The 144,179-nt window shown below is 43.5% G+C and overlaps 3 protein-coding genes across 6 annotated transcripts; 1 reads left to right on the top strand and 2 right to left on the bottom strand.

Moving 5' to 3' along the window:
• Nucleotides 1-23,423: 23,423 nt before the first annotated feature.
• On the bottom strand, nt 23,424-31,191 carry MRPL46 (mitochondrial ribosomal protein L46). The gene is made up of 4 exons (XM_058156247.1): nt 30,970-31,191; nt 29,057-29,237; nt 26,643-26,816; nt 23,424-23,827 (listed from the first exon to the last, which is right to left on the bottom strand). The coding sequence occupies exons 1-4, from the start codon at nt 31,162-31,164 to the stop codon at nt 23,577-23,579; spliced, it is 801 nt and encodes a 266-aa protein (XP_058012230.1). The 5' UTR covers nt 31,165-31,191; the 3' UTR covers nt 23,424-23,576.
• Nucleotides 31,192-31,714: 523 nt separating this feature from the next.
• On the top strand, nt 31,715-46,281 carry MRPS11 (mitochondrial ribosomal protein S11). Its single transcript, XM_058156024.1, has 6 exons — nt 31,715-31,853; nt 33,247-33,360; nt 35,713-35,811; nt 38,534-38,663; nt 42,165-42,230; nt 44,978-46,281. The coding sequence occupies exons 1-6, from the start codon at nt 31,801-31,803 to the stop codon at nt 45,083-45,085; spliced, it is 570 nt and encodes a 189-aa protein (XP_058012007.1). The 5' UTR covers nt 31,715-31,800; the 3' UTR covers nt 45,086-46,281.
• On the bottom strand, nt 42,232-89,688 carry DET1 (DET1 partner of COP1 E3 ubiquitin ligase). Of its 4 annotated transcripts, XM_058156012.1 has the most exons (6): nt 89,229-89,643; nt 88,124-88,168; nt 85,741-86,934; nt 81,709-81,899; nt 75,690-75,881; nt 69,488-70,526 (listed from the first exon to the last, which is right to left on the bottom strand). In XM_058156012.1, exons 3-6 carry the CDS (start codon nt 86,821-86,823, stop codon nt 70,337-70,339), a joined length of 1,656 nt encoding a protein of 551 aa, XP_058011995.1. In that variant the 5' UTR covers nt 86,824-86,934; nt 88,124-88,168; nt 89,229-89,643; the 3' UTR covers nt 69,488-70,336. The 4 variants fall into 4 exon arrangements, with proteins under 4 accessions (XP_058011996.1, XP_058011995.1, XP_058011994.1 ...); XM_058156013.1 differs by lacking the exons at nt 69,488-70,526; nt 88,124-88,168 and adding an exon at nt 42,232-42,367; XM_058156011.1 differs by lacking the exon at nt 88,124-88,168 and having other exon boundaries at nt 89,550-89,688.
• Nucleotides 89,689-144,179: the final 54,491 nt, after the last annotated feature.

Here is a 144,179-nt window from a genome sequence, read left to right on the forward strand (position 1 = left end):
CATTCCCTCCCCATTCCAGGGGAAGGATGCTGCAAAATCCCCATTCCCTCCCCACTCCAGGGGAAGGATACGGAAAAATCCCCATTCCCTCCCCACTCCAGGGGAAGGATATGGAAAAATCTCCGTTCCCTCCCCACTCCAGGGGAAGGATGCTGCAAAATCCCTATTCCCTCCCCACTCCAGGGGAAGGATGCTGCAAAATCTCCATTCCCTCCCCACTCCAGGGGAAGGATACGGAAAAATCCCCATTCCCTCCCCACTCCAGGGGAAGGATACGGAAAAATCTCCGTTCCCTCCCCACTTCAGGGGAAGGATATTGCAAAATCTCCATTCCCACCTCGCTCCAGGGGAAGGATATTGCAAAATCCCCATTCCCTCCACACTCCAGGGGAAGGATGCTGCAAAATCCCCATTCCCTCCCCACTCCAGGGGAAGGATACAGAAAAATCCCCATTCCCTCCCCACTCCATGGGAAGGATACAGAAAAATCCCCATTCTTTCACACATTGAACTAGAGACTTGATTGCACTTGTCTCTTATGAATGAATTGCCAATGCACATACACTTCATATAAACAAGTATAATGAAATATGGGATTCCTTTCTACAGAGTATTGGGGGTTAAAAAGATAGCTGTAGAAATGTCTCAGAAATATATTCATCTTGACTAATATTTGCATTAAACATAAAATTGCAGCTGTTTGTTATTGTAAGGAGTCACCATATGTTTCTCTTTTTGTTATTTTTTTCCACTTTTTTTTGTAATTGAACTTTGTATTTTTGCTGTTTGACGTCTATGAGGATTCTCGGTCATCCAGGTCCTGGTTGTCCCAAAGGTGCTTTTTTCAAGAGGCAACTGGACTTTCTGGTTTTTCTTTGAAGCTCTGACTGATTTCAGCTCAGAGCTGAAGAGGTTTCTTGCATGAGACGTGAAACTACTGGTGAAATCTAATTTTTTTTTATTACCGATTCTGTGGGCGTGGCTTGGTGGGCATGGTGTGGCTTGGTGGCCGTGGCAGGAAAATCTCTATTCCCACCCCACTCCAGGGGAAGGATACTGCAAAATCTCCATTCCCACCACCCTGCAGGGGAAGGATACTGCAAAATCTCCATTCCTACCCCACTCCAAGGGAAGGATACTGCAAAATCCCCATTCCCATCCCACTCTGGGGCCAGCCAGAGGGGGTATTTGCCGGTTCTCCAAACTGCTCAAAATTTCCACTACCGGTTCTCCGGAACCTGTCAGAACCTGCTGGATTTCACCCCTGCCCGAAACTTCTTCAAAGAAAAACAAGAAAGTCCAGTTGTTTCTGTTTGACAATGTACAGATCGCTATTATTTTTATATTTTGCTCTTTGTTTCCTTCTTCTTTTTTTGTTCATTAAAAAACAATTAACATAATAAAATAAAATAAAATCGTCTAAAAATACAACTCGCGACCTGACAGATAGGTAGAGAAATTCTGTTTTTAGTTCTCTTCTGTTCAGTCAATAAGCAAGTGATTTAATAAGATGTATAGTAGTGGCCAAAATTGTGAAAACCTTTTGGGGAAAGTGTATTTTTGAGATTTGATGGCTAATAACACCACTTTTGGGAGGGGAAGTTTCAAGATAATCATATTCCACTGCTGGAATGGCCTGGGAATAGCCCAGACTTTAACCCAATTGAAAATCTATGGAGCCGACTAAAGAAACTGGTTAGTCAGAAGCGACCCAGCAATAAAACCCAGTTAATAGAAGCAACCCTTCAATCTTGGTTTCACATGATAACAGCTGCAGAACTCAAAGACTTGGTTCACTCCATTGGAAGACGTTGTAAGGCCGCAATTCATGCTAAAGGATACCCAACTAAGTATTAACTGACATGGTGATAATTTTTGTAGATCTCGTTTTTTCTATGGTGATCATTTTTGTATATCTTGTTTTTTCTACGTGTTTCACTTTTCTTCTTTATACTGTAACTGCTCTTCTAATAGCAAATCCTTCCTAAAAGTTATTGCATTACATTCTTGATTAAATTATCTTTCCATTGATATATAATTTTATGCTACTATTCCAAAAAAAAAAGTGGTGTTATTAGCTGGTTTGAGAAAATACACTTTTCCCAAAAGGTTTCCACAATTTTGGCCACTATTGTATGTAAAGGAATTCTTTTTTTTTTTAGTTCTCTTCTGTTCAGCCAATAAGCAAGTGATTTAATATGATGTATAAAGCTGTTAGGATTATCTAGAGCAGAAAGGAAGCATCCCTCTCTTTGCATAACTGACACCAGGTAATAGATTTGCTGTTCGACAGAAGTCCTGTGCTGTTCACCCTAATCTGTCTTCTACCTGCATATATTTGTAAAAAAGCACGTTTCCAAATAGCTCATTGGGCCTCACTCTTCCAAAGGGGATGAATATTCATATTAGAAGACTGGCAACACCTGGAACCATGTGTGGCAGCCCCTGAGATATTGGAAGACTGCTATCATGTCTCCCCTAGTCCTTCTTTAAGCCTGGCAGACTTCAACTCCCAGGATTCCACAGCCAGCAAAGCTGGCTGGGGAATTCTGGGAGTTGAAGTCCGCCAGGCTTAAAGATGCCAAGGTTGGAGACCTCTGCCTTAAAGCACCTTCTAATGTGTTATTCCTATTCCCATTCCTCTTCAAAAGCCATTCAGGTTGGGCAGGTTCAAAACCCTAAATAAAGAGACAATTTCCATATGCACCAGCAGCTGGCCAAAAGAAGGGTGACACAGAAGCAAGTCAGAGCAATTAAAACAATGGGTTTAGAAGTCGCGCCACTTCTGTGCTCACATACCACGGTGGGCCTGGGGATAAGTATGCCATCTGTTTTAAAAGGCAAAGGAAATTCAGAAAGGAGGCCCAGCTTTGACCCCTAACTTATTCTCACATTCTCCTTTTCATAAAATAAGTTGGAGTGGTTTGATTTGGCCAAAAAGCCTCGCGCTGGCAAATTGCTTGCCACTTCACTCTTGAAAAAAAGGTTAGCTGGCAGCAATCTGGTTAGAGATACCAGATAGCGGAGATTACAGGAAATTTCATTTTGGAATAATAATCATGCATAAACCTAGAATAGAATAGAATAGAATAGAATAGAATAGAATAGAATAGAATAGAATAGAATAGAATAGAATAGAATAGAATAGAATAGAATAGAATAGAATAGAATAGAATAGACAGAGTTGTAAGGGACCTTGGAGGTCTTCTAGTCCAAACCCCTGCTTAGGCAGGAAACCTTATATCATTTCAGACAAATGGTTATCCAACCTCTTCTTAAAAACTTCCAGTGTTGGAGCATTCACAAATTCTGGAGGCAAGTTGTTCCACTGATTAATTGTTCTAATGGTCAGGAAATTCCTCCTTAGTTCTAAGTTGCTTCTCTCCTTGATTGGCTTCCACCCATTGCTTCTTGTCCTGCCTTCAGTTTCTTTGGAGAATAGCTTGACTCCCTCTTCTTTGTGGCAACCCCTGAGATATTGGAAGACTGCTATCATGTCTCCTTCTTTTCATCAGACTAGACATACCCAGTTCCTGCAAATGTTCTTCATATGTTTTAGCCTCCAGTCCCCTAATCATCTTTGTTGCTCTTTTCTGCACTCTTTCTACAGTCTCCGCATCGTCGTGACCAAAACTGAATGCAGTATTCCAAGTGTGACCATAAACCTGGCTGGGGGGCAACCTTGTTCCATATGCATTATTGTGTAATCCCACCGAAGAGAACATTTCTGACCCATGAAACCCCTTCCCCGAAGGACCTCTGACAAGTTCCTGATAATCCCCTTTTTCTGCTGAAAAGTACTTACAAGAAGTTGGCAAAGGCAAAAGCGGGTCTTCTGCCAATTCCACAGTCATGGGGCTGTTTTGTGAGTTGGAGGCTCAGTGGATCCTCAAGTGAAGAGGAGATGGGAGTTGTAGAAAAGACCACTTAGATTCACCTGATTGTGAGTGGGGCTCAATTCCTGGTTATATTGCGTTTTAAGAAGGGTAATTAAATAAGCCGCAATTGGTTGGATTCATATAGCACTCCAAGCCTTGCACCAAGGTTAATCGCTGAATAAACCCACAAAGTCTGTGTTTGGGCATCACATTTAGCCATAGCTTTTGAACTGCAGTTTAAGAAAAGCCACAATTTGCATAGTGTGCAAAACCACTGTTGGACCTTTCTCTTCTAGTTCATAAATCCAATGATTCTTAGCGTCAGGTCACATTAACAAAAGGCCTGGGAAGTTAGTAGTTTAAAATCTCAAGTCTAAGTCCTAGTGGCTAGATCCCATTAGATACCCTTCTTCTCATAAGGAACCTCTTTCATTGTCTCTTCTTCAAGAGAAAAGTTGCATTTCCATAACGTGTGGAATCTAGTCACCAGAATTGTGCAATTATTGAACTCTCAATTAAACAAGGCAAAGATAAAGGTTCCCTTCGCACATATGTGCTAGTTGTTTCTGACTCTAGGGGGAGGTGCTCATCTCCGTTTCAAAGTCAAAGAGCCAGCACTGTCTGAAGACGTCTCCGTGGTCATGTGGCCAGCATGACTAAATGCCAGAGGCTCACGGAACGCTATTACCTTCCCACCAAAGGTGTTCCCTATTTTTCTACTTGCATTTCTTACGTGCTTTCGAACTGCTAGGTTGGCAGAAGCTGAGACAAGGAACGGGAGCTCACCCCATTATGCGGCCCTAGGGATTCGAACTGTGGAACTGCCGACCTTTCGATCAACAAGCTCAGCGTCTTAGCCACTGAGCTGCGGCGTCCCTCGATTAAACAAACAAGCTGAATTCACACAATACACTAAGGCAGGGGTGTCAAAATGGATTTCTTCGAGGGCCAGATCAGCATTGTAGTTGTTAGATACTGGCTATGGAGAAATTGGAGGGAAAAAGAAGCAGGAAAAATACTCGAACCTGATTGGTCAGAATGCCTGACAGCTCTCTATATAAGGAGAGCTGTCAGACAGCCTACTGCTGGATTCCGTACATAGTTATAATAAAGAACTGTTGCATTACCTTGGCTCCCATCTCTTCAATCACCCAACAGTAGTTCTCCTCCACGGGCCAGAGGGTGGGGAGGTGGCAGGACAGCCGCCTCCTGCAGCACCCTGCCAGCCAAAATGGAGTGAGGAGGATCTGCGTGCAGCCTCCCATGCTCTGATTTTGGCTCATTTTCAGCCAGCAGAGTGATGCAGGAAGCCATGAAGGGTGAAAACGCGGCACAGGGGGCCCGCCCATGGCCCGTTTTAGCTGCCAGAGGCACCATGGACCAGTCCTTCGATATCTGCAGGGCGGATTTAAGCACCCATGCACTAAGGAAACTAACGTGGGCCAATATTTAACAAGTCGTACAAATGAAATTGTTAGCATTTTGACTTCAGTAGATTAAATACGATATATGAACGTTGCTTTGTAGTGATGGTGTTTGAGCTTCCAATGATGCTATGAGCTATACCAGGGGTCTGCAAACTTGGCTCTTTTAAGACTTGTGGACTTCAACTCCCAGAGTTCCTCAGCCAGCTTTGCTATTGAAGTCCACAAGTCTTAAAAGAGCCAAGTTTGCAGACCCCTGAGCTATTCGATTGGAAGTGTACATTTGCAGAAGGTGCATATTTGATGAGTAGGTCAGTAGATGAGGAATAAGATTAAATACAGCTCACTGAAGAAAGAAATGGGAACTCACTCAGGGATTTTGGCCAAAGAACTCCAAATAGATATTCACACTTGAGAATGTCAAAATGTAACTGTGAGCAAACCCTTCCCTCAGTCATAAGGTATCTAACAAGCAGAGAGCAAGCATGAATAACAGGAATGTTTTATGATGGGGCTAGACTTAAGCTGAAAAGATGTCGAGCTGCTGTTGTCCCCACTGGCAAAATGAAAATTTGATGCAGCAAAGAAATATATACCACTGGAATGTCATGACCATGAACCAAGAAAAACCTGAGGTTGTCTAAGCACTAATCTCAAGATTGAACACAAACTTTTTGGGATCCAGCAAATTAAAAAGGACAAGAATGAATCACTTCGTTCAGATGAGCATCAAATATTTTACTATGGAACAGAAAAACAAAAGAAATGAATTAGCCATCATATGAAAGAGTATCAAAGTCAATGCTCAGACTTAACCTCCTCCAAAATTGAACCGATCTTAGTTCAAATCCAAGATAAACCCATGTTATGATATTATGATGACCTAAAATATGGTTCAGTCCAGGGGTGAAATTCAGCAAGTTCTGACAGGTTCTGAAGAACTGGTAGTGGAAATTCTGAGTAGTTCAGAGAACCAGCAAATACAACCTCTGGCTGGCCCCAGAATGGGGTGGGAATGGAGATTTTGCAATATCCTTCCCCCAGGAGTGGGGAGAGAATGGGGATTTTGCTGCATCCTTCCTCTGGGGTGGGGTGGGAATGGAGATTTTGCAGTATTCTTCCCCTGCCATACCCACCAAGCCACAACCACAGAACCAGTAGTAAAAAAATAGAGCTCCACCACTGGTTCACTTCCAGTACAGCAGTTCCACAGTTACTTGTAGTGCCTTATTGATACAATTAAAAAAAAAGATGCCATATTAATTATAGGAAACTGGAACGCTAAAGTTGGAACATCTGGAATAATGGGAAAATTTGCTTACGGCGCACAAAATGAAAAAAAAAGACAAAAAGAGCTCAGCCAAGAACATTCCATGTTTATAGCAAATGTTGTCTTCCAATAGCCTAGGAGATGGATACACATGGACACCATTGGAGGAATACAGGGGTGAAATTGAGTATAGCAAGTATAGTATAGCAAGCAAAATTGGAGAATTTCTGTTCAGTCATCAGAAGCAAAACCTGATGTTGACTATGGCTCATATCACGTACTTGCACAATTGCAATTTAAATTAAAAAAGAGCGGGGGAAATGAAATCATCAGGCCAACCAGATTGGGCCTTGGGGATACTTCCATGATTAGGCAGGAAAGGTAAAAAATAGATATAACAGATTCCATCTCAAAACTTGTGACGTTCTTTAAAAAGCAAAAAGAAAGTATCGTGGCTGTCTGCTGACATATTGAAAATAGCTAGAGAAAGCAAAAGGCAATTTGCCAATGCAAACAATGTTCAAGAGAGAAGAAGGAAGACAAAGATGGACCTAATAAAAAAATAAAGAAGGTAAAGATCTATCAGAACAAGAACGAAGGTAGGTAGGTAGGAACAGTACAAAAAATCCCCAAAGAAATAACACACATAAAAATTTGATCAGTGAATTAAACCTGGGCATCCTGGAAAGCGAAGGGAAGGGGCTCTAGAAAATATTGCTATAACAAAGTTGTAGGAATTGAAGGATAGAATAGAATAGAATAGAATAGAATAGAATAGAATAGAATAGAATAGAATAGAACACAACACAACACAACACAACACAATACAATACAATCAAGCAAAACTATCCGTAATCTTACAGAATGATGCAGATGAAGCATTTCTTTAAGGTTTTTTTTTTTAAAAAATTACAATTGCAAAGAGTAAAAACTAAAGCAAAGAAATAAAAGGGACGGAAGGAAGGAAGGAAGGAAGGAAGGAGGGAGGGAAGGAAGGAAGGAAGACTACGCAAATATAAACAATTTTAATAACACCAACTTCTTTTAAAATACAACAAATGATCTCTTCTTCCCATATTCCATTACTATTTGTAGTTTAAGAGCAGGTATGAAAAGCCCAGAAATGAGCAGAGCAATGGCCTAGAGATGTAGACAGTTACCTCCCATTTGGAAGGTTGAGAGTTCAATCCTAGGCAGCGACATATGTTTCTCTATCGGGGTGCAAAGAGAAAATATCTGCTGTGCACTTCGCATAGGTGTCAGGAAAGGCATCCAGATAGTCATCACTCAGCTCTATTCATTCACCCACTTTGAATAAAGGGATTACAGGGTCAAAGAAAGACAGAAAGAAAGAAAGAAAAAGAGGCAGGAAGGAAGGCCCAGAAATGACTAAGGGGTAAGAAGAGAGAGGAGCAAGGACACCCAGTAAACGTTGCAAAGACAAGTTCTAAAAGAGTTTGTGGTGCTGGAGAAAATTATTGAGAGAATGATGGACTGCAAAAAGAACTAATCATTCAAAAGATGTAAAACCAGTCAGCGCATGATAAACAATAATAATGAAGTTAAAACTTAGCTATTTTAGACACATCATGCGAAAGCAAAAGTAATTGGGGAAGATCCTGATGCTGGGGAAAAAATCGAAGGCAATCAAAAAAAGAGACCAATGGAAGATAAAGCAGCTAGATACTGTCACAAACTTGATCTTAAAAGAACTCAAAGAAGCTACCCCTGATAACAATAGACCAAAAGACAATCCTGACAAAATGACATTCATTGGGTCACAAAGTGTTGGAAATGGCTAAGCAACGATGAACACAGATAACTCCAGGCAAAAAACTTTACTTCCCACCTTACGTCTACAATACAGAGTTGGTGAGATAAACACAACAGTCTTTTCAGTTCTGGAATCAGGTCTTTTTAATTCCATTTGTTCAAGTTGTCCTTTTTAAAGGAATCTTGCCAGATGATATTTTATTATTGTTTTGTTTATCTCAATGACTCTAGCAGGGATGAAATCCAGCAGGTTCTGGAGAACCGGTAGTGGAAATTTTGAGCAGTTCAGAGAACCGGCAAATACCACCTCTGGCTGGCCCCAGAGTGGGGTGGGAATGGAGATTTTGCAATATCCTTCCCCCAGGAGTGGGGAGGGAATGGAGATTTTGCAGTATCCTTCCCCTGCCACGCCCACCAAGCCACAACCACAGAACCGGTAGTAAAAAAGATTTGAAACCCACCACTGTGCCAAACAACTAACTCAATCCCATTTGTTCTAAATGGTACAAAGAAACGAAGCAGAAGAGAGGGAGAATGTGCATGAGGTGGGCTCCAACCTATTCTTATGTCTGTCACATTGAGATGCTCAACCTTAATTATTCCTCTGCCAGTTGGACTACCTAAATGTAAAACCAATTCCCTCAAGTGGAAGTGGATAACAACATAGGGCCTCTGGTGGCTCAGGCTGGTAAGACAGTCTGCTATTAACACAGCTACTTGCAATTACTGCAGGTTCAAGTCCCATCAGGCCCAAGGTTGACTCAGCCTTCCATCCTTTATAAGGTAGGTAAAATGAGGACCCAGATTGTTGGGGGCAATAAGTTGACTTTGTATATAATATACAAATGGATGAAGACTATTGCTTAACATAGTATAAGCCGCCCTGAGTCTTCGAAGAAGGGCGGGATATAAATGCAAATAAATTTTTTAAAAACAAAAACAAAAAAAAACATGCTGTGTGAATACGGAGAGACAGACACAGAGGCCGGTCCATTTGCTGGTTTGTCAGCTACTACCAGAAACATGTTGTCAACTCTGAAGGGAACCTGGCTGAAGCCATTCTGTGCGGCCTCCTAGTTGCCACGAAGCCTGAGAGCGTGAAGGGAGGGGGGAAAGTAGATAGCCTGGCTAACAGTCAAAACAAAAAGCTTTCCCTGTGGGAACCAAGGTCATTGTAACAGGTGGCTGCTGAAGAAGGAAAGGACCCTGCCATCCATCCTCATTGGACACCTGGAAGGGGAGATTTTACTCTTTTAATTAGGTGAAAACCGCAGGAACTGTTAAGAGTTGGTTTTCACCAGCTGTGCCGATATGATGTATCCAATAAACATGTTCTTTGAGGAATCTACCGACTTCGGAGTTCTGCTTTCAATGGGCGCGTTACTCAAAATGCTGACACGTGTATTAATAATGACTTATTTTTGGTCAATGACAAAGCCAAGAAGATAACTTCATTCTGGCAGTTTAAAGTTTGAGAGGAGGAGAACAAAGTTGAGGAGGAGGAGGAGAACTGTGATCACAGATATTTCTGGCTTTGATAATGTACAAAATCCATGTCATTGTTGCTTCTCCAATAGACTGATCTATTGATATGTAAACCATCTTGGATTCCATAGATGAATTCATAGCATGTCATGTCACCCTAGGAATTGCTTGTTTGGAGTTTCCTTAGTCCCGTGATGGTGAACCAATGGCACGCGTGCCAGAGGTGGCACGCAGAGCCCTCTCTGTGGGCACGTGCACCATTGCCAGCTGCTCTTCGGGTTTCCAGCAAGCGCATGCGTGCCAGCCAGCTGGTCTTCCCATGCACCAGAAACCCGAAGACCATTTACAGATCCCTCACATCCTGGACATAAACTGTTTCAACTCCTACCCTCAAAACAACGCTACAGAGCATTGCACACCAGAACAACTAGATACAAGAACCATTTTTTCCCGAAGGCCATCACTCTGCTAAACAAATAATTCCCTCAACACTGTCAAACTATTCACTAAGTCTGCACTACTATTAATCTTCTCATCGTTCCCATCACCAATCTCTTTCCACTTATGACTGTATGACTGTAACTTTATTGCTGGCAATCCTTATGATTTATATTGATATATTGACCATCATTTGTGTTGTAAGTGTTGTACCTTGATGAAGGTATCTTTTCTTTTATGTACACTGAGAGCATACGCACCAAGACAAATTCCTTGTATGTCCAATCACACTTGGCCTATAAAAATTCTGTTCTATTATATTCTATTCTACCAGTTGGCCGGTGCATACATGCCTGTTTTTTGGCCATTTTCCGGCTGTTTTTTGGCTGTTTTGGGCATGAAAACAGCCCAGAAAATGGCCAAAAAATAGGCATTGGTGCGCTGGCCAGATGGTCTTTGGGTTTCCGGCACCCCAGCATGCACATGTGCACGCACATGCAACCGTGTTCCAGTTTGGGTGCTCAGTGCCAAAAAGTTTTGCCATCACTCCCTTAGTCTGTTGCATGAACCCAAAACACACCGCTGTGTATAATATATATAATAGATTATATATATATCTATATTCTGTATATCTATATAATATATAATCTGTACATCATGTATAATCTATCACTGCAGTGTATAATGTGCAATCTATAAACCCATAATGGTTATGAATTAGTCGATACGAACCAGGCAAATTATGGCATAGTGAACAAGTCAGGCTTTTCTTCAAACAAACAAACAAACAAAAAAGATAATTTAGTGTGTCTCATATATGAAAGCAGCCAATATTTGTATGCTAAAAAAAATTTTCCTTTCTGAATTTTTTCCCTGGTGTAGAATTACCAGAGTTTGATCTTTTTTTAAAAAAAAAAAAAAAAAACAGAGCACGCACAATATCACAGTTTTCTGTTCTGTTCATGTCTTGTTTTCCTTCCTCGCAAGTCACCGATGCCCAGGAGCTCAGACAAAAGAGCAATTATCCAGAGATGGCTCCACAGCCTCTAGATTCCTCTTGGGTACAATGTGCTCGTACTTGAACAAAAGTAACTTGTCAGGGAAAAGTTGCTTAGTAAGCACTGTGGGAAACTATCCATGTGTCAGTGCTGAAATTAATTTTGGAAAGCATCCATATTTCGCCGGAAAAGCGAGAGGAGTAGAATGAGAAATAGAAAAGAGATGAAATGTAGGGTAGTGGCTTAGGCCAGGGTAAACACGCTGGCTGGTTTACACTCCATTATCTAACTGACAGCCAATTGCTATCTGGCTCATGTCAACTGCTCTACTTGCTAGCTTTGCTATGTATGGGGTTTTCTAAGCTGGGAAATTTGAGAATGGCACACTAGTTCGAATAGAAATACCTTATGCCACCAGGCTTGAATTTATGGGCTTAGACAACTTATAACTACGCCGCCTAAGGTCTGACCTAAGTGTAGTACACAAAATTATCTGCTACAACGTCCTACCTATCAATGACTACTTCAGCTTCAACTGCACTAATACACGAATAATGCACACAATAGATACACGCTCAAGATAAACCGCTCCAAACTCGATTGCAGAAAATACGACTTCAGCAACAGAGTGGTCAATGCCTGGAATGCACTACCTGACTCTAGTTTCTTCCCCAAACCCCCAAAACTTTAACCTTAGACTGTCTACTGTTGACCTCACCCCATTCCTAAGTGGTCTGTAAGAGACGTGCATAAGAGCACCAGCGTGCCTACTATCCCTGTCCTACTGTCCCCATTTATTCGTATCCATTTCCTGTATTCATAATCATGTTTATACTTCTGTCTGTAATCTTATACTCGTTTGACAAATAATTAAATAAATAAAAATATCTGCAAGCTCTCGCTGCCTCCATCAAAATAAAGAAAACAAGGGTTGTTGCACTGCATTACAAGTTCTTCTCCTTTGAGGCATGGGTTCAATCTTGCAATCCATCTAGGAAAGGTGAGGGACTTGCATCATACTGCTGCTTGTGCCATTCAGACTCCTTCCCTTCCCCCCCCCATAAATGCTGCTGATCTTCAGGTGGGCTTCTGGAGATAAATGAAGATCATGTTACCACCACATTGAATTGAAGGACATAACTTTTTAGAACTGTTTTGCTTATTTTCCTTCTCTCTACAATATACATTAGAGCAGCGGTTCTCAACCTGTGGGTCGGGACCCCGTTGGTGGTCGAATGATGATTTTCCAGGGGTCGCCTTAGACCATCGGAAATATGGGAAGTATACTTGCAAGTCGAAGAATCACGCTCCAATGGTTGACTCCACAAGCCAGCTGCAGGCTCTTCAAATCGCTAGCCGAATTCGGCTTCAGGCGCGATGAATTAAAAAAGAGAGAAATCTTTGCTCTGATGTCTCCCTCTCAAGCCAGCTGCAATCACTCCCCATCGCTAGCCTAATCTGACTTCAGGCACGATAAACTTAATAGGGGAGGAGTCTCCACTTTAATGCCTCCGTCCTCAAGGCAATCGCAAGCAGTTCAGATCGCTAGCCAATATAGCTTCAGGCGCGATAAATTCAAAACGAAAATAATTTTATGGTTGGGGTCGCCACATCGTGCGGAATTGTATTAAAAGGGTCGCCACATCGTGGGGAACTGTAGTAAAGGGGTCGCAGCACTATAAAGGTTGAGAACCACTGCATTAGAGAGAGAGAGAGCTGTTACGATTGGTGTTGTTGCATACAAAGACTTTGCCATTTCACCAGATGGACAAAATCAATCCAGGGTAATCAATCTTGAAAACCACAGGTGGCACGCATAGCCATATCAGTGGGCACGTGAGCTCAGCTTCGACACGCATGCGCACTCCAGCCCGCTGATTTTCAGGCCTTCTGGGCCCACCAGAAGTAGGGAAACAGGTTGTTTCGTGCCTCCGGAGGGCCTCGGGAAGTGGTAGGGAAGGCCATTTTTCTCTCACACCTGGCTCCAGAGCCTCTCTAGGAGTTGGGGAAGGCAAAATGGCTCCTCCGCCCGAAGGTTCTCCAGAGGCAGGAAACAGCCTGTTTCTCTACTTCCGGTGGGACCGGAAGGCCCATTTTTTGCTGTCCCCAGCCTCCAGAGCCTCTCTAGGAGTCTGAGGAGGGTGAAAATGGCCTTCCCCACCCCCACCCCCGGAGGTCCCCTGGAGGCCAAAAATGGCTTGTTTGCCAACTTCTGGCCCCACTGGAAGTTGACAAACAGGCCGTTTCTGTTTTCACCCTCCTCAGACTCCTAGAGAGGCCCTGGAACCAGGTGAGCGAGAAAAACAGGGTTACCAGGCAATCACATGCCAGGAGAGGTGGGAGTGGGGAGGATCGCGCATGCATCTGCAGGGGGGGGCGCAAGAATTATGGGTGTGGGTACGTGTGCGCGTGACCCCACCCCCCCGCCTGTTAGCCATCACTGCACTAAGCCATACGTAAGTTTAATGATGACAACCCATACCTTGAATTGTAATTGAAAACTAACAAGCAAAGCCAGTAAGCCCGATTCACTTAACAACCATGTTCACTAACAAGAACTGCAGCGATTCACTGAACGATTGTGGCAAGAAAAGTCACAAAACGGGGCAAAACGCACTTAACAAACGTCTCATTCAGCAACAGAAATGTTGGGTTCAGCTGCGGTCGTAAGTTGAGCACTTCCTGTACTTGCCATCTTTCTAGCCCCTGTTTTATACCCTCAGCAGGAACCCCAATGGTTGTATCCGACGCGTGTACTTGATTCGACGGGCAGGTACAATTCTGCTTATTTTTTCCTATGGTGATTGATCATTTTATACACCGGCAGCCTTAATATACTTTGTCGATCTGCCCTTCTTTGAACGGCACATTTTTCCGCCTCCCCGCAGCAACATATTTGGGCTTTGCTTTGTGTTTAGTTTGTGTAACCTGTAGGCTGAGTTGCAAAAAAAAAACATTCTTGTTGGCATTCTCCTCTCCTTGTTGGCTTCCAAAAAGCACGCCAAGGGGATGCTAAAATTTGGAGCTCGCTGAGCTTAACAAGATCAAGTGCTCCTTTCCTTATTCAGAGTTTTCAATTCGAGAGGCCCAGGCAATGAAACCACAACTTGCAAAAGAATAGCTCTTGCGACAGATGTACAATTAAAAGGCATCCCCAAGGCAAAAAATGGGAATAAATGAAGAAGAACGGCGTTGTTGTTTTTTTTCATGGAAAAGGTACCTGGAACGTGGAACTCTCCTTGACAATTGGAACATATGGCCTAGTCTGAATATTTGTTTAAACTATTTTTACATTGCAGTTCGCGGGGGGAAAAAATGTTCCCAGGGTGACATATAAAGATCAATAACAAACCTGTCCTTGCTCTCTGGTGTAGAATCCAAAAAAATGTGATCTAAAGAAAAAGAGGAGGAAGAAAAAGTAAACTCAGCCGGAACAAAAGGTCTCAGAAGACGGCCATCCGGAGTAGCTTATTTGAGACTGGCAGTCTTATAAATGGAATAACCAAACAAACAAATAAACAAACTCGTCTGAGTGGAAATCAACCAAAGCAAACCTTGCTGTTTTCAAAGTAGAACAGAGGAGCTCTTGCTTCCTTCTCTCCAATAGATCCCCTTAATCAATTTTTTTTCGGTAAGTAAGCTGCCTCTTTCTGCCTAATGACTGAGCTGGCTCTGAAGCATAAGACAGAGAGCCAGTTTGGTCTAGTGGTAAAGGTGCTGGCCTAGAGACCAGGAGACGGTGAGTTCTAGTCCCACCTTAGGCACAAAAGTCACCTGGTTGACTTTGGGCCAATCACCAGGAGATGGTGAGTTTTAGTCCTGCCTTAGGCACCAAAGCTGTCCTGGAGACTTTGAGCTGATCCAGTGGTGAAATCCTGCCAGTTCTGTCCGGCTTGCGTGAACCAGTAGTGGTGGTGGCACGTGGTTCGGGGGCGTGGCCAGCCAGCGATTGCTACCGGTTCAGCAAACCAGACCCAATCTCCTCTACCTACTCGCCCGATCCGGTCCGATCCAGTAGCATTTCACCCCTGTGTTACACCCACCTTCCATCAGCTAGGAACCGAGGGGTGAAATCCAGCAAGTTCTGACAGATTCTGGAGAACTGGCAGCGGACATTTTGAATAGTTTGGAGAACCGGCAAATACCACCTCTGGCTGGGCCCAGAGTGGGGTGGGAATGGGGATTTTGTAGTATCTTTCTCCTAGGAGTGGGGAGCGAATGGAGATTTTGCAATAGCCTTCCCCTTGAGTGGGGTGGAAAGGGAGATTTTGCAGTATCCTTCCCCTGCCACGCCCAGCAAGCCATACCCACAGAACCGGTAGTAAAAAAAATTGGATTTCACCACTGTAGGAAGCCCATATCGTGTGCACTAGGCACTGGATAAATACACCAGAAGAAGTCTTGTTTTATTGAAAAGCAGAGGACAGTGAATACCCAACCTGCCCTATTAAATGAGAATTATACTTAGTTACTTTTCCGGAGATTTTGCTCCTGGCTTGATAAATATGATGTGTCATTACTTTGATAGATGAAAGTAAGGAAGCACACCCAGCAACAAGAAGATAAATGAAAGGGAGAAAGCAGGCAGCAAATCGGAAGCGTATCTGATGCTGGAAAACCCATAAGCACTTGTCTTCGGAAAGCTAGGATGTCAGCTGGACTCCCACAATTTAATGAAAGGGGGAGAACTCGGTGAATCTCCAAGGTGGAACAGAAGAAGGAAAACAAGCATGTTAAGGACCGGTGTACCACCTCTCTAAACAGCCTGGGAGCAGGACAGTTGAGGAACAACATTCTTCTTTCTCCGTTTGACGAAACCAGATGCGAAAGTTAGGTCTCGCTTTCCCAATATCCCCTGCAAAAAAAAAAAGAGAGAGAAGAGAGATATACGACTCTTGCAGACGATCTCTCAGCATTTCTCCAACCGAGTGTCAAAATCTGTCACTCTCAAATAAACAGACGAAGCTCCATGGGTAAATTTTTACCAGTCAGAATTGGCAGACAAGCTGTTGACTGTCCCGTTGGCATGCATAGCAAAAGAAACTCCTGGGACGTTTTTATGACCAAGGGTAAAACTTTACTGACAAATCCATACAGGCACAGAAGAAGCGAAGCCAGTTCTGAGGTTTTGGCACAAAGCGCAGCAGGATGAAAGCCCTTTTTCCTTCCTCAGGTTGCCCAGTGTCCACTGTCCACCAATCCAGGTTCAGCATTTTTTGGGGGGGAGGGATAGTGTGCACCTTTAGAAAGTTTTCAGCTTTTGACTTTGGGATTGCGAGATTTTCTCCGACTGCCAACAGCTCACATCCATTCCTTTTCTCCCACCCAGCTTCCCACACATTCCAATTATGCCCATTTCCCCTCCCCTTAGCTTCTTTGTCAAGCTGCGGGCAGAAAGGGGCTTAGAAATTCAACCTTGACACAAGCATTATAAGAAGCTCAGCTACCTCCAGGGTTTCTGGATCCTATGCCCATCTGGATAAGGTCTGGAGAAACAGTTGCTACCACAACCCCGTTACGGAGAGCTTTTTTTGGGTGGGGAGGGGTGCTAGCTAGGTATTCTAGCAACTGCAGTCCCAATGTAACTGAAGGACATCAGATTGAGGATTCAGGTCCTGAGGAGGAAAAAACAATAGGCTGTTCAGAATGCATACCAAAGAATCCAAAGATTTCTCAGAAGTTCTGCAGATGATCACAACGAAAAGAGTTGAGTCAGATAACATCTATTCCACATAATCACATCTGCTAAAAATCTAGTGGGTACATTTTGCACAGTGTGTTCATTTTGGTTAATTTTAGCTCATTGTACAAATCCAGTCATTTGATTAGTTCATGATTTAGCATCTCTTACACATCCTGGGCTGTATAAACAGAGTCATAGAATCAAGATCGCGTGAAGTATTATACCACTTTATAAAACCCTAGTAAGACCACACCTGGAATACTGCAACCAATTTGGGTCACCAGACTACAAAAAAGATGTCAAGACTTTGAAAAAAGTTCAGAAAAGTGCAACTAAGATGATCTAAGGCCTGGAGACTAAATCATATGGAGAAGGGCTGCAGGATTTGGGTTTGGCTAGTCTAAAGAAAGTTCATCAGTTCAGCGGTTTGAATCCCTGGTGCTGCAGCCTCTGAATGAGATAGATAGATGATGGATCGATAGACCAATTGACAGATAATATAGAGGAGAGGGTGGGCAGGCAGGTGGACAGACAGACAGACAGACAGACAGACTGACTGGCTGGCTGGCTGACTGACTGACTGACAACCAGACAGCCAAACGGCAGACGATATCCAGGATGGGGAAATTCTAGGAGTTACTGTGTCTGGAGGGCATCAGATTTGGGAAATGCTAATGTTCCCATGGAAGATAGATAGATAGATAGATAGATAGATAGATAGATAGATAGATAGATAGATAGATAGATAGATGGATAGATGGACAGATGGACAGACAGACAGACAGACAGACAGACAGAAAGGATAGATAGATAGGCAGCCACCCAGCCAAATGGACAGACAGACAGACATTAATCCTGGAAGGGGAATTTTAGGAGTTATTGTGTCTGGAGGGCATTTAACTTGGGAAAGGCTAATTTTCCCACGGATAATTGAAGGTCAACCCACCTGGACCACGCTTTCCACAAACGGAATGGAATGTGACACACTTCTCACAATCCTTTTTCACTACGCAAGAGCTCCTTGGCAGCCAACCCCGGTATTCCTCATTAGGCCTATTTAATCTGGGAAAGAGATGTTTGAAAGCTTTGAACGTTCCTGCCTTGAACGGCTGCGCCATCTGGCCCCCGTGAATGGAATTCCTTTTTCCTTTGTTGGTCCCTTTCTGATCACAGATGCCAACTTGTAGAAAGGAAAGGAAACAAGCCTCGATTCTCAGAAATGGCCAGCAAAAAAAAAAAAAAAAAATCCCATCCAAAAGCCTGCAGGCTTCCGATAGGGAAGAATTTACAACATAAACTTTTTTTTTTTTAAAGAGCCTCAGTGTATTTTAAATGTGGCGAAGGCTGCCAAGAAAACTAGAAGCTCTGTCCCCCACTTCCCTCAATCCTGCAGGAGTGCAGTAAAGCAAACATAACAGATGGGGCTTGATTTGAGCAAGCCTTGCTTTTTATAAGTAGAAGATAAGGCAAGGGAAGGGGAGGGAATGCAAGAGAGCCAGCTGAAATGTGTCTTGGAAAGCCAGAGGAAAGGACGACAACATCCTTTCAAACAGAAGATAAAGCTTTGCAGGGAGCTGAATATCAAAAACCTGGGTATTAGACATACATAATCCTGAACGCAGACAGGTAAAAGTCTCTCTCCCTCCCTCTCTCATACAGCTATATATCTATCTTTATCTATATCTATCTGTCTCTCTGTCTATTTATCATCTATCTAATCTATCTCTACCTACCTACCTATATCTATCTATATCTATCTATCTACCTCTATCTCACCTCATATCTCTTATCTATCTCTCATCTATCCATGTATCTAATCTATCTCTACCTATCTACCTACCTATATCTATCTATATATCCACCTCTATCTCATCTCATCTCTCTCTTATCTATCCATCCATCATTTATCATTATCTATCTATCTATATCTATCTATTTATCTATCATCTATCTTTCATTGATCAATCGATCTAATCTATCTCGCCTACCTACCTACCTACCTGTATCTATCTATATATCCAGCTTTATCTCATCTCATTCCATCCATCCATCCATCATCTATCTAATCTATCTCTACATATCTACCTACCTACTATATCTATCTGTATATCCACCTCTATCTCATCTCATCTCTCTCTCTCATCGATCGATTGATCGATCCACCCATCCATCATCTATCATTATCTATCTATCTATCTATATCTATCAATCAATCATCTTTCATCGATCGATCGATCTAATCTATCTCTACCTACCTACCTACCTACCTGTATCTATCTATATATCCAGCTCTATCTCATCTCATCTCATCTCATCTCAATCCATCCATCTATGCAGTCACCCAGCATGCTTTCATGCCTACGGTGAGACTACAACTCACCATCTAGAGATAGAGATATAGAGTTAGCAATGTAGAGAGAGATAGATACAGATAGACACAGAGGAACAGACAGACACACTGAGTTCTAGTCTCACTGTAGACCTGAAAGCTGGCTGGATGTCTTTGGACCGGTAGAAAAGAGGCACACATTACTCAACAATCATTTTTATTTTACCTCTCTCCAGATCCAGTAAACCAATTTTGTAGGCATCACACTCTGCATCAAGACTCAACCCAAGCCAGTGGGGGATGCTGCACACAAATAAACTGTGCCCCATCCTGCCTTTAGCAATAGTCTGCTGCTTTTAACCTCCTTCTCCTCACCCACCCATCATGAGAGACTTTAGTTATACCAGGCCTTGGGAAACTAATTTATAGTTCTTTGGCTCAAATCCATCCTTACCTCTTTTATTTTTTTTCCCCCTCCACAGTCTGCAATTGCTCTCTGCCTGTCCAATTCTCAGCAGCTGAGCTGAGTCCCTAAGGAGTCTCCCAGGGTGTTTTCAGAACACAGGAAGGTTGGAAGGAACTGCATACTGTAGAAGTCCATTTTATTTATTGCATCCCTACAGCTTGGCAACAGCAGCCTGGTTTTTAGAAAATAAAAAGCTGACATGCTGCACTTTAGATAGCTTGCAGCATGGGAGGAGGGGGATGGGTTAAAGTCCCCCCACCTTTTCTTCTTTTAAAATTTGGGAGCACTAGCAAGAGAAACTCCCAAGTGGGTGATCTAATGTCTCTGCCAATTACTCCATTATTTTTTGAGTCCCTGCGATGGTACTTAAGTAATTGAAATGTGGATCTTTTTTATTTGTCTGTGTGTGTGATGTGTGTCCAAGCTTGTGTGTTGATGACCCAAAAAAGGGGGGGGGAAGGTTTCTGCCGATTACAAATGTCCTATTTTAAGAGCTGGAAGTTCATTTCACATTACTTGAAAATTTTGAGATAAAGCCGATGCTAAAAGATAGTTTCTTTTATTTATAGGGGGCCACAGACTACCGAGAGTAGACAAGATATTGTTTCCTGATTAAAGCAGATCCCAAACTATCCTATTAATTACACGTTGTATAAACACCTTCTGCTTTGAATTCAGTTTAGAAGATTCATGTTTTGTTCTGCACTGCTGTCCAGAGGAAGCAATATGTCTGGAGCAATAAGATCCACGGTGGCGCAGTGGTGAGAGTGCAGTACTGCAGGCTACTTCTGCTGATCACCGGCTGCCAGCAGTTTGGCAGTTCGAATCTCACCAGGCTCAAGGTTGACTCAGCCTTCCATCCTTCCCAGGTGGGTCAAATAAGGACCCAGATTGTTGGGGGCAAGAGGCTGATTCTGGAAACCGCTTAGAGAGGGCTGTATAAAGCACTATGAAATTGTATATAAGTCTTAAGTGCTAGTGCTATGGCAAGTTTCAGTATTATTGCAACGGGACTGTAGACCACCTTGGCTGCACAAATAAACTTGGTCATGTCTCCCTCTGGGCAATTCCAAATGATATCTTCTCTCTCAAGACCAGATCTTCTAACTACAGATTATTTTTTTTTAAAGTAGCAAAAGCAACAGCGCTTAAGACTTATATACCGATTCATAGGGCTTTCCAGCCCTCTCCAAGCGGTTTTAGAGTCAGCATGTTGCCTCCAATGATCTGGGTCCTCAATTTACCAACCTCGGAAGGATGGAAGGCTGAGTCAACCTTGAGCCGGTCAGGGTTGAGGGAATCGAACTCCTGGCAATGTGAACAGAATTAGCCTGCAATATTGCATTCTAACCACTGCACCACCATGGCTCTTAGTGGGAACAAAACAGACTATCCTTTCAGGTTACAAGGATGCGATTGAAGTGATTTCTTTGCAAGCCTACAATATTTTTTTTCAATTTGCATTTATATCCCGCCCTTCTCCGAAGACTCAGGGCGGCTTACGCTATGTTAGCAATAGTCTTCATTCTATTTGTATATTTATATACAAAGTCAACTTATTGCCCCCAACAATCTGGGTCTTCATTTTACCTACCTTATAAAGGATGGAAGGCTGAGTCAACCTTGGGCCTGGTGGGACTAGAACCTGCAGTAATTGCAGGCAGCTGCTGTTAATAACAGACTGCATTAGCAGTCTGAGCCACAGAGGCCCGGTTGGAAACAGTTGGACAAATCTCAGAGATTTGCTCCTTCCTAACCAATAAGTTAGTCGGCAACAACTAGCACGTATATGCGAGTGCAGAATCCGCGTGCGCCAGCAAACTGCATGGTGGATGGCTGGGTGTGTACGTGGACGGGACGCGTGTGTAGCGTGCGCGTGCGCTCAGATTTGCAAGTCGTTAGGGAAAGTAAGTGAATACCGCCCGTGCCCCACTCCCTTGTAAAGAACAAAACTCAACCTCAAATTTGCCTTTTGCTCAACCAAGCGGATGCCTTGTATCTGGAGCTTTTCCCTCCATCTGGAATTTGACAGGGGAGAAGGTAACAGACATGCACATTCTTCTCTTGGCATGGTGGCATGTTAGGAAAAGGGCCAAAGATTTCTTCGCATTCTTGAACCCCATGTAGCCACAGGTTAGTAGGGCCAGAGGGACTTTCTCAGCTGTGAAAACCTGGATGTGAGTGCTACAGGTGCCGTGGGATGATAGGAGCAACATTTTGCTAGAAATCCATACGCTGTGCTATTTTGGGAGTCCCTGTAAATCTGTCTGAAAAAAAAAAAACAACTCCTAGTAGTTTAACTCAGCTCTTGCGTTCTCATTCTCCCATGGGGAGACAGCAAGTGGGTGAACTAGGATGCAAAAAACAAATAGAATCACTGCCAGTTTGAGACACATTGCTTGTCCCAAAATGGACTAAAAAATAGGATAATTTTTCCCAACTGGCTGCCCTCCAGATGAGCTCAGACTGCAATTTTTAGCAGCTCCAGTCAGTATGTTTGCTGAGCTCTAGTCCAATGTCTTTGGTAGGTACTACGTTGGAAATGTTTTAGACATTTAACCATTTAAAGGCAAAGGTTCCCCTCGAACATATGTGCTAGTTGTTCCCGACTCTAGGGGGCGGTGCTCATCTTCGTTTCAAAGCCAAAGAGCCAGCGCTGTCCGAAGATGTCTCTGTGGTCATGTGGCCGGCATGACTAAACGCCAAAGGCGCATGGAACACTGTCACCTTCCCACCAAAGCTGGTCCCTCTTTTTCTACTTGCATTTTTTATGTGTTTTCGAACTGCTAGGTTGGCAGAAGCTGCAACAAGTAACAGGAGCTCACCCCATTACGTAGCACTAGGGATTCGAACCACTGAACTGCCGACCTTTCGATCGACAAGCTCAGCATCTTAGCCACTGTGTATAAAACCTGGTTAAAAACACGAATTTCCCCTTGGCAGAACCTGACAAGCACAGGAAGAAGATGCCTGCATCCGAAATAATGGAAACACTCCTGAATGGGCATCATTTGATCAAGTACTATAGTTTACGATTCAGACTGACTTGCCAAACCCAAAGAATTGAGAGTCTGGTTCAAGCTAACAAGGGTGTATGAATGCAGCAATGGTTTCTTTCGCTACGCATTTTATGGAGGGAATGGCTTCAAAGACCACGATGGGCTCCAGAATGGTGCATAAATCAAAAAATACAGCTCTCGATTGAAAACAGGTGGCCTACTATTAAATCCAGCGAATTATGGAGGAAGAGGGCACGCTGCCCATTTCATCTCTCCATCTGCTTTGATTATTCCAATCCACCTGCCTCGTGGCATTGCATATCCTCTTTGACTCACGGCAGCATGTTTTGCGGGCCCTCTTACTTGGGTTTCTTTTTTCCCTTACAGCCCCCTAGGAAAAGCTGATGTCACAGTAACAATGAAGCTGCTTCACTCAAGTCGTACATAGGAGCAGACATCAGACAGGTAGCCTAGCCCAGAGGATGGATTTTCGTTAGCCCAGCCTTAGTCTGCAGTGTTACCCACTACGCTCCTTGGGCAGTTTACACCAGGAGTCTCAAATCTTGGCAACTTCAAGCCTGGAGGGCTTAAAGTTGCCAAGGTTGGGGACCCCTGGTTTACACAAGTGAGGAAATGAAAACACCAGGCAGCTTAAACATAGATATCACCGTTTCTTGGCGTGCTTATTTAGAATTTTTTTTATTATCCTTATCCTGGACCCAAGAAAGCTTCTACGCCAAGGACACATGGTGCCATCTCCACCATCCAAGTGAAGTCCCTCCTCTTACTTTCCACACCGATGGTGACAGAATAGAGAAACATAGTTCTGGGATTCAGACATCCACTAAGAACTGAGAAACCTGAGAATGATAGGCAGGTTTCAAGTAGTCCCCCAACTCCCCTTTGCTGACCCATAAGTAGTCCGCTTTCTCCTTGGATGAAAGCTGGGGGCTGCCTTCCAAGAAGGCTTTGAAGAAGAACACTTTTCCTCCGGTGTTGGCCTCGGTGCGGATGGCCTTGGGGAACTTGAACTTGTAAAAGCCACAGGGCGCATTTCCTAGGAACTTGGCCTGCGTCCGGATTCCTTGGGAGGTTCAGAGGATGGAAAGAAAAAGAAAAAGGCAGCAAAATGATAACAGCAAACAATAATTTCATCTCTGTCCCCAGCCCAAACGTCCCCCACTTTTTTCTTTTTATAAAAAAGTTTATTTTTTCTTATAGACATATTGTAAATGTACATTATCTTGTCCATAAATAATCATACAGATTTTTTTCTAAAGAAAGCACAAAGATAAAACATTTTAATTACATTCGAGGTTGCTCTTCTACCCTTTCTTTTCCTTCATTTCACAACAAACCTTATTTTTCCCCTCCCTCCCTCCTCTTCTCTTCTATTTTCTTCCTACTCCTCTCCTTCCTCCTTCCCCTTCCTCTCCCCCACTCCTCCCCTCTTTTCCTCCTTTCTTACCTTCTCTCCTGCTCTTGTCCCCTATCTTATCTTCCTCTCCTTCCCCTTTCTTCCATTTCTCTCTCTCCCTCTCCTCCTCTATCTTAGCCTCTATTCCTCTCTTCTTTCTGTCTTCTTTGTTGTATAATATTTCCCTTATTTGGTATCCGAGCATCTCCGATTCTGTAATAATATATACTTTCTTTTCAATTTCTTTTCCATTTTACCCAATCTATCATTTCATAATTGTACATTTATATTTATAATCTTCTTTCTTCCCCCCCCCCATCCCCCTTTTCCATTTACTCTGGCCTTATCTGGGTTTCTATTTCTTTTTTGCCATTTTACTCATTTAGCTTTCTATAATTTAAATTATTTATTTAATTTTTAAAATTAAAGGGCTTTCCTGCAATTCCAACATGCGTTTTAATATTGACCATGGAGATTCTCAATCATGCCGACTCGGTAAACCACTTAGAGCAGTGATGGCCTTCTTTTTCTGGACTGAGTGCCCAAAGCTCACACCCGTGCCTGCAAATGCACGTACGTACACCCGAACTCCCAAAATGCAAAGCGCTCGCGCCCCCCACGCATGCGCATATGGCTCCCTACAGGTGCTCTGCCCCCCCACATATGCGCGGCAGAGACCCGAAGGCCAACTGGCTGACGGGAGGTGCGTGCATATGCACAGCGAAGCTAAACTGGGGCGACGGCTCGCATGTCCAGAGAGAGGGCTCTGCATGCCACCTCTGGCACACGTGCCATAGGTTCGCCATCACAGACTTAGAGGGTGCTGTAAAGCACTAGGGAGCGGTTTATAAATCTAGGAGCTACTGCTATTTAACTATGCTTACACTGCAATTGAAGTGCAGTTGCAATTGTTAATTGCTCGCACTCGTGAGAAATTTTTCTTTACTGTGCAAGGTGTTTCCCTGCAAAGACTGGCCGGGAGATGCGACGGAGCTGCCAGTAAGATGCGTGTCTTGTGGTGGGGCACAATTTGGGAGTGGCAGAATGGGTGGGGGATGGGGCAGGGTGGGCTGCGAGACGCGCGTCTTTTTTTTTTTTTAAATTTATATCCCGCCCTTCTCCGAAGACTCAGGGCGGCTTACATTGTGTTAAGCAATAGTCTTCATCCATTTGTATAATTATATACAAAGTCAACTTATTGCCCCCAACAAACTGGGTCCTCATTTTACCTACCTTATAAAGGATGGAAGGCTGAGTCAACCTTGGGCCTGGTGGGACTTGAACTTGCAGTAATTGCAGACAGCTGTGTTAATAACAGACAGACTTAGTCTGCTGAGCCACCAGAGGCCCTTAGGCCCAGAGGTCTTACTGGAGACTGTCAGCTCCGTTGCGTCTCTCGGCCGGTCTGTGCAGGGAAACACCTTGCATAGTAAAGTAAACGTTTCACAAGTGCGAGAAATTAACAACTTCTTGAACTCGCGAAAAGTTTTTCTTTCCCGTGCAAGGTGTTTCCCTGCACAGACCGGCCGAGAGACGTGCCAGAGCTGCTGGTCTCCGGTAAGATGCGTGTCTCGTGGTGGGGCACAATTTGGGAGTGGCAGGTGAGGCGGGGGATGGGGCGGGGTGGGGAGGGGCGGGCCACAAGACATAAACCCTGGCTGGAAGCTGCTGGAAGCGGAGAAGAAGCCGGTCGGGCCAGCCACCTGCTGCCGTGTCTTCTAGCAGCCTGGGCAGAGAGGCAGCAAAGGGCAAAGGGAGCCACAGCCCCTCATGGAGCTGGAACCACAGAGTGGAAAGTGCATTCCCAGAGTGGCCGCTGCCAGAAGACTCTCTGTCCCGGCTCCTGGAAGACTCGGCAGCAGGCAGCTGGACCAACCGGCCTCTTACCGCTCAGTCAGTGAGTAGCGCTCTGCCCAGTCAGCTGGGAGGTTGTTCGCTGGGTGGGCGCTACATGACTTGCGAATGGGGCGGGAGTTTGCAGGCAAGGGGGATGGATGGATGGGAGGTGGGCGAGCACCAAGAACACTGGGGAGAGATAGAACAGAGAGGCAGCTCCCGATCAGCTCAGCTAATCCGTGGGTCATGATTAAGGGGCTTAGCATCCATTAGCTGACCGGGGATGGGGAGGGCTGCCTCCTGTGCTGCCCACACCCACCCCTTCACTAGGGCTTATTTTCAGGGGAGGGCGTATATTTATGTCCACCCCAAAAATCAAGCATGGCCTTATTTTCAGGACACGTCGTATTTTCGGGGAAACACAGTCACAAACTGCAAGAATGAAATTTATTGCCTCGAAAGCAGCAAGCCACAAACACAAATGTATTATTGTTCAGCACTATACACAAGATACTTTAAAAAGGACAGCTCTCTGTCCCCAAAAAGATTACAACTGAAAAATACACACAACAAAGGAAACTGAAAGTACATAAAGAAAGAGAAGGGAAAGTGGAGAAATTTTAAGGAATATAAATATGTCACCGACCTGGAAGGGTAACCAAGACCCGTTCTACTGTGTTTCGCAATGTCTCTCCTTGTTGCCATTCTGTCTGTGGCAACAGCCATATATCTTCATCTCCCAATTTCTCCTTAACCAAAAGCAGCAAATTCTGGTCCAACTTCCTGTTCAAAGAGGTCCGATCATTCTTTTGGTCAGCTTCTGCTCAGAAAGAAATTTAGCATTAGAAGTATTCAGCTACTCAACAACCCAAAGAGGCTACGCTAAGAACAAATGACCAAGAGAACCTGCCACCAAGAAGACGAGATGTAATTTGCAAACTGAACTGACTGCCCAATTCTTCCCTATTTCTGGTGATAGCAAACAGCATCTATACTCTATTATTCTTTAGAAAACAGTAATGCAGATAAATGCAATACACAATTTCCATCCAGTGACTTGGCTTAAAATCGGTTTTGATTTTGCAAAGCTCTTGACAAAAGCCACCTCTAAGGCACAGCAGCATCGTAAAATCAGCCATCTTTTAAGCAGCACAAAATTACAGGTAGTCTCTCCTTCAGTTCAATTTGGCCATTACCTAGATTCAGCCAGGTTTAATCATACCTATTCCTGACAGCTGAAACAGTAAAAGCAGTTTGGCTTTAGCTGGCCTGGAGAATCAACCAGACATATGCTTTACAGGAGCTGGAGACAACCACTTAGCGGGTTGCCTATGTTAAGTGGGAAATGCCTCTAGGGGAAAAAGCAGAAAAATTATACACAAGTTCATTCTTTCAAATCAGAAAGGACAGCCAGTACCTGATTGTGCTTACTGGAGGTAAGGGAAAGAGATTCTTCTGAAGATATTTAATATTTAAACATGTGAACTTCTAAAACCACACACTGCAGTTAATTGCCATGCATATTTTTTTCATCCTATTAATATTAAGCATCCTTAAAGTTGGTAGCTTGTGACTAACTGATCTAGTGTAACAAAGTTCATTTGAAACTGATCGACTTTGGATGGAATTAATCACGTGATCTTCCACAGGAGTCCCAATGCGGATTTTACTCCGCTAGTCGTTGCTGACTATAGGGGGCAGTGCTCATCTCAATTTCAAGACCATTGAGCCAGCATTGTCCAAAGACCTTTCCACAGTCATGTGACCAGCATGACCTCACAGAGTGGAGTTACCTTCCCACCGAAGTGGTATCTATTTATCTACTCGCATTTGCATGCTTTTGAACTGCTAGGTGGACAGGAGCTGGAGCGAGGATGGGAGCTCAACCCATCATGTGGCGCTCAGGTCCCAAACCCAGGCTGCTGACTTTAGAACCAACGAGCTCAGAATTTTAATCAGTGAGCCACCGCACTGCCAATCTTCCACATAAGTGAAAAATGAAATGACTTCTTCCCATGTGAAACCTGAAGCAAGAATGTATGCATCCTGACCAGATTTTGGTATTTAGGTTTTGCAGAATGAATCATAAATCGTTTTTTCTGATGATATATGTACATGTATATGTACAATGTCGGCTGGCGACCCCCAGGGGGACAGCTTTCTCTGTGGGGGCTCCTACCCTCTGGAATGAGCTTCCTCCGGGGTTACGATCACTCCCTAACCTCCGGACCTTCCGACGCGAGCTCAAGACTCTCTTGTTTCATCGCGCAGGGCTAGCCTAATGTGTTGTGTTTTAACTGGGGTTTTATTATTTGATTTTAATAACTTAATTTTAATTGTTAGCCAAAATTTAATCAGATTTTTACAGTGTTTTTAATTTATCTATGTATATTGTATGAATTCTGTTTTACGTTGGCTGTGAACCGCCCTGAGTCCTTCGGGAGAAGGGCGGTATAGAAATTTAATAAATGAAATGAAATGAAATGTGTATATTTTTCCAATATTCTTTGAAAATCATGAGGTCTTTCCTTTTCCTGTATATACTCAGTTCTGCTTTGGACTAGATACCGTTTCTCTTCTCTCACCCCCACCTGCCTCCCAATTAAGGGTTTACTGAAAGTCACTCTCTTTTCCGCACACTGCCTGTGTCCTGCTTTCCCAAGCATTGTAAAAGCAAAGAAATATTATGGGATGAGGCCTCTGTGTTCAATCAAGGAACTGAGAGTAAAGCATTACTGACACGTTCACATAAAAAGAAAGAAACCGCCACCTTTCTTTGTAACTAGTTTGCTTTCAGACCACCCAAGAAGCTTCTTACACAATTCTTAAACCAGAATTTGCCTTTCTGTAATTTAAGTTCATGTGAAATGCTGCACTCTGAAATGATAAAAAATAATAATAATAGTTTGTAGTCTTCTCCACCTGACTTGAAAAATGCTGATTTCTCTCTCAATGGTCTTCTCAAGCATGTAGTTCTCCCAATTCAATAGAATTCAGCTGAATTCAGCTATAACCAAACATATTCAACAAAGTTAGTGGGGGAAAAACGTGGATTTGAACCTGTTATCCGTGGGGCAGGCTTGAACTTCTGAAATTTCTGTTCCCAGGCATCTTCAATATCTTGGACCAGGACAATCTTCTCAGGAATATCGTATTTTTCTTTACTCCTTTGACGCAGAAACTCATCCTCTGCAAAACATCTGAGTTCATGGTCTGAATACAAGCTTTTCTCTACCTCTATCTGAAAAGAAAAACAAGTTGCCAAGCTGTAGAAACCAACTTGCTTGTACACACACACCTTAGAGCAGGGGTTCCAAACTTGGAACCTTTAAGACTTGTGGACTTTGCTGGCTGAGGAACTCTGGGAGTTGAAGTCCACAAGTCTTAAAGTTGTCAAGTTTGGAGATTGCCTAGAGTAATATTTACAAACCTGGGTCAATCCAAAATCAGTCATTCAGTTACAGTACAGCCTGTCATGAGATCCTAGTTCAGTAAATCCCAATTAAATAAAGTATGGCTCAGCAATAATCATAGGCCATTGGTCCATCTAGTTTGAAATTCTCCACAGCAGTAATTCTCATGCTTTCGTATTTTAAGTCCCACTGGTCACTCTATCAAAGAGTTTAGAAAGTCCTTTACAGGCATTATTGTACTTTCCAGTTATGGAAAGTTTTAGGAAAATAATGTTGACAATACTACTGTAGCTTAGATCAGTGCTTCTTAAACCTTTTGCTCTCACGGCCCCTTTCCACTTTTAAAAATTATGGAGGAATAAAAGAGTTGTAATCCTCATTTAGGCCTGGATCTAGCTGGGTGACCTTGACCTTGATTCTGTATCAGCTTTGTCCCCTGTGCCTTCCGTTTGGTAAACTCTCAAGATTCATTTTTCTCGCCATGTATATGTATAGATCTGAACTAGACTGTGTTGTTTCTCTGTGTCATATATTTGGATATATGCATAATTTTGTACTTATTTATTTTGTCATGCTTTATGTAGTGTATATTGGAGGTGGTGACCCTTTGAGTGGTGCATGCAATGAAATTGCATTTTAATATGTGCCGATTAGTGTACATTCAAGGTGACACCAGGCTCAAGGTTGACTCATCCTTCCATCCTTTTGAGGTGGGTAAAATGAGGACCCAGATTATTGGGGGCAATAGGCTGACTCTGTAAACCGCTTAGAGAGGGCTATAAAGCACTGTAAAGCGGTATATACATCTAAGTGCTATTGCTAAATGACAATAAAGTTATTTTGAATTCTAAGCCAGTCCCTTTCTCTCGGCCTTAACAAGAAGGCAATGGCAAACCCCTTCTGAAATCTCAGCAAGACGACTGCAGAGATTTCTCCCTGGTGGCCAGGCCTGCCTTGAAGACACAAAGAAATCCAAAACTGAACCCTTGCTTGAGGCTGCAAGGACCTGCCGGTGGGTCCAGATCAGAGGTAAAATCCAGCAAGTTCTGATCAATTCTGGAGAACCGGTAGAGGAAATTTTGAGTAGTCTGGAAAACCGGAAAATACCACCTCTGGCTGGCCCCAGAGTGGGATGGAAACAGATATTTTGCAATATCCTTCCCCTGGAGCGGAGTGGGAATGGAGATTTTGCAGTAACCTTCCCTGGAGTGGGGTGGGAATGGAGATTTTACAGTATCCTTCTGCCACCCCCACCAAGCCACGCCACCAAGCCACGCCCACAGAACCGGTAGTTAAAAAAACTGGATCCCACCATTGGTCCAGATAGCCAGAGGAGGACCCCAAAGCCTCATCACTGGGCTCCATCCTTCCCATCTAGGGCTGAGACACCCCCCCACCACCACAACGGCTGCTGGACGGGCAGGGACGGCCCAGTTACCCGAACAAAGCGGGTCTTCCCCCGCCCCCGCCCCCCACCAAAGGCCTCGACTCAAAGAAAGCTTCGCAGTTGCCCTCCACCCCGGGCAGCGCGCAGCTCCAGCCCCTGCGGGCCCCCCCCACCTGCTGCGTCAGCTCGGCCATTTCTTCCTCCTCCGGACTCGGGAGCTGGGCGAGGAGCGGCCTCCGCTGCAGGCAAAGCGCCCCGTAGAGTTTCCATCCCGACGCAGCGTTGGGACCGTCGGAAAGCGCCCTCCGGCCGGCGCAAAAACGGCTCCAAGTGCGGATGGAGAGCAGAGCCCGGCCGAAGGGAGCCATTTTACCACCAAAAGCCCACAATGCAACGCGGCGGCCCACCCGCTTCCGCCTGGAACGTGACTTCCGCTTCCGGTAAAACTTCGGAAGGGCGTTGCTTCGGACCAGGCTGTCGTTTCTCAACTTGGCAACTTTAAGACTTGTGGACTTCAACTCCCAGAGTTCCTCAGCCAGCTTTGCCCACAAGTCTTAAAGCTTTGCTGGCTGAGGAACTCTGGGAGTTGAAGTCCACAAGTCTTAAAGTGGCACGGTTGGAGACCCCTGACCTGGAGGACTGAGAATCTCCACAGGCGATGAATAAAGACGTTTCATGCTCGGGAACACAACTTTTTTAAAAAAAAAAAAAAGACCCAGACCATACAACGCTTCTCTGGGTCTCTAAATCTGGCTAAACTTCCCCTCCGTCCCGCTTCACTTGTCAAGAGAAGCGAAGGGGAACCAGGCCCGAAGCGCCTGCCTGTACGGACGCTTCCAAGCGAAGGGCGCGGCCATTGAAGGCTCGCCCAGTTCTGCGGCTGGGCGCCGCCATGTTTTTTTTTCTTTCACGCATCGCGAGATTTGACCGGGCGGTGGAAACTCCGCCCCTTTTCCCTTGGAATCCTCGGAGTCCCGGACAGCGGAGCGGAAGGAAAAAAAGCCATGCTCGCTGCGCTGGCGATCGCCCGGCGGGGGCTCTTGGGGGGCGGCTCGGGGTAAGGTGGGAAGAAGGTGGGGTGGTCGGGACGACTTCTAAGGCTGCAAGGGTCGGGTTACCCGCTTTTCAGCGGAGGAAGGCAGAAATCCAACAGGTCCAGCCTTCCTGCTGCATTTCTGCCTCCCCCCATACCTCCTGCTCTTTAACCTCCATGCACCGGTGATCTTAGATTGATTGAGGGTCCCGGACCACTTCAACGAGGATGATCGATCGGCACGTTGCATTGCATGCATTTTGCATTGCCTTGTCCCAAGTGTGTTGCAAAGGAGTTGGAGAACTACAGTTCCCATCATCCTGCCCCCCTCCTTCCAGGGCAAACGGTCTTATTTATTTATTTATTTATTTATTTTATTTTATTTTATTTATTTTGCCATAAAAATATATGTAGGTATCATACAAAAAGATTATATAATATATAAACACATATATGGGTAAATATAAGGAGGTATAAGCATATATGTATATAGGAGGAAGAAAAGAAAAACAATAGGACAGGAACGGTAGGCAAGTTTGTGCGCTTATGCACGCCCCTTATGGTCCTCTTAGGAAAGGGGTGAGGTCAATAGTAGACAGTTTTTGGTTGAAGATTTTAGGATCTTAAAGATTTAAAGGTTAAAGATTTTAGGATCTTCTTAATCCCACCCTTTTATGGCTGGGGCGAGGACTGCTTTGGGGGTTGGGGGGAAACTTCCAGGAAGCCTTTCACAGGCAAGGGTCTGCTACTACTCTTTGACTGCAATCTCCATGCTTCCTGGGAATCATGGGTTCTGTAATCCCAGGCCAGTTGCAAAGCCTGCAAGAGCTGGCTGGTGGGGATGGAGCTTCGGATTCCCATTTGCTGCCTCGAAAGAAGGGAAATTGAGAAATCACACCAGGCATCAGCCAGAGAAAAAAAAGACATAACAGTAACAGAGTTGGAAGGGATCTTGGAGGTCATTTAGTCCAACCCCATGCTCACGCAGGATACCTGTACAAGGTTGCCCCCACGCAAAAGCATTAGAAAAGGTATTTGACAGGATATCAATATATGTGGCCGGCTTCTTATTCCTTTTCCTGTGGTTTGTTTTATTGGACGGGTTGATAAAATGTTTAATTGGGCTTAACGAAATAGTTTTAACTTTCATGGTTTTAGTGTGGAAACCTTAATTGTGTGGACACCAAGGTTAGTTCTACCTGAAAGAGGAAATCGTGGAGGTACATCCATTGACACTGCCCAGGGAGCTTGGGTATGCAGGTGCCACATCTGGAAGGTCAAATGTTGTAAATTTATCCTCTCGGCAGTTGGAAGCCATGGGCCAGCCCTGGCAGTTCCTAGGAATTCTGCACTCGTTCCTCAATGTGCTGTTCTTAAATTCTGATCTCTTGCTTTTCCTTCTTTGAAACTGCTCCAGTGTCAACTTTTCTCGGACTATACAGACAGGCATCCAAAGATTTCAAACGGTCCTGGAAAACCCGGACCTAGCAACAGACAAAGAGCTAGATTCCACAAAGTCAAAGAACTTCAGGTGAGTTAATGCTGCACTTTCTGGGATGCAGGTAGCTGTTTATTTCTAGGAAAAATTACAGTGTGCGTAACTGCAGTGGTGATCAGGCATTTTGTGAATAAGAGTATTTCACCTACCGGTATTTTGGAGGGGGGCAAGGAAAGACACAAATTGTGACACGTAACACTTCAAAGAAAAAAACAAGGAAGTCCAGTTACCTCCTGAAAAAGCACCTTTGGGACTTCAAACCAGTACACATCTCTCAAAAGTTGCATTCTAAGGAATCCTTTAACAAGACATTAGTTTGTCTCATTGTTTTCTTGCATTTTTGCAAGATTTATTTTATTTTTACCATCAAAAATGTCCAGGGAAGAAACAAGCAGAAAAAAATTGTCATGTTTGCATCGGATTATATCAAGCATTGGAAAGTTTGTGAAGTTGGGAGTTAGGAGTGCTTTAAGGAATTTTGCCAGTGCAGAAACGGAACTCGTAATATTTGGTTTTTTCCAAGTTTTGAAAACATTTAATTTTTCAGAAATTTACTTATGATTTTTGCCATCATCAAATTATAATTTATAATTTTTGCCCCTAGCGATCACCTGTTTATTTTCAGAGCTTTTAGGCCGATCAATATACAACTCCCAACTTTTAATTGGGACTAAAACTCTACAAAGTATTTAAAAGGAACTACTAGAGCGTGTTCCAAACATCACAAATAAAAAATGTGAGCAACATCAAATGAAAAGCCCAATCACATGACCCAAGAGGCAGTCAAAACAATCCAACCCATCAGCTTAATGGAACAGCCGGGTTTTCACCGGGTTTCTAAAAGCCTTGAGGGCTTATTGATTTATATTTTTAATGGTTTGAGTTTGGACGAGAGCTGTATCAAAAGGTTGTCAGTTGAAATTCAGGAGAGGGAAGAGGTCCTCCAATTCCAACATTTCTTTTTTTAAAAATCATTCTCTTCCTCCTGAACACTTTGTGCCAGAATAAGAGACTGCTTCTAGTTGGCTTTAGATGTCATTATATAAACTGAGTATACATTGCATTGCACTATAAGGCTCTTTATTTGATGTTGGCTTACCGTATTGTGTGAAACTAACTGGCTTTGAGTTTATGAACAAGTAGCTGATAACCCGGCGTTGCCCGGGTATTTATTGATCCCAATCCTGTATTAGACAGGAAGAGCAACTTCACCCTGAGCCCTGATTTCGGTGAGAATGAAATTAGTTAAAAATGTTCTCCCTGTGTCCCAAGAAGCATCAAGTAAAATGATATCACCTTGCTGTTTTGCTAGCTGATCCATGATCATTTGTTATGCTTTTTTCTGATCTTGGTTTAGAATGGCTTCTTGTCCGCGATATATGCACTAAGCTGTTCGACATTGTAGTTCTTTTCTCGTATGTAATCTGTGTGAAGTATGTCATGTCGGTCTCGTAGTGGTGCAGGCAGGCCGAGTTGCAGTAATGTTTTATTGATCACGGCCATACGTTTGCCCTCAAGAATAATCAAAGCCTTGTTAAAAATGTCTGGACCAAACGTAATTTCTAATGTTGGATTTTCCCCCTTATCAGAGGGAGCCCCCTTGTGGAGTACTCTGAAGCCGTTATCATGGCAACTCCACTTTGCTGTACAGTAGAAGCCATTTTAAGGCAGTATAGTAGAAGCCATTTTAAAGCACATCAGGCTGTATCTTAACAGAACACACACCCTGAGGGGTGTTAGGGGTGTCTTACCCCCACAGTATTTTTTTCCAGAGTCATCTGTGTACCACGTTTGGTAGAAATTGCTTGAGGCGTTCCAGAATTATGCTGGAACACACACGCACGCACACACACGCATGCACACACACACATAGAGCTATATATCTATCTATATCTATCTATCTATCTATCTATCTATCTATCTGGATGGGTTATGGCTTAGTGTGATCCAGTGCAGGCGAAATGCAGATTCTAGAGGGGGAAATTGAATATGGGTACAATCCTATTGTGTGAGCATCTTTGAACAAATATTATCATCATCTTTTAATGACCACATAATCCCTTGTGGGGTGGAGTCTGGGAAACTGAATGGAGCTGAATGTTTACTGGCCGGATGCCCTTCCGGTCGCCAATGTGGAGTTTTGTTCAGCAGACATATTCTCATTGTGCCCAGAGAGACAAATATCTGCCTCTACCTAGGATCGAATTTGCAGCCTCCTGATTGTAAGACGAGAGCTCTACCTCTAGGCCACCGCACCACTCATCTTTGAACAAATATGCCCATTGATAATCTGATAAAATAATCCTTGCACCTCTTGAATATTGGGGATGGGGGCGGCTGCCTTGTACTGGCTGGTGTGGCTACCTTCTCTCTTCTTTTTTTCAGCTATTTTCCTCCAGTGCCGGGAGAAGAAAGCTCCTTACGGTGGGATGGAAAGAAGTTTGAAGAAATCCCAATAGTTCATATCAAAGCTACCTACAATAAGTAAGCGATTGGAGGTTCTTCATGCAGAACAGTTAGCAATAGCACTTAGAAGATTTATATAGAGCTCCACAGAGCTTTACAGTATTCTTTGGGCAGTTTACAATGTCACCTTATTGCCTCCAATAATCTGGGTCCTCATTTTACAGAGCTCAGAAGGAGGTGACTCACCTTTGAGCCGGTTAGGATCGAGCTGCTAGCAGTCGGCAGAATTAGCCTGCAATACTGCATTCTAACCACTGTGCCACCATGGCTCTTTTAATTATCTAATGCTACAGGTTTTGTGGGTGGTGATTCAGGGGCACAGGTCCTTAGTAACCTAAGTTTCTTTCAAGAGCTAAGAAATCCAGCAAACGGCTAGCTTGCATAATGCAAGCCATGTTTATAAAAGGTAAAGGTTCCCCTTGCACATACGTGCTAGTCATTCTCAACTCTAGGGGGCGGTGCTCATCTTCATTTCAAAGCCGAAGAGCCAGCGCTGTCCAAAGACGTCTCCGTGGTCATGTGGCTGGCATGACTAAACACCAGAGGCACACGGAACGCTGTTACCTTCCCACCAAAGGTGGTCCCTATTTTTCTACTTGCATTTTTTTTTTTTTACGTGCTTTCGAATTGCTAGGTTGGCCGAAGCTGGGACAAGTAATGGGAGCTCACTCCGTTACGCGGCACTAGGGATTCAAACCGCCAAACTGCCGACAAGCTCAGTGTCTCTTCCCCACTAAGCCACCGCATCTTATAGTGAAGTGCTATATATACAGTGATACTACATGATGCCACCCAAAGTTGCCTTATAGTTAGATAGGCGGCTAATAAATTTTTAACAAATATAGAGGATGGATGGATGGATGGACGGACAACATCTTGCAGGGGACACCTGCTTCTTTCCCTTCCAACAGAGCAGTCTAGTCTCCAGTTCTTTGCTTCTGTCTTTGCCTGGTCTAAACCCTCCCATAATTCACAGTGCATACAAAGTAATTGCATGTAAATGATGATGATGATAATTTATTTTCATACCAGGTTGGCTAAAGACAACCCAACTATCAAGAGGCTTATTAGAGTCGGGGAACTTTTGGTAACAAAGTTTACCATTAAATTTGCTTTGGGAGTTTGAGTAGCGCTTAAGGTTGAAGTTTAAAATGGGGCTGGATTTTTGTTTGTTTCTCGATCGGGGCTGTTTTGTAACCTAGGTTAAAGCTCTTGTAGAACTTGTACGGGATGTATGTGGGAAAGACCTTGGGGGAGAGATACTGCCTAGGCCAGTGATGGCTAAGCTTTTCAGGACAGAGGGCCCAAAGCATGCATGCGTGCGAGAGAATGCGTGCATGCGTGCTCGAACCCCCAAAATGCAATGCATGTGTGGCCCCGCGCATGCACATCCCCCCATGCATGCACGGCCCCCTGCACAACCTACACCCCTGCGCCCAGCCCTCTTCACATGCGCACGCCCTGTGTATGTGCATACGCCCCCATGCATGCACCCATAGATACCTGAAGACCAGCTAGTCAGCAGGAGGCGCGTGCATGCACAGCAGAGCTGAACTGGGGCGACGGCTCACATGCCATCAGAGAGTGAGCTGCATGCCATCACGGGCCTAGGGAACGCTCAGATATGAGACAGCATTTTCTGCAGCTGAATAGTGGACAGGGTGAGAATCTCAGAAATGACCCTCCCTACTTTCCTGGGCTGTAAAGGAGATGACAGGAGATGTGTGCTTTCAGACGTGTGAGGTATATTAATTATGATGCATTAATTATCTTTAAAGTACAACTGATCCGATTGTGTTTTCTCTCTGCTCCACCTGGTAAGCCTGACATAATGCTACAGTCTTCATGTTATTTCCTGTCTTAGAATGGCGGGCACTAATTTGAGTAATTTTCAGTAATAATTCTCAAGAAAAAGTCTGAAAGTGACTGAGAAAGAGTCTCGGTGGCCGCACATTCATCTCCCCGCACAACTTTTGAGGATTAATTGCATCCTTCCAAATGCTTAAAAAAAGGGGGGGGCACACGGTGGCTCAGACGCTAAGCTTGTTGATCAAAAGGTCGGCAGTATAGCAGTTCGAGTCCCTAGAGCCGTGTAACGGGGTGAGCTCCCACTACTTGTCCCAGCTTCTGCCAACCTAGCAGTTCGAAAGCTCTTAAAAAATGCAAGTAGAAAAATAGGGACCACCTTTGGTGGGAAGGGAACAGCGTTCCGTGCGCCTTTGGCGTTGAGTCATGCCGGCCACATGACCACAGAGACATCTTCGGACAGCGCTGGCTCTTCGGCTTTGAAACGAAGATGAGCCCCGCCCCCTAGAGTTGGGAACGACTAGCACATATGTGTGAGGGGAACCTTTACCTTTAAATGTTTAAATGTCTAAAACAACCTGTTTCCAACCTGGTACCTATCAAAGACATTGAAACTGGAGCTCAGCAAACTTACTGACTGGAGCTGCTAAAAATTGCTGTCTGAGCACATCTGGAGGGCAGCCAGTTGGGAAGAATTATCCTATTTTTAATCCCTTTTTGGGACAAGCAATGTGTCTCAAACCTGCAGTGATTCTATTTATTTTTTGCATCCTAGTTCACCCACTTGCTATCTCCCCATGGGAGAATGAGAACGCAAGAGCTGAGTTAAACTACTAGGAGTTGGGGGGTTTTTTTCAGACAGATTTGCAGAGAATCCCAAAATAGGATGGATTTCTAACAAAATGTTGTTCCTATCATCCCACGACACCTGTAGCACTCACATCCAGGTTTTCACAGCTGAGAAAGTCCCTCTGGTCCTACTAACCTGTGGCTACATGGGGTTCAAGAATGCGAAGAAATCAACGGCTCTTGCAGCACAGACAACTGGAATTGCAGCAGGAAGCGTAAGTTCTTAGAACTAACCTTTTCCCTAAGTTGAAATGGGCAAAGATTTATCAGGCTGACCGGAACTGGCTGAAATCAAAGTTCTTAAATCGGCAACTCTTATTTAACTTCCAAGGAATTCTTACTGTTATAATCCCTAATATTTCCTTGCTGTTTGAGGTACCCCTTTGAATCATTGTTTTGGGGTTCTAAAATCCGATTGCTTCTGCATAGATAAGATGGTCAGAGAATGATCACAAACGAACGATTATAAATGAACCGAGACCAAGATCAGGGACTGCTTGGTTTTATATATATAAACTCTAGAATCTGAAGGATTTGCGTAGTTTTTGGTTTTATGCAGTAAAAGGACAGAATCTTATTCATCCTATATTTATTGCATCTTTTAACCCGTACTAAGCAGTGGGCATAAAGGACGCCGGTGGCTCAGTGGCTAAGACGCTGAGCTTGTCGATTGAAAGTTCGGCAGTTCAGCGGTTCAAATCCCTAGTGCTGCGTAACGGGGTGAGCTCCCGTGACTTGTTCTGCCGACCTAGCAGTTCGAAAGCAGGTAAAAAATGCAAGTAGAAAAAGAGGGACCACTTTTGGTGGGAAGGTAACAAGTGTTCCGTGCGCCTTTGGCGTTGAGTCATGCCGGCCACATGACCACGGAGACGTCTTTGGACAGCGCTGGCTCTTCAGCTTTGAAACTGAGATGAGCACTGCCCCTTAGAGTCGGGAACGACTAGCACCTATGTGCGAGGGGAACCTTTACCTTTACCTTTAAGCAGTGGAAAATCCATTTGCAAAGAAACTTGCTCCAGATGAACCAAATTGCTCCTTCTTAAGAAGTAACTGCTACACAGTTTCTGGTCTTTCCTCAAAAAAAAGGGAGCAGATGAAGAAAGGGTTAAAACTGTACTTTGGAGAGGAAGTCAAATATTCTAGCCTGGCTGATCCACACTGCTAATCCACAATGGCTAGGTTCACATATGCCCTAAGCCAAACCACCTTCCAAAAGAATTTTCAGAGGTATGGGTAGGTTGTTTATACTAAGTTAGTCTTTGTTTAAATTGGGTCAGGGAGTTTCATTTTTAAGAACTACTTTCCTGCTCAAAATTGACAAAACTAGTCAGTTTCACATCTGCTTTTCTTAGCTTACTAATGACTCCCCTGCCCTTTGGAATGCATTGGTGCCAGCAGCCACAATGTGCCCACTATACAAACCACCCGGTGAATTCTCCATTGTGTGTATGTTTACTCTCTTGCAATCCTTTTCTCTCCCATCTCTGCAAGGAGTGGGGGGGAAAGAGAAGAAGAAGAAGAAAACAGGTCATGCCCAGGACAATGCACACTGGTTGTAATGGCAAACCATTAAGTTGTAAAGTGATTTTTTTTTTCAGCACTGTGGTTAAGTTTGAACGATCACTGAAATGAAGCATTCGTTCATTGAGGACTAGCCTATGTAGTCAGATCAATGCAAAACGGAACAGTATTTCTAAAATACAATCTTGTATTTTATAAGGTATCAGGGAAAAGAAAATAATAGCAAATCAAGGACTCCTTGGGCCCAGACGGAGGGTCTTTAAAAAACCACTAGATGGCAGTCTTAGCCCAACAGACTTACTGTAACCATTGTCAGGCTTCTCTGGAAATTCCCATTAATCATTTTGGATGTAGGAAACATTTAAAAGAGCTATGGCATAGCAGATATGGAAGGTTTCCAGCTGAGCGTTTTAATTTTCCCGTTCTAAATGTAGCAAGATTCTTGTGTACTGGCAAGCAAGCCATTTCTTCCCTGGTGAGTTGAATGTAAATGACTTTCATAAGTACTTTTAATTTGTGTGTGTTTTCTGGCCTTGGAAAATGACGGCAAATAGCAGCCTTCACCAAAGCTCTGGACATGCAGGACTTCAGCACCCAGCATTTCAGCCAAGATAATCAGCTTTGACTGGAAGTCTAGAAGTGAATAGCCAACCTATTTTGTGGGAGGTGCTGCTGGAAAAAAGTGATTTTTGCTCTGCCCCAAATCAGAAAAAGATTCCAGCCTTCCTATTTACCGTGTTTCCCCGAAAACAAGACCCTGTCTTATCATTTTTTGAATCCCGAAATAAGCGCTTGGCCTTATTTTCGGGGAGGTCTTATTATTTTGGGGTACGTGGAGCAAGACGGGGCTCTTCTTGCCATCTTTCCTGATTTCCAGCTCTGTCTCCTAACCCTAACCAGAGGAAATGGCGGTGACCAGCTGCACATGCGTTTAAATATTTTCGGGGAAACACGGTATATAGGACAGAACTCCTAAATTTCTGCAAAGCACTTTCCATCACTGTTAACTTCCCCCCCCCCGCCCCCCGCCCTGTGTTCCTGTACCACAAGTTGGTCTAGGAGAAAAAATGAGCAGTTCCATTGAAGCCAGGATTATGGTGCTGATGATGATAAACAGATCACAAAAGTATCAAGATCTGAATATCCAAATGGAAGGATTATGGAGGAAACCAGCTCTGGTGATATCGGCACATTGGGTACCATACCCAAAAAAAAAAAAGTCTTTGATGCCTATGGATGTTGTGGTCTGCCGACAGCCTGCAGAGCTGGCGGCAGAGTCAGACAGTGAAGAGGTTGGGGAGGAACATGGGCCAGTCCTGGAGTCTGGGGAAGGCTAGGACGAGGGCTCTGTGTCGGAGACAGAAATGGGGCCAGGGCCATCTGGGAGTTATGTGCGGACTCCGGAGCCTCCAGAATCTGACGTCAGCGAGGCAGAACAACGGGGAGCCTGTTCCCGATGCACATATTCACAGAGCTGCCAGAAGGCAAGAACAGTTAAGACAAAAGGGGCGACTCAGGAGTAAGGCTTGGAGATGACTGGCCCCTCCCATTAAGACATAAAGGAGCAGCAAAGGCACGCGAGTCGTTGCAGGAAGCAACTTTGTTCGTGCTGGTCGGTTTAAATTCTGAAGCTCCGTTTTGACTCTGTGCTCCGTGTGGCCTTGCAAAGCTAATTGCCAATTGGGTCTTGGCAGCGTGTCAAGGGAGATAAAGATGGGGGCTTATCAGCCTTATCCCGAAGGACTGTGGCAGACTTCTGTCAGACTCTTTACAAACAATTTGTGACTCATCATAGGCTGGGAATGAACAGAATTCACAGCCGTTGAAATAAAAACAGGGTTTTGGGAACTAATTGTGTGCTTTGTACTGTCTCAGGAAGCCTAAGTCAGAACAATGGAGGCCAATACCAGCTAAAGAACTGGCAGCTGTGATTTTACCTTGCTGGGAACAGATAGTTTATTAAACTCGGATGCCGTCTGACTCCGAGCAGCTCGCAACAAAGAAAACACCGTTAAAATCAATAATGCCTTTTGTTCAAAAGAAAATAGCGGTCTTTGTCCCACCGAGTAGAAGCTCCTGTTCAGAGGAAAGGGCAAATAGGATCTAGGTTGAACGTCGGAGTAGCGGTCATTATACTCTTTGGTTCATTGCATAACATGTTTCTTTCCCCCCCCCCTCTCTCTCTCCCTGTCCAGAAAGCAGCGAAAAAGGGCGTGCATCATGTACGAGTTGTGGTGAAAGGCCTGGGACCCGGGCGGCTGGTAAGCGCTTCCTGTTTCTTTGTAGTCATTCTTCAGGTGAGAGGGAGCCTTTATTAGCTGAACTCCTGCATTTTTCAAGGGCCACGGTGATGGAGTGATGTCACTTAAATGGGATCGGCCGTATCGTGCAAAATAAGCTGAAAAACAAAGTAAGCAGAGACATCAACCTGCCAACAAAAGTGTGTACCGTCAAGGCTATGGTTTTCCCAGTTGCAATGTATGGCTGTGAAGGTTGGACCATAAGAAAGGCTGAGCGCCAAAGAACTGAGGCCTTTGAATTCTGGTGCTGGAGAAGACTCCTGCGAGTCCCTTGGACTGCAAGGCGATCCAACCGATCAGTCCTAGAGGAGATCAACCCTGACTGCTCTTTAGAAGGCCAGATCCTGAAGAGGAAACTCAAATACTTTGGGCCACCTAATGAGACGGAAGGACTCACTGGAGAAGAGCCTCATGCTGGGAAAGATGGAGGGCAAAAGAAAAAGGGGACGAAAGAGAACGAGGTGGCTGGATGGAGTCACTGAAGCAGTAGGCATGAGTTTAAATGGACTCCAGAGGATGGTAGAGGACAGGAAGGCCTGGGAGAACGTTGTCCATGGGTCAAACGTGACTTCGCAACTAACAACAATGAAGCTGAGAAAATCAACAATTGCAAGCGCCGGAAGCTTGTTCTCGATTTCAAACGGCCTTCCACAATCTGCTGTCCTGCAGTGGTTGTTTGACCAGAAGCCCAATACTTTGTCAACAACTTGGCATTCCTCACGCTGGCAGTGGCCACTGGGAAACCAACATCCCAACTCATCCAGGGAAACTGTCCAAGTTGGAGATGGCTGCTGGAGATAATCTGGCTTGGCAACACCTTGGCTGGGATGGCGAAAAGCTCATGGGGGGGCGGGGGGGGGCTGCTCGTAGAGCGTTTGTCTGCAACTGCTTAAAGCAGCGACATCTTTTTTCCTCCCGGTTTATACAACTGCTCTCTGCAGTGGCAACGTAATCCCTGGGAGAAACTCTCGTTAATGTAAGACAAGTTTCTGGAGCTGCTGAGGGGCTTAGCAGTTCAAATGAAACACACACCAGTTGTTAAAAAGTTACGATTTTTATGTAGTGAGCTTACCGAGCACATCTTGTATGTAGTTAGCTTATTTATGATAAGATGTTTATGTAGATAGACAGACATAGACAATATTTATGTAGTTAGCTTATGATAAGATGCTGAGAGAGAGAGAGAGAGAGAGAGAAAGAAAGAAAGAAAGAAAGAAATATTTATGTAGTTAGCTTATCAAGCACATCCTGTATGTAGTTAGCTTATTTATGATGTTTATGTAGATAGACAGACAGACAGACAATATTTATGTAGTTAGCTTATGATAAGATGTCTAGAGAGAGAGAGAGAGAGAGAGAGAGAAAGAAAGGAAAGAAAAAGAAAAGAAAGAAAGCAAAAGAAAGAAAGAAAGAAAGAAAGAAAGAAAGAAAAAGAAATAAATAAATTTATGTAGTTAGCTTACTAAGCACACCAGAACAACTACCCACAAGGACAGTTTTTCCCTCATGCCATCATTCTGCTAAACAACTAATTTCCACAACCCTGTCAAACTATTTACTAAGGGTCTATTACTATTATTCTTCTCATCCTTCCTATTACCTATCTCCTCCCACTTACGACGATAACCTTGTGGCTTGTATCTTTATGATTTATATTGTTTTATTTAGCTTCCTAGTATGATTTTGATTGCTTGTTTACTATGACTATCACTAAGTGTTTTATCTTATGTTTCATGATGAATGTATTTTTTATGTACACTGAGAGCTTATGCAGCGAAGACAAATTCCTTGTCTGTCCAATCACACTTGGCCGATAAAGAATTCCATTCTATCTAAATTATATTAAAGTAACCAAAATATCTTTAAACAATCCCCAAGGCATTGAGCACAACTTTTGAGCACCCCTAATGTTCGGAAATTGAAATTGGAAAATTTTGACAACGCCCTAGCTGTAGCATGTATACCTCCAGCAGTAGCAGCTTTTTGAATCTAAAGCAGATAATGCTAAACTAGATTAACCAATTGTTTCCTAAATATAAGGTAGCCGCCTTTGATTTCTAAATTGTTCCTTGGGGTCCCTAGTGCCGCATAACGGGGTGAGCTCCCGTTACTTGTCCCAGCTTCTGCCAACTTAGCAGTTCGAAAGCATGTAAAAATGCAAGTGGAAAAATAGTGACCACTTTTGGTGGGAAGGGAACAGCATTCTGTGCGCCTTTGGCATTTAGTCATGCCGGCCACATGACCCCGGAGACGTCTTCGGACAGTGCTGGCTCTTCGGCTTTGAAACGGAGATGAGCACCGCCCCCTAGAGTCGGGAACAACTAGCACATATGTGTGAGGGGAACCTTTACCTTTTAAAAAGTAAGATGCTGGATATCTCAGGAACCCAACAGGAGATGCTGAAACTCTCTGGAACCCCTCATTCTTGGCAAAAACAGCAGCAAGTTCTAAAAAGCGCTCTCCCCCCCCCCCCCATCTCTCTCTCTCTCTCTCTGGTTTGGAAATCTTGAACTATCATCTCACAGTTCACAAAGCTATCATAGAGATGGTGAAGCTAGGCTAATATTGTATCTGAGAAAAGCAAGATTTAGGGCTTTGCAGGTTATCCAAACTCAAGTCGTTCAGGTTTATCCTAGAAATTGTGCTTCCAGCAGACCGTGACTTAGTGTTCCATGAGCACCATGTTGATCTCTTTGTTTCTCTTTCAGGCAGCCATCCAAGGCTTAACCTTAGGGGGGCTGGAGGTGATCTCCATCACAGACAACACGCCAGTACCGCACAACGGCTGCCGTCCTCGAAAAGCACGAAGGCTGTGAGAGGCGTGGAGCGGGAGAGAGAAAGAGAAGAGGGTTGTGCCTGGATCTCAAATAAGTTTATGCAGCCATCTTCAGGCAGCTGTTCCATCTTTCTGCAACTTTCAGAGCAGAGACAGGCTTGGGGTTTGCGCGCAGGAAGGCAACCCAGAGACTATGTTTATAAAGTGTGACTATTAAAGCAAAGTTGGCTCTATCTCAGAGGGGCCCTTTGAATTACCGTATTTTTCCAAGTATAAGACGCACCGGAGTATAAGACACACCTTAGTTTTTGGGGAGGAAAATAAGAAAAAAAGCTGATTGGCTGGTGAATCGGCCTTCCGGAATACCCCCAATCAGCTGTTCCCAGAGGTCAATTTTAGCAACAGGTTCCTTGGTTGTGAGCGCTGTGCATTGCTTTTCTTTTTTGCTTTTTTTTTCTGCCTCTGAAACTTTCAGAAAAAACTTTTTTCTGCCTCTGAAACAGCTTCAGAAAAAAAGCCTCTGAAGCTCTGTTTGGGGGCTTCGTTTCTGAAGCTTCGTTTCTGATGCTTTTTTCAGTCTCTGAAACCTCCATTTGAGAAGCTGGGCAGGGCTACAGAGTACAAGACGCATCCAGATTTTCACCCTCTTTTTTTGGGGTGGAAAAGGTGCATCTTATACTCCGAAAAATATGGTACATTTTTGTTTGGGGCTGCTTTCCTCTTCTAACGTTATGGATGGAATTGTTTTTTGTTTGTTTTTTTTAACCATCATTTTCAACCAAATCCAGACTGGTTGCGATGAGCATGTCTTTTTCCAGTTGCAAAAACAGGTCAACTGGAAACTCCTTTCCACCATCTACAGAACTCCCCATTGTGCTAATTGGGATCCAATTCCATGTCTCTTACGAAGATCCACTTGCCAGGGGTGGGTGAGTTGGGTATTTTATTCCTCATCAGCAAGTAAAGAGATCTCATCTCTATTAGAATTTCTCTACCAGTCAGTTAGGGAAAAGTAGGGACTCCAGGGCAGTTCAATAGGAAGTATGAAAAAGAGTTGTCAAGTCAGCCGACCTTGGTGGATATCTTGGATTCTGGACCTTATAACTCCGTGCTTCCCAAATCTCAGTAAATTATTCAAAATCGGGCAAAAGTACCTTTTTTGTTTGAGTAAAAAAAAAATTGAACCCATTACCCAATCAAAACGGGACATTGAAAGATTGTCACCTGAACTAAAAATATACTCCCAAATCTTTAAGTTGAAAATTCATGGAAAGGGCCGCGGTGTGGCTCAGGCTGTAAGAAGCCTGTTATTAAAACACAGCTGCCTGCAATTACGGCAGGTTCTAGTCCCACCAGGTCCAAGGTTGACTCAGCCTTCCATCCTTTATAAGGTAGGTAAAATGAGGACCCAGATTGTTGGGGGGGGCAATAAGTTGACTTTGTATATAAATATACAAATAGGATGAAGACTATTGCTAACATAGTGTAAGCCGCCCTGAGTCTTCGGAGAAGGGCGGGATATAAATGTAAATTAAAAAAATAATTAAAAAAAAATTACCGATGGCCCTTGGCTGTTTCAAATCAAGACCGTTCAGTGATAACGTTTTTTATAATACAGACAATTCTCCAGTTACGACCAATTTGTTCAGCGATGGTATGAAATTACGACAGCCCTGAAGGAAGGGACCTAATGACTGGTCCTTGAATTGCAAGAAGACTTTCCAATTATTGGTTTGGGTAATTCCGAAAGAAGGTTGGTAAGCATTGTCCTAGTGGCTAGCCAATTTATTCAGGCAGTTTCTTACAATCGCAAGAAAGCTGTTTTCTTTTTTCTTTTCTTTTTTAACCTTTCAATATACTTTTTTTATTTTTTAAAAAACAACAAGACATAACAAACACTAACATAAAACATATACTCCTTCTTTACATCAGCTTAGTATCGGTAATCCTCGATTATTTACATTTTCCCCTCTCGTTTTCTTTAATTATACTTATCTTTTTGTCCCATTATCCCTTATTTCTATATATATATATTCCATCATACCTGTCATTATAACAATGTATTTTCTTTCATGCACTACCTCTTTTTTGTGTGTGACCTTTCCCCCTTTTTCGTCGTTTTACCATTTCTAATTTCTATCCAGTTTTACAATTTATTCCATACTATATATAACATTCCGTATCTTCCTTTTTTTTAAAATCTCCTTTGTTAATTTATCCATCTCGGGACAGTCCAGAATTTTCCTTATCACTTCCTCCTCCGATGGTATGTTCTCGTTTTTCCGGTTCTGTGCCTAAGATATTCTTGCGGCTATTAATATGTGTAGAATTAGATACCTTATTTCTTTCCTATATTTCCTGTTGAGTATTCCCAGCAAAAAGGTCTCTGGTTTCCAGTCTACGGGTTGGTTGGTTAGTTATTTCTTCCAGGCGTTTTCTGATTCTGGCCCAATATTTTTTGCAGATGGATATGTCCACCATAAATGGTAATACAAGAAGGCCGCTTTCATGTCTCTGTGGTGTGTGTTCCAGAGACAGGGTTTGTTTGTTTTCTCCCCATTGGTGGTGAAACCACAGATGGCTGATGACTCGGAACATATCGGGGATTATTCTATGGAAGCATCTATGGGGTGACTTGAAAGAAAGCAGGATTCTTTTATTCCAGGTTCACACAACATACACCTGGGATGCTCGGTGGGGAGCTGGCAAAAGTCGGCATCATGATTGCCAAGAATTATCTCTTTGCCTGCTGCCATTATAGAAAAGTAATGATCGTTCAACTCGCACCACACAGTCGTAAACTGGCCTATGTAGAATGGAATAACAGAGCTGGAAGGGAGCTTGGAGATCATCTAGTCCAACCCCTTGCTTAGGCAGGAAACCCTACACCACTTTAGACAAGTGGTTATCCAACATCATCTTAAAAACTTCCAGTGTTGGAGCATTCACAACTTCTGGAGGCAAGTGGTTCCACTGATTAATTGTTCTAACTCAGGATAATTTCTCCTTAGTTCTAGGATGGTTCTCTCCTTGATTGATTTCCACCCATTGCTTCTTGTCCTGCCCTCAGGTGCTTTGGAGAATAGCTTGACTCCCTCTTCTTTGTGGCAGCCCCTGAGATATTGGAACACTTCTATCATGTCACCCCTTAGTCCTTCTTTTCATTATTTATTTATTTATTAAATTTTTATACCGCCCTTCTCCCGAAGGACTCAGGGCGGTTTACAGCCAAATTAAAACAACATAGAAATAGACAAAAATTAAAAGCATATTAAAAAACTAATTCTAAAATTTGGCCCAATAAAATTAAAACTAGCATAAAACTGTTATAAAAACTCCCATTAAAATTTTGTTAGGCTAGCCCCATGCGATGAAATAACAGAGTCTTGAGCTCTCGTTTAAAAGTCCGGAGGTCGGGGAGTTGACGCAGCCCCAGAGGCAGCTCATTCCAAAGGGCAGGAGCCCCCACAGAGAATGCCCTCCCCCTGTAGGCCGCCAGTCGACATTATTTGACTGACGGCACCCTGAGGAGGCCCTCCCTATGGGAGCGCACAGGCCGATGGGAGGCTGTAGGTGGCAGTAGGCGGTCCCGTAAGTAACTCGGTCCTATGCCATGGAGCGCTTTCAAGGTGATAACCAACACCTTGAATTGCACCCGGAAGACCACCGGCAGCCAGTGCAGGCTGTGCAGGAAAGGTGTTACATGGGAGCATCGTGGTGCCCCTTCTATTACCCGCGCAGCCACATTAAACTAGACATACCCAGTTCCTGCAACCGTTCTTCATATGTTTTAGCCTCCAGTCCCCTAATCATCTTGGTTGCTCTTCTCTGCCCTCTTTCTAGAGACTCCACATCTTTTTTACATCGTGGCGACCCAAACTGGATGCAGGATTCCAAGTGTGGCCTTACCACAAGGGATCTTGTCCTGTTTCCATTTAATGCAGAGAACGTGAGCCCAACCAACTGTAGCATCCAATAAGCCACCGGTTAAACAAGCCCTAGAGAAGTGAGGTGCATGAGCTGGGTTTCCCTTGAAAAAACTGATCCAAGCTAGTAACTCCGCTGCTTCAGAAAGGTGCTAAGCTTGCTGACTTTTCTCCTGCAAATCCAACAAGGAGCAGATACAGATTAACAGAGTTGGGAGGGACCTTGTAAACGGGTAAAATCTAAAAATTTTCCCTACCGGTTCTGTGGGTGTGGCTTAATTGGTGGGTGTGGCTTGGTGGTCAGGTGACTGAATGGGCATGGTCAATAATAATAAATCATAAAAATAATAAAGTATACAAAACTTGGGAGGCATCGGTCTATTTTCTTTTAAAAGGTGACTGGCCTGATTTTAAATTCTAAATTTTAATTTTAATTGAACTTTGATGGGTTTTAAATTTTGTAATTTTATGGGGCGTAATGTTATTTTAAATTTTCTGGCAAATTTGAATCAGTTTTTTAAGGGTTGTTTTAATTATGGTGTATGTTTTTGTTTGTATTTTATTTGCCTGTTCACCGCCCTGAGTCCTTCGGGAGAAGGGCGGTATACAAATTAAAACATTATTATTATTATTTATTATTAAAAATAGAGGCCCCGGTCTACCAATTGCCTTTTACTGACAGGCCCCGGTCTACCTTCTTTAAAAATACTACAGCGCTCATCAGCTGTAGTGCGGCCCTTTGAAGTGCCACGGCAGTCATTTAAGGCCGTTTGCAGCTATATCACCACCGAGCGCTTCAGGGACAGAGAAGAAGAACAGCGAGGCATGGGCACTTGGGGGGGAGCCAGGGATTTTTGCTACCGGTTCTCCGAACTACCTGCCCCCCATCGCTACCAGATCGCATGATCCGGTCCGAACCGGGAGCATTTCACCCCTGCTTATAAGTCATCTAGTCCAACCCTCCCACCCACCCCCGCCCAAGCAGACCCTACACCATTTTTGACAGATGGCAGTCTAGTCTCTTGAAGGCTTCCAGTGATGAAGCTCCCAAAACTTCCAAAGGCAACTTCTGTTTCATTGGTTGATCTTTCTGTCAGAAAATTCCTCCTTATTTCTAAGTTGAATCTCTCCTTGTTCAGTTTCCATCCATTATTCCTTGTCTGGCCTTCGGGAGCTTTGGAAAATAGCTTGACACCCCCCCCCCTCTCTGTGGCAGCCCCTCAAATATTGGAAGACTGCAATCATCGTCTCCCCCTGGTCCATCTCTTCACTAGAGTAGCCGTGCCCAGTTCCTGCAACCGTTCATCGTATCGTTGTGCCTCCAGTCCCCTCATCATCTCGGTTGCTCTTCTTGGTTGCATTGGAACATCCCCAAATTTCTAGCCGTGACCTGGGAGAGCAAGTCAAACATAAACAGCCTGGAGCTCAAGCGTTATCTCTTCCCAACCTGCCGAGGTCTACAGTGATGTCAAACTTGGCTGCTGAGAAGGTTGGCGAATTAGGCCAGCCAACGCGTACGTTGTTCCCTTTGGCCCAGCTGTCAGAACTAAAAGAGTGTGTTAACATCTGCCTCCCTACCTCCTTCCCTCCCTTTTGATCCATTATTCCCCTTTTGGGAGGGGCCGGGGAATGAGTGGGGGGGGCTCCTGGTTTCTAATGTTGTAATCAACTCTGCTCTTTAAAAGAAAAGGGCACCATAGCAACCAGACGGGCCTTTCTCTTCCTTCTTTTTTTTTTAACTCCTTCCTGGCTTCGTTATGTCATAAAGCAGGATTCATTTCCTTTCTCCAACACCCACCCCCACCAAAAAATTTTTTTTTCACCTTTTCCTTCCAATTCTTTAGAATTCGAACCGGTTTTTTTTCCCCCGCAAGGCGAGATTTGGATAAATGTTTTTCCTTGGAGCAAAAAAAACAAAACAAAAACCCCTGGCCTAGGGTGGCACGAGGGACCGTGGTCTACAAAGGCTGCTTATGAAAACCTCCGGTACAGGTGGGGGGTGGGGGTGGGGGGGAGACGGCCAGCCAGAGGCGAGAACGCACCCTTGCACGTACGCACACAATTACGGTGATTATTCCGCTAACAATTTGAAATGCACAGTGTGTGGGAAGGCTGGTTAGAGTTCCATTTACCTCTTAGAATAAGGGAAAGGGGGAATAATTTTGCAGTGGAGTTAAATGGTCGCAGGTATCATACCCTTCAGTTTTTAATTTGCGGGTTTTTTTAAAAAAAGCGTGCGAGATTAATCATCTTGATTGGATGTAAGCTTCCCCCCTCCCCTTTCCCGCTGCAAAATTTTTGCTGCATTTTGCTAAGCACTACTACCAAAAGCGATGGCGGCTTCCCACCCCCTCCTTTTTTCTTTTTTCTTTTTTTTCTTTTTTTTTTGTGGAACAACAGCCATTGGCCTGGTTGCCTAGGGTGGATAAGAATAACTTAACTGGAAGGAAACATATGGAATACTAGCTGGATACCCGCTACGAAACTATGTGATCAGGCTTGATAAATCAACATAGCTTGAAAATTAATGAGTAGTTACGATAGGTCTCCCTTCTCCCCTTCTCTCCCTCAGGCTTGCCCTACAGAAGCCTATCTTATCCCCGTCTCTCCCTTTCAGGTGGGGAGTCTAAACTCCCAGCCTGCAGGCAGGATGAGTCACCATGCTCACGCTGGCCATGCTCACACCCAAGTGGCAGTTGGAACAGAGTTCTTTTTAGGTGGGGAGGGGGAGTAAAACGTCTAACTCCTTAGCATCAGAGCATGTGAATATAATACTATATATGAAAGACTAATGATCTGATGGTCATTTCGAAAAATCCTTTCTTAGCAAGCACCTAGAAGCCAAGAGGAACATACGTGCCAAATTTCAAGTTTATAGGCTTTATGGTTCTGGAGATTCCATGATGATGCATGAGTGGTATTTCACTTTTATATATATAGATAGAAGGTAAACAATACTCTGCTTTCAAGGCTGTTGGGGTATCTCACTCATAGAATCATAGAAGGATAAGGCTGTCTAACCCCCTGTCCAAAGCAAAAAACCTTATATCACTGATAAGAGGGCTGCCCAATATTTACTTGAAAACCTCCAGCAATGGGGCACCCATAATTCCAGGAGGCAAGTTGTCCCATAGATTAACTCTTCTCATTGTTAGGAAATTGCTCCTAAGCACTCAACCTAGTAAAGCATACAACTGAAGTTTAGGAGCTGGTGCCTTATGGTAGATACATTAATTTTACCTTTGGGGTATATGTGCCAATAATGTCCATGTAGATCAGGGGTGTCAAACTCAAGGGCCAGGGACCTGATCCAGCCCGTGGGGTGCTTAGATCTGACCCATGGGGCCACCCTGGAAACAGCGAAGGACCAGCCCGCAGTGCCTCTGCCAGAAAAAACAGAGCTCGGGAGGGGCATCCACGGCCTTCCCAACTCCGTTTTCACTGGCAGAGGGTTGCAGGAGATCATTGCAGCCGAAAATTGAGTTTGGGAGCCCGTTTTTGCTGGCAGAGCACTCGGGCCGCCACAGGCGCCCCCAACATGAGTGATGTTGAGCTGGCCACACCCACCCGAACCCTAATGTGGCCCTCAATGAAATTGAGTTTTTCTATGCATTCATACTATATTTAGAATTTGGGGGGGGGGGTTGATTAAGACATTGGTGTGTGTACTTCTTTCATCCTTTAACACATCTATAGTGAGAGCTGAACAATGGATTGTTAAACAGCTAAGCATCATAGATTGGAAGAGCGTTACTGGATTAGGTCGTAAATTCCAGTAGTCTGCACCACGTTGGACAACTGGAAGCATTTTGGAAGCTCTTAAGCTTGGGCTGGAAGGTGCCGCTTTCTACAACTGCTTCTCAGCCAGTAACCTCTACACTCTGCTGCCTATCATTCGGAAGGTAGCAAATAGCTATCAATATGTAGCAGCCGTTGGGAGTTTGATCCTACATAGATCCGTCCAACGCTGATTGGGTGGTATATACATTGAAAGCAAGGTTGACTTTAGAGCAGTTGGCCATGGCTCAAACTGTAGGGTAGGTTGGTCACCTTTTGAAAGAATTGAAGGCCAATTCATGTATCATGATAGTTAAAATGTGATTTGGGGACTTAACTGGAGCCTGACATGTGAACTTCAGCCAGTCTGGTTAAGCCAAGAAACCACAAATCAGTAAGTTTTGTAAACAAAATAGGAAATATAAATAAATAAATAAAACATACCATCTCTAAGCCAACCCCTCTTAAAACTTTGAAATCTCACCTCCAGTAAGGTGAGAGCTGCTGTTAGACAGGTGTTTTCTAATCTTGGCATCTTGAAGATGTGTGGTCTTCAACTCCCAGTCAGCAATCCCCCAGTCAGCAGTGGGAACCACTGCAATAGAGTGTAGGCTATTTCCAAACTGCCCATCTACCTGGCATCTCCTGTTGCAAATCCGCCCCGTTATAAATAAAATCTACACAGCTGTAAAATCTAAGTCTAGAAAAACCTGACTTGCTACTACAAGGAGCATGACTCCCCTTACTCTTCCCCCACCATCACACTGTCACAATCTGGTTTCTGTTTTTCTGGAAATGTGTTTATTTTGCACTTGAAATCCACCTAGCCTGGAAGCAGTAGCTTTTACTTTGCCAGTTGCCCATTAGGTCATGGAAAGAGAACATCTTGACATGTTTGTTTCTTTGCTCAATCCTGCAGTTCAGCATAACCTTTAAAAGGATTTGCAAACAAACTCCATCAGTCTAAACAACACACACACACACACACACACACACACACACACTTCAAAGCAGAATAAATGCTGGACGTCTGGCTAACGAAGGACAAAGGAGAGTTCCAGCAACTTTCTTTAACGTTTGTGCAAAACAAAGGCTAATACAGACAAGCTGAATTGCCATATTTTAAGTCATAAGTGGTTGATGAGCATAGTTATGCTTGACCAAGCTATGAGAAACCAGTTAGTTTCTTCAATCAATCATGGCTGATCAAATCATGTTTAGCACAAGAGTTTTTAAAAAAAGTTGATTTGGGGTAGGAGGAAGGATCTCAGGATTTGGAAAAATAATGCAAAATATGTGGGACCAGGATTTTCGGGAAGGGTTCCACTTTGGGCTGGAAGGCAATTTTGTTGTTGTTGCTTAAACTAGCTTAGTATAGGGATGACCTCATGGAGAACCAGAAAACTTTGGTATTGATTTCCTGGAGAACCTAGTCTCGAGAAATCCATATAAACCAAAGCCTACACGTGCTAATTTTCATTAATTTCTCCCTGAAGTATTTTCAAGCCAATTCTTTCAGGCCAATAATTAATGTGCTTATTTGCAGGGTTGAGCTGCTGGGAGTTCACAGGGGTTCAGGAGAACCTCTAGCTAAGATTCTGTGCAGTTTGGAGAACTCCCAAATCCCACTCTTGGCTGGCCCTGCCCACCCCACCCCTCCCAGGAGTCCCCACGCAGCCTGTTTTGGATGCAGATAAATGCAAAGTGCATGTGGAGGCTCAGGGAGGGCGAAAAACAGGCCTACTTGAAGTTCGGAAAGGCCGGAAATAGGCCTGTTTCCAATGGTGGGATTCAAATAATTTAACAACCGGTTCTCTGCCCTAATGATTTCTTCCAACAACTAGTTCACCAAACTGCTCAGAATGTTAACATTCCCGAAGTGGTGTGAACTGGCTGAATCCCACCATTGCCTGTTTCTGGTCTCCAGAGGGCCTCCGGAGCCTAGGGAAGTTGTTTTTGCCCTCCCGGAGGCTTGAGGAAAGCCTCCGGAGCCCGGGGAGGGCAAAAACACACACACACCCATGGTGCAGGAGGCTGACTAGGTCACACCCACCATGGCCACGCCCACCCAAAAACCAGGCAGAGAACCCATTGCTAAAATTTTTGAAACCCACCCCTGCTTATTTGAATATTCTGATTTAGCTGTAATTCTTAAGGGAAAATGCCTTTTAATAGCCGATACTGAATATATGGAGAAGGAAAGGGGGTGAGGAAGGACAGCATTATTGAGAAAGTTAGTTTATTGAACATTCATTGGCAATTGCACCTGCCTTACTTCTATTTGGAAGAGGAAAACATGGCCAATGGCACATCAAAGTTCAAAGACATCATGGAAGAGGGGGAGTTACTTTTCTAACAAGAGGGAAAATTGCTAATATCGAAGCAAAAGTCAAGAATAGAAACAATTTAAGTAAAAATAGAACTTGATTTTCCTTACTTTGCTAAGTCATGCAGAAAGCCTATTCGCCTTTAGCAGCAGCTGGTTGGGTGTGTAGAGAAATTGCTTGGAAAGGGAACAATAACTTCTCCCAGTTCAACAGAATCCCATTTTTGCATGTGGGGAGGGCTGTGGCTTTGCCCTAATTCAGTTATGGCGGTAGCATGCGCACGTGTGTGTTTCGTGCTTATCTGGGCCGCAACCCGGAAGAGGAGCTGCCCAGGCTGCGTGTGCACGCCCAAAAAAACATTACACTACTAACCAGATCATATAAAACATTTGCTAGACCAATTCTTGAATACAGCTCGCCTGTCTGGAACCCATACCTCATTTTGGACATTAATACAATTGAGCGTGTCCAGAAATATTTTACAAGAAGAGTTCTCCACTCCTCTGATCATAACAAAATACCTTATGCCACCAGACTAGAAATCCTGGGTTTAGAAAATTTAGAACTTCACCGACTTCGATATGACCTGATTTTAACTCAGAATAATCTGTTACAATGTCCTTCCTGTTGAAGTCTACTTCAACTTCAATCGCAACATTACATGAGCTTACAGTATATTTAAGCTTAATGTGAACCGCTCCAATCTTGACTGCAGAAAATATGACTTCAGAAACAGAGTTGTTAATGCCTGGAATGGAATGCCTGGAATGCACTACCAGACTCCGTGGTCTCTTCCCAAAATCCCCAAAGCTTTAACCAAAAACTGTCTACTGTTGACCTCCCCCCATTCCTAAGAGGTCTGTAAGGGGCGTGCATAAGAGCACCAATGTGCCTACCATTCCTGTCCTAATGTCCCCTTTGATTGTATACAATTCATATAGTTTTTGTATACTTATGCTTATATATATGCTTATATATCATATAGTTATTTCATGCTTATGCTTACATATACTGTTATGACAAAATAAATAAATACATAAAATAAAAAATAAATAAAATGAACTTCTGGTTTCCAGTGTGCACATATGGGCTGGCCAGTTTTCTGGGTTTCTGGCGCGCATTGCACGTGCGACAATCAGCTGACGAGTGCGCATGCTCATGCAGAAAAACAGAAGACCAGCTCTTCCACTTTCCAGCACTACCACATGCACAAAGGCCAACTGATGGTCGTGCGCACATGTGCACCTGAAACCCGGAAGAGGAACAGGCAATGCCGCGCGTGCCAGGCGGTACAGCTCTGCATGCCACTTCGAGCAGTTTGTATAACTGGGAAAAGAATCCGGAAGTTTCAGTTTTGGAACACTGTCAGGGTTCCAGAAAAACCTCTTCTGCATGAAAAAAACTCAGAAGCCATTGTCTTTCAAAGTACTTTACTAGCATAAGGAAACTGGCACACGATGAGTGAAATTCCAAAAGTGAAACTTCCGGATTCTTTTCCCAGTTATATAAACCCCAAGAATCCCACCCCCCAACCCCTTTACCGGTCACATGGTCCTACGTTCTTCCACTTTATTCGAAACCTCTTCTTGTCACTCCTGCAGATGCGAACACAATCTGACCTTGACTGCTTGAAGAATGTTACCATACCCATCAAACCCCCTTCTTCCCCTCGGGGAGAAATGTGGCAGAGCTTGGAAACCTACGGCCTAGTATGGTTTCCAGGCCTGACACAGGCATGCCATATATTCGCCATCACGGCCCTAATTAGCAAGAACGGGTAGGACTTGTTCCACCCCTTCTCGCTGTGAATCTTTTTTTCTGAGCTAAATCTGTCTAGAATTCAATATTATGGATGTGGCATCAGGTTAGTGGTGGCCAGGGGTGAACTCGGTGGGCGTGGCCAACTTTTTTTTTTTTTTTACTTTTAAAAGCATTTTTTTCTACAACCTCTTCGGCCGACAAGATTGTAGAAAACATGTTTTTAAAGGGTTCTGACGATCCCAGCTGAGCTGCGCGACCATCAGAGGCTATTTTTTTTTTTTACTTTTAAAAGCAATTTTTCGGCTGAAGAAAAAATGCTTTTAAAAGTTAAAAAAAAAACCTCTGATGATCACGTGGCTCAGCTGGGCATACGGGGGGGGGAGGGGGGAAGGGGTTTTTGCTACCAGTTTTCTGAACCATCCGCCGCCATCGCTACCAGACCGGGTGATCCGGTCCGAACCGGGAGCATTTCACCCCTGATGTTGGCTCTTAGCAACCACATGAAGTTTCTCTTGCAGCCCTAGTTGATTGTTTTCTTAATCCCCTTGTAACCATTTCCCCAAAGCTGATAGAACTGTAGCTCTTAGCATCTCCGCATTCCTCAAGTAAAATTTGGTAGGGCAAAGAAACTCAAGAGTCCACCACTTGTTGGTTCTTTTCTATTCTTCTGCACTTCTTGAAAGACACCCGAGCTTTAATTGGCACTCTGGGAGCTGCCGGTGGCTTTTGCTATCGAACTGCCTAAAAGCATCCAAGAGGTCTGAATATGGTGGAAAAGTTTAGTAATGGACTGCAGCACTTCCTTAATTCTCAGAAACCTTGAAGGGCAGAACTTGAAGGCGACTTCTATTCCATGGATTGAACAATATAACCATAAATAAAGTTACAGGTACACTTCAGAGTGTGCTTTCTTCTCTGGACTACCTCACAAGGGTGACGGTAATCTATCTGGCCTATATTGGAGCTTAGCGCTTCCCCGGCTACCAAGTAAAGTCATCTTCTCCTCCATCGCAAAATTAAAACCATAAAAAGAACTTAAGTTACCTTATAAGTTCAGGAAGGAGGCCACCCACAGCCACCCATCGCCTTAATAGGGTTAAATATATCTAGTAGTTTGAAGATCTGAACAGTATTGAATTGGGCAGACAGAGAATAAACAATGGTTAAGCTCTGGTTAGCTCACCCCTTAGGTGAGATCAAAGGCTGCCTCCTTTTCCCCACTCCATCCAATTCAGATACCTCCAAAAATTCTAGAAAAGGAACCTGAAGGCAGATTATAGATTAACAGAGTTGGAAGGGATTTTATAGGTCATCTAGTCCAACCCTCCCACACCCACCCGCTCAAGCAGGAGACCCTACACCATTTCTGACAGATGGCAGTCCAGTCTCTTCTTGAAAGCTTCCAGTGATGAAGATCCCACAACTTCTGAAGGCACCTTCGGTTCCATTGGTTGATTGTTCTGTCAGAAAGTTCCTCCTCATTTCTAGGTTGAATCTCTCCTTGGTCAGTTTCCATCCATTATTCCTTGTCTGGTCTTCAGGTGCTTTGGAAAATAGCTTGACCCCCTTCCCTCCTTTCTGTGGCAGCCCCTCAAATATTGGAAGACTGCTACCATGTCTCCCGTGGTCCTTCTCTTCCCTAGACTAGCCATGCCCAGTTCCTGCAACCGTTCATCTTATGTTTTAGCCTCCAGTCCCCTAATCATCTTGGTTGCTCTCCTCTGCACTTTTTCTAGAGTCTCAACGTCTTTTTTTGTTTGTTTCCCAGTTTCTTTTTCCCACCAGCAATTGATAATCAACAGGATCGTGTCTCTGTGCCTACCCCAAGATTGAAAAGAGAGAGACAGAGAGAAAGTGAATTTGGGGCTAAGTCTTAAAGATGCACAATATGTTCTTCGTCACCAGCTTGCGAATGTAACTTCCAGATTCTGCTCATTCGGTTTAAGAGGTTGCTGACTCTTCCTTCTGGCACACTGAACAGCCGTGTCATTTCCCTGAACTAACTAGCCTCGTAGCCATATTCTCACAACGTGCGGGTCTAAAGTGGGATCGGCTAGTTTGTGACTCAGGGTGTTCTACGGATCCGAGCAATTGAATTAGCTCAGCAAACCGTAGTTACCGTGTCCTGCAAACACAATCAGTCAGGCATCGCACGAAGGATTACACATATTGCCACCTGCTAACGTTTGCTTGATCAAAATGTGGTTGGAAAACAGGAGAGTGGAAAAATACAACAAAGTTTAGCCACGGAGCCCGTTGCTGGTTACGGGCCTTGGCTTAAATCAGAAAACCTCGCAGCTTAGAGGAATCAAATCTTAACTTGCGAAGTGCGACCTGGAAAACATCAGTGGTTTTTTTTTGTTGTTCAAATGTTCAAAGGGCTTAGCTCTAAGTTCATTACAGGCCCCGTAGTGGCAGATCTCCGGATAAAGAGAAAAAAAATATATGATTCCAGTCACCATCTTTCCTGGCCAATGGTTATTTTGCCACTCTTTGTAGGACAGGAACTTCCATTCGGCTCAACTCAACTCACAGGGCTACTGATGTGGAGAAAATAGGAGGAGGAAGCAGCATTAGGCAAGCCCACTGCATTGAGTTATTCATAAAAATAACAAAAGGAGATAAAAGTCAAATAAGTAAAAACAAATGTAGGTGGCTCTCCACTTATAATCAAAATTGAGCCCAAAGTATCTGTGGCTAAGTGAGACATTGGTTAGGTAAGTTTTGCCCCATTTTTCGTCACTGCAGTTAAGTTAGTAACATGGTTATTAAGAGAATCTGTTATGACCTGCCAGCAGCCAGCAGAGCTGGCAGCAGATTCAGACAGTGAGGAGGTTGGGGAGGAATGTGGGCCAGTCCTGGAGTCTGGGGAAGGCTCTGAGTCAGAAGCAGAGGGGGGCCAAGGCCACCTGGTAGTTCTTTGCTGCTTCCGGAGTCTGACATCAGTGAGACAGAAGAATAGCGAGAGCCTGTTCCCAGAGCTGCCAGAAGCCAGGAATAATTAAGAAAACAGGGCCGACTTGGGAGTAAGGCTTGGAGATGATTGGCCCTTCCCATAAGACATAAAAGAGAAGTGAACAGGACATGAGCTTTTGCAGGAAACAATTAGTTCATCCGGTCAGTAAAAGCTCTGAAAAAGTTGTTTGACTCTGTGCCAAGTTTGGCCTTGCCCTGTGTTTGGCAATTAGTTGTCTGGCAGCATTCCAAGGGAGATAAGGTGAGTGTTTATAAACATTCCCATGAAAGACTGTTTGAGAAGCCTTTTGGATTGGGAATGACAATAATTCACAGCCGTATGAATTAAAGAGATTTGCCGGGACTAAGATTGTGCTGTATGCTTTCTAAGGAAGCCTAGGTCGGAACACTGTCTTCCCCATTGACTGTGCTTGTCAGAAGGTTGCAAAAGGGGATCACATAACCCTCGGACACTGCAACCATCGTAAATATGAGTCCATGGCCAAGCATCTACATTTTGATCATGTGACCATGGGGAGGCTGCAATGCAGGGGTGAAATGCTCCCAGTTCGGACCGGATCACACAATTCAGTAGCGATGGCGGCGGGTGGTTCGGAGAACCGGTAGCTAAAATCCTTGCCCCACCCTCCATGCCCAGCTGAGCTGCGCGATCATCAGGTTTTTTTTTTACTTTTAAAAGCATTTTTTCTTTGGCCAAAAAAAAATGCTTTTAAAAGTAAAAAAAAAAAAGCCTCTGATGATCGCGCGGCTCAGTTGGGATTGTCAGAGGCTTTTAAAAGCATTTTTTTACACCCTCTTCGGCCAAAGAGGTTGTAGAAAAAATGCTTTTAAAAGGCTCCTCTGACGATCCCAGCTGAGTTGCCTGATCGTCAGAGGCTTTTTTTTTCTTTTAAAGGCAAAAAAAAAATGCTATTAAAAGAAAAGGCTTTTTTTTTTGCCTTTAAAAGAAAAAAAAAGCCTCTGACGATCAGGCAACTCAGCTGGGATCGTCAGAGGAGCCTTTTAAAAGCATTTTTTCTACAAACTCTTCGGCCAAAGAGATTGTAGAAAAAATGCTTTTAAAAGTACAAAAAAAAAAGTTGGCCACGCCCACCCAGTCACATTACCCACCACCAAGCCACACCCACAGAATCGGTAGTAACAAATTACACATTTCACCTCTGCTGCAACGGTCATGTGAAAAGCAGGCATACACCAGCTTTTTCAGTACTGATGTAACTTTGAACGATCACTAAATGAACTGTTGTAAATTGAAGACTATCTGTTTACAGGTTCTCAAATTCCAGGCAGAATTTGGTGGGGATTAAACAGAAGCCAAAAATAAATAAATAAATAAATTAACTTGTAAGGTGAGCCTCTGAGCCAAGCTGTGTTATTCTTCACTGTTAAAACAAATGAAGCCTCTTGTCTCATCTCCCAAGATACGTATCACAAAACACACCCCTACTTTGGATAATTTGGAACAAGAACAAGAGGTAGGTGGAGACGTTGCCTGTTTCTCCCCGGAAAAGAAATAATTGTGTCCAAAGGCACAGAGAAGCCCCTTTTCTATCTTTTTTTCGATGAAGCACCTGATCTCATCAACCTCCCAAGTTGTTCTTAAGACTTTCCTCATTTAAATGTTTCCCAATTAACTTGGGATTGCGGGGAAATTTATACATTTTGCCATCTACCACATCCTTGATGAGCTTTCCTATTTATCGAGCATAATTGGGAGCAAAATCCATCTCTTAAATTTGGCAGGAGGTTGGGGCGGGGAGCTCCATTAAGTTACACCTCAGAACCAAGAAATCAATTCTTCTGGCGTTCTAATTGCTTTTGCCTGGAGATTTTGAGAGTTAATTAATTTCAGTGGTGCACGATCTGAAATCCCGAGGCTGGATATACTCGGCTCAAAATTATATATAGCTCCAGCTCTTGGAACCTCTCCAAAAGTTGTCACTAGATTGTATCTTTTTTTTAAAAAATGTGATTAAAAAAAGAGGAAAGCTACTGGATCCATGAGAAATAAACGTATTAGCTGCGTTCGGTTTAGTTTAATTTAAATTTAAAATCAACTTGCTCTGGACTCACCTAGAATTTGGAGGCGAGTCTTGCCTATCGTTCAAGAATTAAAGGTGGCCTTTAGTTTCAAAACAGTCGCACCCCTTTGGGATTAAATAAAGGAACAGTACAATTTTTGGCGTTTACTTGGAGTAGATGACCATGCTTTGTCACAATCCCGTGTCAAAACACGAAGTTTGCCTTTCAGTTAAGAGGCTTTACTGAACTGTTCAGGCATGGTATGGAAGAACTTGGGCCAGTGCTGGAGCCTGGGGGAGGCTCTGATGGATGCTCTGCATCGGACGCAGAGATAGAGCCGGGACCGTCTGACATTTCCCAGCCAACAGAGAGGCAGCTGCCTTTGGAGGCTGATATGAGTGAGGAGGAAGAACAGCTGGGGCCTGGTCCAGACGCACGTATGCGCAGAGCAGTTAGGAGAGGTGAACAACGGAGGACAAGGAGTCAACTCGGGAAGCAAGGCACATGTGGACACTGAATGGCCCCTCCCTGGCTGGGGAATAAATAGAAGGAAAGGGGAGTGGTTGTCGTAGGAGACAACCTTTGTTGTCAGAAACGTTTGTATTTCTGAAGATTTTGCTCATTGTGTTTCCTGTGCTCACGGCCTTGCAATTATCACAAGGAACTGATAAGGACTGTACTGCAGTTAACTCCTTAAAGGACTATTGCCTGGACTTCTCAGTGGGTGAATGCAATTAATTCACAAGAGGTAAATAAAGAGGGTTTTTTTGTGACAAGGCGCCTATTTCTTGCTTCTGCTAAGGCTTGGTCAGAACAGTATAAGACTAGAGAATAGTAACAATAACAGTGTTGGAAGGGACCTTGAAGGTCATCTAGTCCAACCCCCTGCTCACGCAGGAGACCTGTACTAGGGATTCGAACCGCTGAACTGCCAATGTTTCTGATCGACAAGCTCAGTGTCTTAAGCCACTGAGCCACCTAGTCAGGCAATAGCCTTGTCCAAATGAAACCTTTGCTGTGATAAGCCACTTTTCATTAATTGTAACAAATTTATTTATTTATTTATTTATTTATTTAAATGTTTATACCGCCCTTCTCCCGAAGGACTCAGGGCGGTGTACAGCCAAAGATAAAAACAGTAAATATACAAAGTTAAAATATCAATTTAAAATACCTATTCAATAGTGGCCGAATTAAAACCGTCAGATTGACCTAACCTAAAATACCCCATATAAAATTACAAAGGATTAAAAAATTAAAAATTTAAAAAATTTAAAAAATCAGTCCAGTCCCGCTTGTATAAATAAGTGAGTTTTTAATTCCCGGCGAAAGGTCCGAAGGTCAGATATTTGGCGCAAACCTGGGGGAAGGTCGTTCCAGAGAGTAGGTGCTCCAACAGAGAAGGCCCTTCCCCTGGGGGCCGCCAGCCGGCATTGCTGGGTTGTTGCAGATCATTAGACCTGTATTAGCAGTTGGATAACACGGCTATGGTTTTGAAGTGCAGAATGCACAGAACATAGCTCATGCAGTGCTGAGTTTCGCTATAGTCATGTCCACACACACCTTGCTTAACCAAATCGAGTAGAATACAGGTAGTTCTCAACTGACAACAGTTCGCTTTGAAGCTACAATGGCCCTGAACAAAGGGACTTATGACCGTTTTTCACACTTACGACCATTGCAGCATCCCTCTGGTCACGGGATTTACATTTGGATGCTTGACAACCGACTCGCATTTATGACGGCTACAGGGTCCTTGAGACACGTGATCCCCTTTTGCGACCTTCCGACAAGCAACGTCAATGAGGAAGCCAGATTCACTTAAAAACCGTGTGACTAATTTAACAACGGTGGTGATTCACCGAACAAACGTGGCCAGAAAAGTCATAAAATGTGGGGGGGAAAAACCCCACTTAACAAATTGCTCACTTAGCAACCACAACTGAGTTGGGCTCCATTGTGGCGATAGGTTGAGGGACTTCCTGTTCCTGGCTGCTGTTTCCATGCATGCTATAAACCTGGTTAGGTTTGTGGGTCTGTTTGGCGCACCTAATCTAGATGGCTAGTTCATTTTTATTTTATTTATTTGGCATGTGGCAGAGAAGATCAGGAAGTCTCCAAAGAAGTTTATACACGGTAGAAGTTCTGGCAACTGACAATCACTGGTCCTTTTCTTCTTGGTTAATTTATGGTTGAATATAATGGGCAAAGCCAAGAAATGAATTTGAGCAACCACTAAATTTGGCACTTTTGGTGAACGCTGCGATGATGTGTGCAAGAAACACACCTTTTCACAAACAAAGAAAATAGACAAGTAACCAAGGCTCTGTTGTTGTTGTTGTTGTTTTTGCTTTACAATTACCAACATGAGTCCTTCGGGAGAAGGGTGGTATACAAATTAAAATATTATTATTATTATTATTATTATTATTATTATTATTATTATTATTATTATTATTATTATTATTATTATTATTATTATTATTAACATCACCAACCCCTCACTTCTGCGGCCTGGAGGTTGGCTCTGGCAGGGCTTTCTCTTCCAGTTGCCGTGGATACCGCAATTGTCAAGAGCTCCATGCCAGCATTGGCATGAGTAAAGAAACCCCCAGTCTTCCTTCGTCTTCTCCCAGCGCACTTTCTAAAAAAGCAACCCTGGATGTTACTTTCCCAGTTGCCATCTTTTAAAGCATTCAGGGAGCACTTTAAGAGCCGCTCAATGGGGTGGCACAACTATTGTTCGGATCATAGGCCCCTGCCAGGCTCGCCCCTTCTTTAATTGAGTCTTCTGAGTCAGTCTGACGGTTTTGCGGGTGCCACGAGTCATCTTGACTCAGTCCAGGCCTTCTTCAACTTGTGCCAGCTCAAACCACTTCGGCGGTTGGTGTTTGAAACGTCAACTGGAGATTTAAATGGATGGTTACTAGTAGGGCCAGCAAGAATGTTCCTTACTACCAGCTAGTAAGAGCTGGTGCCTGACTTTTCTCCAGGGGTGAACAAAACTTCGTAGCTCTCGAGTCTTGGAAGAAGATTCTCAGTAATGACTTGAGTAGATCAGGAATTTCATTGCTGACGAGAAAAGAACCTCCGACACAATAGTTCATTACCCATAGCGGAAGGAAATCAGAGTTTATTTATATAATTACTAGCTGATAACCTGGCGTTGCCTGGGTATTTATTTATCCGAATCCTGTATTAGACAGGAAGAGCAACTTCACCCTGAGCCCTGATTTCGGCGAGAATTAGTTAACAAAGTTTTCCCTCTGCCCCCAGAAGCGTCAAGTAAAATGATACTGTGATTTGACACTATAGATATAATTCATTCCTTTTCATTTCAGTGAGCCAGGAGTTCCAGTTATGCTGGAACATACACCCACAAACCACACCAAGGGGTGTTAGGGATGTCTTACCACTACAGTATTTCTTTCCAGAGAGTAAGTCATCTGTGTATCAAGTTTGGTTGAAATTGCTCGAGGCGCTCCAGAGTTATGCTGGAACATACACACATACGCACAGTCATTTTTATATATATACAGGTGAAACTCGAAAAATTAGAATATCATGCAAAAGTTCATTTATTTCAGTAATGCAACTTAAAAGGTGAAACTTAATATACGAGATATACTCATTACATGCAAAGCAAGATAGTTCAAGCCTTGATTTGTCATAATTTTGACGATTATGGTTTACAGCTCATGAAAACCCCAAATTCACAATCTCAGAAAATTAGAATATTATGCTACTGAAGCATCCTGGTCTTCCATAACATCTCAGCAGTGCCATAGGCTGATAGCATCCATGCCACACCTCATTGAGGCAGTAAGTGATGCAAAAGGGGCCCAAATCAAGTACTGAGTACATATGCATGCTTATACTTTTCAGAGGTCCGATATCGTTCTATGTACAATCCTTGTTTTATTGATTTCATGTAATATTTTACACGATATTCTAATTTTTCGAGTTTCACCTGTAGATGTTCCAAACTAACAGACACTTGATATCTAATATCTATGACCTTTGACGGCCTTGGAAAGCAGCTGGAATATGTTTTTACTAAGGGTCCCTCTATCCTAGAAATTATAGGTTCTTCCAAACTTCCAGTTATAAAGCCTTTCATGTAAGCAGGTCCATTGTTTAATGATAGCAGACTCAAGTCACAAAATGCGCACCCGAATTCACTATTCCAGATCCTATCGGCATCAAGTTTTGAAGCTGTTTACGTTGTCTACTGCGCTTACTCCTTTGATGTAGTAAAAGTTGGCGTTCCTCTTCCCTATCGCTGCTCCTTGCAAATTCAAGATCAACCGACACAACAGCTAAGCCTCAGAATTTCATTGTCAACAAATGTGATTATGGCCAATCTTCAAGGAGGGTTTAACAGGCTTATGGATGAGAAGGCGACCTGGCTTGAAAGCCGTATCTTTAATCACAGGAAGATGGTGTGGAATTAAGAGTGGTAGAAAAGGGCTGTCCGTTTTTCTACAAAGTTGTAGGCCTTCGGCTGACAAATGTGACCAGTTCACTAGACTAGGCTAAAAGAGATTTGAGTAGCTTGTAGTTCAGCATGTTGTAGGAAGCCATTATCTTCAGTGCATGGATAACGTTACCGAGTTGGATAATGAAATGTCTGGAAGAAAACTCAGCAAGCTCAGAGCACCAAGGACCCAACAGTTCAACCCTGAGCTACAGATATTCTGCTCTAGTGGTATCAATTCATTGTGCCTACAAAATTAATGAAGCTCCACCTTAAAAAAGCAGACCTCAAGGGACACTTTCCCCTGAGCTTTTTGTGACAAATATGATGCTGGAAGGTGTGAACAAAGAGTTGGACGCTAGTTTTGATCAGGAAACCAGTATGTCGAGGGAAGATAAGCAACCCCTTCTTAACAATACCACTCTAAAATCATAACCAATTCAAGGACGTTTTAAAGAGAAATCTCCCAGAATATCTATGTTTTTAGGGGACAATAAGCACCAGTCTTATTGTATATTTATATTTATTATATAAAGGGACGAGGTGGCTCAGTGGCTAAAGACGCTGAGCTTGTCAATCGAAAAGTTGGCAGTTCAGCGGTTCGAATCCCTAGTGCCGTTTAACAGGGTGAGCTCCCGTTAATTGTCCCAGCTTCTGCCAACCTAGCAGTTCGAAAACACATAAAAAATGCAAGTAGAAAAATAGGGACCACCTTTGGTGGGAAGGGAACAGCGTTCCATGTGCCTTTGGCATTTAGTCATGCTGGCGACATGACCACGGAGACGTCTTCGGACAGTGCTGGCTCTTTGGCTTTGAAACAGAGATGAACACCGCCCCCTAGTCAGGAACGACTAGCATGTACGTGGGAGGGCAATCTTTACCTTTACCTTAAGCACCAGTCTGGAACAGTTGATTTTGTTCACCTCAGATCTTTCCAAAAGCAGTTGGTTGGATTTCTTAGAAATGCAGCATTCCACCTAACTGCTTGAATCTTTTCAGCTCTGACCAACAGTAAAAACAAAATAATAAGTAAGATGGAGTCAACCGATGAAGGTAAACACATTGAATATAAGCTATCATTTGTCTCATTAAATTTCCAATTTACATCTCACGTAAATGGTCATTATCTTTTGTAAAACTGTGACTTGGTTTCAACCACTATTCAGCAAACTATAATCTCGTCCAATCTGCAAACCCAAATGTATTTATATTGATTTCCATCTAGTGCTGCTTTTTTTTTTAACTGCTTGCCTTTTGTGTTGAATTAAATAAAGGCAATTATGTCTTATTTAACCGAACGTGATCTTCAGGAGGTAGGCCCTCACCAACCATGACTGATATTGGAAAAAAGCCAATCAAGACCAACAACTAAGTAGGCTTTAAACTGGAGACCACCAGGAAATTCCAGGGCCCTTCTCGGAACTTGAAATTGAAGGGGGAAAAATATCCTAGAAGGAAATAACAAATTACTTTTTTTGTGTTGCTAAGAAGGTATTTTTTGGAGTATAAGACGCACCTTTTTCCCCAAAAAAAGAGGGTGAAAATTTGGGTGCATTTTATACTCCAAATGTAGCCCAACCCAGGTTCTCAAATGGAGGTTTCAGAGGCTGAAAAAAGCATCAGAAAAGAAGCCCCCAAACAGAGCTTCAGAAAAAAAGCCTCCATAGAACTTCAGAAAAGAAGCCCCCAAACAGAGCTTCAGAGACTTTTTTTCTGAAGCTGTTTTCTGAAACAGAATTTTGTTTTAGAGGCAGAAAAAAAAAAGCAAGGCACAGAGCTCATAACCTGTTGCTAAAATTCACCTCTGGGAACAGCTGATTGGGGGTATTCCGGGAGGCCAATCCATCCCCAATCAGCTTTTTTCTTATTTTCCTCCCCAAAAACTAAGGTGTGTCTTATACTCTGGTGTGTCTTATACCCCCCAAAAATATGGTATTTTTGGGTGGTCCTTAGGAGTGAAGATGAAGGCAAAGTAATCTGTATCTTTACAACAATCTGTGAATAAGCTTAGCACGTAAGTTCAGGTGCATCCAATCTGACATCTGTTTTGAATTGCCTTACCAGATGACTCAACTCAAAAGGCAATATTCAAAAGTGGGAGGTTAATGTCGGTGAAGAAATGTTGGGAGTCGATCCTCTTCAGATGACCTCACGGGAACTTTCCTAGTTCTCATACGAGCCCAAAGCTATCAAAGTCCTCCTTGCACGTCTATTCAAGCTTTGCCGTTTCCTTTCAAACGCTGCAAGGGAAAGAAAGAGCCACCCAGAATGCAAACCACAGTTTCCCTTCGTGTTACTTTTAATCGTCGTTGTTACTTTTATTTCCCTGAAACTTCTGGGTCAAAGATCATTTTGAGCATAATGAAAATGTCCTCACAAGGTGTGTAATTTTTTTTTATTTTTGGACATTCTTGCCTCCTGCTGAGAATTGCCAAGAGCACCCAAATGTAAGGAAAGAGAAATGTTAGATACGTGTCTAAAAACGTCCTTCAACCTGGTTTGCAAGCTGACTGAAGGCAGGGAAGAAGGCTGTTTTCTTTCATTTCATTTATTTACTTATTTACGGATGGGCTGGTTTGATCCGATTTGATTTCTATAGCTGCCCATTTCAGCAATCGTGGGAGGTTCACCCTTTGTAACCAAGGGTCTTCAAGCAGGCTAAGGGGCCATTCTCCCACGGCCAACCCAAGTTAACCATTCCTTCAATCAAAGCCCGTGTGGATCAAATAGGCATGTAATGCAACTGCATGATATTGCAGGACGCTCAACTGGAATGATCACTTATTAGCACAACAGAACCCTATCGCTCCCTGTAGGCCATCCTGGGCCCCTGACCCCTAGGCGATGGGCACGCTAGGTTGGCAGGAGGGTTTTTTGTAGAACAGAACTTGGGGAGCATAAAACCTTTCATGGGTTATAATCTAATCCAGGGGTGTCCAAACTTGGCCCCTTGAAGAGTGGTGGACTTCAACTCCCAGAATTCCCCAGCCAGCATGAGCTATAAATATGAGCAAGTTGCTGGCTGGGGAATTCTGGGAGTTGAAGTCCACCACTCTTCAAGGGGCCAAGTTTGGACATCTCTGATCTAATCTAAAGAGAGAGATAGGGGATTAAAGGCTTGCCCTAAAGCACGAGTCTCCAACCTTGGTCCTTTTAAGACTTGTGGACTTCAACTCCCAGAGTTCCTCAGCCAGCTTTGCTGGCTGAGGGATTCTGGGAGTTGAAGTCCACAAGTCTTAAAGGGACCAAGGTTGGAGACCCCTGCCCTAAAGTGTTTATACGAAAGCATTTTATCCCATTGTCTCCCCTGCCTGTATAAAAGCAGGCATTGTATCCCTATCTCTCACTAAGGAACCAACCAAGCCAGCAATTTAGAATAACAGAATAACAGAGTTGGAAGAGACCTTGGAGGTCTTCTAGTCCAACCCCCTGCTTAGGCAGGAAACCCTTACACCAATTCAGACAAATGGTTATCCAACCTCTTCTTAAAAACTTCCAGTGTTGGAGCATTCACAACATCTGGCGGCAAGCTGTTCCATCGATTACTTGTTCTCACTGTCAAGCTTCTTGAAACACGGTAGTGATAGAAGGATTTTTATCCCTCTATTCCAAGAGAGAGAGAGAGAGGAAAATAAGAAATGGCTTGCTACAAATGGGTTTCCTGTTGCTTATTCAGCTGAAGCTCTCCCCCCACCCCGCCCGCTCATCCCTCCTACTAAATAGCAGCAGCAGTAGTAGATGTAGTAATAAGTCACGTATCAGAGCAGAGAACTTTACAAAATAATCAGTTTGGTTTGTGCTGAATGACGGAAGAATGGCTAACACCTGAGAAAAAAGAAATTGCGAGACGTCAGCACCATCAGCCCTGCGAGATTCAAACACCGCAGGATTAAAAACAGCATCGCTCCAAAGAGGCCTTAGTGTTTTGGTTTCTTTCAGCCTGACTTTGGCTTTGGAGTATCCATGGGAAAAAACACTCAAAAAAATAATATGTCTCTATTCAGTGTCTACAGCAGAGCAAAACACTACGTGCAGCTATGCCTCATGTGGAAGTTCACAACGTATTCTGCGTTAGTCCGCTGCACGGAGATAGCAAAGGGTTCAAAAGGGTGGAAGGTAAATGCCACCAGGCGCCGGACAGTATGATTGATGGGTCGACCCAGAAGTCCTGCTTGGATTTCAAACTTCAGCAGACCAGAGTCTCGGGCATAAAATCTGTGAATGGGAAAAGAAAGGGAGGGAGGGAGGGAGGGAGGCACAGAGGGAGACAGACAGACAGAGAGACAGAGGGAGGGAGGGAGAGAAAGAGGGAGGGAGGGAGACAGAGAGAGAGAGGGAGAGAGGGAGGAAGGCAGAGAGAGAGGAGACAGACAGAGAGACAGAGGGAGGGAGGGAGGCACGGAGACAGACAGACAGAGAGACAGAGGGAGGGAGGGAGAGAAAAAGAGAGGGAGGGAGACAGAGAGAGAGAGGGAGAGAGGGAGGAAGACAGAGAGAGAGGAGACAGACAGAGAGACAGAGGGAGGGAGGGAGGCACAGAGGGAGACAGACAGACAGAGAGACAGAGGGAGGGAGGGAAAGAAAGAGGGAGGGAGGGAGACAGAGAGAGGGGGAGGGAGGGAGGGAGGGAGAGAAAGAGAGAGGGAAGGAGAGAGAAAGAATGCTGGATGGCTATTCTTTGGGCACATAGAACCACATAAACATCAATTTCACATAATTCAGTAAGCAAAGAAAGACACCATGCTATTTTGACCAAAGTGAAGACAAAAAACAGGAAAGGGCACATTAGAATTCCTCTATTAAAAAGGTTTCAATAAAACCAAAGTTTGCCTTTTACCAAACAAGCCGGCAATAGGATTGATGTACATTATTATCAATTATTGCCCAGATAATGCTGCCTTTCCTATAGCAGCATTATTTCAAACTCCCTCCTCAGGTAAAAAAAAGGACCCTGAGCGACGTTGGGCTAAGGGAAAAATTAAAAAGTCAAGTGAAGCAAAGAACCTCAGTGCCAAAGAAACTGTCTAGCTCAGTCCTGCACAAATCAAGTCTGTGCCGGGAAGCTGCCAAACCTTGGATTCCGACAGCAGATATTCCACCAGAACCCTTGCAGGAGATATGGAGGTGAGAAAGACGCCGTGAGGAATTGGGTTTTTTAAAAAATACAGCTTCATAAAAGAGATGGACTGACCCTGATCTTGTGGCTGCTTCTCCCTTCTTTCTTTCTTTCTTTCTTTCTTTTTCTTTTTTTTTTTGCAGGTGAGTATTTTCAAAGCGTCCTCCTCTTGTGTCCGAACCCTTAATGTGCACATTCCACATGCAACCTCTCCTCAAAATATACACAGCCTTCCAGCTGCAATGCAGACCAGAGTGGGGAACAGGATTCTCTTGGGATAAGTAGAATACCCTCCAGGTTTCATTATGTCGCCATTCATCGCATTCTTTCTAAATAGTCATGATTGATATCCTGCTTCCTAAATGCCCCCTGGCTGGCCTGACAATTAAGAGACAAAACACACACACACACACACACACACACACACAAACTGAGGGAAAAGAGCAACCATCTGGGTACTCTGACTTTCTAAACGGCTTCCTTCTCTCCAGGAAGTGGAGCTGGTAGGTGAAGGAAGGAGGGGGCGGAAAAAAAACAGGAAGGGGAGCAAACTTCGTTCTGCGAGTTTCTGCCTTTGCCATTCTAATTCAGGGCAATTTGCCATACTCAAGAAAAGTGCCCTGTAATCTCCCAGATAGGCTCTGTCTCTCGGGGTGTTTTTTTTGTTGTTGTTTTTTCCCCCCCCCCTCCACATCTATTTTTTGAAAAGTGCTCTGCAATCAGAGACCATTTACACTGCCTTGAACGCGTCGGAGAAATTAAAATTCCGAAATGCAAGATGCGTGCCAAATAAGTACAGTAATGGAGAGCTCTCCGGGGGGCCAATTGTTACAGCAATGGAAAAGCTTACCTAGCACGCTGCTGGGCTTCTCAAACGCTCCTCCTCCAAGGCTTACGGTGACATTTTTCAGTCTGCTTAAGTCTTGGCCCTTCAACTGTCAACGGAAGGATTTCTGGCTCATCCTAATGGCCGAGGCTAGAGGACAGCTAAGAAGTCTCCTGGCTGCGGGTTAAGGTGGGTGGGGAGCGGATGGCAGATCTTCCGATCCAAGCCAGCATGAAAGGTGCTATTCTAGCAGCTTGGCGCGTGGTGGAAAAAGGGAAGGAGAACTGTTGTGACTCCAGCCCCCGAACCTGGCCCCATGCCCGAAAGTGACTTTGAGAGTGAGGGGGAAGGGCCGGTAAGGCTTACCTCGGGAGCACCGATTCCTTTGGCCCGGCTCCAGGAGCCAGAACCAGACCAGTCGGAGGACGTAATGAGGCCGTCATCCCCTGATTCCTCCCTTCCCCCGGCTACGCCTTCAGACCCAGCTGACAATAATAATAATCAAGCTTGGATCGACCCGCGCTTCAGAAGATTAGAGAGGCGGCGTCATCAAAGGGAAGGCCACCCCACAGGATATATAAGGAGCTTTGGGACTGCTCTCATTTCACGGGAAGCAAAATTAGCTGAACCATTTCAAAGAGAGCTGAAAGTCTTACCCTATGAGTAATTTGTTTGAACTTTGGCAGACAGCTGCGATTTCTCTACAAGGACTGATAAGAGCCCTGAATCCACTGGCTGAAGGCCAGCTCGTTGCTCCAAAGTGGGGAAGGAGACAGAACAAGAACTCAGAAGTAAGCCAAGCGTGGCACAAAAGCAGAGGCTCAATATTCTTGGGTGGGTGTCGGCAACCTGCGGCCCCAGAGCTGCATGCAGGCTCTTTCATCCCCCTGCTGTGGCTCACTGTCGGCTGGCTGGCCCCACCCCTTGTCCTCCTCTCCCAGTCACTCCTCGCGTAGCCTGAGAAGGTAAGGGTGAAGGCGGGGGAGGGAGACTCGCTCCGAATGAGAGGGAAGCACCCGTGTATTTGCTTCTTCTGGCGGCTCTTAATGCTGCGCGCACCTCGATTGCTTGGGGAGACGAGTGACTTGCTCTCTGCCCCAAGATGCTGGCCCGGGCTGGCTGCAACCGATGCTCCACATCGTAATGGGCTTCAGGAGGAGGAGGGGACACGTTTTACAATGTGGAGCATCGGCCGCAGCTGGCCCGGGCCCCTGAGTGACGTTGAGTTGGCTACGCCCACCAATGTTTTGTGGCTCCCAGTGTTTTCTTTTCTGAGGGAAACGGGTCCAAATAAGGGATGAAACGCTCCCGGTTCGGACCGAATTGCCCGATCCGGTAGCAATGGCAGGTGGTTCGGAGAGCCAGTAGCAAAAATCCCTCCTCCCCCCCGCCAAGCTGAGCAGTGCCATCATCAGAATTTTTTTTTAACTTTTAAAAGTTTTTTTCCTTCAGCCGAAAAAATGCTTTTAAAAGTTAAAAAAAAAAGCCTCTGATGATCATGCGGCTCAGCTGGGATCGTCAGAGCCTTTTAAAAGCATTTTTTACAACCTCTTTGGATGAAGAAGTTGTAGAAAATATGCTTTTAAAAGAAAAAAAAAGTTGGCCATGCCCACCCAGTCACATTACACCCCCCTGCCCGCACCAAGCCATGCCCACAGAACCGGTAGTATCAAATTTTACATTTTACCACTGGTCCAAATGGCTCTTTGAGCGTTTAAAGGTTTTTTTTTATTATTATTTACATTTATATCCCGCCCTTCTCCGAAGACTCAGGGCGGGTTACAGTGTGTAAGGCAATAGTCTCATTCTACTTGTATATTTACAAAGTCAACTTATTGCCCCCCCAACAATCTGGGTCCTCATTTTACCTACCTTATAAAGGATGGAAGGCTGAGTCAACCTTGGACCTGGTGGACTAGAACCTACAGTAATTGCAGGCAGCTGTGTTTTAATAACAGGCTTCTTACAGCCTGAGCCACACCGCGACTCTGTAAAGTTGCAGCCCCCTATTCTTGGGGATGGAGAGCGATGCTGGAACTCAGGCATACCAATAAGGAAAGGCCCCAAATTGCTCCTCCAAAGCAGCCTGTTAAGTTGGCTGCCACCAGGGAGATTGCTTGAAGGTGAGAACTGGAGTTTGAGCACTTTATGAAGAGCAGACAGAACTGGGAACTAGAAGATGGGGAATAAGCTTCGATCGGGTGGTAGGACAAACAACAACTGCCGCTGTTGAAAGAAGATCAGAAGTGAAGGCGATCTGCCCTCTAGATCAGAGGTCTTCCAACCCTGGCATATTTGGGGACTTCCAAGTCCCTGAATTTTTCATTGGGCCATGCTGGCTGAGGAATTCTGGGAGTTGAAGTCCACAAGTCCTAAAAAGTTGTCAAGGTGTTGTGGTCCGCCAGCAGCCTGCGGAGCTGGCAACGGAGTCGGACAGTGATGAGGCTGAGGTGGGGCCAGGGCCATCAGGGAGTGAGGTGCGGACTCCAGAGCTTCCAGAGACTGATAGTAGTGAGGCAGAGGAACAGGAGGAGCCTGTTCCTAATGCACGCATGAGAAGAGCTGCCAGAGGGCAAGAGCAGCTCAAATAAAGAGGGGGTAGGGAAAAAAAGAGCTGAATATAATCACAGTAAATTAAACATAAGAATACAGGCCGTCGACTTACAATAGTTTGTTTAGTGACCGTTCGAAGTTACAATGGCACTGGGAGAAAAAATGACCTATGACCGTTTTTCACACTTACGACCGCTGCCGCATCCCCATGGAATCACGTAAATTGCATTCGGATGCTCAATAACTGGTTCATATTTATGACGGTTGCAGGGGTGGGTCATGGAATCAATTTCCACAACCTCCTGACAAACAAAGTTGATGGGGAAGCCAGATTCACTTAACAACCGTGTTGCTGGAAGTGAACAAATGCAGTGGTTCACTTAACAAATGCGGCAAGAAAAGTTGTAAGATGAGGCAAAACTCACTTAAGAGCCGTGGTGGCGCAATGGTTTAGAGTGCAGTACTGCAGGCTGCTTCTGCTGACTGCCGGCTGCCTGCAATTTGGGCAGTTCGAATCTCACCAGGCTCAAGGTTGACTCAGCCTTCCACCCTTCCGAGGTGGGTCGAATGAGGACCCAGATTGTTGGGGGTAAAAGGCTGACTCTGTAAACCGCTTAGAGAGGGCTGGAAAGCACTGTGAAGCGGTATATCAGTGTAAGGGCTGTTACTATTAAACAAATTTCTCATTTAGCAACATACATTTTGGGCTCAATAGCCGTGGTAAGTTGAGGACTACCTGTAGCCTACGGCGGATCAAACCAAGAACCCTATTAATTGCCCAATGAATGAGAACTTATGATTACCTGTTTCCTGGCTAACTGGGTAGCAAACCACACACAATGGCTTGTTCTTTCTAATGTAATCGTGGAAATGTTGTGCATACCTGATTGGGTGGTCACCACACGTTTTGGGACGTTCCATGACCGAAACCCACTTGTCATCATAGCTGAAGAGAGACAGGTCAAGGTAAGGGCTGCCACTGTACGATTGTGCGCTGATTGGAAGTTGACCCAGGAGCCGACGCACAGCCTCCGTGTGCCCACCGTACTTGGCGTTGACAATAGTGTCCTTGAAACTGAAGCACAGACGGTGAAGGCTATAAAGCTGAAAGAAACGACATAAAAGACACTTTTCCTTCCTTCCACCCACCCACCCGGTACTGACTATATGTTACCGTTGGGGAAATCAGACAAACAAGAATCCTGAGTTCATAAAAGGACTGGAGTTTAGCTGCGGCCAATCTTTGCCATTTCTTTTGAGAAAAATACGTTGGGGAAAAAGAACTTCTGCCTAAGACCTCGAAGCTGTAGTCACTGAATAAGGTTAGAGCAGGGGTATCAAACTCGATTTCATTGAAGGTGGCATCAGGGTTTTGTTTGACCTTGGGGGAGGCGTGGCCAGGGGGCATGGCGAACTCGACGTCATTTGTGTCGGGGGCGCCTGTGATGGCCCGAGCGCTCTGCCAGTGAAAACAGGCTCCCAAGCTCCGTTTTTGGCTCTTGACGGCTTCCTGCAACCCTCTGCCAGCGAAAAGAAAGCTCAGAAGGGCTGCCCGTTCGCAAGCTCCATTTTCTCTGGCAGAGGCGCCGCAGGTCAGTCTTTTGCTGTTTTCAGGGCGGCCCCATGGGCCAGATCTAAGCACCCTGTGGGCTGGCCTGCAGGCCTTGAATTTGACACCCCTGGGTTAGAAGAAATATATGGCATCGTTCAGAGAGTCAGATTGAGACAGACAGGTTCAAATACCACGGAGCTAGGGAAATTCAAACTTGTCGATTTCGTGTGCTTGTTTTGAGATTAAAACATAAGCAACAGGAACATGTAGTTAAGCTCCTTCAGAGCAATTAAGACACAAATGAAGCAGCTATGGTGCTATGAAGACAGATAACCAGATAAATAGTTCTCAAGTAGTGAATCACCTGTACTTGAAGAGAAATTGAGCAGCATAATCATTTTTAGATTCTAAAGAATCTAACAGAGATTGTTTAGAAGCTCATTACAGGCTTCTCTGTAAGAAAATCAGTGATGACCCCCCCCAAAAAAACCCTATCTAAAAAATTACCGTATTTTTCGGAGTATAAGATGCTCTGGACTATAAGACGTACCTACCTTTTTTGGTGAGGAAAACAAGAAAAAGAAATCTGCCTCTGCCTCCCAGCAATTTTGCCTCCTTGCAGCAAATAGCAAATAGCCTGCTTTACTTTCATTTTCATTTTCAGCACAGCTTGATTAGCACAAGAAAAAAAAAATCTGCTGCCAGCAATTTACCTCCTTGCAGTGAGCAGCAGAGGCCCCAGCAGCAGAGGCCCCAGATTGTTGGGGGGGCAATAAGTTGACTTTGTAAATATACAAATAGAATGAGACTATTGCCTTACACACTGTAAGCCGCCCTGCATCTTCGGAGAAGGGCGGGATATAAATGTAAATAAAAAAACAACAACAGCTGAGAGTCAGGAAGCTGATCCAATAGACAATCAACTTGAGCTAATTAGGCTGTGCTGAAGCTGAAATGGGCTGTTTCTTCTTGTTGCTGCAAGGAGGTAAACTGCTGGGAGGCAGAGGCCAAAGAGTGGGGGCCAGTGGATGGGCGGGGCTACATTCTGTGTATTAGATACACCCAAATTTCCATCCCCTTTTAGGAGGCAAAAAGGTGCATCTTATACTCCGAAAAATACGGTACTCCCATACGGTACAACTTATTGTCCTTAACAATTTTTTGAGAACAGCTTTCATTCAAGCTGTGGAAGGACAAGGATAAAGTCAAGACGAGCAGACAGTTGGATCAAGAGAACCCTAGCAGAAAAATTAATCAGAAAGAGCTAACCAGATGATGAGCTAACCAGATGATGAGCCAATAAAATGGAAGAGGTAACCAGATGCTGAACTAAAGAAAACCAAGAGTTAAAAAAATGTAACTCGTCTGAAGTGCGAAATATCTTTTTCTTTAAGAAAACATAAATTAATAATTTAGAGACAACCAAATCACCTTGCACTATTAAAAGGTCATCATCGTTCATTCAATCTCTTGCATTAAAGCAAAATACCAGAACGACAACAGTTTTATACCATTCAACGGGAAAAATCACAGATCTCTTTAAAAGTTCATATTTGTACTTGTTAAACCTAAAACTTCTGGCCTTGCCAGGAATATTGAATCTGGACAAAAAGCCTTTAATTCAAAAGGCCACGTGCTGGTTTCCTGGAAATAAGTCCAGACGTAAACCCGTATGACTATTCTAAGAAATGGACTCTTTAAACTGCAAAATCTGACAGATATCACAATGGGGTGACAAGGATTAGCGGCGCTCGCCTTTAAATTATGTTTTCTCAAAAGAACAACATGAAAACGAAAAGGTTTTATGGCTAAAGATCTCCTGATATTAAAGGATAAAGATGGAAACCCATCCTCATTCTTGAGTGATGTAAAGCAGGGGCGTCAAACTCAATTTCATTGTGGGCCACATCAGAGTTGTGTCTGACCTCAGGGCGACAGGGTGGGCGTGGCCAGTGTGGGCGTGGCCAGCTCGATGTCACTTCTGTCAAGGGCGCCTGTGGTGGCCCAAGCACTCTGCCAGCGAAAACGGGCTCCCAAGCTCCATTTTCGGCTGCCACAGCCTCCTGCAACCCTCTGCCAGTGAAAACAGCTCGGGAGGGCACTCGTTTTCACTGGCAGAGGGTTGCAGGAGGCCGTGGCAGCCGAAAATGGAGCTTGGGAGCCCGTTTTCGCTAGAAGATGCACCACGGGCCAATCCTTCACTGTTTCCAGGGCAGCCCCAAGGGCCAGATCTAAATACCCCATGGGCCTGATCTATAGTATACAAGGTAAAGTGATTGCTTGCTTTGAAGTTAGGAAACAGGGAGAGCTCCGTGTTCTCTTTACTAAGATGAATTCCAGGAAAGATTATTCTGTTCCTTACTGTTCAGACAACCCTAATGAGCCACGGTGGCCCAGTAGTTAGAGTGCACTACTGTGGGCTACTTCAACTGACTGCCGGCTGCCTGCAATTTGGCAGTTCAAATCTCACCAGGCTCAAGGTTGACTCAACCTTCCATCCTTCCGAGGTGGGTCAAATGAGGACCCAGATTGTTGGGGGCCAATAGGCTGGCTCCGTAACCGCTTAGAGAGGGCTGTAAAAGCACTATGAAGCGGTATATAAATCTAAGTGCTATTGCTAATCCCTCAATTTCATCATCGACTATATGAGACACTCATCCTGATCTATCTTACAAGGTGAGGAACACCTGAAAAGGAGAGAGTCGGAAGCCTTCCAGGAAGTCCATTTATGTCTTGGGATTCAACTCTTCAGGCATAGCCAGCACAAATAGTGGTACTATGGGAACTGTAGTCCAAAAAGATCTGGAGACGGCTGGGGGGAAATATTGTGGGTTTGTTAAAATTAAGGCATCAGATGCATCAGATGTACAGCTAGTCCTCGACTTATGGCCACAATTGAGCCTAAAATTTATGTTGCCAAGGGAAACATTTGTTAAGGGAGTTTTGTCCCATTTTACGACCTTTCTCACCCCAGTTATTAAGTGAATCACTGCCGTTGTTAAGTTAACAACACGGTTGTTAAGTGAAGCTGGTTTCCCATGGACTTTGTTGGACAGACAGTCGCAGAAGAGGATCACGTGATATTGCAACTGTCAGAAATATCATTTTTATCTTTTTATTTATTAAATTTTATTTATCCAGTTGCTAAGCAAACAAATTTTGATCATAGGTCCATGGGAATGCTGCAACCGTGGTAACAGGGGAAAAGAGTTGTAAGTCACTTTTTTCAGTGCTGTTATAAGTGAATGATCACTAAACGAAACTGTTGTAAATCGAGGACTACCTGTATCTTGTGTCCTAGAGTCCCTTCCAATTGCAACTGGTGAGAATAAGACGCATGGCAAGACCGAAAATCTACCGGGTGAATTTTAAAATAAGAATATGATGGAGAGCCAAGAAAACCGCCATATGGATCCAATAAATCGATCTACGGAGATCTCACTCCAGGCATAAATTACCAGCTTCCTATTTTCCTCCTTTGGAAACATTATGCAAAGGTCTCTGAAAAAGGCTCTAATGCTGGGAAAGATAGAAGGAAAGAGAAAGAGGGGATAATCACAGCAAGGTGGATGGAATCAGTAAAAGTGGCAATGGGTTAAACTGTCGGAAGATCTGGAAGATCAGCTTAGGGACAAATCGTCAGGGAGAAAATGTTTGCAGTCATTAAGGGTTCATGATGGCTTCATGGTATACGATCAAGCAAGATTTTTTTTTAAAAAAAAGCCTAAATTCTTCCCTTTCCCTATTAGGAAAAATACAGTCCTTGCCTGACCCTTTCCCAAAATAACAGAGTTGGAAGGGACCTGGGAGATCTTCTAATCCAGGAATGTCAAACGAAAGGCCCAATTATTGAAGATGTATAAATATAATTAATGTAGGGTCGGGTCTGCCCAGTTACCATTTTAGAACGGTGGGGAGGGAGAAAAGAGGAGAGAGTAGGAGGTAGGAAAGAGGAGAAGAGGAAGGAAGAGGGGTAGAAGAGGGAGAAGGAAGGTGGAGGGTGGAGGGAGGAGAGGATGTAGATAAGAGAAGGAGAGGAAGGTCTGGAAAGTAGAAGGTAGAAGAGGGAAGAGTGTTAAAAAGGGGGGTGGTGACTGGGCAAGCCCGACTAATTGTATATAACTGTACATTGGATGAGCTGTTTGATATGATTGTAAAAATAAAACTTTTTTATGAAGAAAAAAAAAACAACGCAAGGCCCACAGGCCACATCTGGCCTGTGGGATTCTTAGATAATGGCCTGCGGGTCCACCTTGGAAACAGCGAAGGACCAGCCATTGCCTCTGCCAATGAAAATGGAGGTCGGGAGAGCTGCGTGTGGCCCACCCAGGCTGTGTTTTCAGCCGGGATGGTCTCCTACAGCCCTCTGCCAGCGAAAACGGAGCGCAGGTGGACCGTATGTGCGCCCCCAAGCTCTGTTTTTGCTGGCAGAGGGCTGCAGGAGGCTGTTCTGGCCAAAAATGGAGCCTTATTGAGTGACATCGAGCTGGCGACGCCCCCTCTGGCGACGCCACCCCCCCCCCCCCAAGGTCAAACATAACCCTGCTGCGGCCCTCAGTGAAATTTGAGTTTGACACCCCTGTTCTAGTCAACCAGGAAACCAGGGGTGGTATTCACTTAACTTCGCTAGCGGTTTACAAATGTGAGCATAGGGCCTTCCGCGCATGCACAGATCATCAAAAACGAGACGTGATTATGTCCGGGCTGGTGGGCAGAGCCTCCTACCGCCATCGCTACCGGTTGGCCCGAATTGGATAGAATTGGCTAAATACCATCACTGCAGGAGACCCTATACCACTTCAGATCAGTGGTTGTCCAATAAATACTGTGCTTCCCCGAAAATAATACCGTCTTATATTTTTTTGAACCCTGAAATAAGCGTTTGGCCTTATTTTGGGGGAGGCCTTATTACTTTGGGGTGCGTAGAGCAAGGCGGGGCTCCTCTTGCCATCTTACCTGCTTTCCAGCTCTATCTCCCTAACCCTAACCAGAGGAAATGGCAGGGACCGGCTGCGCATGCATTTAAATATTTTGGGAGAGGGATTATTTTCAGTGAGGGCTTATTTTTGAGGGGGGGGCTTATTTTAGCGCATGCGCTCAAAAGCCCAATTGGGCTTATTATCAGGGGAGGTCTTCTTTTCGGGGAAACAGGGTAAATGAGACTCGCCTACCAAAAGCCCGGACCACCCCTTCATATATATTTACTAGAAGACATGAGAACATTTCCAATTCATTTTGGGGAGCTGAACCTAAAAGTTTTCAGCTTTAGCCCCTTCAACCTTGCTGCTTTTGTTGACCTCGGGGGTGGGGAGGTGGGAGAGGGGAGGTTAACCGAAGGCATGAGGCTCACCGGCGCTGGATCTGCCTGGCAAAATTGTTGCTTGAGGCCGAGCAAGGGAACTGAACGGCCTCGCTGTGGAGGGTGGCGTTGCGGAAGAGGTCGCAGAAGTTCTCAAAGAGTTCCAGCAGCTCGTCCGATGTGTTTTCAAAGACGGCAATCACTTCGGTAGTCACCATATTGTACACCACGAAAAATGAAGGCTGGAAGGAAGGAAGGAAGGAGAGATTTGACGCCAGTTGGGTAGCAGAGGCAGCGACTTCGGGTGAGCGAGCCAACTCCCACCGCCGCACAGCAACCCAAAAGAAACGCTCGTTCCGTGGAAGAAACCTGCCTTTTGTCATCAATTCCTTGCATTTTCCACCCTCTGAAAGGACTGTGGGTTATTAACCACTGTCAAAGCGTTTACGAAGCCAGGTGAAATTCCTCCAATGCCTTCTTTCGCTTTGTTTACTTCGAACTGGACACTCAACGTTCCACTTCTCCTTTCTCTGCCAAGGGTGATTTTGTTTTTCTTCTCAAGAGAAGCAGATTTAATATTAGTTCCTGCTGGGAAATGGGGGTGGTTGTTTTTTTTCTTTAATTCCCCCCCCCACCCAGTCAGGCGTGAGCTGGCTGGCAGCTGATTATTCCTTCGGTATATGCAGAAAGGTGAGAGTTGTAGACTTATTTGGGAAGAGGTTGTGGGGGGGGCAGTAATTTCCTTTGGCTGTCTTAATATTTCTAACATGCCGAGATCGAGTCTTTCAGATGGCTTTGTGCTCTGCTGCTGCCTGTAAACACTGCACTGTTTAGTATCTCCTGCTGGTTTGGAAAAGAAAAGATGAGTGCCATCAACTACTTCTTTTGAATTACTGGTATTCTTATCTAAGAATGTTGAAAAGGTATATTTTGATTTTAACCAAGGCTCCTAAGCTGCGGTAAAGAATTTTTCCCTTAGGAAATAGATTGCAGATGAATCCAAAAAGCTGATCGTATTTTGCATCTCTAGAGACTTGTAACTTTTAAGTTTTTTGGAGCACTGAATCTTGAGTATCTTTTTTCTTTTCCTTTAAAAAAAAAAGCTATAGTTTATACTGTTGTGAATGTTAGACACCTGCTTATAAAATTATAAGAAAAATTAAGCCTCCTTCATGCTCGGTTGACCCCTGGCAATGAAGCAATTTCTATACAGGTAGTCCTCGACTTACGACTACGGGTGAGCTCAAGAAACATTTGTTAAGTGAATTTTGCCCCACGTTATGACCTTTCTTGCCACCGTTGTTAAGTGAATCACTGTAGCTGTTAAGTTAGTAACATGGTTGATAAGAGAATCTGGCTTCTCCCATTGTCTTTGCTTGTCAGAAGGTCGCATAAGGTGATCACGTGACCCCGGTGACACTGCAATGGTCATCAATATGAATCAATTGCCAGGCATCACGTGACCAGGGAGATGCTGCAACGTTCGTTAAGTGTGAAAAATGGTCATAAGTCACTTTTTTTCAGTGTCGTCAAAACTTCCAACGGTCACTGAACAAGCTGTTGTAAGTCGAGGGCTACCTGTATTAAAATATCTCCAGTCATCTCGGCTAAAATAATTTTTTAGCCTAAAAGGACCCAGATTGTTGGGGGGGCAATAAGTTGACTTTGTAAAATATACAAATAGAATGAGACTATTGCCTTATACACTGTAAGCCGCCCTGAGTCTTCGGAGAAGGGCGGGATATAAATGTAAATAAAATAAAAATATTTGTGGGGCCAAGAAAAGCAGGGAAATCCTAGAAGCATAATCTGGTTGTCAGAATGGACGCTGCCCTTTATCTGTGTCAATAATCGTTGCTTGAAATATGGAGGCAACCATGTCTCACAAGCTTCCAATCACGAGAGGCGTGCTTAGGCCTTCCGCTGAGCTGCCATGAGTAACTGAAACAACACTGCACCTTGGATGCACAACATCTGGAAAGCCTCACACTTTTTAAAGCCTCCATCAAGAAAAGGACAATACTTTGAGAGGTATCAGCTCCAAGTCACTGTCTTTTGAGCCCATCTTACATGCCCAAGTGAAGGAGAATTCTGAAGAACTAAGAAGCAACCGATCAGGAGTGCAAGAGCAGGTCCACACGTGACAGTCCAATTAAACTGATACATTGCTACTCATGCCTATGCACAGGAATCTTCTCAAGTAAGAGTTGAGTAGAGTAGACAAAGATCAATGAAATTCAAAGGGAGTTAGATTTAGACCACTTGTGGCTATGTAGGGATTGTAGGCTGATCCCTCTTTTAACTCTGCCCCAAGTTCTGCCACTGCTTCTCCTACACACACACACCCCAAAAAACCTGTACAGCTTTTCACTGAAGAGGGCAAGCAGATATACTGTCATACTATATAAAGTCCCATTTCTCTGATCGTTCAAGCTTCTTTCGTTCCTTTTAAGACCCATCCTTTCTTGTTCTACAAATGTCTTTCTCCTATTAACCTACATCCTTACCAACATCTACTCAGGTTATGTTCCTCCATCATTTCTTTAAAACTGGGGTTAATTTATCCAGGACCAACCCTGTCCCCCATTTGATTTTCTGCATTCTTCTGCAATCATCTTATGGAGCCCTCAGGAAATCTGTCCTATCAATCAGCACAGGTTTTCTTTCTTTAGAGCAGAGCTCTCCACTTTTGCTGGCTGAGGGACTCTGGGAGTTGAAGTCCACAAGTCTTAAAGGGACCAAGGTTGGAGATCCCTGCTTTAGAGGACTAAATTGTATTGAGTCCTTTGGGGGAACATTATTTGCTTTGGTCCCAGCAGCACCCACATAGGCATGGTAAGAAGATCTCCTGGCAAATTACATCTCTTGCTCCATCTAAAAGGTATGAAAAGTGAAGATAAACAACCAAAGCCGAATTTCAGGAATCCAAACCATATTAGATTCAGGGTTGTTGGTTTTTCCCCCCTCCCTCTGAACAACCAACTTTTATACAGTAATGGGATCTGAGCTTGACTGATTATGAAAAGGATTTGGTACTCACAGTAGAAAAGTCAACCCTAAAAAAGGCAAAATCTATGCTAGGAATCGTGTGGAAGATAATGAAAGTAAAACAATCAATACAGTAATATGTATCTCTGTTGGAATATAACTGAAAGTAAAACACTCTTTATACTAGTGTGGGCGTGTGTGTGATGTGTAAACCTCTATTTTAAACAATGCACCTCATTCTGATCAACCCATTTTAAAGAGAAATGATAAAGCACAAAAGGTGCAAAATAAAACAGTGAACAGGCTAAATTAGTTTCCTGTGAAAAAAGATTACAGACCAGAGCGGTTTTTAGACAAGAGTAGAGCCTGGTAGGAAGAGAAAACTATATATGCAAAAATGTGGCTACAGAGGTTTTCTTAAAATTTGTAGCAGTTCATTTAAGCTAAATGTGGAGGTCCAGAATCAATAATTATAAATAATTATTCTATAGACAACATTATAGAATTTTGCAAAACAATGGTTTTGAAAGGAAACTGGATAAGAACTGTGGTAGACTGGACTAAGTTTGAAAGTTCTTTGTTTATTGTCATCTCTGCATACTGTTGAATCAGATACATTCACATACAGCCAGGGGTGGGCTGCTGGGGGTTCGGGAGAACCTCTAGCTAAGAGGTTCTCCTGAACTGGTGTGCAGTTCGGAGAACCCCCAAAATCCCACTCCTGGCTGACCCACCCCCCAGGAGTCCCCATGTGGCCTGTTTTGGAGGCAGAGAAGTGCAGGGCACGTGCAGAGGCTCAGAGAGGGCGAAAAATGGGCCTACCGGAAGTTCAGGAAGGCTGGAAACAGGCCCATTTCTGGCCTCCAGAGCCTTGGGAGGCCATTTTCGCCCTCCTGGAGGCTCGAGAAAAGCCTCCGGAGCCCGGGGAGGGCAAAAATGTCCCCTCCCCACCGTGGTGCAGGAGGCTGACTAGGCCACACCCACATGGCCACGCCCACCTAGCAACAGGGCAAAGAACCCCTTGCTAAATTTTTTGAAGCCCACCCCTGCATACCAGATAAAACCCCAATACCATAATGTCACTATTATTCCTACCTGTGAAGGATCCGTCACTCGTAAAGTGACTACATCCTCGCTTGTGTATTTGATGAAGAGGTGATTCTCATCCAACAGTTGCATCTTCCACATGCGCAGCTGCCGCAGCTGGTCAAAATATTGGAAGAACCTCCTTTTAGCCATAGCGCTTCCATCTTGCTCTGCCCTTCGCCACAAATAGACCAACAGCCTGTGTTTCAGAGAATTAATGAAGGGCTCCTTGTATGGGTTGGCCATTCCTGTCTGTGAATCCCGCTGGACCTCGGGATAGACGGCAGAGAGCATAAGAAGGTCATCCTCGTAACAAAAGCGCCCGATAGTTCTTACATCAATGAAGGTACCTTCAGCAGTGACCTGAAAGACATGAATGGTTTGCTGCTGCACGGAGAGGATAGCCAAGATATTCTTATATAGGTAGAGTCCTTGGTTGTGGGATAAGATGACTTTATCACATTTGAATGTCCGGGTGTCACACAACCTACCCGTGTGTAGGTCTATAATGTGCAAAGAATAATCTTCCAAAGGTGACCTGGGATTAGGAGTCACCGATTCACTGTTGCGGTAAACCTCAAAAAAGGGAGGATGGGGCTCCTCAGGCAGGTAGGCAGCAGAACCAACAATGACGTATCGGCAATCGTCTGTAAACAAGCTACATTCACGGTTCAAGTGCTCCCCATTGGAGGCCACATTGGTAATATGAAGAAGGACGAAGAACCGTTCAAAGAGACGCCCGCGGATATTGATGGACCGCTGGTCGTTGCCATTAGCCAAGATCTCTCCGTCATAACCCTGGAGTAGATCCTCTGCCGCTTGACATCCCTGGTACTCATAAATCTCCAAAGAAGTCTGATCTGAGGAGAAAGCAATGAAGTACCGTCCATCGGGAGAAAATTTTCGTAAAAAGCAGGGTGGTTTCTCAACGTTGACCACGGTAAAATTGGGGAAAATATTTTGATGAAAAATGCGGACTTGGTGCCAATGTGTCCCAATTTTGCCAGAGGTGATCCTTCGACGTTCTAAACGATAGATTACATTCTGGTTCTGGATCCGACGAGGTTTGATGGTTGGATTGTCATGTTCCATCCTAATTTCTTCAAACAGAGAAAGTCCCAGGATTACTGGGCTCCGACAGAGCCACAGGGCAACAAATCATGTTGTCAAGTAATGGGACATTTGGAGGCAGTGATAATAAAACTAGAGAGGGAAAGAGGACATTCAAGGAAAGAGACATCAGCCTTAAATCCACATCTAGTTAAGATGAAACACAGTTGTCTTTCTTATACAAAAGAAAGCAATTCAAATCTGTGATGACAGTATGAATTCAGCATCTGGTTTCTGCCCCACGCGCACACACAGATACAAAAAAAAGCACACACTACTTTTTAAGCTGCCACAAGATTCTCCAAATTTCTATACTGTTTTACAGGATTACTATCACAAGAACTGTGCTAAAATTTCATACTTATAAATAAAGAAATGCAATTTAGGAATTCGTTTCCCAGATGAAACCAGCTAATATTTAATGTAAATTAGAAACTGCTCAGAACAGCTAATGACTAAAAACTTGGAGGAAACCCATCCCTCTTTTGGGGTATTCCATTCCACTTGAAGTAGCAATGATGTAATCAAGCAGGCCAGAATATTAGAAAGAGCAGCTCAAATGTCTGACTCAATCTCTTATGAAATATGATCTAACCTGATACAAAGAATGAGAGGGTTTTTAGATAGTAGCAATCCCTCTGCAATAGCATGGATTTCCTTCTTTCTTTTAAGGGTGCTTTTCTTGTATTTGTTTTTTTCTTTGCAACTAAGTGAGGTAGATTGGATTGAATAGAATCTGAATACATATTGGAATCCAAGCTTAGCCATTCTATCTAGGATTTCTGAATTTGGAGTAGAATGCAGCACATCTCGGCTGACTTTAAGCTGGATATTATTAGTTTGTTTTTTTGTTCATTTCTTTCCCCCCTTTCTTTCTTAAGCACATGTGAAACGGTCTGTGGTGGAATGCATGTTTTATATTCGGAACATTTCAAATACAGGGAGACAAAAAAACCTGCCTGAAAATCTGCTTCAAGTCAGGGCAGACCATATGGAGCTGATCTGGCATAAGGGAGTTTCCTAGGCAAGTAGGTAAGTAAAACCAATGAGACAAGAAGATGCAGGTTCAAGTCCACGCTCAGGCATAGAAACTCACTGGGTGACTTTGGGCCAGTTATTCTTTCTTAGTACAACTTTACTCACAGGTTAATTGTTGCAGGGAAAACTGAGGAGGAAGCATTATGTCTGGCGCTTTAACCTCTTGGAAGCAAGGCAGGATATAAGTCAGATAAATAAAAGGCGTTCTTGAATTCATTGTATTCAAAGTATTCACATTCCTCACCTAATATATTACTTCACATTGTAAGCTGCTCAGAGTCACCACGAACTGCAAGATGAGTGGCAAATTAATTTTATTCATTTAACTTGTATCCCACCTTTATTATGTCTGCAAGTAACTGAAAGTGGCAAACATATCCCAATAACAAATACATTTAATAATAGAAACAGAATAATAATCGGCCAGGTCCTCCTCCTTTCTGCAGAAGTCAACCCACCTAAGTGGAAAGAAGGACATTTAGAGAGGTCGGCAGTTCCACCAACTCAAAAAAAAAAAAATTGCTACCAACCTGCCTTCCACTGAGGACCTGTATACTGCTCAAGTCAAAAAGAGGGCTGTGAAAATATTTACAGACCCCTCACATCCTGGATATAAACTGTTTCAACTCCTACCCTCAAAACGACGCTATAGAGCACTGCACACCAGAACAACTAGACACAAGAATAGTTTTTTCTCGAACACCATCACTCAGCTAAACAAATAATTCCCACAACACTGTCAACTATTTACTAAGTCTGCATTACTATTACTATTAATCTTCTCATTGTTCCTATCACCCATCTCCTCCCACTTACAACTGCATGACTAACTTTGTTGCTTGTATCCTTATGATTTATATTGATATTGTTTCTTCATTCCTTATTTGTACCCTATGACTATCATTAAGTGTTGTACCTTATGATTCTTGACGAACGTATCTTTTCTTTTATGTACACAGAGCTTGTATGCACCAAAGAGAAATTCTTTGTATGTCCAATCACACTTGGCCAATAAAGAATTCCATTCTATTCTAACAAGGAACTAACTAATCCACTAAGAGGATTTTTCCTCCACTTGAGAGAAATATGTCATTTATGGGTCTGAGAAATTGAGGATCATAAAAACAAACTCCCACCAGTCCTTTGGGGTCATGGCATCCTTCTGTTATCTTAATGATTATGAAGCTATTTCAATGATTTCATTTTACATTTTTGAATATATTTTTTAAAAAAATCCTAAATTCTTCAGGGTGGTGGTGGTATTTTTTCTTCTTTTTTTAAAAAAAAAAATGTTTTATGAAATCGGTTAAATTGCACACCTCCCAGAGTATCAAATTGTGCACCCTTACCTAGTATAGGTCTCCTGCGTGAGCAGGGGGGTTGGACTAGATGACCTCCAGGGCCCCTTCCAACTCTTGTTACTGTTAACCTCCACGAATGAGATGGGCGGTTAAAGTTTGTTATTATAAAGAAATAAATGAATTTATGGCTAAATTTCCCTCCCCCCTCCGGTTTATGTTCTTAAGGGAAAGCCCAAGGAGGCGACCGAAGCCCCTTTTCTCCCGAAGGACGGCTGAAAGAGGCAGCAGCAGCCGTGGAGAAGCGCGATTCCCCCTCCCCACGCACGGGGCCAGCGCTTCCCGGGTGGATGTGGCAAGGGAAGACCCCACCTCGATGCTTCCCGCTCCAAGTCGCTCCTGACGGGGCGAACTCCCACCGCTCACTCGACAGCGCTGGCGGCCGCCATCTTTCCGCCAGGGGAGGCGGGGCCTAACCCCACCAACGAGTCCGGAGCAGCTGACTAGGCCGCCTCAACTCTGAAGCTCGAAATTCACACCACGGAGGCCATAGAGTAAATTGAGGGGAAATGGTAGAGTGACGACTCCGCGTTATTGTCTTTTACTACGCTTCTGCGCCGGGCAGCGTCCCCCTAGCGCCTGGAGGGAGCGACGCGCGCTGGGTCCCTCTATCTCGCCTGCTGCGTCGCTGTCATGGCAACCGCATCTTCGTTGAAATTGGCGCCATGGCAACCGGCTTCTTAGGCAGGAAGAGCGCTCCTGGTATCTAAGGAGCCACCCTCTCCTTCAGAAGGCACCTCAGTGGCTGAATATGGGCCTCATGGTGGGCTTTATGGCAATAGACAAACCAACAGATGTGGTCCCGAGGATAACCACTCCAAGAAAGACCTTCCCCACTCCAACCTTTTAAGTATGGGCAGAATAAAGACAGGCCTCTTGAGGTTGCCATGCCAACCACTCTCATCAGTTGGATGCCTTGCCACCACAGCTGCTACCTAGCAGGATACCATGACAACCTAATGCATCACGACCACATCTCATACATACATGAACACATACACATCAGCCTAGTATCCTGTACATGTTACACCTGCCAACCTCTGCAGCAAGTAGTAGTTGCTATGCAGACTAGAAATGTTGAGTGCGGAGACATAAGGTTGAAAATGGCAACACAGTAAACAGATTGATAGGAGCCACACTACACAGGGTATACTGCTAACTTGGACTTTGAAACTTTTGAGGACTATGATATATAACTCCCAGCTTAATGACCAGAAAATATTTTTTTTTTACTTTTTATCATCCATGCTCCTTTCCCATTGTGACCAGTGATCTAGTCCCATGTTTCATTTATGTAAACTGAAGAACTTACTATGAACGCAGTTCAACTACTATCACCACAGTACATTAACCTCTGTAGAAAACCCCAAGTTAATGCACCAAGAAAGTATTAAATGAATGAGACTTAGTTGGGATTGCAATGTAAATACAGCAATATATTTGATTATCATGTGTTGCTCACAATGTTACTAGCTTTCATATCTTCTTTTTTTTAGATATGGTTTATCTCATAACATATCATTTATTTTGGGCAACTCCCCCCCCACAAAAAAAGTCTACCAAACCAATTTTGGGATGATAACTCAGGTTTGTTGAAACCATTCCCTTAAACACCAAAGTATTTGAAGATTACGTGAAAAAGAAAGGCAAAAGTAAAAAAAAACACCTCACTTTGCTTTGATCTGTCCAAGAAACAGATCAAATTTTGTTTTGGCTTAGTGTTTGGAAAATATGTTTTCATGTGAAGTTAGTAGAATCAATATCCCTGCTGTGTATTGACTGTTAGAAATTCAATTGCAAAACACCAGGGTTCTCTTGCATTGATCACAAGTGACTTAAATCAAAGTCTTCCATTTTTTAAATATTATGAAATAAAACAATTGAACGGGGTTTGTATTACAGGTAGCATTTTTTAGATCCAGCTTGCTCTCTCAGATTCTGCTCATCCATGTCATTTAATTCTCCAACCACAAGTGTTAAAAAATCAATGGATGGCCTAGTTACACTTGACTTGAGATTTTCTACACCTCTATTTATCCAAACATACAAATGGCTCATTATTAGGTACATAATTTATTTATTTATTTATTTATTTATTTTGATTTTTATACCGCCCTTCTCCCGAAGGACTCAGGGCGGTGTACAGCCAAGTAAAAATCACAGTATAAACATTAAAAGAAATTAAAACAAAACATATTATAAGGTGGCCAAATTTAAAACAATTTAAAACATTAAAATATAAATAACCCCAATAAAATTTTAGGCCAGTCCCGCTTGAGTAAATAGGTGCGTTTTCAGCTCACGGCGAAAAGTCCGAAGATCAGGCACTTGACGTAAACCAGGGGGAAGCTCGTTCCAGAGCGTAGGAGCTCCAACAGAGAAGGCCCTGCCCCTGGGGGCCGCCAGCCGACATTGTTTGGCGGATGGCACCCTGAGAAGGCCCTCTCTGTGAGAGCGTACGGGTCAGTGGGAGGCAAAAGGTAACAGCAGGCGGTCCCGTAAGTACCCGGGTCCTAAGCCATGGAGCGCTTTAAAGGTGGTAACCAAAATCTTAAAGCGCACCCGAAAGACCACAGGGAGCCAGTGCAAACTGCGCAGGAGTGGTGTTACAGGGGAGCAACGAGTTGCTCCCACTATTACCCACGCAGCTGCGTTCTGGACTACCTGCAGCCTCCAGGTGCACTTCAAGGGCAGCCCCATGTAGAGAGCATTGCAATAATCCAAGCGGGAGATGAAAAGGGCATGAGTGACTGTGCATAAGGCATCCCGGTCAAGGAAGGGGCGCAACTGGCGCACCAAGCGTACTTGGTGGAAGGCCCTCCTGGAGACGGCCGCCAAATGATCGTCAAACGACAGCCGCCCATCCAAGAGGACACCCAAGTTGCGCACCCTCTCCGTTGGGGCCAGTAACTTGCCCCCCACAGCCAGCTGCAGCTGCAGCTGACTGTACCGGGGTGCCGGCATCCACAGCCACTCCGTCTTGGAGGGATTGAGCTTGAGTCTGTTTCTCCCCATCCAGACCCGTACGGCTTCCAGACACTGGGACAGCACTTCGACAGCTTCGTTGGGGTGGTCCGGGGTGGAAAAGTACAGCTGCGTGTCATCAGCGTACAGATGGTAACTCACCCAAAACCACTGATGACCTCGCCCAGCGGCTTCATGTAGATGTTGAACAGGAGGGGCGAGAGAATCGACCTCTGAGGCACCCCACAAGTAAGGCGCCTCGTGGTCGACCTCTGCCCCCCTGTCAACACCGTCTGCGACCGGTCAGAGAGATAGGAGGAAAACCACCGATAAACGGTGCCTTCCACTCCCAGACTCTCCAACCGGTGCAGCAGGATACCATGGTCGATGGTATCGAAAGCCGCTGAGAGATCTAATAGGACCAGGGCAGAGGAACAACCCTTGTCCCTGGCCCTCCAGAGGTCATCCACCAACGCGACCAAAGCTGTCTCCATACTGTGACCAGACCGGAAGCCGGACTGGAACGGGTCTAGATAGACGGCTTCATCCAGGTACTGTGGAAGCTGCCATGCAACCACACTCTCTACAACCTTCGCCACAAAGCGAAGGTTGGAGACTGGACGATAATTTCCCAAAATAGCTGGGTCCAGGGAAGGCTTCTTAAGGAGGGGTCTCACCACCGCCTCTTTCAAGGCAGCGGAAAAAACCCCATCCAACAATGAAGCATTTATAATTCCCTGGAGCCAGCCTCGTGTCACTTCCTGAGTAGCCAGCACCAGCCAGGAAGGACACGGGTCCAGTAAACATGTGGTTGCATGTAACCTTCCCAGCAACCTGTCCACGTCCTCGAGAGTCACAGTCTCAAACTCATCCCAAACAACCTCAACAAGACGTGCCTCCGCCATCCCACTTGGATCATCGCAATTTTGGTCTAAACTATCCTGAAGCTGAACGATTTTATCGTATAGATAACCGTTAAACTCCTCAGCATGTCCCTGTAGGGGGTCATCCCGCCCCTCCTGGTGAAGGAGGGAGCGAGTCACCCGGAACAGGGCGGCCGGGCGGTTATCTGCCGATGCAATGAGGGTGGAAACGTAGGAATGTTTCGCCTCCCTCATTGCCACTAGGTAGGTCTTAGTAAAAGACCTCACTAGTGTCCGATCAGCCTCGGAACAGCTAGACCTCCAGGTGCTCTCTAGGCGTCTTCTCCGGCGTTTCATCTCCCTCAGCTCCTCAGAAAACCAAGGAGCCAATTGAGATCTACGCCGGGTCAGAGGCCGCAAAGGCACGACACGGTCCAAAGCCCCAGCCGCGGCCCATTCCCAGGCCGCAACTAGTTCTTCAGTCGTGCCATGGGCAAGATCCTCAGGGAACGGCCCAAGCTCCGTCCGGAACCTCTCAGGGTCCATCAGGCACCTGGGACGAAACCAACGCATTGGCTCCGTCTCCCTGCAATGGTGAGCGGGGGTCCGAAAGTCCAGGCGAAAAAGATCTGACCATGACACCGGTTCCGTCACTAAATCTCCTACTTCCAGATCATTTATCCACTGTCCAGAGATAAAAATCAAGTCTAGTGTGCCTCCCCCAGTGTGTGTAGGGCCATCAGTTACTTGAATCAAGTCCATGGCTGTCATGGAAGCCAGGAACTCCTGAGCTACCGTTGACGACAAGCCGGCCGATGGCAAGTTGAAATCCCCCATGACCAAAATTCTGGGAATCTCAACTGCCACCCCGGCAAGCACCTCCAGCAGCTCAGGTAGGGCTGTAGTCACGCAGCAAGGAACCAGGTACGCGATCAACAGACCCATCTGATTCCTATGGCCCCACTTCACAAGGAGGGATTCACAACCAGCTATCTGAGACACAGTGGACTCCCTCGGCTCTAGGCTTTCCTTAATCACAACCGCCACCCCCCCACCCCTACCTTGGGCCCTCGGCTGATGAAATGCACGAAAACCTGGTGGGCACAGTTCAACCAGGGGAACACTCCCCTCTGTGCCCAACCAGGTCTCCGTAATGCCCGTAAAATCCGTGGACTCCCTCTGGATAAGATTGTGAATCAAGGGAGCCTTATTAACCACGGAACGGGCATTGCACAGCATCAGCCGGAGACCCATAACTGCCTGTCTTTAAAGGAAATAAGTGTGGACAGAAGTACAGCAGATAAAGAACAAACTTTCTTCTCTGTGGGCACCAACAATATAGAATAGGGATGTCAAACTCAAGGCCTGGGAGACAAATCAGGCCCACGAGGTGTTTAGATTTGGCCCACAGCGCCGCCCTGGAAACAGCAAAGAACTGGCCCATGGTGCCTCTGCCAAAAAAAATGGAGCTTGGGAGGGTGGCTTATGCCCCCTCCCCTGAGCTCCATTTTCGTTAGCAGCTAAAACAAACTAAAAGCAAAACAAAAGGAGAAGCGTTTCCCCCCTTACATTTGAGCATCTGAGAAAGGACAGGAAAGAAGAAAAGAAAAGAGGAAAGACAAAGAAAAAGATGGGAAGATGGGAAGAGAGCAAAGAAGGGAAAGGAAGGAAAGAGGGGAAGGAAGAAGAAAGGAGAATGAAGAGGGAAGGGAAAAAAACGAAGGAAGGAAGGAAGGAAGGAAGGAAGGAAGGAAGGAAGGAAGGAAGGAAGGAAGGAAGGAAGGAAGGAAGATTATAATGAGAGTGACGGAGTGCCTGAGGGAAGTCCTGCCTTAGCACTTGGCCCCCACAGGTGCCCCTGACACGAGAGGCATTGTCGTGTCCCAGTCCTCCGCTGACGGCCGGGTCAGGGAAATCCGAATCAGGCTTGCCTCTGCAGCTCTGCCCAAAGTCCTAGCAAAGTCCTCAGAGCAGGCAGGAGACCAGAAAGTGACTTCAGCAAGATAAGTTCGACTTTGCCTGACTCAGAGACTGCCAGAAAGCAGATCCTTTATATAGGCCATGGGGTGTGGCTCCATGACTCAGCACTTATCCAGGCCTGCCCCTCCCTTCCTTCTGTTGCCTCCGCCTATCCAATCTTCTGATGCGAGGGTCACTCCAATCAGCTGTTGGAAGTAAACTTTCCTCAGGCTCACATGCTGTGGAGGAGGGGGAGGGGTCTAGCTGCTCCGTTTGCCTGGGCATGGAGCCAGGGCTGGGGCCGGGGGATGCTCCCTCCTCTGCAGCCTGCTTGGGCATGGAGCCAGGGCTGGGACCGGGAGGTGCCCCCTCCTCTGCAGCTTGTCTGGGCATGGAGCCAGGACTGGGGCTGGGAGGCATACATTCCTCCGTGTTCGGGAGCAAATAAGCAGACCCCGGCTGCGGTGAGAGCGGACAAGACACAACAGGCATCGAGCTGTCCACGCCTGGCCATGCTCACCCCAGCCACGCCTATCCTGACCATGCCCCCCCCCCAAGACCAAACACAACCCTGATGCGGCACTCAATGAAACCAAGTTTGACACCTCTGATATAGAACATTCAGGAGTAATAGCAGAGAAAACATAATTGCTTCTCCCAGACTTTAGAAATTATGTATTGTTTGAGTTATATGTTTGATCTTAATTCAATTTTTATATTTCTGTCAGTTTGAGCAACACTGATTCTATCCAAAATAAAAAAAAGCAAAGTGAAATTAATACCCAATAAAAAACATCTGATTGCTGTTGTTTGATAGTTCTTTAGTTCTATGGCCACCTTTTCTTTGCCCTGAATTTTTATCTTGAACAAGCAACACCTGTTAATTTACGGATAGGTTCTTTGTGCCCAGAGAAGCAAATAGGACATTAGAGAAAATTCACCCACCCACCCACACACCAAAGTACCTCTAGTGCTGGGTGTTCCTTCTTGTCATCTAACTAAAAAATCTAGACTTTGCTTTTTTTTGGGGGGGGGGTGTATCTTTCAACGACTGCTTCAGTCCCATTTCCAAAAGCTGTGATGTAGACATGTGTTGAAGAATATATATAGTTCAAAATGTATCTGTCATAAAGGATACCTAACATGAAAACTATATAAAAGTTTTGAGGACCGTATATAAAATGTGTATCAAACTGTCAGGTCAAAGACATTCATCAGAAAGTTTTTTGAGAGCTACTGATGTGCGTTTCTGATGTACTCTTGTACTCTTACCATCAACTAGGGTGAATAAGGAGGCAGCGTTCTCAAGAAATTAGATTTGGAGTGTCCTGAAATGAACACTGCTTGCTTGCTTGCTTGCTTGCTTGCTTGCTTGCTTGCTTTCTCAGATTTTTACCCCACCTTTATTACTTGATAAGTAACTCAAGGTGGCAAACTTACCTTCTTGTTTCTCAAGAAATTAGATTTGGAATGTCCTGAAATGAACACTTTCTTTCTCTCTTTCTTTCTTTCTTTCTTTCTTTCTTTCTTTCTTTCTTTCTTTCTTTCTTTCTTTCTTTCTTTCTTCTTCTTTCTTTCCTTCTTTATCAGATTTTTACCCTACCTTTATTACTTGATAAGTAACTCAAGGTGGTAAACTTACCTAATATACCCTCCCCCTCCTATTTTCCCTATAACTATACCCTTTGAAGTGGAATGGGCTGAGAGAATGATTGGTCCAAAGCCACCAACCAACTTTCATGCCTAAAGTGGGATTAGAACTCACAGTTCCAAATTAATTTTAGTTTAATTTTGGACAAATTAACAAAATAAATTAAAGAAAAGGAAGATACAGAATATTATGTAATATGGGATCAAGAGTACAAGTGGCTGGAGGCTAGAAAAAATGAATAGTGATGAAAGTGGAGAAACAACAAGTGCAGGATGGATGTAAGATAGTGTATAAAATGTACAAATTTAATATTATAAGTGATAGGTATTATAGAGCAATAAGGGATAATGGGACAAGAAGGATATAAATATTATAAAGGGAATTGGGAGAAAGTGTAAATATTAGGAGATCACCACTACGAAACAGTTGTAAAAAGGGAATGTACGTTGTGTGTTTTGTGTTTGTTATGTTGTGTTGTGTTATAAATAAAAAACTTTTTTAAAAAAAGAACTCACAGTTCCCTGATTTTTAGGCTGGCACCTTCACCCTTACATTAAACTGGCTCTCAGTTATACTTGAAAAAGCCATAAAATTGCACATGTGCGAAGTCATTGCTTCTACACCAAACTGGATTGCTAATTGAAATATCTAATGCACTATGAAGTTCTAGGAGGAAGAAAAGAGAACGGAGATCAAGAGGGTAGAAGGAAGGGAGATGAGGAACTATTCGTGGATGCCTGCAGCTTTGCTTCATTCCTTGCTCTCCACTTTTATTCAAGTACTGCTCAGCCAAGGACATTGGAATAATTTTTCAAGATGAGCCCATCTAGTCACAATTGACCTCACTTGTTTACTTCTAACTTGCTCTAAACTACAGAATAAGGTTCCTTGGTTTAAAGCATGCCTCCCAACCTTCTGCCAGAGCAGAATGTGTTGATGAGAGTGGAAGATGAATTAAAAAAAAAAAGAAACCAACTACTGTAAGGGTCCAGTTTAGGGGGAAAATAGCCCTACTGCAAATCCATGTCTCCATCTCTGTTGTTTTCCAGATAGGATAGCCTGGATATACCATCTCCCTCACTTTTCTTCTTGAAGAGAGTTTGTTGTGGGGGGGAGGGAGAAAAGAAAGTGGGGGGAGGGAGAAAGGGAGGGAGGGAGAAACAGCTCTGTAACAAACAAAGCAACAAAGATGATTACGGGACTGGAGGCTAAAACATATGAAGAACAGTTGCAGGAACTCGGTATGTTTAGTTTAATGAAAAGAAGGATTAGGGGAGGCATGATAGCAGTGTTCCAATATCTCAGGGGTTGCCACAAAGAAGAGGGAGTCAAACTATTCTCCAAAGCACCTGAGAGTAGAAGCAATGGGTGGAAATTAGCCAAGGAGAGAAGCAATTTAGAACTAAGGAAAAATTTCCTGACAGTTAGAACAATTAATAAGTGGAACAATTTGCCTGCAGAAGTTGTGAATGTTCCAACACTGGAAAAAATTAAGAAAATGTTTGATAACCATTTGTCTGAAATGGTGTAAGATTTCCTGCCTGGGCAGGGGGTTGGACTAGAAGGCCTTCAAGGTCCCTTCCAACTCTGTTGTTGTTGTTGTTGTTGTTACATTATGATATCTGAAGGAAATACAAGAGATGTGGGGATGGGAAGATTTGTTTAAGCAGATTAGGTGGGTGGAGGGCGTGGAGGAAAAGATCATAAAATCTGGGCAAATTTTCTCTCTCTTTTCTTTTTCTCAGCAGGTGGGGTGGGGGCAGGGAAGACTAAGCAGCTCCCAGCATGCTTTCGTCATTATTCTCAAGATTTTTGCAAGGTTTTTTTTTATTTGACTACTCCCCCACCCAATAAGCCAAGCCGATGTAGGATCCTACAAAAACGACCACCTGAGTCAAGAAGGCAAAGAGATCCCATTGGATTAAGGAAAGAAAATAAGGCTATGTGAAGATTTGATTCAACCACAAGGGCCGTGGTGGCTCAGGCTGTAAGATAGCCTGTTATTAAAACACAGCTGCCTGCAATTACTGCAGGCTCGAATCCCACCAGGCCCAAGGTTGACTCAGCCTTCCATCCTTTATAAGGTAGGTAAAATGAGGACACAGATTGTTGGGGGGGCAATAAGTTGACTTTGTAAATATACAAATAGAATGAGACTATTGCCTTACACACTGTAAGCCGCCCTGAGTCTTCGGAGAAGGGCGGGATATAAATGTAAAAAAAAAAACCACCATAATTTACAAACCCGCTTGGCTGTCTGAATTGGATCATTGATTTGGATGATGAAACTGTTGAATCAAATTAGTAGCATCCAGATGGCTCCGACCGTTTGATGTCTTCTGTTTGTGTGAAGAAAGGTTCTCCATCAAATCCAAATAAGATCTGCTGAATTCAACCATCCAGTTTGGAACTCCAAATCAAATCAATGACTGACCTGAATCGAATCAATTTATCCAATCAGATATGAACTGATCTTCACACCCTTAATAAAAAGGCCTAACAGCAAATATGGAGGCACCCTCCTCCTCCCAAAAAAAGGAGAGAAAGAAGGAAACAAATTAAGAAATACCAACTGGCTTTTATCCAAGCCTTGAGGAAACATCAAAAATGATGCAATCATCAGATCATTCAGAGGTCATCAGCTATTAATGATAGTAGATATAAATACAAGACCAAACCTTTCATTGAACAGATGGAAGCAATTGCTTCAGGAGGCAGGTTTTGGAAGGTGATACCAATATGTCAAAGGAGAGATAGCTGTGAACTTTATAGTTTGTCATGTGCCCATTGAACTACGGGGCTGTTTCTAGGATTGCAAAGACACACTTCCAACAATAATGATCAAACAAAGATTAAACTGGCAGACCTGTTGACTTTTATATACAGAAAGTGACGGGAGGCATTTTGTCTATCATAGGCAGAATAGTGTAGCCTAGACCGATTTTAGTATCATGGACAGACAGTCCAAGGCTATTGGACTGTATGTAAGAGTGTGGCACAGTGGTTAGAATGCAGTACAGCAAGCTATTTCTGCTCACTGCCGGCTGCCTGCAATTTGGCAGTTCGAACCTCACTAGGCTCAAGGTTGACTCAGCCTTCCATCCTTCTGAGGTCGGTAAAATGAGGACCCAGATTGTTGGGGGCCGACTCCCAACAATCTGGGTCCTCCCATTTCGACTCTGTTAACTGTTTAGAGAGGCCTGTAAAAGCAGGTGAAGTGGTATATAAATCTGTGCTATTCCTTCCTTCCTTCCTTCTTCCTTCCTTCTTTCCTTCCTTCCTTCCCTCCCAGTGGTTACAATGCAGTATTGCAGGCTAACTCTGCTCACATTGCCAGGAGTTTGATTCCTGACTGTCTCAAGGTTGACTCAGCCTTCCATCCTTCCGAGGTTGGTAAAATGAGGATCCAGATTGTTGGGGGAGATATGCCGACTCTGTAAACTGCTTAGAGAGAGCTGTAAAAGCACTGTTAAGTGGTATATAAGTCTATTGCTATTACTATTGCTATTGAACTGCCTTATTGTTATTACTGCATTTTTATAACCAGGGAAAAGGAGAGGCATCTGTAGGTTTTTTTGGCAATTTGCAGAAGATGCTTACTTGAGGTTAACTTGAGCCATGGTTTATTCAGACTCATGGTTATACATAATACAGTGACTCATAGGATCCCTGTGTTGAAGGAGCAGAAGTTGTGATAGCCTCACATTCTAGGGAAATCAAAGGTGCAAGATTTCCTATCTACGGAGGTTCCAATTCAGGGGGTCATGGTTTAGGAGGGCTCTGATAGAAAAGTTCAAGTTAATCTTGGTTACAAGTTAGCATCCATCTAGAGAGTCAGCCTGTGATGGTGAACCTATGGCATGCATGCCACAGGTGGCATGCAGAGCCGTATCAGTGGGCACACGAGCTCAGCTCCTCCAGCTAATTTTCGAGCCTTCTGGGCTACCAGAAGTCAGCAAACGGGCCATTTCCAGCCTCCGGAAGGCCTCCGGAGGCGTGGGGAAAGCCGTTTTCGCCCTCCCCAGACTCTGCAGCCTGGGGAGGGCAAAAAACAGGCCTACTGGGCGTACCATGCCATCACATGCCAAAAGTGGGGGGAACTCAAGGTGTCACACACGCAAGCGGAGCGCATTGAATTGTGGATGTGGGCTCGCACTCGCGCGGCACCCCCCCCCATGCTCCCCCAACTTTTGGCGCACGATGGCAAAAAGGTCAGCCATCAGTGGCCTGGATCTTTCTTAATTTAGAAAAACTACCTTTGAGCAGATCTCTCAAGGACAGAGTCAAGCCCAGAAGACTCAACTGAATTCCACCGCATCATGTCAAACACCTGGTCAAGTGGACTTTATGGTGATGATGGCACAATGCCCTTCACCAGAGCAGGTAAAGCTTTCTCTGATGAACGCAAGCACGATACATTAAATTTGGCTAGTGCTCACCTTTAACCTTCATCTATATCCATTATTGTTTTCAGATATTTTATGTTTAGAACGTTGTACAGATCCAGCCCATTTCATTAGTTTACGTTTCCATGTCCATTAATCAGATTAAATGTGTTTTTTTAAAAAAATGTAAACAGAAAGAAAAAAATGCTAGGCTGGCAGCAAAATTAAATTATGTAGGGAAGGGATGTCAAACTGGCAACCCATGGGTCAGATGCTTCATGCGCAGGGCCTCACCACCGCAACTCCGCAAAGACAAAAAACATTGCAATATGTCATGTGCAGTGGTGGGATTCAGACGGTTCAGACTGGTTCGGGCGAACCGGATGCTAATTTTAACAACTGGTTCTCAAAACCAGTAGTTGAAAGGACTGGCTGGCCTTGCCCACCCCACCCCTCCCCTCCCAGGAATCTCCAGGTGGCCCATTTTGGATGCCAGGTAAGTACCCCGCCCACGCAAAGGTTCTGAGAGGTGAAAAATGTGCCTCCTGGAAGTTCCAGAAGTCCAGAAACAACTTGTTTCCAGCCTCCAGAGGGCTTCTGGAGCCGGGAGGCTGTTTAGCCCGCCTGGAGGCTCAAGGAAAGCCTCCAGAGCTTGGGGAGGGCAAAAAAGGTCCCCCCCACACCCATTGCAGTGCAGTAGGCTGAGTAGGCCACGCCCACCATGGCCATGCCCACCCAGCAACTGGGAAGAGAACCCCTTGCTAAAATTTTTGAATCCCACCGCTGGTCATGTGACATCAATGTGACACAGCGAGTTCGAAACCCATGAGGTAGGGCTTGATGACCCTTTTTAAAAAAAAGTGGGGGTCTTTTGCCCTTCTCTGTCCCCCCCAGCCTCTAACACAGAAGAGCAGAAGCTCTGAGATTAAAACACACACACACACGGGGCAAAATTTCACAGTGCCTATCTTCCTTCCACTTTACGAACTAATATTAAATAGCATTCTCTTAGCCTTTGCACCTAAGCCCTGCGTCGATTAAACGGTAGTTAAAAAGTCCAGGTAATTTCGAACACCGCAATGTACAGACTGCGCAATTCTACTTACCTATCTACAAAAAAGTTCCCTGCGCAATTTCCCTGGCACAGATTGCCTTTGTGTCAGTGGGTTCAGTAACAAACATCAACGTTTTGAGCCTTGTGGGACACCGGCAGTTGAATGGCTTCCAATTCATACAATCTCAAGCCCCCTAAATTGTGTTTGGCTAGTTCATTTCTGTTGGCAAATATATCGCTCAAGTCAATAGCATCGGTGCGGGAATTAGGAAGAGATAAGTGCTGTTGTTAGAACAGGTGCAAGGAACAAATGAGCTGCGGGGCAACACAGGGGATAAATTTGCCACAGAAGAGTATCAGCGCCAACCCCCATGGCAACCAGATAATGCAACTCCCCGATCCATTGCTTTCCTTGCAGATTTCCTCTCTCGGCTGTTTCTAACCTGCATTGCGAGCCCACTGGTTGTTTGCATTGTCTCCAGGTGAGCAGAATCTGAGGGCTGTGCTTCTATTGTTGAAGCCGACTTCAATAGTTTCCAAGAACTGTTCCAAGAACCGTTCTAAGAACTGGTTTCAGTCCATTGTTGTTTGAGTTTAAAATGAAGATTGTTCTTCTTGATCTCTGGTCCTTCTTTCCGAAAGGCAATGAGCCTTTCAGTCCCCATTGTCAACAGCTAAATACCTTTCCCCAGTGGGAATTGTGGCAGATGAGGGTTGGGCAAATCCGGTCTGGAGAAATCTTGAAGATAATTTCTCTGCTTTGGTACATCTGGTTCCCTCCCCCTTGCAGTGAAACCATTTTTACCTTCATATGCCATAAAACAACATTGGTAGAGAAAAAAAATGCCTTGGAATAATCGTACGGGTACACTTAGTCACAAATTTGCTGTCTGTTGATTTCTCATTCTCAGCGATCCACAACCATCAAAGTCCCTGCTTGTAGGAATGCTGCTGAAAAAGGCATGATACCAAAGGAAAGAGGGACAGGGATAGAAGGGAAGGGAAGGGAAGGGAAGGGAAGGGAAGGGAGGGAGGGAGGGAGGGAGGGAGGGAGGAGAGGAGAGGAGAAGAGAGGAGAGGGACAGGAAGGGGAAGGGGAAGGGGAAGGAAAGAAGAGGGGAGGGGAGGAGAGGAAGGAGAGGAGAGGAGCAGGAAGGGGAAGGGGAAGGAAAAGAAAGGAAAGGAAAGGGAGAGGAGAGGAGCAGGAAGGAGAAGGGGAAGGGGAAGGGGAAGGGGAGGGAAGGGAAAGGAGAGGGACAGAAAGGAGAAGGAATAGGAGAAGGGAAGCTAAGCTGCTGATATTCATACCAGAACATGCTAAACCAGAGCCAGAGATTGGTCTTGTCTAATCATAGCCAGCAGGAATAAGTTACAATGGGTACCAATTCATACGGTATTCATCATAAAACACAGCAGATCAGGTATTGTGTTCCCAGGCACTATTAAAAAAAGCAGTAGAGAATAGGAGAAAATTTACTTCAGGAATAGCTCCAAAGGATGACTTCAGTAGACGTTTTCCCACTGTTCGGTAACGTACAGATAAAATACTTACTCCCCACCACTATCCATAATGAACGTTACCGTTCCGCCAGAACAGTTTTTGATGGTCCCTCTCGCCATTTGCTTCCATTCTAGGGCCCAATAAAGGAACAATCTTTTGAAGATGACATTCAGATGATGAGGTTCACCTAATAATTTCCATGGTGTCACCTTATTCATCAATGTCCTTTAATGATGCATGGCACATTCAGGGAAAAATTAAATTGTGGAAGCTTTCATTATGATTTCTTGAGGGTGAGACCTTTTCAGTTCTAGAACCTTTGTCTAGAGCTCTTTCCCCCAACCCTACAAGAAATCAGTTCTCCACAGTTCTAGCTTAGGACCTATATTGCTCTTGTGGAATGGCAGTTGACTAGCAGTGCTTGGAGAAGCATAATTTAGAGGACAATGTCAACATTTGTTTGTACATTTGAGCTGTTGTTTGAAAGTAGGGCAAAAGGAACATGATCTTTGAACCAAGCTTTGTTCCTGGTGAGTTCTTGGACACATCCATGGAATGTACGAAGGCAAATATACGTGTTCCCAGCATAAGGTTGCAGGATCCAAACACTCCGCTAGAGAGAAGTTCCCTGAAGAGGGGCTCCACCACAAGTCCAAAAGCTTGGAAACAAAACCTGTGGTCCCAGTGACAGACCAACATTGAATCCTGTACATCCATGGAGTTTTCTTCAGGAGTGAAATGCTCCCGGTTCAGACCGGATCACCTGATCTGGTAGTGATGGTGCCAGGTAGTTCAGAGAACCAGTAGCAAAAATCCCTGCCCCCCCCTCCATGCCCAGCTGAGCCGGGTGATCATCAGAGGTTTTTTTTTTTTAACTTTTAAAAGCATTTTTTTCTTTGGCCGAAAAAATGCTTTTAAAAGTAAAAAAAAAAAAGCCTTTGATGATCACGCGGCTCAGCTGGGATCGTCTGAACCTTTTAAAAGCATTTTTTTAACCTCTTTGGCTAAAGCGGTTGCAGAAAAAATGCTTTTAAAGGGTTCTGGCAATCAGGCAACTCAGCTGGGATCGTCAGAACCCTTTAAAAGGATTTCTTCTACAACCTCTTCAGCCGAAGAGGTTGCAAAAAATGCTTTTAAAAGGTTCAGACGATCCCAGCTAAGAAGCGTAATCATCAAAGGCTTTTTTTTTAACTTATAAAAGCATTTTTTCAGCCGAAGAGGTTGTAGAAAAAATTCTTTTAAAAGGCTCCTCTGACGATCCCAGATGAGTTGCCTGATCATCAGAGATTTTTTTTTCCTTTTAAAGGCAAAAAAAATGCTTTTAAAAGAAAAGAAAAGCCTCTGACGATCAAGCAACTCAGCTGGGATCATCAGAGGAGCCTTTTAAAAGAATTTTTTCTTTTAAAGAAAAAGAGGCCGAAGAGGTTGTAGAAAAAAAATGTTCTTAAAAGTAAAAAAAAAAAAAAAAAAAGTTGGCCCCGCCCACCCAGTCACATTACCATCACCACCACCAAGCCACACCCACAGAACCGGTAGTAACAAATTTTACATTTCACCCCTGGTTTTTTTAGCAATTTGTTTTTCAACTCTAGCCTGCAGCTCTGGACTTTCCAGACTATGCCTCATCCAAATATTATGCACCAGAGCTTTTAGCTTTCCCCCTACCCTTCTTCTCCCCCTTTGCCTTACATTTGGAACGGATGGTAGTAATAGAGGGGTTGAGAGAAAAGGAAACGGGGGTCAAGAGTGCTGGAGCAAAAAGACTGTCCATCTTTCACTTCAGTTCCTCATCTCCAAGCCCCGCTTCTTTGAAAAGATAAATATTAGAAGTCTCTTCAGATCCATTTGTTGGCTACTGGCCGGTTCTCTTTTCCCCTAAGCTGAGTGCCTTGTTATGCATTTCCAGCACAAGATACCTAGGCACTTGAAGCTACTTCAGAAGTAGAGGACACGCAAGAGACGTGGAGGTGGATGGAAACAAGACGGGGAGGGAGATGGTTGCTGAACAATACTAGGATTTTGATTCCCCCCCCCATCCGCCCACCCCTTTTAATTGACTACTAGAGTAGAACTGGACAGTCTGCTCCATTTAGCAAGGAAAACACATCACGTAGCGCTGGTCCCTAGTCCTGAAAGGAAAAGTAGCCGTTCTCTCCGAGGGTCTGCCTGTCAGTATTAATGGAATCATATCCACAAGGAGCAGACTTCGGAAAATCAGTTGCTAAACAGGGGAAACAGCAGGGATGAGATTTCATTTTCCCGTCACCATTTGGGAGGGGGGAGAAAGGGAGCTTCCTGAAGGCATCTCGTTGGCCACAGTGGGAAACCAAATTAATTTTCATTTATTTATTACTTGTACAAATAACTCAAGGTGGCAGACAGAGCCAACGTACCTTCCTCCTCCTATTTTCCACCCGACAACCATCCGGTGTGAGAGAGGGGCTGGGCCAAAGTCACCCACTTGGCTTTCATGCCCAAGGCAGGACTAGAACTCACCGTCTCCTGGTGGTGATTGGCCCAAAGTCATCCTGCCAGCTTTCATGCCCAAGGCAGGACTAGAACTCACCGTCTCTTGTTGATTGGCCCAAAGTCACCCAGCTGGCTTTCATGGCTAAGGCAGGACTTGAACTCATGGTCTTTTGCTTTCTAGCATGGTGCCTAGTGTCTTTCAATTTTGCTGGACTGCAGCTCCTATCATTTATCCCCCAATATGGTTATTGCATTGACTTTGGGTGGAAAAAAAAATCCATTGATTTTCTTCAGATGAATATTTGTATCTTTAATTCTACAGATGTGAGGGGTATCCTTTGGCCTCATTTTTATAACTATCATACACAGAAGCATAGGACACCTCAGCCCTCAGACACTGTATCTGGACTCAGAGGTTCTCCTCAAAGCTCCTCCTGATTTAATGGAAAATAACTGAATGTGAAAGGACGCGGTGGTTCAGTGGCTAAGACGTTGAGCTTTCTTGATTGAAAGATCGGCAGTTCAGCGGTTCGAATCCCTAGTGCCGTGTAATGGAGTGAGCTCCCGTTACTTGTCTCAGCTTCTGCCAACCTAGCAGTTTGAAAGCACCAAAAAAAAAAAAATGCAAATAGAAAAATAGGGACCACCTTTGGTAGGAAGGTAACGGCATTCCATGTGCCTTTGGCATTTAATCATGCCGGCCACATGACCACGGAGATGTCTTCGGACAGCGCTGGCTCTTCGGCTTTGAAATGGAGATGAATACCATTCCCTACAGTCAGGAACGACTGGCACATATGTGCGAGGGGAACCTTTACCTTTACTTTTACCTAACTGAATGTGAGCTGTATTTCTTTCTGGTGGGCAGGGGTAGGGAAGAAGTAGAAGAAATAACCGACATATATTGCATCACTGACGGGCTTAAAATATGTATTTTGTGTTATTTAAACGAGGAAAAATGGAATTGGGACATTTTAAAAAAGCAAAGACAAACAAATTGTCTTCACAAATTCCTTAAATACTTACCATAATTAGCAGAATAAGCAAACAAATAAATACAAGCACATTGAGAATATAAATGTTATTTTCCCTCCCCGCTCACTCATTAGCTGATTCTAGTTTGTTTTCTGTTTACTAAAAACAAGCCATCCATCCAATATTGGGGAAGGAAAAAAACAACAACAAGCAAACTCCTTACAATTTTCAGAGAGTGGGTGGATGAACACAAACATAAATGAATACAACTCCCAGCACGTATGCGTGCACACAAAGACACAAGCCACTCAAATCGTCTGCTGTAAACAGATGAAAATTCTAAACGTTGAAAATTCTAATAAGAGGCAGCAACAAAATTAAGTTTCTAAAACACCCAGGAAACACCAGTTGGAGGCCAAAATGAAAAAAGTGCTTTAGTTTTTATTTATTTTATTTCTATCCCGCAGCAGCGGCTTCAGATAATCCTGAAAGAAGCAGATTTTCTGATATGTGTTTGTGTGTGTGTGTGAGAGAGAGAGAGAGAGAGAGGGAAGGAGGGAGAGAGAGAGAGAGGGAAGGAGGGAGGGAGAGAGAGAGAGAAGGAAAAGAAGGGGGAGGAGGAGAGGAGAGGAGAGAGAGAGGGAAGGAGGGAGGGAGAGAGAGAGAGAAGGAAAAGAAGGGGGAGGAGGAGAGGAGAGGAGAGGAGAGGAGAGGAGAGAATGACTGCCCAAGGTCACCCAACTGGTTTCTATGCCTGAGAGAGAGCTAGAATTCATGGTCTCCCAGTTTCTAGTCCAGCACCTGACCTACTGCACCAACAGGCTTTCAGACTTATTTCCCCAGATCTCATTTCCATTGTGCATTTCCATTGTTTTCATTCTGTTTTCATTTGATGGAGGAGAAAGTGTGTGCAACATTTCAGTTCAAAAGAAATGTCTCTATTATTTCATTTGAAAGAGCGTGTGCAAGAGAGAAGAGAATTTTTAATGGATAAACTTTGCACTTAAACTATAAGGTGATAAAGGTGTGTGTGATTAAACTCTCCTTTCCTTGCCCAGTCCTTTCTCCAGTGGCTTCTCTATACCTTCCAAAGGCAAGTATCAAGAGGGGGTGTTCTCACATTATTTTTTAATATGGATTTTATGCAGTGGTGAAATCCAATTTTTTTTACTACTGGTCCTATGGGCATGATGTGGCTTGGTGGGCGTGGCTTGGTGGGCATGGCAGTGGAAGGATACTGCAAAATTTATTTTATTTTTTATTTTATTTATTTTGTCACAACATCATATAAAAAGATTATATAGTATATAAACATATATGAGTAAAAATTAGGAGGTATAAGCATATATATATATATATATATAGGAAGAAGAAAAGAAAAAAAAACAATAGGACATAAACGGTAGGCACGTTTGTGCGCTTATGCACGCCCCTTATGTTCCTCTTAGGAATGGGGTGAGGTCAATAGTAGAAAGTTTTTGGTTAAAGCTTTTAGGATTATGGGAAGAGACCACAGAGTCAGGTAAAGTATTCCAAGCACCGATGATTCTGTTACAGAAGTCATATTTTCTGCAATCTAGATTAAAGCGGTTAACATTAAGTTTAAATCTGTTGGTTGCTCTACTGCAAAATCCCCATTCCCTCCACACTCCTGGGGGAAGGATATTGCAAAATCTCCATTCCCATCCCACTCCTGGGGGAAAGATACTGCAAAATCTCCATTCCCACACTACTCCGGGGCCAGCCAGAGGTGGTAGTTGACAGTTCTCTGAACTACTCAAAATTTCTGCTACTGGTTCTCCGAACTGCTCAAAATTTCCGCTACCAGTTCTCCAGAACCTGTCAGAACCTGCTAGATTTCACCCCTGGTTTTATGGTGATTTAAAGATGGGTAACAATTACAACAGTTAACGGTGGCTATGCCCGGCTTCGCCACTAAAGGAAGCTTACAAACATCACCGATAGATGTTTGGAAGAAATTCTCAAATACCTGGAGAATCAAGTAGAAAAACTTAGAAAATCAACAAAGAAGATTTCACTGCAACATTGTTAGGGTAGCATTTGTAGCAAAGCAAGAGAGGCAACATTCCCAATAAATAAAGCAACTTAGTCTTCAACCTTCAAACTTCAGCCAGTCAGAATAAGAGAGAGCAGGCTATTCCGATCAGGACCTTTCTAATTTGTTGTTCCTCTTTGCCGTGATGGTGTTTCTCTCTCCGTGGAAAACGAGGCAGCAGAAGATCTCCAAGTTCCTTCTGGATTAGTCAGCCAGGTGCCCAAGGCAAACCGATGCAGCCATGAGACGAATGGCATCCATCCGGTTACAGACACATTTGTCGGTATTATGCGGCCAATAAAAGGGCAATGATGGCGATAGAAGGAAGAGGCCATCAACCTCTGTGCCTTTGCTGAGGCTCCGGGGGGAAAGCGCTTTTCTTCACACAAGGCCAGCAATGAAATTAAGAGGTAATTGTGTGGGCCCAAAGATTCAATAAAATCCAGGGAAGATGTCAGGTGAAAGAAAGGGGTTTGCGTAGCCATTTCTGTTAAATGGAACAGATGTTCCCTGCTCGTGCCAATAATCAGTTACTGACGACGCTGTTAAACAAGCAGTACCGTGCCTGCCTCAGGTGCTCCAGCGCTGATAGAGGACATCTGTTAGCCCCACCTTTGAACTTTTCTGCCTGGTGAGGAAGGGGCACCTTTTCTGCTTTGCTGGCTTGGCTTGGGATTCGGTGAGGCTCGGCACCATTAAAATAAAGCTCAAACAGCCACTTCCCTCTGCTGAAGCCTCAGAGGAACTGGCAGGAAAGGGTGAGGCAAATGAAGAAGGTGGTATAAGTGGAGAAGGACCAGAGGAGACAGGACACCGGGGTTCCAATATTTGAGGGGCTACCACAGAGGGGGGTGGGGGTCAAGCTATTTTCCAAAGCACCCGAAGGCCAGACAAGGAATAACAGATGGAAACCTTATTTCCAGGTTATAAGGAAATAAGGAGGAATTTTCTGACAGTGAGGACAATCAACCCATGGAACAGAAGTTGCCTTTGGAAGTTGTGAGAGCTTCATCACTGGAGGCTTTCAAAAAGAGACTGGACTGCCATCTGTCAGAAATGGTGTAGAGTCTCCTGCTTGGGCAGGGGGTTGGACTAGATGACCTACAAGGTCCCTTCCAACTCTGTTAATCTGAATCTTTCTGTCAACAATTGGGTTGAGGAACAGTCCAGAATGATCTCCGCTTGGGACCAGAAATGGTGGGCTTTGCTCTCCTGGTTTCTTTCTGTACTTCTAGGAGATAAGAAATTGCCCCACATCAAAAGAACTCTTCCATGTAATGACAAAAAACAGAAGGCCTAAAATAGAAGTGAAATGAAGTCGTAAGGACTATGACAGTAGATGACGGTAGAGGAGAAGAACTGAAAGCCAACGGTGTAGAAATTAAAGAACCAAGTCCAACTTCCATATGGAAACTCACTGGAATGACCTTGTTGTCGGTCACCCCCTTGCAGACCATCCTAATTTTTAAGCTGTCAGGAAAGCCCCATAAAAGTTACCTGGATTCTTGAAGAAAAGGCAGGTATAAATGTCTTTTAGATGTAAGCCCTCTGCAGTCTTGAGATTTGGGTGGCTCATGAATCATAAACAACTAAGAAATAAATAAAAATGTATATATAGTAGAGGAAGATTCTAGGGCTGGATTATGGAGGCCCTTGCCATTACTTCATGCAACCCTAAGTTTTGAAGCATTCTGTGAACAGGCATTTCAGTTCTCTGAGAGGAATTGTATAGCCTCTTTTGATGTGGAAGAAAACGGAAGGGAGGGAGGGAGGGAGGAAGGAAGGAAAAGAAGGAGGAGGAGGAGGAGGAGAAGATGGAGAAGGAGAAGGAGAAGGGGAGAAAGGGGGAGGAGGAGGAGGAGGAGGAGGAAGAGGAAGAGGAAGAAGAGGAGGAGAAGGAGAAGGGGAAGAGGGAACTGGAAAGAAGGAGGAGGAGGAGGAGGAGGGAAGGAGGAGGAGGAGGAGGAGGAGGAGAAGAAGAAGAAGAAGAAGAAGAAGAAGAAGAAGAAGAAGAAGAAGAAGAAGAAGAAGAAGAAGAAGAAGAAGAAGAAGAGGAGGAGGAGGAGGCCGGAATAGCTCAGGCTGTTACGAAGCCTGTTATTAGAACACAGTAGCCTGCAATTACTGCAGGTTCAAGCCCGGCCCAAGGTTGACTCAGCCTTCCATCCTTTATAAGGTACGTAAAATGAGGACCCAGATTGTTGGGGGGGCAATAAGTTGACTTTGTAAAAAATATACAAATAGAATGAGACTATTGCCTTATACACTGTAAGCCGCCCTGAGTCTTCGGAGAAGGGCGGGATATAAATGTAAACAAAACAAAAAAAAAGAGGAAGAGGAAGAGGAAGAGGAAGAGGAAGAGGAAGAAGAAGAAACAACAAAAAAGAACCCACAGTCTATTCCTGTACAGTGTATATTCCTGTATTTTTCTATCTTTGCTGCAGCTGCCATATATGGAGTATGTGGATAGCTCTGACAACAACCTAAGGATAACATACAACAAGTCTAGTGATGGCCACAAATCATAGCGTTAGAAGAAGCCACTACCAGCAGAAACATCTAGTTGACCGCTGTGAGAAACTGGACCCTTGACCAAACATTTTTACATTCTTAATTCTGCAGCTAGTTCTACCACACCCACACATGTTTATATATCCATCTTTGACAGAGAAACAACAGGAGTCATATTGTTTAGCATAAATTTTCCTCTTCAGAAGCAAGAATTTGTTCTTGTAAGGTGAGCTGTCGAGTCACGTATTACAAATTTGTTTCCCAAAACATTCTTCACTGAAGCGTGAATCAGTGCTCCAAGTAGGGCTGTTGACTTAATGTTGATTTGGTTCCTACAGGATACACATGTGACTAGATTTTTCACACTGCTGGAAACTATGATGGTTGGCTAAAACACAGTTAAGTTCCCACAATCCACTAGGCCATAAATTGTGATTTTGAAACCAAAAGGCTGCGTTTAGGATCAAACTAATTTTTGCTGAAACTTTAAATTCAACTTCTCTCTCTCTCTCCCTCTCTCCTTCCCTCCCTCCCTCCCTCCCTCTCTCTCCCCCCTCTCTTCCCTCTCTCTCTCTCTCCTTCTCTCTCCTTCCCTCCCTCCCTCCCTCTCTCCCTCTCCCTCCCTCTCCCCCCCACTCTCTCTCTCCCTCTCTCTCTCTCTCCCACCTGTTTCTTTGCCTATTTTTTTTTAAGAAAATTTTTATTGGTTTTAAAAACAAACAAAAACAATGGACATTGCTCTACGTCTCTGGTTTCTAACATTTGCATCAAGTTCAAGTTACCATATCATATATTCCTCAATCTATATACAAATTTACATATCTCCTAATTCCTTATATATCAAGTATATACTATATTACTACTACCCCTACAACTATAAACATATTTAATAACTCTGTTATACCCTCACAAGTACAATATACGTTGATATATACATTTCCAGACATTCATTATCTCTTGTTTTTGGCATTCTTCCTCCTATCAAGCCAGTCGTAGAATTTACTCCAGACCTCATAGTATCTTGATTCACTTTTGTCTTTGAGTTCTAAAGTAAGTCTATCCATCTCTGCACAGTTGTAAATTTTACTTATTACTTCTTCCTCTGGGGGTATTTCTTTACACTTCCATTTTTGAGCAAATGCTAATCTTGCCATCGTTAATATATACAATGTTAAGTAGGTTACGTTTTTATCATATTTGCCATCCATCATGCCCAATAAGAAAAGTTCTGGTTTGACCTCTATTTTGACCATTAGCATCTCTTCTAACCAGCTTCTTATTTGCTGCCAGAATTTTTTAGCTTTTTGGCAAAGTTTCTTTGGCTATTGATGGAACTGAAAAAGACCAATTAATACCTTTAAAACATCCAGGTTTTTTTCAATGCAGGAACACACATTAAAGCATCAATGAGAAAGGGCTGAGCAACTGAACTCATCTATCGTATCGACTGCCAATCTTCTCTTTGCAAGAACAAACACACCTGATTTCCTCTTCCCCAATAAAACCTGATTTCCAGTTTCCAGCTCATCATGTGAATGTGCACTTGTGTGTGCGTATGTGTGTTGTTTGTACAAATAAATAGGAGAGGATACAGTTTATTGTGCCGTGCTGTTATTACTAAATCAAATTCCATTTGCTTTAGCCATCGGCTATAACAAAATGTTTGAATGACAAAAGATATGGCAGAATAAAAATGGAAGGGAAAGGTTAAATGATATAAGATTCCAAAATGAATAACAGCCAGATGAAGCAATACAACATATTAGGTGCAAAATATGTAAATTGTTCTCTCTCACGCACCTCCCCTCCACCCATCATAATATAAGGAATCCAACCTTTGCACCCAGCAAAGCAATAACTTTGATTGATGACGGATTGAATTTTGTATTAGTTTAGACAAAGGAAAACATTCTGACAAATCATAGATGATAGACAAGAAACAACTCTTCTTTAAAAATGTCGTGCTAGGCCTGACACAGAGGTGGGGAATTAATTTCCTAGACTTTGTGGATGTCATCAGAAATAATGATCAAAGAGCTAATGGCTTAATAAATGAACACGGAGAAAGGGTGGCAATATGGAAGCTGAGCTAGAATTATGCCGTTAGATTAGAACATAGAAAGCGTCGAGGTAACCGATAAATAATAATAATAATATTTTAATTTGTATAACGCCCTTCTCCCGAAGGACTCAGGGCGGTGAACAGGCAGATAAAATATAAATACACACAATAATTAAAAACATCCCTTAAAAAACTAATTTAAATGCCCAAAATGTTAAAAAACGTACTCCCCCGTAAAATCACAAAATTTTAAAAACCCATCCAATAAAAATAAAAATCAGGCTAGTCCAGCCATATGAAATAAATAAGTTTTAAGTTCGCGGCGAAAGGTCCTAAGGTCAGGTAATTGTCGAAGTCCGAGGGGAAGTTCGTTCCACAGGGTCGGAGCTAAAGAATAAAGAATAGCAAGAGATGGTTTTGATGAAACCTTGACTTCATCCCATGCAGCAGCCTACTCTTTCTTTTTTTAAAAAAATAATTTTTATTAAGCTTTTCACCCTTAAAAACAAAATGAAGAAAAAACACAACAAAAAAAGAAACAAAAAACAAAAACACATTAAAAACACATCATGAACATAACGTTGCATAATTTACAGCTCGTCGTATCGGCAATGGTATATATTCTCTGTTCTTTTTTTACTCAATCCTATACATACTTACATTTACATTCTATTATTCTATTTACCAATCCAACAATTTACATTTCCTAATTCCAATTTAGTCAGATTCCCAATCCAATTTATAATTTATAATTTTGATTTCTTTTTTCCAACCAATCGTACAATTTATTCCACACTTTATAATAATCCAACTCTTCCCTTTCCTTGATTTCTAACATCATCCTGTCCATTTCTGCAGATCGTAAAATTTTTTGGACAATTATTTCCTCACTTGCAACATTATTTTGTTTCCATACATGTGCTACAGCGATCCTTGCTGCCGTTAATATATGAAGTATTAGATATTGCAAAGATTTATCCATTTTTGAACTAATTATTCCCAATAGATAAAATTCCGGTTTGAATTCCATTTTTAATTGTGTAATTCCCTCTAGCCAATTTTTGATTCTCTGCCAATTTTTTTTTATCTTGGGGCATATCCACCACATATGGTAGTATGTGCCTAGCTTATACCCACATCTCCAACAATTCGGTGGTAAATTTGGGAACATTTTGGCCAGTCTCTCTGGATGGCAGCCTATTCTATGTCTTAGTTAGTTACCTCTTTGGGAATTTGAAATCATAATTACCCTGTTTCCCCCCAGATAAGGCATCCCCTGATAATAAGCCCAATCGGGCTTTTGAGCACATGGCCATAAGCCCAAGCGCTTATTTCAGGGTTCAAAAAAATATAAGTCAGAGTCTTATTTTCGCGAAAACATGGTAGCCATTTTTTTATTCAGTCATGGTTTAGGGTGTGGACTACAATTGGCTTGGTTCACAGAATAAACTATTAATCACAGTTGACAAATCATAATGGCTGAACTCATGCACCATATGAATCCAACACTGAGTAGAATTCTGGAGGGTTTAGCATGCTCTTTCTGCTCAGGTATCTTGGTTCGCTTTATGGAATTCAACATGTATCCAGCCAGTTATGGTATATTCAGCAAATCATATGACGACAATCTTGGCTTATAACGTCAGACAGGCAGACGAGTGGCTGAGTAAGTTCTCCACCGACAACAGATGTAAGAAACAACGTGCCTGATTGAATCAACGTTTTTTTTTTAAAAAGTCCATCACCTAGCTATTAATACCATATCATTAGAATTGGTAAACTCAATCCAAATATGACTGAAATGCCAAAAGAACAGAGGTGGCCGTTTGATTCAAGCTTAAGTGTATGTCAAAGAGCATTCTGACCGTTTGCAATGGTAGTAATTATGATCCATCCAGAAAGATTCGTGTCATTGGGCTCAGCTGTTTTTCCATCAGCGAAGAGAGCTGGGAAAAACAGTTCCCACCAGCCCTGTTGAGAAAGCGTCTCTTTACACTACCAACTCAAAACTTGTTTCACAGTAATTTCCTCTCTGCAGGGAAGCCCAAAGACTGTAAATTCTTAGCATATTCCATGAATTACATTTCCGAGGACGCTTGGATGGAGAAAGCAGAACTGTAAAGGTTGGACCAGTTTGCAGGAAGAAAATGTCCACAATCTTTGTGGGGTTTGTTTTTTTTTAAAAAAAATATTATTTTCAGTTCTAGATCCTGGATGCTTTGTCTTCTGCCCACAGTCTATTGCATAGATCAGGGGTGTCAAACTCAAGTCCCAAGGGCCAGAACTGGCCTGCAGGGTGCTTAGATCTGGCCTGCGGGGCCACCCTGGAAACAGCAAAGGACCGACCGCGGTGCCTCTGCCAGCAAAAATGGAGCTTGGAAGGGCCACACACTTGAGTTCCGTTTTTGCTGGCAGAGAGTTGCAGGAGGCCATCACAGCCGAAAATGCCCATTTTTGCTGGCAGAGCCCTCAGGCCACCACACGTGCCCCCAATCTGAATGACATTGAGTTGGCCATGCCCCACCTGGCCACACCCATCCCAGCCCCCCAAGATCAAACACAACCCGGATGCGGTCCTCAATGAAATTGAGTTTGACATCTCTGGCATAGACAGTAAAAGGCATGGGGCAAGAGTGATTTCAGAAAAATGATAGGAGGGAGGGAAGGAAGAAAGGAAGGAAGGTTGGAAGGGAGGGAGGGAGGGAGGAAGGAGGGAGGGAGGGAGGGAGGGAGGGAAGGAAGGAAGGAAGGAAGGAAGGAGGGAGGGAGGGAAGGAAGGAAGGAAGGAGGGAGGGAAGGAAGGAAGGAAGGAAGGAAGGAAGGAAGGAGGGAGGGAGGGAGGGAGGGAGGGAAAGCTACCTAGCTGCTGTACTTGGTAATGTGGGCATGGAGCAGATTTAACAGATTAACAGAGTTGGAAGGGACCTTGTAGATCATCTAGTTCAACCCCCCCCCCCAAGCAGGAGACCCTTTCTGACAAAGGGCAGTCCAATCTTTTCTTGAAAGCCTCCAGTGATGAAGCTCCCACAACTTCCGAAGGCAACTTCTGTTCCATTGGTTGATTGTTCTCACTGTCAGAAAATGTCTCCTTATTTCTAGGTTGAATCGCTCCTTGTTCAGTTTCCATCCATTATTCCTTGTCTGGCCTTCGGGTGCTTTGGATCCCGTCCTCTCTGTGGCAGTCCCTCAAATATTGGAAGACTGCTATCCTGTCTCCCCTGGTCCTTCTCTTCAAAATGGAGTGTAAAAAGAATAAAAAGTGAGAAAACCAGAGTAAAAAGACATTATACTTTTGTCCTGTATGCAGTAGGAAGCCTCCAATGTTCAGTTCCTGTTCAACAATTGCAGACCGTACCCAACAAAGTGTCTTTGATCAGAATTGATCGAATTGAGTGTTAGGCTCCAACTCCTCAAACAGCTACCATTAACACTCTCCAGGAAAGGAGCAGTTCTTGGTTCAAGAGGAGAAACAATTCCCTCTTACCAGAGGAGAGCTATCTTGGAACTTTCCAAGGTGCTGAAGCCACCCTTCACACACACACACACACACACACACACACACACACACACACACACACACACACACACAGAGAGAGAGAGAGAGAGAGAGAGAGAGAGAGGTACCATTGATCCTCATAATAAAACGGACCCCTTAAAAGTACTTTTTTTGATGTAATAAATGTCTTCAGGGATCTCCATTCGATTAAATTAATCCTAAATTGGCATTTATCCACAGAGGAGAATAACGTGGTGGGATGGGGAGATGAAATAGGACACTTTTGGTTGTTGTCTGCTGGAAACTAGGCAGATTGCAAAATATATATATAAATAAATAAATCTCTCCAAAATTTGAAATGAGGGTTTGATTCGTATATGATGCGATTTATTTGATTTGGGCTGTCTGATCATTTATGGCTTATGTTATGTGTGAACACAAAACCCATTTTGACTTGTTCAACAAGTAATGGTAAAACAATTAGAGAAAACTTTGAAGTCGGTCAATATGTCAATACCCAAACCGGACAAATAAATGGCGAGTAAATTTTAGCCTTTCATCATGCATTTTTCTAATAAAAAGATTTACTAAGCAGTTAATCAAGCTATGCTTTTTATTATTCCATTATTGAATGGGATGATTCATTCTTTGGATCTTGTGAATTCTAAGAAGCTCTCTTCCACTATATGATCCATTTAATTAAGTGTTGCCTACAGTATAGATAGGGAGGAAGAATGGAGGAAGGGGAGAAAGGAAGGGGAAGTAGAGAAGGAATAGAAGAGGAGAGAAGAAAGTAGGGAGGATGAAAGAAGGAAGGAAGAGGAATGAGAAGAAGAGAGGATTGCTGTGAAAGGAAAAAAGATAAAATGGAAGAAAGGCAACCCCGAACATATTTGAATATATTAGGACAAAAATCGAAACAGTTAAAAAAGAAGGATGAAAGAGAATGCATACCAATAAAAATGGAGAAATTAAAATTTGAGGGCGAAAGAAGATGAAGTGTTTAGTGAAATGAGCAAGGAAATATTAGGCTATGAATAAAAACTATGAAAAAAAGAATATTTTGGCAAAAATTGTAACCAAGTAAAATGTCTTTGAATATATTGAATTGTATAAAACATGATAGGGCCAATACTCTGTTCATAAATTATGTATGTGTGTAGGGGGGGGGGAAATAAAAAAACCAATAAAAGCTTGTTTTTTAAAAAAATTGTTGCCTACAGTGATTGACCAAGGCTGTTCTGAATTTCAGGCTGGGATTTTTTTATAAACCTAAAGATTCCGGGAACTGAAACACGGACTTACTGCATGGAAAATTGGGAATCCTGCCATTAATTGATTACATCTTCCTTGTGATGGTTGTTGCTTAACACAACGATTTCCTTGTTATATTTAGATTTGTAGACTTTGTGCAGGATAGTTTTTACACATCGCTATTATGCCAATAAAGCTTTCTTCTAGCACTGTGCACCTCCAGGCAACCAAATCACGAACACTTTTTTTTTCCTATGACAACTAACTGGTAATTTGGTTGTATGTAGACACAGAGCCTTAAAGTTCCACTCTAAGTAATTCAGGCTTGTAATTATGAAAGGTCCACCTGCCCCTTGTTGAGATACAAGTAGATTTTTTTTTAAAAAAAGAAAATGCACTTATCTGAGTTCAGGGACAAAAGGCTTCCCAAATCCAAATACTAAACGATGGAACAATGCAGTTGGCTGAAGGTCTGAGAGGAGGTTAGCCACTAACTGATTCATCAGGGGACTGCACACTGAGAACAGCTCCGTGAGTACAATGCATATCTTTAGTAATCAGAGCATCCTAGGAGAGCAATTTGCACCTATTCCTTGGCATTTACCACTCTAGTTCTAACAGTGTGTGTTTTGACCTATAAAGTTCTACAGCTGCTGGTGAGGCAGACTTGAAGGCTGCCTCACCAGCATGCCTCAAAATGGAAGACAATTTTCAAGGCATCTCTTAACAGAATAACAAAATAACAGTTGGAAGGGGCCTTGGAGGTCTTCTAATTTGGCGTCACCCACCTTTCGGACCTCAGGGACTACTAAATTCATAATTTTAAATCCCACGGACCGCTAATATGAACTGCTTGATGATTGGGTGGGTAGGCGTGGCTAGATGGTCATGTGACTGGGTGGCCGTGGCCAACTCGATGTCAGTCACATTGAGGGGTGCCTCGGCAGCCTCTACTCACCCCTCCCCTCCCAGCCACTTCTCGCCTCCTCACGCAGGCTCCTTAGGGCCCCAACAGGAAGCAGTTGTTGGAGGTAAGCAGCCACCATGAGAAAGAGTTGGCAAAACAGCTCAGTTCAAATTGGATCTGACCGAGAAGGAAACTCAGTAGAAGCACCTCACTGAGGACTAGGAGCATAGGCTTTCCAAGCAGAGGGAAGACCTGCGGGAGTGCAAGGCCAGGTACATGTGCCTGGAGGCTCAGCGGGCTGAGATGATCAGCCAGTTCCAGGCCATGATGAAGTCCCACTGGAACAAGGTCCTCCAGCTCTTTGCCACCAGCGGCACTTCCCTCCAGCCTTCACCCAAAGCCCCCCTGCACCAGGAGGCCGAAGCAGACCCTAAGTTGGAATTTCTGTCCCCCTCCAACCCACACAAAAAGACCTCGAAGGGGGAGACTCTCCGCAGCAACACAAACGTTCACGGCATGTATCTATCTCAGGGGCAGTAGTTTGAGGACCTCTGATTTAGTGCAATATAAAAAATGCAAATAATTTTTCTGTGGACCACCAAAATTTTCTCGTGGACCACCAGTGGTCCATGGACCACCTGTTGGTAACCGGTGTTCTAGTCCAACCAGGGGTGAAATGCTATCGGTTCGGACTGGTTCGCCCGAACCGGTAGTAATAAAAGTTACCGGTTCAGGCAAACCAGTAGTAAAAAAAAAATGCTACCGGTTTGGACGAACCAGTATTTCTGATGATCTGCTGTGCCACGTGATTTATATTCGCTAGAAAGCAGGAAATCCGCTTTTTAGTGAATCTAAATCATGCGGCACAGCTGTTCCCCCCCTCGCTGTTCTACTTACCTTAGAAAAGGCTTCTTAAGCCTCCTTTTTCAGCCTGCTCAGTAGCGCCTGCGGTACACACGCATGCAAAGTGTGTGTTTGGTGCGTACCGCGCATGCCCGCACACAGAGAACCGGTAGTGAAGTGAACTGGTAGCAAACCTCAGAGCATTTCACCACAGTCCAAGCAGGAGACGTTATACCATTCCAGACAAATTGATGTCCAATCTCCTTTTAAAAACCTCCAGTGTTGGCGCCCCCGTAATTTGTAGGGTCAAGTCATTCTACTGATTAATTGTTCTAACTGTCAGGACATTTCTCCTTAGTTCTAGGTTGCTTTTTCTCCTTGATTAATTTCCATCCATTGCTTCTTGCCCTGCCTTTAGATGATTTGAAGAACAGGAGGATCCCCTCTTTTTTGTGGAAGCCCCTTAGATATTAGAACACTGTTATCATGTCACCCTTTGTCTTTCTTTTCATTAAACTAAACATACCCAATTCCTGCAATTGTTCTTCCTATGTTTTATTTATTTATTTATTTATTTATTTATTTATTTATTTATTTATTTATTTATTTAATCAAATTTTTATACCGCCCTATCTCCCGAAGGACTCAGGGCGGTTTACAGCCCGATAAAAATACAAATATAATACAAGATAAAACACTAAATTAAAAAACTTTTTTAAATAGGCCAAAATTTAAAATTACAATTAAAATGATAAAAACCCCATTAAATTTAAATTTAAAATTAAATTTCTAGTCCAGTCCTGCACAGATACATAGATGTGTTTTAAGCTCGCGGCGGAAGATTCGAAGGTCAGGAAGTTGGCGGAGTCCGGGGGGAAGTTCATTCCAGAGGGTGGGAGCCTCCACAGAGAAGGCCCTTCCCCTGGGTGTCGCTAGTTGGCACTGCCTGGCGGATGGCACCCTAAGGAGTCCCTCCCTGTGAGAGCGCACGGGTTGGTGGGAGGCAATCGGTGGCAGTAGACGGTCCCGTAAGTAGCCCAGCCCTAAGTCATGGAGCGCTTTGAAGATGGTTACCAAAACCTTGAAGTGCACCCGGAAGGCCACAGGCAGCCAGTGCAGCCTGCACAGGAGTGGTGTCACATGGGAGCCACGAGGGGCTCCCTCTATCACCCGCGCAGCCGCATTCTGGACTAACTGGAGCTTCCGGGTGCTCCTCAAGGGAAGCCCCATGTAGAGAGCATTGCAGTAATCCAGGCGAGATTTTAGCCTCCAGGCCCCTACTCTACCCAGAACTCTTTCTAGAGTCTCGACATCTTTTTTATATCATGACAACCAAAACTGGATGCAGTATTCCAAATGTGGTCTTACCGAGGAATTATAAAGTATTTCCTTGCTAGAGGAGAGCTTCTGGAATGCATTTTCTAGTTTCTTAACTTTCCCTGCTTGCTGTTCACGAGATGTGTTAGCATGAGAAGTCTCAAAATCCCAAGACATTTGAAGAGCACTAAATAAGGGAACATCAAGATCTCCAAGGTTCATTTGAAATTATATTATATTACGAAGATTAACTAAGTTTTTGACTATGATTTACTATGAAGAGATATAAATAAATATATACATTTGAATATTACCTGAAATGTTTTTAATTGCAAATATGGAATCTAGTTGAAACATTTGAAATCATATTATATTGTGAAGATTAACTTAGTTCAAAAAGCAATGGAAATGAGTGATTTTAATTTTGTATAATTAAGTGAGTTTTAGTAAGGTATTTGATTGTAGCATTTGGATAAGTGGTATATGTAAAACTGTATTTTTGTGATTGGAATAATGGAATTTAGGGAAAATACTTGAAACTATATTCTGAGGTGAAAAGAGAGTAATGGGGAAATATCTGAATAAGATGATTTAGAGCAGGGATGTCCAAACTTGGCCCTTTGAAGAGTGGTGGACTTCAATTCCCAGAATTCCCCAGCTAGCAACTTGCTCATATTTATAGCTCATGCTAGCTGGGGAATTCTGGGAGTTGAAGTCCACCACTCTTCAAAGGGCCAAGTTTGGACACCCTTGATTTAGAGTCAGCGTCAAATATTAGAAAAACATTGATTTAAAACTAAAGGGTTTAATTTGGGTGAAATAATGAGGAAAAAAGAAAAAAATGTTTAATGATTAGAGATTAGGGTGAAGGCTAAGACTAGTTATATAATAGAAATAAGGAAAAGAAAATAAAAATTAGAGAGAAAGAATATTATAGCAAAAGGTGAAACATATAAATTGTGTTGAAGATAACTAAAAGCTGTACAAATTTGGGACTCGGCCAATATGCTGTTCAGAAAAAATGCATTGTTTGTTTGTTTGTGTGTGTTTGTTAAAAAATAAAAAACTTTTTCTAAAAAAAGATCTCCAAGGTCCTTGAATTCCCGCCTTTCAATAGTAGTTAAGCCAAGGTAAAATAAGTTTTTCTCTACCATTTATATTAAAAATTACAATTTCATAATTTTTCAATGGTTTTCCAGGGAACATCTGCAACTTTAAGGCTTTAGGTCCATCTCAGCCTTAAAAGAATTTTCATTCTCGTTTCACTACTGAGGAACTGGAGTAAGACAATATATTTGCTCGTGAATCTTCTATGTCTGTTTGGACACTAGCCTTAATTTACTTTACTTTTCATAAGGGCCTCTGGTGGCTCAGCAGACTAAGTCTGTCTGTTATTAACACAGCTGCTTGCCATTACTGCAAGTTCAAGTCCCACCAGGCCCAAGGTTGACTCAGCCTTCTATCCTTTATAAGGTAGGTAAAATGAGGGCCCAGATTGTTGGGGGCAATAAAAAGTTGACTTTGTATATAATATACAAATGGATGAAGACTATTGCTTAACACAGTGTAAGCTGCCCTGAGTCTTCGGAGAAGGGCGGGATATAAATTCAAATTAAAAAAAAAAACTATGGTTAATTTTATGATTTTATATGCACAGTATGTTAATGTTGTCAATGGGAGGTCAAAAAAATCAAATTAGGTTGATTGCAAGCATCTAACCGAAGCCACCGTTTTGAACATGTCATTTGTGCAATGCATGTATAAAGAGACTGTGCTTGGACATAGCAGTGGATATGATCACCGCTGCTATCTTAACATTTTTGGAACCCCCTAGTGCATGTTCCTGCATGATGTCTAAGTGTATAAGTTGTCAAATGCTGGGGAAATCGGGAGAGCCAGGCAGTTCAAATAAGTATAAAAATTTATTGCAAGCTTAAGATCTCTGCAAGAATCTGACCAACAAATGGTTAAGGGAAATTAGCAGTACCTAAGAAAGACATTCAAGGTGGCCTGTGCTTAGATCTCTGGTGGGCGTGCAGGTACTCATGACTGATGATGCGTTTGACCCCTCCCTCGATCTTAGCCTGGTCATCTCCTACATAAATTTCAGATTAATTAGTCCAGTAGCAAATCTCATGAAGAAGTGGAAACAATTGTTCCTACTTGATCCATGGGTAAACTGAGCAAAATTAATGGCAGCGAACATGAATTTTAATGAATATAAGTCGGCGGGGGGGGGGGGGAATAACTGTGTGTGTGAGATACTCCAAAGTGAGCTGAGTTCTTTAGCCTTAAATATAGTCCTTTAGAAAAGGGACGTGGTGGCTTAGTGGTTAAGATGTTGAGCTTGTTGATCGAAAGGTCGGCAGTTCAGCGGTTTGAATCCCTAGTGCCGCATAACGGGGTCAGCTTCCATTACTTGTCCCAGCTTCTGCCAACCTAGCAGTTCGAAAGCACGTAAAAAATGCAAGTAGAAAAATAGGGATCACCTTTGGTGGGAAGGTAACAGTGTCCCGTGCGCCTTTGGTGTTTAGTCATGCCGGCCACGTGACCATGGAGACATCTTCGGACAGCGCTGGCTCTTTGGCTTTGAAACGGAGATGAGCACTGCCACCTAGAATTGGAAAACGACTAGCACATATGTGCGAGGGGAACCTTTACCTTTACTTATAGTCCTTTAGAGCACAGCCCTGGACCTTTTTTACACATTGGACTTATTTCCTAACTTTCTTCTATGAGTAGAAGATTTGCATATACAGCACTTCTTCCTCCAATTTTTCACACAAAAAGAATCCTTTGGATGGATCGCTGAGTCATCCAGTGAAATTCCATAGTTAAGGAGGGATTTGAACCTGGCTCAACTTCTGACATCAAAACATTTCGCCCCTGCACCAAATTTTATTACTTTTTTTAAAATTAGCTATCTGCAAATACTTTATAAAGGATGGTGACTCCAGTGGTGGGTTTCAAATTTTTTTACTACCGGTTCTGTGGGTGTGGCTTGGTGGGCGTGGCATGGCTTGGTGGGCGTGGCTTGGTGGGCATGGCAGGGGAAGGATATTATAAAAAATCCATTCCCTTCCCACTCCAGAGGAAGGATACTGCAAAATCTCCATTCCCTCCCCAATCCAGGGGAAGGATACTGCAAAATCCCCATTTGCTCCCAATCAGCTGGGATTTGGGAGGCAGAGAATAGATGGGGGCGGGACCAGTCAGAATTTTTACTACCAGTTCGCCGAACTACTCAAAATTTCCGCTGCGGGTTCTCCAAACTGCTCAAAATTTTCCGCTACCAGTTCTCCAGAACCTGTCAGAACCTGCTGGATTTCACCCCTGCTTTAGAGAGATTATTAGACTAAGTTAAGGCAAGCTGGTAGGTTAATGAGAATGCATGTCATTATCTTAAACCTATTTTGCACAGCTCATAAACCGTTGTGAGTGATTTATCTGAGTTAAGGCTATGTTGCCTAACCCCTGAGCAGCCTGCATATCCAGTCAGCATTAACTGGAATTTGAAATCAACACCTAAACTTATTTCAAAATCCACTTAATGCTAACTGGAAATTGGCACTTTCTTGCTTTAGGCAACAGGTTAACTGAAGTTAAGCTACAGTACTAAGGGTGCTTTCTTTGTCTTCAGATTAGCTGGAATTTGTAATTCAGCAACATTGAAAAGGTTACATGTTCCCTACTCAACTTAAAACAAAGGATTTTTAGCCTCGATTCCCAAGAACTCTGAGACTCCTTAGATTAGCAGGATTTTTTCAGTTGAGTTCACCCATCATTGCTGAAATCATAGCTGGTTTAAATATGGATTGTGGCAGGGATGAAATGTAAAATTTGTTACTACCGATTCTGTGGGCATGGTTGGTGGAGGTGTGTGTAATGTGACTGGTGGGTGTGGCCAACTTTTTTTTAAAGCATTTTTTCTACAACCTCTTCAGCTGAAGAGGTTGTAAAAAATGCTTTTAAAGGGTTCTGACGATCTCAGCTGAACCGCATGATCATCAGAAGCATTTTTTTTTACTTTTAAAAGCATTTTTTTGGCCGAAGAAAAAAATGCTTTTAAAAGGGAAAAAAACAACAACCCTCTGATGATCATGTGGCTCAGCTGGACATGGGTGGGGGGGCAGGAATTTTTGCTACTAGTTCTCTGAACCACCTGCTGCCATGGCTACCGGATCGGGCGATCTGGTCCAAATCGGGAGCATTTCACCCTTGGATTGTGGGCCGTGGTGAAATCCAATTTTTTTTATTACTGGTTCTGTGGGTGTGGCTTGGTGGGTGTGGTGTGGCTTGGTGGGCGTGGCAGGGGAAGGATACTGCAAAATCTCCATTCCAACCCAACTCCAGAGGGAAGGATATTGCAAAATCTCCATTCCCACCCCACTCTGGGGCCAGCCGGAGGTGGTATTTGCTGGTTCTTTGAACTACTCAAAATTTCTGCTACCGGTTCTCCAGAACCTGTTAGAACCTGCTGGATTTCAGCCCTGATTGTGGGTAAAACTGCAGTGACCTAGTTTGTATGTAACACTGGAGCAAATCCTTATGACCACCAGATGGCAGCAAAAAGTTATGAAAAATTGTAACTCTTTACAATCATCTGGTGGTCATCCGGATTTTTGCAACCCATTTCTAGTAGCTCTAAAGAATTATGGTTCCCTTGAAGATTATTTGTATTGGACACAATGGTTCAGTGGTTAAACACCAAGCTTGTCAGCTGGAAAGCTGACAGCCGAGGTTCAAGACCCAAGTACCACCTGATGGGTTGAGCTCCCATTAGTTGCCCCAGCTCCTGCTCACCTAGCAGTTCAAAAGCATGCAAAGGCAAGTAGATTAATAGGTACCACTTGGGTGTTCCATTCGCCTTGGCATATATTCATGCTGGCCACATGACCATGGAAACGTCTTCGGGCAACTCTAGTTCCCTCAGCTAGCAAATAGACATGAACACCATCCTCAAGAGTTGGCATGATTGGACAGGGAAAACCTTTACCATTATAGTAATGGTATAATGTACCACTATACCATTCTCCGAATTGCACAGAATTTTAGCTAGAGATTCCCCCGAACCCCCGTGAACCCCCAGTCAATATGACTGCCACGATAAGGTATACAGAGCCAAGAAGGAGGTGAGATGGAGATAAGTAGGCCTGAATCAGGGGTGGGTTCTACTTATCTTTACTACCAGTTCGCAACGGGATCGTGCGAGAGAGAGAGCAAAGCGAGTGCGTGTGCCAAGCTTCTATGCATGTGCAGATTGCCTATGATGACATCCGAGTCGGTGGGTGAGCCTCCCACCAGTTTTACTACTGGTTCTTGCGAACTGGTCTGAACCGGTGGCAACCCACCACTGGCCTGAATCACTGGTCTAAGTTTATAGCCAACATGCTTCAAACTTTTAGAAGCACATTAGAGTGGGTTTGTGCATAACTGTAGGAGGAACGATCCAATTAGGACTTTAGACAGTCGTTATGTGGCCTGTTTCACACAAAAGGACAGCACAGTTTGATTTTGGCCATTCTGTAGGAACCTACCCATTATAATAATAATAACCTTTATTGTCACTGCACAACATATTTATAATGTGATTGGTGGAGCTCCCTCAGTGCACACACCCAATACAATACAACTCATAGGGAAGACAGAAAATCCCTAACCCAATAAATCATACTAACGAAACATCCAGTCCTATTGCACCGATGTGAACATGTTACACATTGTGCTGGCCCTGCAAGTCCATCGTACTACGTAGTTACGATGTTATTTCGCATTCAGGAGTCTGACAGCCCACGGATAAAAACTATTCTTCAGCCCGTTTGTGCGGCTGGCTATACTTGTACATCTCCTTCCCGATGGTAGGAGGGTAAAGAAGTGCTGACCAGGGTGTGAGTCATTCAAAAAGCATCCTTCGTGGCTTAGAATTTTGTGCGAGCCCCGTCCATTTGCGGTTCGTTCAATACGTCTCACTGAAGAATGCTGCCGCTTGGAATAACATTCGAACCCAGCTTATAACTTTAGGGTGATCTTGCACTTTTCCAATTTTCCTATTTGTGGGGTGTGTGTGGGGGGGGAACAGAGATCCGTGGAAACATATTAATTTGCTACACATTCATATGCATTTCAACCCAGCCCCTTCTTTCTCTAAGAGAACCCAAGAGAGATTTGCTGAGCAGCTGCAAAATGGCTGGAGTGCAGGCATTAACAACTGAGTTGTCATGGTTGCATCTTTGGGAGGGGGCTTTTGTTCTGAAGTGGATTCCTCTCCCTCCTCACACACACACACACACACACACACACACACACACACACACACACACACAGAGGAGCAGACGTTGCAGCCACTCCGCCCTCTTCAGCATGACGTCATGTATGTTCGCCTTGGTGATGGAGGCCACCTGTGGGTTGAGCGAGGCTTTAAAGAGACAGGCTCCAGCTGGATGCAGGGGGAATCGAGTTGTGTGGTCTGTCTCTGTGTGTCTGTGGGAAAAGATTCTCCCCCCCACTTCCCCGCTCTATCTACTCCTGCAATCTTTACAGTCAGATTTCTCCCCCTTTCCCTCCCCTGTTTCTAACCAAGCTTGATTCTGACAGCTCGGTTCATGCACGTGTTGCTCCTGGCTGTCAGGGAACAAAGCGCTTGTTCCCGGTTCTCACACACGGCCCCCCGGCGTGCTTGAGGAGAAACAGCCCAAGAAGCATCCTGAAGGAGGAACCCAAAAATAAATAAATAAATAAATCTCCACACTGGACAGAAATCTCATCCCGGAGAAGACCTTGGGTATGAATGGCGCAACTCATTCATCCCATTGCAATGCTTTGGGATGAACCTGGAGGTAAGTTTGGTTTTTCCTTCTTCTTCTCTTTCACTTTTTCTCATTTCTTTCTGCCTCAGCATGTCAGTAGATGGGGAAAGACCGGGGGGGGTGTGTTTTTTTTTAAAAAAAAATAAGATGAAAAAGAGAGAGAACCCACCTCCCTGATGTGAAGAGGTGTTAGGAAAGAATTCCTTGTCCGCCGGAGACTAGACACCAACCCATCACTCAGGGCACAGCTCCGGTGGGTCGGTGTTGAGTTTCTCTTAAGGGCAATTGCATGCCCTATGCATTCCTCTGGAAATTCATTCCAACTGGTTGTCAAAAAAATATATTGTTTTGTTTATTTCTTGATTTGATGTGTGTGACCATCAAAAGGAGCAGAGGGGAGTACTCTATGTCCTGCCCTCCATGTGGGGGGCAGACCACCAACTCCCATGAACTAGTCAGTGAGTCTGAGTACAGAGCGGCTTGATGGGAGCTGCTTGTCTTGAAGCCTCCGAACGTGGTTAGTTTGTTAGATGTTAGAGCCGTTATCGAATCTGTAGGATCTGTCTGTACCACCACCAACCTCTTTTGAAGTATCCAGGGTTTGACGCAAAAAACAACAACAACGAACTGGTGGAAAAGTTGTTTGTCTGCCTTTAATGAGTACTCAGCGAGGCATCTGGCTGGCTGCTGTCAGAAACAGGATACGGATCCAGATCATTCTAGTCCCTCTCCTCGCTTTCTGAACACGTCTTGCAATCAGTCAAAGCCAGCAGACAGGAAAGGAGTCTACCACTCCCCTTTTCAGCTGCCAAGAAGGAGTTCCAAACTTTACCGAAGGTAGTGCTTTGCATTTCCCTTCCTTCCCGTGCGCTTCCCCTTTAAGAAACAAGACAGCATTAAACCTCCACCTCCTAACCTGTCCCCAGGGGGAAAAAAGTTGAAAGATTGTGAGAAAGATTTTGAGCAGATGCTTTCAGGATCGATGGTTTCAGATCGCTCTCGGAATATTAGATCGACTTGTCACCATGGTGTGCGCTCATCCCTGTTGTTGACTTTCTGCTGCTGTTGCTCTAGTAGAGTGTTTTCGGTTGGGTGACTTTTTTTTTCCCCATCCGAATGGAAGGATGCAAAGTCAGGGTGTGACTGTAATAAATTGTGGAATTTGAATTTTTCCTTCACACCCATGTCTGTGGAATCCAATCATTAGAGGTACTTTGCCAGACACTCTTTGTAAATCTTATATATAAAACCTTTCTCCACATTATTCCTGTATTGATAATGATTCTTTCTTTCTTCTTGATATTTCTTCAGTTTTCAAGAGTCGTTGTGGTTTAAGTGTGTATTGGGGAGATTCAGTTGCAACTCCGTCTTCAGCTATTGTTTACTTTGGGCCAGTCACTCTCAGCCCAGTTCTGTTGCACAGTGTTATTCTTGGTGTGTGTGTGTGTGTAACATGAAGGGAAGTAGCCTTGAGCTCCTGGAGAAAAACTGGAATGTTAAAATAATAATCAAACAATCTTCTGAAACTTTAAACATTTGTCCAACTATCTTGCCCTTTGATCATCAAATACCTCTTGTACATTTGATGGTAGCGAAACTGAGTTTTCTTCTCTGCTGTTGGCTTTCATCCTCTCAAAGCCCTTTCCTTCACTTTGTCCCCCTTCCCTGTTCTGAGATCAAAGCTGTTAATGATACTACAAGGTAATCTCTTGCAAAGGGGCACTAATTGCCCCTTCACAGAACTTACTAAATCCCAGTCATTGATTTTCTCAAATTTGATGATAGTGTCCTGCTTTAATCTAATCTTTGAGTCTTCTTTTCTTTCTTCATTTCCTGGAGCTTGTCACGATTGATTCCTTCCTTCCTTCCTTCTTTCTTTCTTTCTTTCTTTCTTTCCTTCCTTCCTTCTTTCTTTCTTTCTTCCTTCCTTCCTTCCTTCCTTTTTTTTTTTTTGGTACAAGATGGGAGAAACTGCTTCTTTTGAATTCTCTGTGGTGCAAATTGAATTGGAGAACAATCACACCCTAGGAGCTAACAAAGAGATTGTGCTGGATGTCACTGTCATTCTCAATTATCTGATTGCTGTTTGTCAAATGGTTTATGCTGAGGAAAAGCTTGGTCCAGGGTTTTGATTCTACATTCAGTAGAAATTAGAGGCATCAGGTTCCCTTTTCATTCCTGAATGCCAACCAAAAAGCAATATAGTTTCTCTGTTCTCTCTCTCTCTCACACACACACAAAAAAAACACTGGTTCACAAAACAGCAGAACCACAAAACCTTCAGGAAATAATAAGTGAAGCATTGTTAAATTATACAAATATCAGGGGACTTTCCTATCTATAATACAAGATGCCTAGACAAGTGAATATTTCCAAGATAAATAGGCACCAAGTATTGGTGTACTGATCTTTAAAATGCTTCATTCAGGTGCTTCATCACCACCTGAACAACAACGACCCCCCCCCCAATATTTATTTTATTCACTGCCTTATAACAGAGGGGGAAACATTGTTAACAAATTTTACTCTTTATCAGGTGAAAGATACGTTCCTTCAAATGTCCTTGACAAATGGTTTAAAAAGTCTATATGGTATGCTTTTGTGTCATAATTGTTTGCACTGATGCATTTTAAAATGAATGGTACGCTTTTGTGACAGGAGAGATGGCATGATAATTGGTGAAAAATTAAGTGGTGAAAACTCCACAGCAGAAAAGGTGGCTGATTTTTCCTAAATCAATCATTTTGCAATTGTCTGGAAGTTAGCCATCTGGGGTAGGTGATGTATTTGGGGTGAAATATCAGCACTTGCTCTGGGGACAGCTCATAGACAGCATGTGCCTTCCAAGAATGATGGCTATCATTCAGCACCATGATATTGGACAGCTCCTTTCTGAGAGAGGCATTTTTCCTGAAATCTTTCTCATGGTTGCCTTGCAATTATTAAGAGTAACCTCTTTAGAAAAATAATTTAAGAGGAGATATCCCTTGGGTATCCATTCATACAAAACTTAGGGAACTATAAGCAGCCTTGCAAAGTTTGCAGTATTGTACTTGTACCGTACAATCTGCCGTGCAAGTTTCATGCAGGCTGGCTCACGGTACAGATCAAGGGCTGGAAAGAATGTCATACCAAGTCGATACATTCTTGGCAACGCTTGGTGTTTGGCACCAAAGTCTTTGGCACCGAAAAGTCTTTGCAATATCATGTTTGATGTGGTTGGTCTTTGGGGCTTTCAACAGACATGGTACTTATTGGCGAGTGTTACAAACATGTTGGGAGGAGGAATAGGACAGGAGGAAGTGATGCTGTGCATACAGAATACCATCTACCACATTGGTGAGTATGTGTCATAAAGACTGATGCTATATTTGTTTAAAGACTAACAGAACCACTTTGGAATAAATACTTTGGAAAAGAAGATGTGCTGGGAAAGCCTTTTTTCTTAGATTCACAGGCCACTGGTTTCATCAGAGGAAGATGACCGCTGGGCTCAGCTACAGGTAGGTTTGTTTTTTTCTTTTTTGCTATCTTTCTCTTTGATTTTTCAAAAGGTAGACTCAAATAAATAGACATTTTATAAAAAAAATATACAGGGTCGTATGGTATTCACTAATGTTATTATTTGTATCAGTACAATATTCTTTGTATATCAGATCCTTCCCAGGTGGAGTTGTATTTTAAATAGTAATTGGGTCAGAGTGCAAAAAGTAATAACATGTTTTACGAGTTCTGGATATTCATTACATCTGTGTCTCCGTCTTTCTACCATGGAGATGATGGGATAAAAATGGTCCTGGGGATGTTTGTCCAACAGGCCTCCTTAGTTTTAGCAGGCTTAATCTAACATCAAAATCCAGATCTTATTTTATGCACAATCACCTACTGAGCTAAATCATCTTACACTGAAAAAATTTACCCTTCTTTAATAATGTAAAACTTCAAGATTTATGATCCGATGAAGTAAGCAATGGTGTAACCTGTTAGATATGGGCCTCTGGTGGCTCAGACTGCTAAGACAGTCTGTTATTAACAGCAGCTGCTTGCAATTACTGCAGCTTGCATTACTCCCACCAGGCCCAAGGTTGACTCAGCCTTCCATCCTTTATAAGGTAGGTAAAATGAGGACCCAGATTGTTGCGGGCAATAAGTTGACTTTGTATATAATATACAAATAGAATGAAGACTATTGCTTAACACAATGTAAGCCGCCCTGAGTCTTCGGAGAAGGGCGGGATATAAATGCAAATAAAAAAAAAAAGATATCATTCTTTGTAATAAACACTTGGCCACTAATCGGGGATGTAACTGCATTGGACTTAAACGTTCCCTTCTAGCTTTATGTGTGGGTCCACATAACATGTTAAACTACCGTAATTAAAACTGATCAGAGTAATTGGCTTTAATGTGGTTTGGGAAGCCAGTTGTTGTTTTAGCAAACTGTATGAAGCAGGCCATCCCGTTGTGCCAAAACACATTATACAAACACAGCAATTGTATTTTGCATGATCGATGAATTCTGCCTATGGTTTTTATTTCCCTCTGTCTTTCTTGGCAAGATGATCATAAGGCCCAGTTTTGTGGGAAAAAAATATTTATTCCATCCATTTTCTGGTGCTCTGCTGACATCTGAGCTGTTCTCTAAAACATCGCTGGGAACATTATGAATAATAGCATTTGTAAGAGAGATGAGAAATTCAAGAGAAAGTGAGGATTTGCTTTGCTCTAAGCCATCTATGATGTATACGAAAGACAGAGCCAGATTTCTCTCCCACATGCTGGTTTCCTGCCAGAAGAATGCCGTTTATGTTGGAAGAATTCGGGAATATGACTCCTTTGCTCCTTCAATCTGGGCTAATCCATAATTAGTCCATCTCCATCCACAGTCTCATTCTTTGTGGTGTGTGCAATACTTCCCCCCCCCAAAAAAAATCAGAAGCAGAATGGCTAGCAAGAAATTCAGAAGGGAAATAAGCAAGCCATTCTTTTAGCTAAATTGCCACAAGTAGCCTGGTTTACTTAATGACAAAGTATTTGTATCACAATAAATGCGTTCCTTCTCCCTTTAGCGCACATTCTATTCAAGCAAATGTATTCCTTATTTGCTATTACATTCTATCTGATCCTCCTTTTTGTGAATGGAATCCTGTCTTGCCATAGTTTTTATTTTTATATTATGATTATTAATATTATTATTGTCTCTTATTTATTCATTAAACGTGAGACTCAGTCAACCGAACATTTAAAAATGTGTCACAAATACCATTGAATGGCGCTAATGGTTGATATGGATTATTATCATCATCATCACTTATTTCAGGTAATTCTCATTAGTTTGGTTTTAAATTTTCCCCTCTCTGGAAAGCAATCCATGCCAAACAAACCTAATTTTTATCCAAAGTGTTAACGCTAATTTATATCTTAGTTCTGCTGGTTCATCTGCATTCGCAATCCAAATGCCCGTGTGAAGCAGCATAGCTTCAGTCACAAGTATTATGCACGCCATTCTTTATTCAAGTTTCAACAAACCTGTATTTGTAGGCAGGCATATTTTTCCACACATTTTGCCCTTCTTGCTACCTGAAAAGGTTCTATGATTATTTTCTGAGTTTCTCCTTGTCTAGCACAGCCTTTCTACACAATACTAGCACATTGCTATTTAATGTCCCTTATTTTCCATTAACATTCTTTAGCGTTATTGTGTATCATTCTAGGGCGCCATCATTTCTAGTAGACTTATTTCCAGGCTGCATCACAAATGATAAAATTCCCCGTTCCCCATCCTGTGAAACCGATTTAATTCAGTAGCCCAATAAATTGTTATTCTTTCCCTACTATTGTGCTGTTCGGAATTCTGTGGGGTTTGGGGCCACCTATCCACCCACAATTGCAAATGTATGAGGCTTGTTTCGATTTAAATGAACATGATAGATAATTGAGTATTCCTAGAATTTAAAATGTGGAAGGCAGACAGGAATTGATGCACAGGAAGAGGAGAGTCAATTCAACTTATACATACATACATACATACGTATGTATGTATGTATGTATGTATGTATGTATATTTCCTTGAGGAAAACAAAAATAAACCTGTTTGAAATCATTAAGTAAACTGCAATGACATAAATTAAAATAAGGGATGAGAAAGGGTAGAGAAATACTAGAAAGGTGGCAAGCAATAATGTGTGAGATTAAATATACACAAGAAGGAAAAGACAGAAAGAAGGAAGGAAGGAAAGAAGGAAGGAAGGAAGGAAGGAAGGAGTGAAAGGAAGGAGGTTACTATATTGGGGTTACTATAAATCGTATGAGTTCATGATGTCTTCCAATTTCTAATCTAACCAGTTCTGTAATTTGGGTGGCTGGGACTCCCCCAATTAACGTCCCAAAGCAAAGCTACCTCACCTAGGAATGAGAAACAGATATCCTAATTCCACTTGATTATTTTAAAGGAGATAGGTAGCTCTTGCTCACTCTTTTACTCTCACCCAGAACAATAACAGAACTATCGAGGCAACGAAGGCTTTGAGTGCTTGAAAACTGGATAAAACCATCCCAGTTAAACGGGTTGGATTATGTGCTTGGTACGATTTGGAATCAAGACTATTATTCCATCCCCGTTTTCTTGCTCTAAATGTTATTCAAGGTTTTAAAAAAGAGCCATTTTCGAAGCCTCCTCGCCTTCCAAGCACAAGAAGCATTCGTGGAACAGATTCTTTAGCGGTGCCTTCCAAATACATAGGAGGGGGTTGGCGGAGGAGTCTTTGGGAGAACAACATTGTTCTGCTGGAAGGCAACTGGAGCAAAAGATTTGTCTGGTTATTGATTGTACTGTCACCTGTATACATGGAGCCAAAAAAAACGTTTGGGATTTGATAAGCAGTACAATGCAGATGACTTAGCTCGAACCTTAGCATCCAATGAAGATAAACAGGCCCCGAGCAGAATATTGACGGGATCTCCTTTTTCTTCAACACAAAGAAAAAATAGGACTTTATCATGAATTGCGGTTTGTCTCCCCCACCCCACCCTTCCATAATTTTTCTTTACGGAATCTCTTCTTGTCTGATTTAAGTTTCGACTCTAGTCCTGATCTAGCAGGCAAGGAGAGAAAAGCAGGAAGAGTAAGTGGAGGGATGGGTGGGTATAAGAAAACATTCTAAAACAAAACAAAGCCAAATATTTGATTAGTTTATTATCCAGGGACTGGCTTTATCGTGAGATGAAATAAGGCAGCTACACTGCCCAAGCAGCAAACGTCTAGAATTTGGACTTTTAGAATTTAGAATAACAAGAGTTGGAAGGGACCTTGGAGGTCTTCTAGTCCGACCCCCTGCTTAGGCAGGAAACCCTACCTACACCAATGGTTATCCAGCATCTTCTTTAAAAGCAACATCTTCTTTAAAAGCCACAAATGTCGGTTTCACGATCTCTTAAAATCATTGTTAAAGTTTCGGACTACCAGGCATGGAGAGAAGTAATGTCAACTATCCCAGCTGCACTCATGCAGAGATTTAATGTAAAAAAACAAACAAACCCCAAACATAACAGGCATTTGTCCATCTCTGGGCCACAACAGTGGATAGGTGGATTGTATATTTCATGCATACCTAAAAGGATTCCCCACTCCCACCTCCCAGAATCATTACAGGAAGAGTTCTGAAAAAACAGGAAAGAATTTCTCTTTCATTTGGTTCCTTAAAAAAAAAAAGACAATCCAGTTTTCTACCAGCAGGAAGGAATCTAAGAAATGAATGCAGAATACAATTTCTTTCCGCCTGAGGTACACCCGTTTCCATCCTAAAATGTTCATTTTGGTTATTTATTCTCTCTCTCTCTCTCTCTCTCTCTCTCTCCCTCTCTCTCTCTCTCTTTCTCTCTCTCTCTCCTCCTTCCAACATAACCCTCCCCCTAGAGCAGAGTTCCCAGTGTAGCGGCTGCTAATTACGCTAACGATGGGCGTTCTGCAATGTGTCCCCATTTGTCAGTTTCCTTACAATGGCAGCAGATGGGGAGGGGGGGAAGGAGGAAGAGGAGGGGGCCGCGATTACAAGATTACGATGTCACAGCAGTAAACATCAGAATTATTGCAGTTCTCGGGGAAACAGCCGTTAAGCTTTAACGTTGGTGAAGGAAAAGTGTTGCCCTTACTTCCAAAAAAAAAAAGGTCTTAAGAAGCAGTGCCAACTTTTAACCACTAGTGTTCCTTGACAACTGTAGGCAAGCAAGCAGTTGTTTTGTTTTAAATGGCTTCCCCACCCCCACCTTTCTTTTTTTTTAACCAAGCGTGGCTGTCAAAGCAGGCTTTCAGGCATAATTACTTGCTAATCAACAAGGCTAAAACAAAAAAACAACAACAAAAATGCTCCACAGTAGATTTAAAAAATAAAAGCTAAAAACAGGCAGGACAGCAATTAAAATATTAAGAATCTTTCTTTAAAAAGTCAGCACCCGACTAGTAACACAGGTGTGCAATTTTTTTTTTTTGTTTACCAAAAAAAAAAAAAAGGTGTTTGAAAGTATTTGGATAACTTATAGTCGCTCGGAAAGTCCTTGAATTGACTGGGAAGGAATGGAAAAAACTGATTTATAACAGGTAAGAATACAGATCTGTTTAATTCATTGGCTGTTTTTCATACTTTGTGCTAAATCTTTTTTTGGGGGGGTTGGTTTACCACGTGAACACAGGCATTGTAGTTTCTAAACCATGAATAGTACGTTGTGTGCAGACCCAATTACTTGTATTATAACAAATCATCTTTACGCAAACCAGCGTGGTATAGGAACTGAGTTAATACTATCTGCATAATACTAGCTTCTCATGCAATGGTAAGCGATATTATTATTTCTGTATCACAACATCTGGGTTTACATAACACGTCATACACAAACCAAAATCACCTTGGCATAATATACACCTAGCTACTGGGCAGAGGTTGGTCAAGGTTATAGAAATGCATCTTTCTCAGGTTATCCCAAAGGTGCTTTTTCAAGAGACAACTGGATTTTCTTTGCTATTCCTTGAAGACGTTTCACTTCTCATTCAAGAAGCTTCTTCCATTCTGACTGGAGCTTCTTGGATGAGAAGCGAAACATCTTCAAGGAAAAACAAAGAAAATCCAGTTGCTTCTTCAGTTCTGACTTCAGAACTGAAGAAGCTTCTTGGGTGAGAAGCGAAACCTCTTCAAGGAAAAACAAAGAAAATCCAGTTGTTTCTTCAGTTCTGACTTCAGAACTGAAGAAGCTTCTTGGGTGAGAAGCGAAACCTCTTCAAGGAGGGAAAAAGGAAGTCCTGTTGCCTCTAGAAAAAGCACCTTTGGGACAAGCATGACCTGGATGACTGAGAATCTCCACAAAAGTTATCCCAAAAGTTTGGGAATGGATTTAGAACCGTTCATTCTACTACTTATAATACCAAAGGAGTAGTAGAAACCAAGTGCTCTGAAAATGAAGTATGATATCCCAGCGGTTACTATAGGCGGTGGTGATATCTCTTGCAAGGCATATTTTGCTTTAAGAAGTGTAAGGATTGTATTAAAATAAACACACCTCGGTTGAAGGATAATCAAGTCGTGCTCAGTGAAACAGCCATAATGGCTCTCAACCTGCAAGAGATAACGCTAACAGGCGGACCGTATTTCTGTGAAAATAGCAAGGCCCCTAAATCAAGCTGAATGAATGAAATCCCAGCATCTTCAGGCTGAGCTCGGAAAGAGCCCTGCCTCAAAATCCTTCAGAGCTTTTGCCAGTCAGCAATGATAAGACCCAGCTAGATATGCCAACCGGTCCGTCTCAATAGAAGGCGGCATCCTGTACCCTTAACGATAAGCTAATACAGAAGTAGTCACCTCTTTCTCGCCTGGTCTGGCATCAATGATAGCGGCCCCTCGACGCGGCTTGCCACCCTGAATCTGGCTGTGTTTCAGGAAGCTGAGAGGAGTTTTAGAATCGGAACGGTGCAGAGACGTTCAAAAATATTAGATATTATGTTGTTTTTTCATTCTCCATCATCAGCGGTTGGAAGTTCAGGATTGTTCTACCCTATTGTATTTAAAGAGGGATGCGGTGGCTCGGTGGCTCAGACGTTGAGCTTGTCGATCGAAAGGTTGGCAGTTCGGCGGTTCAAATCCCTAGGGCTGCTGCGTAATGGGGTGAGCTCCCATTACTTGTCCCAGCTTCTGCCAACCTAGCAGTTCGAAAGCAGGTAAAAAATGCAAGTAGAAAAATAGGGACCACCTTTGGTGGGAAGGTAACAGCGTTCCGTGCGCCTTTGGCATTTAGTCGTGCCAGCCATGTGACCACAGAGATGTCTTCGGACAACGCTGGCTTTTCGTCTTTGAAACGGAGATGAGCACCACCCCCTAGAGTCAGGAACGACTAGCAAATACATGCAAGGGGAACCTTTACCTTTACCTTTTTATTGTATTTTAATTTCCAAAAAGTATTAGGGTGAGGAAATGAAGAGGAGAAGGAGATTACACAAAGGTTGCTCGTACAGGCACTCCTTGACTTACAACAGTTCATTGAATGACCGCTTGAAGTTACACCGACACTGGAAAAAAGGGACTTATGGCCATTTTTCACACTTACGACTGTTGCAGCATTCCCCAGGGTCACGTGGTTAAAATTCAGAGCCTTGGCAACTGACTCATATTTATGATGGTTGCAGCATCCCAGGATCACATGATCTCCTTTTGCGACCTTCTTCCCCAGATGGGGAAGCCAGATTCACTTAACAATGATGTTACTAATCTAACCACTGTATTGTCCGGTTGATTCATTTCAATCTCTTTGTCTATCATTGAACCTCAAGCAGGTAGAGAAAAACGGGGAAGGGGAAAACGAAAGAAGTTAGCAGTTAAATGCTTCTTCTTTCTTGTTCTTCTTCCTTCACCTGCCTTTCAGCTTCTCATCCCATTGCTCTCTCCTCCCTCCCGGACTCTGCCAGTCTCAACCGTCTGCCCTTGACTTCCAATGTTTAGCAAATGTTTGATTTCTGTTATCAGTCTCTGGCTTGCCTTTTCACCCGCTCGCCTTCCCTTTTGAGACAGATGGAACTTGAATCTGCTCACAACCCAGCCTTGTTGCATTTACAACAGTGGGGGGAGGGGGGAATTGGATTATAAATAAGGCCTGCCATTGTCAAGAAGTCCTTATAATAGGAAAGAGCTCCATTCTGTGACAAACACCTATTGCTTCCGAGTTTGTTTCCAGTCCCTGACTCTCAACTCTCCTTGTCTTCTCACTCCAAGTACAGATAGGTACACATACACACACACACACATACATACACTGAATTTCTGATTTCTTATTGGGAGCAGCGGGTTTTCCCATTCTTCATTGTGGTGTCTTTCTTCTTCTTCTTCTTCTTCTTCTTCTTCTTCTTCTTCTTCTTCTTCTTCTTCTTCTTCTTCTTCTTCTTCTTCTTCTTCTTCTTCTTCTTCTTCTTCTTCTTCCTCCTCCTCCTCCTCCTCCTCCTCCTCCTCCTCCTCCTCCTCCTCCTCCTCCTCCTCCTCCTCCTCCTCCTCCTCCTCCTTCTTCTTCTTCTTCTTCTTATTATTATTATTAATAACAACAGCAACTTTATTGTCATTGTACCAGTGGTGAAATCCAATTTTTTAAACTACCTGTTCTATTGGCGTGGCTGGGAAAGGCGTGGTGTGACTTGGTGGGAGTGTCTTGGTGGGTGTGGCAGGGGAAGGATACTGCAAAATCTCCATTCCCTCTCCACTCCTGGGGGAAGGATATTGCAAAATCCACATTCGCTCCCCACTCCTGGGGGAAGGATATTGCAAAATCTCCATTCCCACTCCAATCTGGGGCCAGCCAGAGGTGGCATTTGCTGGTTCTCCAAACTGTTCAAAATTTCTGCTACCGGTTCTCCAGAACCTGTCAGAACCTGCTGGATTTCACCCCTGCATTGTACCTATATACACAGTATACCCATACAATGAAATTGACTTAACATCCAAAGACCAGGTCTAACACAAATAACAATCCCCAGACACCCCCCACCCACCCATCCCCCACAAATTCCCCACCCCTAAACCACCCAAACATCCACACAACAGACCAAGTAATGCTGTCCAACAGCTCACTGATGGTGGTCCTTTAGTTCATTGTTGAGTGCAATTATTTGTTGTTAGTTGCAAAGTCGTGTCCGACCCATCGCGACCCCATGGACAACATTCCTCCAGGCCTTCCTGTCCTCTACTAATTATAGCTTTGGGATAAAAACTCTTCAGAAAACGTGTGGTTCGAGTTTTAATTGCTCTGTATCTTCTGCCAGAAGGAAACACTCCAAAAAGATTTTAAGCAGGATGGGAAGCGTCTCTGAGAATTTATTTTATTTTATTTATTTATTTTGTCAATCATATATAAAATAACAGGTAAAAATATAAACATAATCTGGATACATGAAAAGAGTAAGTAAAAAAAGGAATATTAGGACAGGGACGGTAGGCACGCTGGTGCACTTATGCATGCCCCTTACAGACCTCTTAAGAATGGGGTGAGGTCTATAGTAGACAGTCTAAGGTTAAAGTTTTGGAGGTTTGGGGAAGAAACTATAGAGTCAGGTAGTGCATTCCAGGCATTGACCACTCTGTTGCTGAAGTCTCTTTTTCTGCAATCGAGTTTGGAGCGGTTTACCTTGAGTTTGTATCTGTTATTTGCTCATGTATTGTGGTTGAAACCAAAGTAATCATTGACTGGTAGGACATTGTGGCAAAGAATTTTATGTACTACGCTTAAGTCAGACTGAAGTCAGCATAGATATGCAACTTTCTCAAACAGTGAGATTCGAAGATGTTGTCCAGGGCTGGTAACTGGAGCCCGATGATATTCTGGGCAGTTTTAATAATTCTCTGTAGAGCATTTTCGTCCGCTACAGAGCTGCTCCCATACCGTGCAAGAATGCCGTATGTCAGGACACTCTCAATGCTGCTGCGATAGTAGGACAGAAGTAGATGCTGAGATAGATTTATCTTCCTGAGCATTCTCAGGAAGTACAGCCTCTTCTGTGCCTTCTTCTTTTCTATTTTATTTTATTTTATTTATTAGTTTGTCAAACATGTACAAGATAGCAGGTATGAATATGAACATGGACATGAATGAAAGAAAGAAATGAATACAAATAAATGGGGACGGTAGGACAGGGATGGTAGGCATGCTGGTGCGCTTATGCAGGCCCACTTTATGGACCTCTTAAGAATGGGGTGAGGTCCATGGTAGACAGTTTGAGATTGAAGCTGTGAGGGTTTGAGGATGTAGCAACGGAGTCGGGTAGAGCATTCCAGGCGTTGACCACCCTGTTGCTGAAGTCTTATTTTCTGCAACCGAGTTTGGAGCGGTTTACCTTGAGTATGTATGGATTGTTTGCCCGTGTAATATTGAGGTTGAAGCTGAAGAAGTTTATGACAGGTTAGACATTGTAGCAGACAATTTTGTGTACTTTGCTTAGGTCAGACTGTAGACGGCATAGTTCTAAGTTGTCTAAGCCCAAAATTTCAAGCCTGGTGGCATAAGGGACTCTATTGTGAGCAGAGGAGTGGAGGACTCTTCTCGTGAAATACCTCTGGACTCGCTCAATCGTATTAATGTCTGATATACAGTGTGGATTCCAGGCAGACGAGCTGTATTCGAGAATACGGTCTTCTGTCTAGCCTTTGCATCCTGAAGACGCAGATGAAATGAGAATGTGGTTTCCTATCTTTGTTGGAATTTATACTCGGTACTCTGAATACTGATACTAAAATAAAACGGTGGTTAAAGTCCAAGATCTGGTTGGAGCATCTGGTACTCAGCAAGACCGTCCCTTGATGTTTAGTTAACAGTGGGAGACGTTCTCTCCTCTGATGAAACTAGTCAAAGATAATGGTTGAAGAAAATGCTTGTTGATTAATTTTTGCACTTCAGCTGATTTAGCAGGAAAACCCATGCATTTTCCGGAGAGGAAAAAACAGCAGTCAAAACAGCGGGATTAGGAGGAATAGTAATGCTTGTTGGCATTGATGTGGCTAGTCCTTGGCATTCTTCTGAGCTAGATTATTCCTCAAAGCAAAGGTGGTAGAATATTCTCAGTTCATAAAATAGGAGCTAATAACAACAGACAAATGCTGGGTATGTGTCATAGTGAGTATTCTATTAGAAGCAAGGTTTCTTTTTTTCATTTTGCTTTGGAATTGTATGCATATTTCACATAGGTTTATCCTGGTTATTGAATCAAGCTATTTTCTGGTTCGGGCAAAACACTGAACCATAAACTCATCAATTGGTCCGGATTTCCACAGCATACTAAGACACAAAGAGCCATCTAAGATTATTATTAACTAAGCTTAGCATGTAATACAAAGGCAGCCATTAAGGCTTTAGCTCTAGCAGGACAAACAGGTTGTGTGAATCCAGCTTCTGAATCAGCTCTATTAAACTCAAGGGGATTTATTATAGTACATCTAAGCTGCTCGAGAAGTGGAGAAGAACAAATTTTAATTCACCACAGGCATTATTATTATTATTATTTACACAAGATGACTGTATACATAGCAAACGAGATAACTATGCTGGATTTCCTATCACAGATCACTAGTCGAACACTTCCCAAGAGTTTAGGACTATGTGATGTATCGGCCAATTATGCAAGCAGATCCCAGTAAGGTGGCCTTTTGCAGCTGACCAATGGTGATCTTGTCAGCGCCAATTGCTTGTATTATTATTGTTAATAAGTATTGCCCCAAATTGTTTTTGCAGTATCAAATTTCACCCCAGAGTTGCTGAACTGCTTTTAAAATACTTTTATGGTTTGATGAAGATGGTGTTATATCCTCCTCTACAACTTTAAGCTTCATATCATTTTTGAATGTTTTCACACGTGTTTTTAAAAGGTCCCCAGAAATAGCAGTAGCACTTAGACTTATATACCACTTCATAGTGCTTTACACTCCTCTCTAATCGGTTTACAGAATCAGCCTCTTGCCCCCAATCAATCTGGGGTCCTCATTTTACCCACCTCGGAAAGATGGAAGGCTGAGTCAACTTGAGTCTAATGAGATTCAAACTGCCAAATTGCAGGCAGCCAGCAGTCAGCAGAAGTAGCCTGCAGTACTGCATTCTCTGGTGCGCTGCCACCATTATTGTTGTTGTTGTTGTTGTTGTTGTTGTTGTTGTTATTATTATTATTTTTTATTATTATTATTATTATTATTATTATTATTATTATTATTATTATTATTATTATTATTATTATTATTATTATTATTTTGACTCGTATAAATCTTTGTAGAATTCTAGGCTACCTGTTGCCTTTCGGGTGCATTTCAAGGTTTTGGTTACCACCTTTAAAGCGCTCCATGGCTTGGGGCCTGGGTACTTACGGGACCGCCTGCTGTTACCTCATGCCTCCCACCGACCCGTACGCTCACACAGAGAGGGACTTCTCAGGGTGCCGTCCGCCAGGCAGTGTCGGCTGGTGGCCCCCAGGGGAAGATCCTTCTCTGTGGGGGCTCCTACTCTTTGGAATGAACTTCCCCCTGGTTTACACCAAATACCTGACCTTCGGACCTTCCGCCGTGAATTGAAAACATATTTGTTTGTTCGCACGAGGCTTTCTTAAACTGTCTAGATTTTGAATTTAAATTCTATTTAAGTTTTAAATTGGGGTTTTTAGATTTTTAAATATTTTAATCTTTCGGCCAAATTGTATAATAAGTTTTTTAATTTACTTTTAATTGTACATTGTTTATTTTTATCTTGGTTGTACACCGCCCTGAGTCCTTTGGGAGAAGGGCGGTCTAGAAATCTAATAAAATAAATAAAATAAATAAATAAATAGCCTTCTTCCGGTGATTTTTTTAAGGGAAATTTTAAAAATT

The sequence above is a fragment of the Ahaetulla prasina genome, chromosome 13 (genome assembly GCF_028640845.1).
Source record: "Ahaetulla prasina isolate Xishuangbanna chromosome 13, ASM2864084v1, whole genome shotgun sequence".
Classification (NCBI taxonomy): Eukaryota; Metazoa; Chordata; class Lepidosauria; order Squamata; family Colubridae; genus Ahaetulla; species Ahaetulla prasina.

Excerpts from the sequence above, each read along its gene's own strand:
- MRPL46 (XM_058156247.1), bottom strand. The coding sequence starts at position 31,164 with ATGGCTCCCTTCGGCCGGGCTCTGCTCTCCATCCGCACTTGGAGCCGT. Across the intron at positions 26,817-29,056 it reads GCCTGCCCCACGGATAACAG|AAGCTGACCAAAAGAATGAT; the intron begins GTTCAAATCCAC and ends CTTTCTGAGCAG. Across the intron at positions 23,828-26,642 it reads GGTCTTGGTTACCCTTCCAG|GAATCCGGACGCAGGCCAAG; the intron begins GTCGGTGACATA and ends GAACCTCCCAAG.
- MRPS11 (XM_058156024.1), top strand. The coding sequence starts at position 31,801 with ATGCTCGCTGCGCTGGCGATCGCCCGGCGGGGGCTCTTGGGGGGCGGC. Across the intron at positions 31,854-33,246 it reads CTCTTGGGGGGCGGCTCGGG|TGTCAACTTTTCTCGGACTA; the intron begins GTAAGGTGGGAA and ends AAACTGCTCCAG. Across the intron at positions 42,231-44,977 it reads GCCTGGGACCCGGGCGGCTG|GCAGCCATCCAAGGCTTAAC; the intron begins GTAAGCGCTTCC and ends TTTCTCTTTCAG.
- DET1 (XM_058156011.1), bottom strand. The coding sequence starts at position 86,823 with ATGGAACATGACAATCCAACCATCAAACCTCGTCGGATCCAGAACCAG. Across the intron at positions 81,900-85,740 it reads GAGTGACGGATCCTTCACAG|CCTTCATTTTTCGTGGTGTA; the intron begins GTAGGAATAATA and ends CCTTCCTTCCAG. Across the intron at positions 75,882-81,708 it reads GCCAGGCAGATCCAGCGCCG|TTTCAAGGACACTATTGTCA; the intron begins GTGAGCCTCATG and ends TCTGTGCTTCAG.